This window comes from Melospiza melodia, chromosome 3 (assembly GCF_035770615.1).
Source record: "Melospiza melodia melodia isolate bMelMel2 chromosome 3, bMelMel2.pri, whole genome shotgun sequence".
NCBI classification, from domain to species: domain Eukaryota; kingdom Metazoa; phylum Chordata; class Aves; order Passeriformes; family Passerellidae; genus Melospiza; species Melospiza melodia.
In genome coordinates, this window is record NC_086196.1 from 109,581,153 (window position 1) to 109,695,381 (window position 114,229).

The window sequence follows — 114,229 nt, forward strand, 5'->3', positions numbered from 1 at the left end:
GCCTTAACCCCTAGGGTTAATAGTTATAACAATTATTCTGACTTTTGTTGCCTCTGGGATTTGCATATTTTTGCCTGGCTCTTCTTGCTTTCCTTTCCCTCTCCCAATTTCTTGATGATAGCAAGAGGGTGAGGGGAAATAAAGAAGAACCAATTAAACCAGAAAAATGCTTCATGTGAATTTCAAAGAAGAGACTGAAAACCCCATGCAGTCAGGACTGTTCTGTATATGGGGAAATCTTTAGAAGAAGATAACTGCCAATTACCCAGCAATTTCAGATACATTTCTGATATACTGAATCACAGAGAAACGAAAGGACTCTCCTGTGCTGCATTACTTGGCTGATGAGAATTAAATCTGCTCCCCTGTACTGTAGATCCTGCAGCATGAAAACAGATCAGTTTCATCCTGAGAGCTTTTCTTCTCATATTCTAGATGTGTGAGTTCCTAGCCACCCTGTTACTGTGAAAATGGAGTGACTATCAATGGGAAGACCATTGGGAGCTATAAAAGTTCCTCAATGTTTGTCTCTAAGATTATTGTTTTAGAGGTTGCAATATTTCATCTGAGTGTTTGGGGAGGGAAGGGTTGCTACAAGCTGCAGCCTGGCAGTTCCCCTGTTGGGAAACACAACTAAAATGAGCTCTGATCCTGCTTGGTTGTTTTATAAAAGCCATGGAATTGCTGCTGTCTGAGGAGGAGGAAGATGATATCAGCAGCAGCTGAAACCACTCACTTGCAAAATGTGAGTTGGTGACTTCTTTGGAGAGCTGCAGGTGTGCAGGGAGATTGAGAAGAAATCAGATTTCTTTTTCCTTCTGAAATTGCTTGCTTTTAGGGAGACAGAAGTGGGTAACTATTAGTGGAACTGCTGCTTTCATTTAAGAGCATCACACTGGTCTCACAGTCAAATGGAAATCACCTTTTTCTTTAAAGAAAATGGGCATATTGTGTCAGTATGTAGAAAATGAAGGAATTGGCATGGCGTAGTGCTCAAAAGAACTTGCTTCCCTCATACTGTGAACTTCCATCCACATCTGCTGCTGGGCTGGAGGTGGCAGCAGTTGACTCACCTGGCTGCAGAGGGCTTTGTGGGCAGGGGCTGCTCAGAGGCTGCTGGGACAGCCAACTTCCCAGATAACAAGAGAAATTCTGTATTACCCCAATATATCCTTGTCCTGTCACCAAACCACATGGGACAGCAAGGTCCCTACACATTTGGGACCAGTCTAACAAGCCTGGCTGGCAAATCTTCCCTGCATTGCCCAGGTACCTCTCCCCCTGCTTAACTGAATCCTTGCTGGCTCAGTTTCTTTCTGGTTTTGTTCCCTTCTGTTCCTCTGATTTTCTGTTTGGCTCAGTCTCAGCCCTCATTGCACCACAGAGACTCTGAGAAAGCTCTGGTGGCTCTGGCTGAGCAGAGCAGCCACACAAGAGTCCTGCACTTGGTCCTGATGTCCAGCAGAGGCTCTCAGCTGCCAGCAGATTCCAAAGGGGTCTGTGAGGATCAGCTGTGGGGCACACAAGAGATAGCTAGGAAAATAAAGTAATTATATAACAAATTTTCAACCCAGCTCAAACTTCTGCATCTGCTGGGTAAGAGCTGGAGCAGAGGAGTTCACAAACCAAAACTGAGTGAAAACCATTGCTTTGAACTGACTCTGGTTTCCTTTAACCCTGACTCCTGTAAAACCAGAGAAGTCTGACCTGTGGCAGCTGTACAGACTGGAGCCACTGCGTGGAGCCAAAAGAAACACTCTTTGAGCAGCTTTACAGCTCCCAGATCCCTCCTGTTAGGATGGAACACAGCCAGATCCAAACTCCCAGGTGGTGAGGTGCTGCTGTCTCCTGGTCCAAGAGATGGCCTTGCCTGTGGGATAACCCAGCAGTGCTTAACAAATCTAAACAGCTGAGCAAAACCATCCTCCAATGCCACTCTGTGTCCTGCTCGAGCTTCAGCACAGCCATGCTGGAGACTTTGGCTAAAAACACACCCTCAGCTGAGTGCTGAGTAACACGGCTGGATCTGCTTCCAGCTCTCCATTGTGCTGCTAAAAACACAATTATTCCCTTCATTAAGAGAGCTTTTCTTACCTGCAGGGGAGACGAGGCACCTTCAAAGCACAGCAAAGTTGGGCTGTGCCTCTCCAGGTTTGGATAACCAGGTGGTATCAGGACTCTTTTCTTGCTTGGCCATGATCTACACAGACGTCAGCTGCTCAGACCATCCATGTCTAACTTCCAAAATATTTTGGGGGCCCCCTCTGGTACACTGGGAACTGAATGGGCAATGCTTAGCTCGTTTTCCTGTTTAATGGCAATGGCTTCCCATGAACTTTGCAAGCAGGACCTGTGCTGAGCCTAGGAAGAGGAGTAATAAATGATGAAAGTGCAAAACTAGCAAGCAAACAGACAGTGGTACACAAGGCTTTGGAGCACCATGTACCAGCAAGGAAGGAAAACTCCCCACCACACCTCAGCAAATGGTACTGCCAGTAATTTTAGGTTCTTGAAGCATTTTTCAAGCAGTAATGTTCATTTTAGTCAGCTAGGATGACTCCAAACCACTGTTTCAAGCATCCAGGACTTAGAAAACAATGTGCAAAAAGAGGTGCCTGCCCTTCCAGGGCAGCTGGGCAGCCCTTGTGGGTGCAGCACCGAGGGCTCCCAGCCTCTGCGTGCTGCCCAGGGAACACTGCCTGGCTCCAGCACGCCCTGACTCACTCTGAAAATATGAAACAAATGGTTTGAATTCTCCCTCGGAGAGATGCTGCTCTACACGGGTGCCAGCAGCAGCATTTCAGCCGTTCTTGGCAGCAGCTCTCTGCCAAAAATGAGACACTCCCTCCCTCCACACCGTGTGTGTGTGTGTGTCTGTGTCTGTGTCTGTGTGTCTGTGTGTGTCTGTGTGTGTCTGTCTGTGTGTGTTTTGGGGAGGATCGGGCGAATCTCGCTGTTTGTGGGTTTGTGGGAGTGCAGGTGGCTCCTGTGTGCTGTGGTGATCACCAGCAAATCGAGTTGTGAGTGCTTGGGATGTTCAAAGTTGTGACAAGGTGACAACGGGATGTACCATTGCGGGATTTGAGCCATATTAGGGTTTTCCTTCCTTTGAGTTTTTGTTTGTTTGTTTTGGGTTTTTTTAGGTTGTTTTTTGTTTTGTTTGGGGTTTTTTGGGGCGGAGGTTGTTTTGGGGTTTTTTGTTTGTCTTGGTTTTTGGGGTTTGGGTATTTTTGGGGTTTTTGCTTGTTTGGTGGTGGTGGTGGTTTGGGGGAGGATTTTTGTCGGTTTTTGGTTTGGTTTTTTTGTTGTTTTTTTTTTTTTCCTAAACTTAGAGAATTGATTTGGATAGCTCTGGTTTTCACATGGAAAATACCAACCTTTTCGAATTGCCGCCTACATGCGGAACCAGGTGAGGCAGGGACAGCAGAGGTGCGAAGCTGCTGAGGCGCTCAGTGAGGCAGAGATGCTCCGGCACGGGGCAGCAGCTGGACAGAGACCGAGATGGGAAATTTCTCCGCCGGCACGGAGCGACGGGAGGCACGGCGGGGAGGGAGGGCTGGCAGGCGGGGCCGGGCCGGGCCGAGCCGGGCTGAGCCGTGCCGGGGCGGGGCGGGGCGGCGGCAGCGATGGCGGGGATGGCGGAGGCGCTGGCCAAGGAGCGGGCGGTGGCGCTGGGCGCCGGGCAGCACGACCGGGCTGTGCCCTACCTGGGGCAGCGCTTCGGGACCCTGCGGCAGCAGTGCCTGCAGGAGGGGCGGCTCTTCCAGGACCCCTCCTTCCCCGCCGGCCCCAGCGCTCTCGGCTACCGGGAGCTGGGGCCCCGCTCGCACAAGACACAGGGCGTCGTCTGGCGCAGACCCACGGTAGGGCGGCGGGGGATGGGGGGATGCTCGGTAGCATCGTTCCACAGCATCCCCCGGCTTCCTGCTTCCCCCAGCCCCTAAATTTGGGTGGGTTGAGCCGTGCGGGGCGGCGGTCGGGGCGCGGTGTGAGCTCTCCCCGCGGTGCGCTCGCTCCGTGCGGCTGCGGATGCTCCGGGCACCGCAGGGTCCCCCTTGCTCCGGGGACAGGCTGGCAGCGTGGCTTGCTCCGCCTGGAAAACAAACGAGTCACAAAAATCGTTTTGCTCTCCGTGCAGAACTCCCCGTGTGGACAGATGGCTTTGGGTAGCGCTTGGGGCTGTTCCTTCCAATAACTCTTTCCTTCAGCAGAGCCAGAGTTGACCACCGTGCGGTTTATTCCCCTCCAGCCATGGGGTCAGGTGGACTCCCGGGTGTCCCCAGGCATTTCTGAAAGACCTCAGTGTGGTCAGTGGTGGGGAGGTAATGGCAGATCAGTGTCTGCACTGTGCATGTGAAAATGCAGCACACACGTCCTGTGAAGTGAGCTGGCTGCACCCGAGCTTTGGTCACCAGTTGGTTCTCACTGTGCTTGCTGTGTCTGGAGCCCGCACCCATTCCTGCGCTGCTCCATCTCTGTGGTGCTCACTGCTGTGGTCAATGGTTTGGTTAATCTGCTGCAAGTGTGGTCTCGTTCCCTGCCTCACCTGCAGCCAGGTGTAATGCCTGTGGCCAGGTGTAATGCCTGCAGCCAGATGTAATACCTGTGCCCAGGTGTAATACCTGTGCCCAGGTGTAATGCCAGGCTTGTTTTGTTGCCAGGAGCTGTGTGCCAGCCCCCAGTTCATAGCGGGAGGAGCCACTCGCACGGACATCTGCCAAGGGGCCTTAGGTAAGTTGGGGCACAGAGCTGAGTTTTCTGTGCAGGTGCTGCCCCAGGGCACCAGATATCTCCTTTTGCATCCTCCCACCTCCATTCATTTCAAATCAGACCTTTCTCACCTTTCCTTGGCATTTGCTGTGTGTGGTTACTGAGCACAGCCTCTCTGCATGCACCAAGCAGGGGTGGCACACGCTGCTTTCCTCATGGCTTTTCTGATCATGGCCAGCTCCTTTCCTGTTCTCATCCATATCCATGTGCCTGAGAGCAGCCTGGCTCATTTCTGCCTTAAACAGCCAGCTGTGTGCATAGCAGGACTTCCCTTTCCCTCTGCTGGGCAGGAGGAATCTCCTGAAACCTGGGGAGATGCTGTAGAGAGAAAAGAAGTTGTATTCCCAGCTCTTGAGGAAGACAAAACGGGGGTGTTTCAGGAGGGATGGGCCAGCCTGGGAGCCCTCTGCTTTTGCCAAGGCTTCTGCTGAGTTTGTGCAATGGCAGCCCCTTGGTGGGGCTCTCCAGGGAAGCTCTGGGAGCTGCAGGGAAGTGCCCAGGGACAGTGGGGAGCAAATGGCTTGGCCTGGCTGTGAGGGCACAGCTGTCCCAGTGTGGAATCTTCTCTCCTGCCTTGCCTGACAGGAGGGGTTTTAGCTGGAGGATGTCTGCAGAGGTATGAGGAGAAGAATTAAAGTGAAGTGAAGGCAGCAGTAGGCTCCTACTCCATAGCTCTAGTGAGAGGAGTTTGGGTTAGACAGTGATGTGGTTGAGGGAAAGCTCTCCTGTAGGAAACATGACTAATATGAGCCGTGCTGTGCTGCTGCACTTGGCAAAGGAACCCGGTTCTCTTTGTTTGCTTTCAAATATTCACCACACAGCCACTTCTTAGTTTCTGCTCCCACTGCTGCTATTTGTGGGTTCATATCCAAAAATGGAACAGGCAGAGAAGCTTGTATTTTGTGCTTATGGTTTCATTCAGAAAAATATGGTTTTTATGTTAGTGCTTTGACAACCAGATGCAATTTTTATAAAAAATCCATGACAGTAAAAATATTTAGAATATGAACTTGGTTCTGCTCATGCCCCAATGTCATTGTAGTTGTGGGTTTGGCTCTGCTGTGCCTTGAGGTGTTGCCATGTCACCAGCTTCCTTCCTTCCTGTGCTCTCTCCACCTTATACCATGTCTCCCACTGTGACTGCTTTGGCATGAAGCATGTCCCAGTGCTTAAACACACGTGCCAGACATCTGTTATCTCTTTTTATTATGAAACTTTCTGGGAAGAAGTTCTTCAAATTGAAATTAAAGTTTACTTAATGCCATTTCAACATCTGGCATTTCTGTAGAGATCTTAGTGGAGTCTCTTAGTTGCTTTCTGCCTTCTGCTTTTCCAGCTTTTCTCTGCAGATGCTGTGGCACCAAGGGCATGGGAATGAAAGATCTGAAGCTTCATTTTCAAGTTGTGAAACTGCTGTTGCTAATACCAAGCTCTGTTTTTAAATTGATGAAAGCATTTGCTGCCCTAGTGCTCTTTGGAGCAGTCAGATGTTCTCATGGGGTTTATGGTATCACCAGAGGATATGAAGTGACTCACAGCTGGTATTTTTGTTCTCCTGACTGAATCTGAATCAGAGTTTGTCAGTGCTTTTGTTTGTATCTCCTTCATTGTCACTAAGTACTGCAATGACTCTCCTGGCTGTCTTCTCATGAATCTGGGCAGGATTTTGGTCTTGTGTGACAATTGCTGATTAAAAGTTAGATGCTTTTGATCTTAACTCTGTGTAGCCACTTAGTTCCTAAGAGTCTGGATGGAATCTCTGCTCTTTCACACAATGGGGCTGGTAGATCCACTGTACAAATGTTTTCTTTTTTTCGTTTTCTTTTTTTCGTTTTTTTCTTTTTTTCTTTTTCTTTTTTTTCTTTTTCTTTTTTTCTTTTTCTTTTTTTCTTTTTCTTTTTTCTTTTTCTTTCCTTTTTTTTCTTTTTTTCCACTGCCTTATCTGACACCAGCATTTGTATTGAGACATTTGCTTAAGTTCACATTTACTTGAGCTTTGTATTTACTTTGAATGTTCTTGTCCCATCACATTTCAGGATGTTCTAGAGAAGATTGCACTGGAAGATGCCAGGTGCTTTTGGAAACCTGTACTTTTTATTATCCTGCTTCTTTTCTATGGGAAGCTTTTGTAGTCTCATTTATCCCCCAAAAGGCTCGATCAAAAAGCAACAGACCTGTGCCCATGGGGAGTTTCAGTGCTGTTGCTGAGCCCTTCAGAACTTCTGGGAGTGCTGCAGGGACAGATGGGGCACCCAGAGCACATCTGCATGGCAGCTTCTTGGCAGGGAATGTGTCACAAACAGCTCAGCTAATGAGCAGGGTTTCTTTCAGCTCAGGAGTCTTTGGCCAGGTGCATAAATCTGTTTATTTGCTTTGGACCTGGACTATAAGAAGCTGTGATCCATGTTAGGCATAGCTGATCATCAGTGCAGAAAAGGTTCTCCAGACACCAAAGTTCTGCTGCCCCTTGGCATTTGGATTATCCTTTATTCTGGCCTTGTGAGTTTTTTATTTTGTTTTGGTGTGTTGCTGTTGGGTTTTGTTGCTGTTTTGGGGTTCTTTTCCTTAGGAAAACTTTTGAAGGAGAGGATTTGGAATTGGTTTTGCAGTATCAGACCTGCAAAGTCAGAGATGGTGTTTGGCTCCAGATGGCAGCACGTGGGATATGTGGTGACTCATTACAGCTGAGGGGAGGCTCCAAAGCCAGGGAAGCCTGGTTCACCCTTAGCCACCTTTTTTTGGAGTGGATGTCACCGTGGTATCACAACACTGGGGTGTAAACAGCACAGGATCTCCCAGCTGCTGTTTGCATGCAGGTGTCTCCTCCTCACGTAACAAAGGTGTGAAAAAATAACAAATTGAAGAGGTTGAATTTCCAAAATCAGACCCTTGGTTTTCTCATGCTGACAGCCACTCCACTGCCAGTGGGTTGCCACAGCCTCATGTTTGTAACCAGAAAACATTCTGGAGTGCTGTGGTATTAATTTAATTAATAATTAAATTGTTAATAATTATTTTATTAACTATTACAATTAAATTATAATTAAATATTTTAATTATTTAATACCACCATTAATATTAATTAATTAATATAAATACATTCTGTAGCTGTTAATCTAAGACTGCTTTAAAATAAAGATGAATCTGTGGTTGGCAGAAGGAACATTTTCCCTTTTACCCCATACTCTTACATGAGCTGTGCAGTGACCAGAGGAGCTGCCTTTTGCTTACAGCCCTTCAAGCATTTGATGGGTGTGTTTTGTTTGCCTTTTTTTCCCCAGAATGGTTAATTTTAAGCCCTTAGGGCTATTTATGCTTGCCTTGCAATTGCTTTTTTTTTTTCTTCTTAATGTTCTTCTTAGAGCTGGAGATTAGGTAAATGCAGAGATGGGTATATGGAAATTACAAGCAAAACACTGAAAGCAGGAAAAAGTAAGGATGACAGGACAAAAAATAGCACTTCTTGTTCATATGTGTTATAGATAAACTCACAGCCTGAGAATATTCCCTTTTCTGATAACCTTGTCCTGCCTACTGTTCATTTACAGACATTATTTATGATGAATGTAGCCTTGCTAACACTCCTTTCAGGCTCTAAGCAACATTTCTGTCGGCCTCTCCTTGGACTTTCCTTCCCTATCAAAGGAAAATCCTTCCCTATCAAAGGAAAACCTTGCAGAAGCCCCAGTTCTGGAAGTTCAGGCTATTTGGTAAATACCCTGCTCAAGATTGCCTGGTGCTAGAAATCCAGGTAGAATCACAAGATCTGTTCTCACCCAGAGTTGGAATTATTAGGTGTGCATTTAGTGATGGCTGTTCACAAGGCAGAGGTGAAATCCTGGCTGTTGGGCACTTTTAAGTGTGGAAACCAAAGGTTGTCTTCCACACATGCTGCAGCTGCCTTTAAACCTCAGGACCTTGCCCAGAGTTGTCAGAGTTAAGATTTGTGTTTGATTCCAAATTCTTGCTAGAAACCAGTATAAAGTTCAACAGAGATTTCTACACCAGGCTGTAATTTCAGTCTGCCTTGATGAGACAGCTGGAAAGCCAAGGAAGATCTTTATAAATTCTGCTTGTGGGCGTGGAGGTGCTCTGGAGGGTGTTTCCCCTGGAATTTCCTTGCTCCTTACCTCCAGGGGAAGCATGACTCAAGGATGTGTTACAGCACTGGAGTGTGTGTTCACCATCTGGAGGCCTGATCAGCTTCTTGAGCCAGCCCTCCTGAGCTGCTGTGGCCATTGGAGTTGTTCATTTGCTCTCCCTGTGCTGCTCCCTGCCTGCCCTGGGTATGGAATGGAAATGCTAGTATTTATTGGGAAGAATGGTGTGACAGCTGCCCTCTGAGCCAGACTCTTTCCTCCTGGCCCTGTCATTCCCAGCACACACCTTTGCAGTGGGCAGTGCTGCCTCTGGATGCAGCTCCCAGGGAGGTCTCAGCTCCTTGAAGGAGGCTGTGAGAGGAGTCCCCACTTTGCAGGGCCAGCTGGATGTCCTGTGACAGAGCAGGGAGGGGAATTTCATCACTGCTTCACGGTGTGTCACAGGAGAATAGCAAGGTGACTTTCCTGTTGGAAAACTTCTCTGACAGGCTGATTTTTCAATTCCAGTACAAGCAGCCAGAGGTGGGGCTGAAGGGGAAGTTTTATGTTCAGTTCTTCCCCTCCAGGCTGTGAAGCAGTATAAGCACCTTAGGTTTTGAGATTGTTCGTTGTTGTTATTATTATTATAATAATTATTATTATTTTGCAATTTCACCTCTTCCACCTTTCCTGAGGTGTGAAAAGAAGTGTGGGACAGATGTATTTCTCAGAGCTGCTCTGGGGGTCAGCTGTGCCAAGCCTGGAGGGAGCTGCAGGTTGTCCATGCTCCTGCTGGTGTTATCTGAGCAGTGATGGATTTGGGCTTGAGTGATGGATTTGAACCTCCAGAGCTGCTTTAGAGTTCATTCACCTGAGACTTTGTCCCATTTGGATCCCAGCTTCTCACCCATAAGCTTTTGAGCCTTTTCCCATGGCAGAGAGGTGGCTGTGTAGGGACTGCTGCTTGCTGACAGCTGTGACAGGTTCACACATTGAAGCTGCAACCCTGCAGGACTCTCCTGTGGGATCTCATGTGCAATACTGACTGCCCTCTGTTCACAAAGCAAGGGAACAGCAGATCTGGGGATGGTAACAAGGAGACAAGGAGTTTTGTGTAGGGCTGTGGCAGTCAGGGCATCATCTTGTGGCATTCACATTCTCTGAACAGAGAGAGACATAATTCTGTCTCCCAGGGATTTTCCTGGAGAAGGCAGCACAAGAGGGAGAAGTGAAAACAATTCTTACCTCTACTTGTTGCTCCTGTTGTTTGGCACATGTGGAATGTGTTATGGAGATTGTTTACCCAAAGTGATTTATTAATTGGACTCTGGAGATGGTTGTTTGGCTTGATTGACCAATTGGGTCAAAGTTGTGTCATGACTGTCTTCAAACAGCCATGGGTTCTCTTTAATTTAGTATAATGATATGATATGATATGATATGATATGATATAATATAATATAATATAATATAATATAATATAATATAATATAATATACAATATAACTCAATAAAGCATTTGTTCAGCCTTCTGAAATCATGGAGTCAGAGCACATTATTCACTGTGTTGGGGGTGCCCTGCATCGATATCATCTGGCTCTGTAAATCTCTGACCACCTCACCAATGGGCTGCAGGAGGCCCATGGCTGAGCAGAGAGGTGACTGCTCTGGGAAAGTAAAACTGGGCTCTGAAAAGAATTCCAGAAAGCAGAGGTGTAATGTTTATAGGGCTGAGGTCCCTTCCTCCCTCTGCATGGTGTGGAAAAACACTGTCCAGGCAGCCTGTGGTGTGCAGGGCTGGTGGGTGCTGGCTCCATCCCAGGCAGGATGAGGAGGTGTGTGGGGCTGGGAACAGAGCCTGCCTTCAGGCCCTTCCTGGCTCTCTGGTGACTGTGCTGGACACCAGACATGGGACTAAACAGAGAGGCCTGGAGCAAGAGCCTCCAGAGATGTGTGAGGTGAAAGGAGCTCCTGTTTGCAGGGAGGCTGGCAAGAAACCTCAAAGGGAGCTTGCCCAAAGGACAGGTCTCTGGAGAGCAAGGGATATGTTTATTAAACTTACTTAAAAACTTGTTTATTAAACTTTTCCCTTGGAGAAGAAAAAAGAATGCAGCCTGTGTCTGAGAAAACACCTCTGAGGAGAAATTGCACCCCTAAGTACCAGTGTGTGCCCACAAGCTCTTTGCCTTTTCTCTGTGCTGCTTCCTATCATACAGGCACCCCATTGAATATTAAGTTTTCTTTCAAACAGTGCCAGAACAAGTGATCACTGTGGTGGTAGGTCAGAAAAAGCCTGCTTTGACTTTTTTTTAATGACTTTGGCAAGGAAACACTTGCCTGGATCTGGAGGATATTTGATCTGTGAGGGGAGGGACCATCCTATCCCAGCTGAGGGAATTATTGATTATATATATAATGTACATATAATGCACAATCCTGATGCAGTGTAAAAACTAAAGTTTGAATAATGAATGCTGTCTAGTTTTTTTATTTTCCTTTTCTTTTTACAGGAGACTGTTGGCTCTTGGCAGCCATTGCTTCTCTCACCCTGAATGAAGAAATTCTGGCCCGTGTTGTTCCCAAGGACCAGAGCTTCCAGGATAAATATGCAGGAATTTTCCACTTCCAGGTATGTGGAAAACAGCCTTTTCCTCTCAGTGCTATTGAGCAGGAGCCAATGTGGCTGGCTATGTATCCATGTGTGTTTCCTGGCATGGCTTTGTGGGATGTCAAAGAGCCAGACAGAAAAAAAGGAGACATCTAAAAAGGGTGGTGGAAGGAACAAGGCCATTAATCAAAGATCTGGGAGCAGGGGCTGCCCTTGTGGTCCTTCCTCCCTGAGGAAGGGTATGTGAGTATGTGCATCCCTGAACAGGGTGGGTGAAGCTGGCTGGGACACGGGGATTGTTTTTTCAGGGATTGCTTTTCTCCAGGGAAATCGATGTTCAAAGACAAATATTCTGGTGATGGGACGGTGATCATGCACCAGCATGGGTGGTGATGGATGTTTGTGCTCTCTTCCCTCAGTTCTGGCAGTATGGGGAGTGGGTGGACGTGGTGGTGGACGACAGGCTGCCCACCAAGAACGGGGAGCTGCTCTTCGTGCACTCGGCCGAGGGTGCCGAGTTCTGGAGCGCGCTGCTGGAGAAGGCCTATGCCAAGTGAGTCAGGGCCAGGCTTCCCCCCTCACATCCCCCACAGCACCCCCAGCTGCATGGTGACTGTGCATTCAGAGTGTCAGTCTGCTTGTCAGCCTTTGCAGCTTCTGGGGTGTCCCACAAAATGGCTTTCTGCTGGGATATCCCACAATGGCTCCTTGGTACGGCTCTGTTGACAGATACCTAAGACAAGGAGCCAAAAGCATTGGGTTTGTTGCTAGCCAAGAAAAGCAGCTCTTGCATCTCATGGTGAGGCTGTTCTGGAGCAGCCTGCTGTCACCAGGGCCTGGGAAGCTCCATGTTGTGTGCTCTATGCACCTCTAAGGGCTTGGCAGCTGCCAGTGCTTCAGTGTGCAGAGCACATCAGTCCGTGTGCCCAGGGCTGTGTTCAGTGCTCATACCTGAATCTCCATTTTTGGGATGGCCAGAGAGAAATTCTATCCTCTAACTCTACTATTTTGAATTGATTTAAGAAATTTAGATCTGTTGAAGTTCAGACCCATAACTGTTAAAGGGATATAAAGACTGTGGAACTAGAGAGGCAAATTGTTTGGTCTTGATATTTTTTTAATATATTCTTTTTTCTTCAGATAGTGTTCATGATTCCTGTAATTGATATGACTGAACCTGCAAGGTGTAGACATGATTGTTTAATATTTTGTGCTGAGTTTTCCAAGTACAGAGGTCTAAGAAGCAAAGCTGAATGGAGGGGCACGTTTGTAGCTGCTGTAATGCTCCTGAAAGCAGCAATGCTGTGACAGCTGACACATGGTGCCTCCTGAAGGAAGGGGAGAGCAGGGAGCCTGATGGTTGTGTGTTAGTGAGAAGAGAACAGGAAGCCTGATGGTTGTTCTGTCCCCCATTTTGTGCAGGCTGAATGGCTCCTATGAGTCCCTCTCTGGTGGCACCACCACCGAAGGCTTCGAGGACTTCACTGGTGGCATTGCAGAGTGGTACGAGCTGCAGAAGCCACCCCCCAACCTCTTCAAGATCATCCAGAAGGCACTCCAGAAAGGCTCTCTCCTTGGCTGCTCCATTGATGTGAGTTTGCAGGCTGATTTCTGGGTTCTTGCTGAGCACACAGGCTGGGGTGGAGCTGTGCTGCACCTGCAGGAGCTGCACACAGCGTCATTCCAGCCCCCTCTGCCTGTGGCTCCTTGCTCTGCCTTGTGCCTGAATTTGACTCACAGATGTGACTCAGACATGGGGGCTAGGCTGAAACTAAACATCATTAGTTCATGTAAAAAATTCATTCCCTCTCTTGTGCTTCTTCCATGAGTCCTTCTGCTGTGTGGTACGTTGAGGGTAGTGAATCACACAGGGAACTTGTCAGGGGTGCTGATGGGCATCTGTGTTCCTAAGAAAACCTGGCAGCAGAATGTCACCTCTGAGCAGAAGTCATTAGCAGCAGCTCTCTCAGCCTGTGCCAATGTCCATCCTTGCTGCAGCCTTTTTGTTGCACAAGTTGTACCTGAAATGTTCCCAAAAAATCTGGGCTCTGTTCTTGAAGCAGAGAAGCTCAGACTGCTGCCAGACCTCTGAAAGGTTTTATAGGAAGACACATTGTCAGAAGCTGGACCCACATGGGACAGAAAAGAGGAGTTTTGGCCCTTCCTTCAAGGACTCAGCATTGCTTTTAGCCTTACTGAAATGAGTCTAGGTATTGTTATTGTGGTAATCACCCTCATCCTAAATGAGATTGCATCTTAGTTATGTCTAAAGAGAAGGTAAATTGTTTACAAAAACTCCATTCATAGTATAAATGTAAATGTTTCCTCCCATTTTTCAAGTTGAATCAGAGTTCCAGGAGAGGGAAGCTTCACAGCAGGAAAAGTGCTTGGTTAATGTCAGTTTGACTTCATGGTATTTTCAAGGCCTGTTTTACTCGTTTGCATTTAGATAAGAATCTGACATCTGGAGTTTTGCCCCAGACTTCTACAAATCCCTTGGGTGGGTGGCGGGGAGAGTAGATATATTATGTTGTTGACAAGTGCTGCCACTTTCTGTAGTGTAAATTAACTGTTGCTGAGTTTATCCTTTGAAAAAAATAAAAAACTTATAAAATCTTTCTTTCTCTTCTGTAAGAGAAATAGAGACACAGAGATTAAGTATTAAATGGAGAGTGAGCTGTTGGGCAGTAATTGATAGCAGGAATCCTGCCTGCTCCATCCAATCCTCTCTGTTTGTTTAAGCTTCAAATATGCTTGTTTAGAGGTCCCACACTTCTGAAATGGTGGAAAGACAATGACAGCCACACATTTCACTGTCTGGCAAGAAGTGTCTTTTCTCTGAAGTGTTTAAAGGCCAGACTGCCCAAGAAGTGGCTCTGAAAAATTGAGAGGGATGTGCCCTGAGGTAGGAATGGCATCCAAAGGTCAGCCTCTTCCCTTGCTGCCCTGCAGGGCAGATCCCAGAGCTGGGGAAAGGGAGAGGAGCCTCCCACCCTGCTTTGGAACTGCAGAGGGTGTCTTGACCCTGAAATTTGCTGGAGCTGGTGTGATCCCAATGGAGCCTCAGGCCAGTCATTCCCTGTTATTCTGCTGGTCCCTTGAGAACTTGGAGTTTATGGTGTGCATCCCCTTTGGAGGTGCACAAGAGTGGCTGCACCACACTGAGTGTTCTGGAGCCAGGAGGGAACTTTGCTGCAGTGCCAGGCTTCTGGTGTGCACCCCATGCCACAAACATGGCAAAGTCCCTGGGGTCCCAGCACCACCCCACGTGCTGCTGTCCCCTCTCCCTGCTCTGTCACACTTGTGGCTTTTGTGCAACGGCCAAACCACTCCTGCAGCCTCCCAGCGAGCTGACAGCTCTGTTGGGAGGAGAAGCTCTGTTCTGCTGGATCCCCTGCCCATGGGAAGCTGCAGTCACTGATGTGCTTTGCCCTGCAGATCACCAGTGCTGCAGAAACAGAAGCAGTCACCTCCCAGAAGCTGGTGAAGGGACACGCGTACTCGGTCACCGGGGCAGAGCAGGTAGGTGTGCCACCCCAAGGTGCAGCAGGGGCTGTGTGGGGCAGCCACAAACCCATCTTCTTCAAACACTGCAAATTCCTAAGTGTCAGCCATTTTGCTGGATTGGGTTTTGAGTCTCTTCTTTCTGAAGAAATGCTTGATTAGTTGGCATGTTTTGGATAAACACAGATTTGCCTTCTTGGGTGTTTGACCAAAACAAAACCCTCTTATTCCATGAGCATGGCTAATTCCCACTGAGCAGGGTGGTGAGCAGCTCTGTGCAGAAGGCATGCTGTCCTCTGCTGGTGACCAGGCCCTTCAGTGCACTTCTGTACAGCAGGCCATACTCTTTTTACCTTAGAAGCACAGCAAGAAGTGTCCTGACCACAAAAAACCCCAAAAACCCCATGTATTATTGTCCCCAAAGTGCCTGCTGAGCAGCACATTTCAGCTGGGCTTGGTGTCCAAGCACAAGAGGCCTGCCCAAGAGTGGGTGACTGGTGAAGGCAAGACAAAACGAAGCAGATCATGGCATCCTTCCCTGTGTGCAGTGGGTTTTTGCTTAGTTCACTGGTAATTGTTTCTGAAATACTTTTTGAAAGTTCAGGGTGAGGTGTAGAGAGCTGCTGACATGCTGTGCTGCTTTGTGGGTGTGCATTTGGTCTTCTTCTCACAGCAAAAGCATGAAGGAGGGAGTTTGTTCACCTTAATTCACAAGTGGGCATGATTTATCCAGGCTGCTCCTTTGGAGATATGTGCAGACTCTGTAAGGATATTTCAACTGGGGTGTCATCCCTGGACTGCAGAGACCTGCAGATGACAAGAGGAGGGGCTGAGGCTGCTGCTCTGTGGGGCATTGCTATGGTCAGAGGGGTTGTGGCCAGTCTCAGTGTCCTGGCTCCTCTAACATATAAACACAGGGGTAAAAAGGCTTTTGAATGTGAAGAGACAAATATTACAGCGACCTGAAACAGTCTCCATGGTGAGAGAAGGATGAGAATCTTGTTTCTTGATCAGAAGGCTGGATTTATTGATATAAGATATATAATACGTTATAACTGTATTCAAAAGAATAAGGAGAGAAGTTGCAAAGGCTGCTAAGCTAAGAATAGAATAGAAAAGAATCTAAAAACAAGAGAGTTCTCTGTCCCTGTGTTGCCCTGTGATTGGCCCTTAATTGTACACATGGAACATGAACCAATCACAGGTGCATCCTATTGCATTCCACAGCAGCTGATAATCATTGTTTACATTCTCTTTCTGGGGCCTCTGCTTCCCAGAAGATGCACAAATCCCAAAGAAAGGATTTCTATGAAAAAATGTCTGCGACAGACAATTTATACCTTAGTGATGACTTTGAGAAATATCTCAGTACCTGGTTTTGGCTTTTGTGTAACAGTTTTACATTCCCTTTGCTTGTAAGCCTATCAAAGGTGATTTTTTTAAGCAGCACAAATCAGACATTTTGGTTTTCATGGGCTTTGGTTTGTGCATGCTGTAAAACTTCTCTGGACAAGCCTGGCTGTGTGAAGCTCACTCAGAACCAGTTGGGCTTTTGTCTTTTGGCCCAAATGTGTGCACGTTGTCATGCCCAGCACCGACATACTTGCTCTGTCATGTTTTTAATTACTGGAGAGGATGAGGGAGGGAGCGTGGTGCTGAGTCCCTGGTGATTCTTCATCCACTTCTGATCCCACCAGGTGAACTTCCGAGGAACTGTGCAGAAGCTGATCAGAATCCGAAATCCCTGGGGAGAAGTGGAGTGGACTGGGAAGTGGAATGACAAGTGAGTCAATGGCTTCCTTGTTGCCAGTAGCCCTTTACTGCAGGGCTGCAGTTGTGGGTTTGTGCTTTTCTGTCTGTTCCCTGCCTGAAATTCCTCTGTAAGTCCTGTCTGGATGTGGTGTTCACGTGGAACTGTTTCAGAGAGAAGCATCCCCTTGCTGTCATCTCCCTGGCAGCCATCACAGTGTGTGGTGCCTTTCATGCAAATTCCAGCCTTTGTGTAAGATGCAGAGATTCGGTTGGTGCATCCTAGAAAACTCCCTGTAGTTTCTGCTTAATTAACAGCCTGGATTCAGTGGTGAGCTTCTGAAAATTCACTTTGTAAAAGGGCTTTAAAAGTCCATTTCTGCTGTTGGCCATGAAAGCTGGAGTTTACTCACTTCTGTGGCTGGGCAGTTTTTATTCTGACTCTTTCTTTTTCTGTCTCAGTCCAGACATTGCACTTTCTAAAAATAATACTCTCTTTCTCATACTTTACCTGGGATATTTGAGAATTGAGTTATTTTATGTGCCAGGTGCATCTATTTTTAATTCTGCAGTGATGTGAGAATTCTGGAACTGCTAAAAGTTAGATCTTGTGCCAGAACAGCCACATGAGAGTTTCACCTTTCCCATGGGCTGTGGTTGATGTGGGGTTCTCTTCCAGCTGCCCAAACTGGAGTGGTGTTGACCCTGAGGTGCGGGAGCGACTGACCAGGAGACACGAGGATGGGGAGTTCTGGTGAGTGTCACATTCCAGCAGAAGGGAATTGTTGTATTTTTGGGGTGCCCTGTGGCATCTGACTCCATGTTCTTAGAAGGCTAATTTATTATTTTATGATACTAGAATATATTAAAGAATACTATACTAAAGAATACAGAAAGGACACTTACAGAAGGCTAAAAAGATAATAATGAAAACTCGTGACTCTTTCCAGAGTCTTGACGCAGCCTAGCACCGATTGGCCAAAGAGTCAAAACAATTCACAGCAGAAACCAATGAAACAATCACCTGTGAGTAAACAATCTCCAACCACATTCCAAAGCAGCAAAACACAGGAGAAGCAAATGAGATAATTATTGCTTTCATTTTTCTCTGAGGTTTCTCAGCTTCCCAGGAGAAAAATCCTGGGTAAAGAGATTTTCCAGAAAATATGATGGTGACAGGGAATGTCAGCTGCTCTGTTTTTATTCATGCAAAACAAGCTCTCCCAGTTTGCTCTCCAAGATGAGTGTGCAAATTCACCCCAAGCCCTGGTGCTGAATCCCAGTGGCAGGGAGGGAGGATGGACAAGGGGGTGGGATGGAAAACCCTGCTGAGGAGAGGTTACCAGTGGCGTTTCTCCCACAGGATGGCGTTCAATGACTTCCTGAGGCATTACTCCCGCCTGGAGATCTGCAACCTGACCCCAGACACCCTGGCAAGTGACAGGTACAAAAAGTGGAGCCTGCAGAAGCTGGATGGCAACTGGAGGAGAGGAGCCACTGCAGGGGGCTGCAGGAACTACCCAAGTAAGAAAATCTGGAAACCTTTTAGTTGCCTGCTTGTACCTTCTCTGGAAGCTTCCAGGAGATGGTTTGGGATGGCTTGTGGGATATCTAGGACTAACCTCCAAAAAGTCTGGGAAATTTGGCTCCCTCAAGAGGGTCTGTTGTGGTGGTAAAGGCTGGGGTAGGGGTGGGCAGGGCAGTACATGGTTTCCTCTCCTCACAGCTGATTTTGGCAGTCAGAGCCACATCTGTCACACCTGACATGTTTAGATATCATCACTGTTGCTATCAAAGAAGCCTCTGAGTAGTTTGCTTAAATCCACTTCCCAGACACATTCTGGACGAATCCTCAGTATTTGATCAAGCTGGAAGAAGAAGATGAGGACCCTGATGATCCTGAGGGGGGCTGCACTTTCCTCATTGGGCTGATCCAGAAGCACCGTCGCAAGCAGAGGAAGATGGGCGAGGACATGCACACCATTGGCTTTGCCATTTATGAGGCAAGGAAGGCTGACAGGACTGGGGAGGAAAAGGGAAAATCTAATTTAATCTATTCCATAAATGGGATAATGCAGTTCCTGGGCTGAGCTTTCCATCAGAACTCAGATGGGCTGAGTTGGACAGCAGCTGCAGCAAGGAGGCTGTAAAGAAACAAAGAGCTGTGTCGTGCTTGCTTAGCCCCTGCCTCCTTTCCTGCTGATGGAAAGGTCAGAGGTCCAGGAGTGAATAGTAGAGTGGGAAGGAATAGTAGAGAATTTGAACATCCTATAACAATCCTGGTGGGCTGCAGGGAGGAGATTCATCAGGAAGCCACAACCAGCCTGGCTGTGGCTGTGCTCACACTGCCCCAGGTGAGCCTCACCTGCCCCAGGGATGGAGCTGGGAGCTGAGCCAGCACTTGGCCTTGGGTGGTGTGGGCTCAACACCTACTTTCCTCTCAAGCCAAGTCTTTTTTTCTTTTGTTTTGTTTTGCCTTTTTTTTCCCCCAAGAATGTGGGTGTCCTTGCTAAGTAATGGTGATAAGCAGATGGAGATGCCATTCACCATTCAAGCAGCAAATAACTCTGTCCTTTTCTCCCTGCAGGTGCCCCCAGAGGTATGTGCCATGGGTTGGTGGTCGAGGTGCAGAGCTGGGGCTCAGTGACTGGTGGGAAAAAGAGGTTCAGAGGAGCCCACTTCCCTGCAGGACAACATGACTGCACAGAGTCTACAGTTGGAGGCCATTGATTCTGCAAGGGGCCTTGAGCCCACATTGCCTTTTTAGAGTGTCCTCTACTGGGATAAGAGTGTTCAGTGCTGCAAAAACTCCCCAGAGCAACTCTTCTGTGGCTCTCCTCTCAGCCCAGCCCCACACTTGCTCCCCCAGAGCACAGCTGCTTTTTCCAGGTTTGCACAGAATTCATGTTTGACTCGTGAATAATATTCCAAGGAGGTGTTGATATTCATTTCCCTAAGCACCACCTCTTTTGGTTTCTCTCCATTTCTACCTGCAGGCAGCTAATAGTGCACCCTGGGGGTCACAGAGGGTGGCAATGCAGCAATACCTCTGAGCTGTTGCTCCTCAGAGGAAGGACTGAAGCTCAGCAGAACCCCTGGGTAACCCCATACTGGGTTTTGCTGTCCCTGTGAGGGTCTGTGTGAAGCAGCTGGGGCATCCTGTGCCTCCTGAGGCTGTGTCCAAACCAGTGGCTTTTATGTAAAGTATGGTTTCATCGGGAAAAGAAATGGTGCTGCTGGTTAATTAAATTTTTATGTACTTTTTAATGCCTTAGCAGTACTCTGTCACTCATCCTAGTTGTCCAAATATTTCATTTCCATAAGAAAACTGATTCTCACTCTTCTTGCCCCCAGAAGGTGGAGTTTTATCTCCCACTGTGCAGCAGGTCTAACAGGTTTTTCAAATTTTTTCTTCATTCTTAAAAATCTGGGAGGACAGGAAGGAGGAGGTTTCTGAAAGATGCACATTCCTGAAGCTGGTTTCTAGAGCTGAAGCAGCTCACCTGTAAGACTCTGCAAAAATAGTTCATTCTGGAAGATCACAGAATGGTTTGGGTTGGAAGGGACCTTAAAGATCACCCAGTTCCAACCCCCTGTAATGAGCAGGTACACCTTTCACAAGATGTTTCACTCCAAATATAATTTTATATCATTATTTTGGGTTTTTTTTTTTATTCTCAGACCTGGGAGGCAGAGCTGAGCTGCAGGTGGCAGCAGCTCTGGGGACCAGAGGGACATGGCTCATGTGCCATCTCAATTTAAAGAAAAATGATTTGTGGAAGAATGTGCCCAATGTCTTCAGCCACCCATCATCATCTGCAAAACAAAAGCATGACCTGAATTATTTACTGCAATGATCTGCAAAATACATTTGCAGCCACATCTCAGGAGTCCCACTCACTTTCTCTTCTTTTTCAGTTCTGTCAAGCTGACATCTTTTATATTTCCTTTTCCCCAGACACGTCTAAGCTATTTTAAATTTGTAAACGTGAACACATGCAGACTGCAGTGAGGTTTGGTTTTTTTCACCCTTTCTTTGCTTTTCCTAAGTTTTCTGGCCAGACAAATATTCATCTGAGCAAAAACTTCTTCCTGACCAACAAAGCCCGGGAAAAATCCAATACCTTCATCAACCTGCGGGAGGTGCTGAACCGCTTCAAGCTGCCTGCAGGGGAATACATCATCGTGCCCTCCACCTTTGAGCCCGACAAGAACGGAGACTTCTGCCTCAGGGTCTTCTCTGAAAAAAATGCAAACTCCACGTGGGTAGCTTGTGGTGACCATATTACAGCAGTGGGCACGTGGGGGAGATTATTGTTATTATTGTTATTATTATTGTTATTGTTATTATTATTTAAATTTTATTGTTTTTGTTATCCCAATTCCTATTTAATTAAAATGAAAAGGCTTAGACATGTCACATCTTAAAGAGCAGCTGGGCTAAAGCCTGAGGAAGGGCTGTGGGCTCTTTTGGATTGAGTTACCCTGATTCTAACCAAGCAGAAACCTTCCTCTGTCCTGTAATATTTTGCTGCATATTCCTGCAGCAGTGGGAAACCCAGGGTGTTTGTTGGATTGAATAATTCATTTTTCAGCTTTTGATGGGCCCTTAGGAGTTCTTGGGTACCATCTGTAGGTCTGCTGCTCCCTCAGCATGAGACACATCAGAATTGCTTTAGGGCTCTCACTTTTTTGCTGTTTTAAAGAAATTACTAGACTAAAGTTTGATTTGTTCCCAAGAACCTGGTCCTGTGCTAAGTAGGCAAAAGAAGACCCAAAGAGTTGTGCGAGCCCCAAAATCCTGTCTGTGGCACTACAATTTGTAGTGTCTTTCCAAACTCTTGTTGCCACAGTTGGCAAAATACAACTTTCTCTGTGCTATGCTGTGTCCATAGCTAATTAATCCAGTAATTTTTTTGAATGCTCATTATTATTTCCATATTTTAAAAAACCTCTCTTTAACTGAAGCTTGAAGGAAAAGTGTCATAAACATGACTTGTTTTGATTTGAATATTGATTTCTTTCTCTTTCTAGGGTGATAGATGATGAAATTGAAGGCAATTTTGATGAGGTACATCAAATGAAATGTTTTCAATTGAGATAATTTTGTTGTAAGGGGTTGGAGTGCCTGTTCCCTGTGCAGGGTGATGTTTTCTGTAGGCATTATCAAGAAATGTTGTCCCACTATGGGAGAATGGGAAAATATCTTTCAATATCCATATCTGGATGTCAAGCAAATGGAAATATCCTCAGGAATGTAATGGAAACAAGGGTTGTCCTTTATCTAGAACTTGGACTTCCCAGGCAGAGGTGCATCTCAAGAGTTAACTGGAGGCACAGGAAATTCTGTTTGTTCTCCAGGACTCCAGGAGTGCAGCTTTCAGCAGCAGGGCCCTTTCTGCATGTAATGCTGTTTCCAGCAGTAACTGGTGGCTCACCATATGTTTAGTCTTGCTGGAGCTGGGGATGCTTTGCCTACTAATGCAGCTATCCCATGTGTAGTGGGTGTTTTTCCCAGCATTTACAATTACCAGCATTTTGAGGTGTCCCTGAAAATAAAACTGAATAAAATCATAGTAAAAACTACTTTGTACCTTCAACCTTGCCAGTTGAATTTTTCACTAAGGGCAAGGAAATGCATTAAGTGTTTCTCAGGCAGACAGTTTCCCCCTTTTGACATTCTCTGTTTCTGTCTTTTAGACTGAGATCAGTGAAGATGACATCGAACCCAGCTTTAAAAAGCTTTTTGGGCAGCTAGCAGGAAATGTGAGTGTTTTTCTGGTAATATCTTACTGGCATCCTGGTGAGTGGGTGTCACATTTTATGAAGAATTCCTTCACCCAGGATTTTTCTCCTGGGAAGCTGAGAAGCCTCAGAGAAAAGGAGAATAATTATTATCGCATTTGTTTCTCCTGTGTTTTGCTCCTTTGGAATGAGTTTGGAGATGGTTTCCCCACAGGTGATTGTTTCATTGGATTTCTGCTGTGAGTTGTTTTGACTCTTAGGCAGACTGGGGCCAAGCTGTGTCAGGGCTCTGGAGAGAGTCAGGAGTTTTCATTATTATCTTTTTAGCATTCTGTAAGTATCCTTTCTGTATCCTTTAGTATAATACAGCATAGTATTCTTCAATATAATATAGTATCATAAAATAATAAATTAGCCTTCTGAGAACATGGGGTCAGACTCATCGTTCCTTCCTGCCATGGGGGACCCTGCAAATACAATAAGTGGGTAAGAGAGATGCCTCCCCCAGGACAGAGTTTAGTTCTTGTGCAGAGTCAGCTCTCAAGTGTGAGCGCAATTGTGCATCCCAGAACCTGTGCAGTCACCCACCTTCTCCCACAGAGGATTTCTGAGCGCTCCTGGTGAACAATCTCTCCTCCTTTTGAACTGTGGGCTTAGCTTTTATCTGCAGGGCCCAAATTCTGTCCTTGGGCAGAGCATATGGCTGGGCTGGGCTTCTCCCCAGACTGCTCTTGCCTAGGGCACACCTTGCTGCTGGGTGTGCTAATCTCTATTGGATTTGTAGGGATCCCCGTGGCAGGGAGGAATTATGAATCTGACTCCATGTTCTCAGAAGATTAATTTATTGTTTTATGAGACTATATTATATTAAAGAATATAAACTAAACTAAACTATATTAAAGAATACAGAAAGGATACTTACTAAACGCTAAAAAGATGATAATGAAAACTCATTACTCTCTCCAGAGTCCCAACACAGATGGCCCTGATTGGCCAAAGAGTCAAAACAACTCACACCAGAATCCAATTAAACAATCTCCAAACACATTCCACATGAGCACAACACAGGAGAAGCAAATTAAGTAAGAATTGTTTTCCTTTTTCTCTGAGGCTTCTCAGCTTCCCAGGAGGAAAATCCTGGGCAAAGGAATTTTTCAGAGAATGTGAATGCCACAAGTCTCTGGGAACTGGGAATGGGAGGTGGGGAGAGCTTCCCACTTGCTTCCATTCAAGGAAGCTGAACTCAAAGGAGTGTTAGAAATTGCCCAGCTTACCTAAAGGAGCTCAGGGTGAGAAATTTGTTTTCCTCTTTTCCACAGGATGCAGAGATCTCTGCCTTCGAACTGCGCAGCATCTTGAATAAAATCCTGGCTAAACGTGAGTGCTTCCTCCACCAGCAGTTTCAGATGCCACCAGCAGGTTTCCACAGTGGCCATGGGGGCACAGAGGGCACTGCTGACCTGGGCAGGGTCAGAGCTGGGCTCTGCCCCAGACCCTGCTGCTTGGTTCTCCATATGGCCACGGCCGTGTGCTCTCTCTGCTGCTTCAGGGGGCTGCAGAAACACTGGGGCTGTGCCAGCCCAGGAGGTGTCTCACAAGCTGTGTGCTTTGGCAGGGTACAGATGGGTGTCTTTTATCCCAGCATCTGCCACTGGGAATTGGCTGCCAGGAAGAGGGATGGATTTGAATAATCCATGATAATAATCAAAAGAGCTATTGCTGCTGTTTTAATACTGAACCACCCCGGAGTAGCAGTAGCTCAGCCAATGGTCTGGGGTGTCCCTAAGGAGGAGGAGAAACTTTGAAACTCTGGGCTTCTGTTTCTGTGAAGAGATTCCTAACTTGGCTCTGCATTATCTTCCTTCCTACTAAACACTGCTCGAGGAACAAGTGCTTGGATAAATAAGTGTCTTTAGTGTCCAGAGTGAAATCTTATCAGGTGGTCAGGGCTGTGCTGTATGTCTGTGTGCAGCAGCCAGTAACCAGCAATGGGCTGTTGCTGGCTACCAAGCTTGGCTTCATCTTCAGCCTTTCATGAAGCCACCTCCTGCTGACCTTCCTAAGCTGCAGGTCCACGTTGCCCACAGAAGTCCACTTTGCAGGCAGACAGGAGGAGCAGGAAAGCTTTTGTGTCTGTCTCTTGCTCCTGCAGCACACCTACAGACCAGACTACTCAGGCTCTTTGCTTGGGGACACATCCCAGCTCAAGGGATGGCACCATTGGAAGCAAATAAAAGCTGTTTTTTTTTTTTCATGAGCTATTTAGGAAGGTGCTGTGGTACAGCATGCAGTGGTAATCCTGTCTTTTGCTCTTTCTTTACAGGCCAAGATATTAAATCTGATGGCTTTAGTATTGAGACATGCAAAATAATGGTTGACCTGTTAGATGTATCCTTTAAAGCTCTTCCTAGATGACATTCCCCTGACTGTGCTGAAGCAGGCCAGCTGCCCCTGCTCCCTGGTGGGTCCATCCTGGTGTACTAATGGCTCCTGAGGTGGAAAAGCTGGCTTTACCCTGATTCCCCTGGGAAAGCCACTCCCTTGTCATTGTTGTTCAGAGGTGTGTTATCCCAGGCAGTGGGAAAATCCATTATCAAACAAAGTCTGCTTGGAAGCCTTCCCAGTTGTTGGGTGTTTTGGTTTAGCTGGGGACAAGGTGATGTCTGTGCTGGGAAGAGGCTCTCAGCATGGTGAGGATGGCCTGGGTTGTTTCACCTCTCTGTTATTTGGCTGGAGTTGGTAAGAGCATCACAAAGCCACAGGGACTTAGCAAATGGAAAATTAGGGACACAAATAACAGTGTTTTGTTTTGACATGCCACACAGGAAGCAGAGAGTATGCAGGATTTTAGGAGCTTTTACTCCAAAGATCCAGGCAGAAGTGTAGGATGAAGGATCAAGTCTAACAATAGCTGTGTTCAGCTTCTCTGTGCAGTGGGAGCTGAATTGCAGAGTTGGAAAAAGGGAAAATTACCCGCACAAGGTGATACTTCTCTATAATTTGGTGTAAAATACAGCAGTCCATAGGCACTCCGTGGCAGGTGTTGGGAGCAATGCCATGCCCAGGTTCTTTTGTTAGCTGTTTGCTCAGGAGCTGAAGGTCTCCAAATAGCAGGCTTGGCTGTGGCTTTTCCTGTTTATAACCCAGACCCAGGACTTGTGCTCCAGTAACTGCAGGTGTTGAACCCACAGTGCAGAACAAAATGGAATCATCCTGCCTCATTCATACTTGTAGTGGAAAGACAGAGACCTGCAGCAGGGGTGCAGAAAGAGCTTGTGAGCTGATCATGATTTAAATTAATGATCTTAATGATTTAGAAAAATAGCTTGCACAACAATTGTGTATTCTTCAGGTTGTGTCCTAGATAGAGGATGAGTCCTTCAGAGAGGACTTGAATCCCTTCTCTGTTTGCAATTTTTTTAAAGCCATAACTGCCCATGCAGGTAAACCCAGCAGAGGGAGAGGAAACCCCTTTTTGTTCCCTCTGAACAAACTTCCTTAACTCAGAGAAGAATGATGGGAGTGGCAAACTGGGACTGAAGGAGTTCCACACCCTCTGGACAAAGATTCAGAAATACCAGGTAAAGCACAACCCCTTTGGGAGAACAATCACACCTAGAAGTGGCTGTAGACTGATTTGTGCCATACAATGTGCACAGTCACCTTTCCCAGAGTAGGGACTGTGTGTCTGTAGTCCCCCAGGTTTCGTCTTTATCTGCTCTGGCTACTGCATTAAAAAAACTTACATCCATTTCTTTTAAAAGTGACTTTAAAAAGTAAGTACCAAGTCCTTCAGATCAATGTTGCAAAGGGCTTTAAGGCTGCATTTCAAGATGTTTCGTTTCTGCCAGAGGCCAAACCACGCTCTGCATTATTGTCAAGGTTTCCCTTTGGGTTTTGTGTTTTGCAGAAAATTTACAGAGAAATTGATGTGGATCGATCGGGTACCATGAACTCGTATGAGATGAGGAGGGCACTGGAAACAGCAGGTATTTATATTGATCTGTCTCCTCTTCTCTTATAGATTCCATCAGTTTCAAGCAGGGTTGAGAGATGCTCAGAGCCATACAGTCCCATCTTAAATTACTGAATTTTGGGCACTCTGGGGCCTTCCCCTCCTGCCACCACGCAGGATCAGGCATTTCATTTTGTACCTATGTTTACTCCTTGGAAATAGTCTTTAATAGTATTTAAGAGTCTTTGAAATCCTTGGCATTGTATTTCCAGGGTTCAAACTGAACTGCCAGTTACATCAGGTCATCGTGGCTCGTTTTGCTGATGAGGATCTCGTCATTGACTTTGACAACTTCATGCGCTGTTTGATTCGGCTCGAAACCTTGTTCAGTGAGTGCACCCTCAGTAACCAGGCAGGCTCTGCTGCCTTGGGGTTCCAGCAGGAAAACTGTCCACGAAGCCCAGGATACGGTGCTCAGACAAATTCAAACCTGAGATGTTAACCTGGCTTCTCTTAGATCCAGGAATCAGTCTTTTAGGCCAGGCTGCTGAACGACAGATGGTCTTCCCTGCAAACAACTCTGATGTTGATTAAAAAATTAAAAAATACTAGACAGCAATTTAAAATGTTCAGTCTTTCTTGCTCCTGCACAATGACTTTGTCTGATTTGGGGTGTAGGCCATTGTCAAGTTTTAGATTCTGAGACTAAATTCCTTATTGATCCTGAAGTGCAAGGAAAGGGAAGACTTTCAAATTCCTGTATTTACTGTTGTCTGTCATCTCTCTCCAACCACAGAAATGTTTAGAAAACTGGATACTGAGAAAAGTGGGACAATAGAATTGAACCTTGTTAATGTAAGTTCATTTAGCTTTAAAACATTTGTTTTCATTTTTTTTTTTGGGGGGGGGTGGAATGTAGAGTCTGTCCTGCTCCATTCTGACTGAGGATGGCTGGTTATAAGTACTCATATTTGTGCTGGATTTATCTACATAAGCAGCCATAGAGAGGTTATCTTTTAAAGATGTTCCTACATCACAACATATTCTCTAACAGACACAGTTACTTGCACCAGAAGCCCTTTATCCCTTTGCTGGCAGTAATTTTGGCTTCTTCCCTGCTTTTTCTGTCCACAAACCAAAATATAGGTGCACTTGTGTAGGCAAGACTGACAGTCTTGCTCACATCTGCTTCTTTCTACCTTTCATGTGTGCCCTGTAGAAAGGACTAAATTTGGAGAAAAGTACCCTCCTACGTGTGTCTGACTTGCTTATTACCTGAACATAACATAACTTATTTCTGAACCTGAGAATCCCAAAACTCTGATTTAAGTGAAATACAAATTTAAATCACTCAGGAAAGATTCTAAAATTACTTCTGTAACAACAGGCTGACTCTATGCTAGAAATGCAACTATACATGCTTGCTACAGGTCTTTTTACTAAATTTAACCTTGTTTTCCTCTCTCTCTTGTTACAGTGGCTGTGCTTCACTGTCATTTGAGCCACAGGCAGCAGCCTGAGACCTCAACAAGAGTATGGTCAGGTGAAGATAATCAAGCTACATACAAGTAATATGCAAACATGAATGTGCCTTAACTTACACAAAGCAAGCAGATTCTGCATGCAATTGCAAGAAGAAAAGCATTCTACTTCCACAGAAGAACCTGCAACCTCATTTTTATGGGTCTGACAGTCTGTGCCTACTACCATAGAGCCTCTGGACAAAGGCTTTTATTTAGTATCAATCCTCAGTGCGAGTTTTGAAAACACTGCTTTGCTAATATCTTTGTATTTAAGGCATTTTACAGGGCTTCAGGAAGAAAAGCTCATTATAGCTCGACAATCTGGTTTTAAAAAGTGCTTTTTGAACAACATCCTGCATATCTGAAATTAGTAAAGAGATAGTAAGGCATATCTAAACACCTGTACTCAGAGATAGGGGTTCCAAGCTCCAGCACTATCCTAGTTAAATATTCTTTAAAGAATTTGAGTAGCAAGTACATCTTTGATCAAAGTGAGCATTGATGTGCCTGGAGCAGGAGGCTGTTGGCAACAAGATTTTTCCAAGAGAAAGCCCGTGCTTTCAGGTGGAATCTTGAGTTCCTGTATCTTATTTATCTCCCTTTGCAATACAATAAAGTATTTAAATACTAAAAAAAAAAAAAAAAAAAAGTAGAAATAAAATTTGCCAGACTGTTATTTCTGCTGAAAAGAAGCACTTTTTGTTTGGTTTTATTTTCTTAGAGATAGATCATCACAGTGCCCATGCAGAGCCTTTTGCTTTGAGGAACAGAAGCTGCTGCCCTTTAAAGGGGAAAACCAGCATGCTGGAGCTGATTGTGGATGCCTGGCAGTTACTGAAATGTTAGATAAGCTGATACTTTTAAAGATTAATGCTTGAACAGCCAAAGGTTTCTAAGATAGATAACTGATAGTACATACCCCACACTCAATGTTGCTGCCTTTAGCTTCCCCACCTGAGGAACTGTGGGGAAATTTTTTCCTTAGAAACTGTTTCTTCCTTATGGGCACCTTCTCAGAAAGCAGTAGGACTTACCTAGTAGGGTAAGGCACTTTCTAAATACCCTTAAGGAATTATTTGCTCCTCTGTTAAATAATGTTCAGTATCAAATTATTGCCAAATAGAAAGGATAGCTCTATAGGAAAGGCTTTACTTGGAAAATACTTGTGCCAAATAGGATTTTTTCCTTAAGTATGTCCCTTAGCTTTGAAGTTTAACAATGTGTCATTAACAGATTCAGCTCAATATGCAGAAAACCTACCTTGAATGGCTGGGGGAGGAGGGGTTCAGTTCACTACAGAAAGCAGCTCAAAGTTAGTGCAATGTTCAACAACAGTGTCTTACTAGTAACATTTCTAATAAAAATCACTATTAAAATACCCAGAGTTAAAGCTTAAGAGGAGACAAAAGTTTAATGGTGAAGTAAACAAGTAGAGTAAAAACAAGTACATTGTCAAGGACTACAGAAAGTTTCTACACTTAGTCTTCAAAGTACAAAATACAATAAATACACGAGGCTCTTTGTAAAAAGAGGAATCTAAAACTACATTTCTGTTACAGCACATGATATTTTGAATACATAAAATTTCTAAGATGCTACAGCTTTTTTAAAAGTTATTGCTTAATGGATTGGTCATGTGGTTGTCACTCTTCAGATGCACTTCAGTTTTTTTAGCTTCTTTTAACAAACATTCTGCTTCCAGCAATAAGCAGTTGGGTGCTATGCACATACTTCCATTTCTCCCATCTGGAAAAAGCCTCGGGATAAATTTGGACAAAGCCAAGTTGTCTCTTTCATGATGATTCCTTCAATGGCAATTTCAAAAGGTCCTTGTATTTAATGCAGAAAAGAAGTGAAACTCTCTTCTGCCATGTTTGAAGACAGCTGGGTGGGTACTTGAACATAATGGCTTGATTTGACCAAAGGCAGCAGAATTTCATTTGCTTGTAAGCATTATTTCATCTTGTACAATGCCCTCATCCATTTGCTAATGCATCAATCCTTCATTTGTTTTCAGAGCACATTTTTCATAGCTTTCAAATTACATTGTCATTGAAATAAGTCTCATGATATTGGAACCAACACAAAATGGACCTTTTTTTCTGTAAGTTATCCATGATTAGTACTTCAAGAATCTGGCTTCTGTACTATTTCATGCCAAGCTTCTTTGTCTAGGTTTAATCCTTGGATACAGCTGAGGGTAAAACAGAAATGAGGTTTAAAATTTTAGTGCTTTAAAAGGTTACTCTTTTTAAAAGAAAAATAAAGGAACAAAACCCCCCTCTCTTTGGTGCTACAATTCTAATGTAACCCATAGTAGCAAAAGCATGGTTATAAAAAACACCCAGGGCACTGATAAATATGAATTTAGCAGTCTTAGACAAGCTTAAAAAATACTAACTGTGTCAGTACAAAAGGAAGGTATTGAACAGCACATAATTGAGTACTTTCAGCTCTACCCACATGGGCGGGCCAGGAAAAACATGTGGCTTTGTAAGTCAAGAGATTCCTGTGTTCAGTGAACTGTGGGATTGTTCCCTGTTTTTTAAATAGGACCAGAGAGGTGAAGTCTGGTTTGCTTTCTCTCACCTATCAGCTTTTATGGCAGTACAGCTTTGGGCAAGCTGGATACATCTGTCTGCAGAAGGATTATGGAAGTGGAGGAGCTTTAGAGAGTGGAGGGTGGGTGGCCAGTTCCATGAATGACCTGCCCAGCAGAAACTGGTCCCTGCCAGCCTGTGGCCCTTGGGCCATGTTGTGGTCATGCACACAGGGGTGCAGAGGAAAACTGACAGGACACGGCTTAGGACAGCACACAGCAGGGACAAGTGTGGCATTCACATTCTCTGAAAAAATCCCTTCACCCAGGATTTTTCTCCTGGGAAGCTGAGAAGCCTCAGAGAAAAGGAAAACAATTCTTCTCTCATTTGCTTCTCCTGTGTTTTGCTCACATGTGGAATGTGTTTGGAGATTGTTTACCCACAGATCATTGTTTCATTGCATTCTGGTGTGAGTTGTTTTCACTCTTTGGCCAATCAGGGCCAAGTTATGTCCAGACTGGAGAGAGTCACCAATTTTCATTATTATCTTTTTAGCATTCAGTAAGTATCCTTTCTGTATTCTATCATATCATATCAGTCATAAATTAGCCTTCTGAGAACATGGAGTCAGATTCATCATTCCTGCCTTCATGGGGACATTCCCAGCAAACACAATAGACAAGATGCCTGGGAAGCTGTTGGCTCCCACTTGGAAGGGCTTAGGGAGCTGTTCTGCACAGCATGGCCACTGGCACGTGAAAATAGGAGGAGACACTTCACCCAGTTAGGAGAGATGAATCCTCTGTGCTCTAACTGGCAATGCATGTTTACATCACAGCCTAAAGCTCTCCTCAAAGCTGCCTCCTTTTCTCTTTAACCAGACTCTGACTTTACTCTTTTCTCAGGGACTAAGACCAAGGCCAATGACTTCTCCACAAGGTGTGGCTCAGCATGCTGTGATTTCACCACTCTTAGAGATGAAGTCAGCCAGTTACAGCACCTGACAGAATTATCTTATTAGCACAGGGAGCCAGGGAGTCTCTAAGAAGGGTAGAGCACTGATACAGATCATTTAATCCTTGTTTTTATTCAGTACACCTGGCTGCAAAAGGATAAAAGCAACTATGATAAAAGTAAGAATATATTAATCTACCAGATCTATTCTAATCATAGATTAGAATCCAGCTGCTATATTAAAAGGCCAATAATTGCTTTGGAGAATCACCACAGGATATTTCAGTGGCAGGAGTGTCACAGTTAATAAATACTGTGAAGTTTTCCCCATAGATTCTGATGGGATCGTGTTGTGCTTACAAAGGTAAGTTTTGATCTCCAGTTTAAGCTCTGCTGCCTTGTGCCTTTTTTTTTTTTCCCTAGAAACACAGATGTTCCTTGTGTTCTTCCACACCTGTGCTCAGGCTCAAAGCAAAAGCTTATGAACAAGCACTACATGCACTATTCACCCCAGGGCAGGCAAAAATCAAAAAGCTGCCATTTTAACCTTACTGTGCAGGGCTAATAGCTGCTCTCAATTTAGAAATGTTTACTCTGGAGAGGAAAAAACTGAGCAGGAGTACAATGTTAGGCAGGATTTTACAGCACATGGTGTGTAGGCCTGACCTGGAAATGGTACAGACATGAAAACTGATTTTGCATTAGACAGAGTTGCTCTGCAAAATCCAACCAGTTTAAGGATTATCTGCATGAGGAAGGAGGCTCAGCCTCTTTCAAGCATCATACATCAATCAGCTAAAATTCACAGTGGTTAATCTTGGAGAACCTCTTATCTCCAGCACCAGGGCAACTAGAATTGCAGAAAAAAGCTTAATGGAGTTTTTATATATGTGTCCATCTGCCATCATTTTCTAGCAATTCAGCTATGAGGAGAAATACAGGGACATAATTGAAAGTATCTTATTTGTACACTGTTGTTTTTAATAAAAGACTATACAAAAGGTGATAAGAGAAGGAGAGGCCATTCATGTAAGGCCTTAGACATGTAGTTAAATGTTATTTTAAAAGTATAGGAGAAAACAAAGATCTGCCTTTACTGAGCTATGTAATCTGTTTTCCAACACTAGAAAATAAAGATAACCTAGATTTTTGCAGTGCTTATCTCCTTGGATCAAAAGATGCCCTGTGTACACAGGGAAGGACTCATGACTCACTCCTCATGCAGGTTTCAGTTCTGAAGGCCCTTTGTGCCAGTACACCACTTTTTTGAAACAGGGAAAATTCTCAAAAAGTCATAGAATATCCTGAGTTGGAAAGGATCCCCCTAAGGAATCACTGAGTTCAGCTCCTGGCCCTACACAGGACAGTCCTAAAATCACCCCATGTGCCTGAGGACATGTGTGGTATTTTCTGAGACCCCCATCATTAGAAAGAATGATGAATTTGACTTCATGTTCACAAAGGCTAATTCAGTATTTTATGATTTATATTATATTAAAGAATACTAAACTATACTAAAGGATACAGACAGAAGGCTAAAAGATACTAATGAAAACTTGTGACTCTCTTGTCAGAGTCCTACACAGCTTGGCTGTAGTTGGCCAATAAGTAAAAACAATTCACATGCTGGATAAACAATCTCCAGCCACATTCCAAAGCAGCAAAACACAAGAGAAACAAATGAGATAATATTGTTTTCCTTTTTCTCTGAGGCTTCTCAGCTTCCCAGGAGAGAAATCCTGGGCAAAGACATTTTTCAGAAAATATGACAGTCACAAACATGCTCAAGAAAGCCTTATTCACATGTCATGTTTGGGGTTTTGGTTTTTTTTCCTCTAAGGTGGTGAGACAAGGTTGGTATTAGGGCCTGCTGTGTATAGCAGGGTGGTGATACATGTTATTCTTATGTGCACCCTGATATATGGTCTCCTCAAGCCAGGTCTCAAACTCTTGGAGATTTATGTCACACCCAAGATAGCTCAGCTACCTTAGAAGGCATAAAATCAGCAGGATGGCTTCTGTGGTGGTGGTGTTGGAAACAGAAAAGTTTTAATAAAAGCCAAAATAACAAAACCCTTTACAAAGAAAACCTGAGCCAGGTGCAAGAAGTTCTTGCTCCTGGTAAAACACCCCACAAAAGCCATTGGTTCCTTTGTTCTCTTTTTTCCTAGTAAATTGCTTAAGTGGGATTTTTTGGTTCCTGTCTAATTGGCTTTCCTTAAGCTCGAGGTGGAGTCCCCAAGATCCTATGAGGGGCCTTTTTTGCTAATTGAGGAAAGAAATTCTGGGCTTTTTTCCTTTTTTTAAGGAGACAAAGGATAGTTTTGTCACTCAAGTCAACAGGGGGCACTTCCTACAGCACCCATTAATCTGGGTAAGTACCTTAAACAGAGGCTGTTAACCCCCTCTGCCAAGACATTCAACTCGCTAAATAAAGATGGAGAATGTCACCCCCTTCCTCCCGACTCTAAAAGCTGAACCTCGATGCAAGAGACCCAAGGAGAACACAATGCTGTGCACACTCCACATGCAGGGATGGGGTTTTTTGGCTCTGGAAGCAGCCAGGACTCACCCCTAGCAGGTTTCTGGGCACGTAGCCTTCCTTGTCATTGAGCCGTGCCCACCACCACTCGATCTCCTCCTCATCCTCGCGGCGCAGGATTGTCATGCAGTCCCCTTCCTTCATGGACAGCTCGTCATCGTTCTGAGCCTCGTAATCCCACAGCCCATAAATCACTCCTTTGTTCATGATCCCCATCTTCTCCTGCACTCCTGCAACATTGCAAACACAGAGCAGCTCAAGTGAGAAGGAAAGATATAAATAAAAAGGACAATGGGAGGGAAGACTCCTTTATTTTTACTGGAAGACAGTCCAGGAAAAAAAACCAACAAAATTCCTACCTACTTGGCACCATGCTGCCTACTCAGAGCTGGCCCTGGAAGAAGTGGCTTTGTGAAGTTACTTACAGCAGACAAATTCCTTCCTTACACATGCTCAAAAACTACAAGGCAAATGGGGAGAGCAGCACTGACTGATAAAAGGTTATATTTTTGTGTCCACACCTTCTAGACCTAAGTGATAAGCAAGAGTACTTTCTGTACTCTTAGTGCAACAGTAATCTCCTTCTGTCACAGACAGATAGCAACACCTGCTTGGGTTGACCACCGCTGTCATTTTGATGCTTGTGGTGTCATTTGCCACCTGGGTCATTTTATTTCAGAACTTTAAAGCAAGTTGCATCTCAGCCCTGTACCTGAGAGATTTGCCTGCTACTCTGCAGCTGCTTTTGGTTATCTCAGTAGTTCTTAATTTCTAACACTGGGGGTTTTTTTGTTGTTTTAAACACTGCCTTCAGAAACACAATTCTGATAAAGGATTTCTGGACCAAGGTGGTTTGGAGTACACACAAGCACCCTGCAGGGTTATTCAGAATTTCCTCATTTTACAGCTGTAGCCAGAGATGGGACTCTTCTTTCTGTACCCATTTCCTCAGCCTCTAGGCAGAAAACTGGAAAAGGTATCTTAGTTTGTACACCAGTTGACTTTCTCTTAGGTAATTATTTTAAAATACTGAATTCTACTCTGATTTTTTGGTTGGTTTTGGTGTTTTCAGGAGCAGAGAGTATGCTGCACACTATTTCCCTTTTCATCAAGTATCTATTACCACCTACATCTGCTCAAATCAAATTCTTCACTTCTGCACACCAGCTCAGCACATAACTTACTTAAATTACTTCCAGCGCATGATAAGCTCTGCTTAGAGAAACTCTTCCCTTGCTTTGCATGGCCAAAACCATGCTCTGCATCCAGGGAAGATTGAGCACTGAGCATTCAAAGCAGATAAAGAAGATTCACACAATACATGTGGTGTCCTAAAGGGGTGTTTGTGGTCACACCAGGGTAGTGGGGCAAACAGAGCCAGCACAGGCATTCCATTTAACAAAATGAAAATTTCCATACTTCAGCAGCATCAAACCTGTAATTTAATCAATGCTAAAGGATGATTGGTTTTATTTAAATCTACCTGTACCTCTTACTTGATATTGGACATCATTTGCAACAAAAAAGATGAGGTGGAACAATGAATTATACCAGGGTTTATTAGCTTAACAATGAGTTTAGAGGGCCAGGTTTTAGTGCAGTTCTGGAAACAGATACACATTCCCAAACTTCTTTTACAGAAGCAGTTTTAGGCAGGGAATAATTTCTTACAGTAACTACAGGCAAGCAAAACCAGTCTTAGCAATAAGACTAATTTCTGGAACTTTGGTAGCTGAACAACCAATACCATCAAGATATAGTTTCAGTGGTTTCAATCTGGAAAAACTGGTCAAACTTAATAGGCCAAAGCCTTACTTTTTGATGGGTCCTGAAAGGACTGTATCTCATAACACAAGAAGATTCCTAACTCAACACAAAACAGAGTATCAAGTGAAATCATTGGATGGCAGGTCATAAAAAACCCCACAAACAAAAAGAAAGGATTTCTTCATGCTGTATATAATGAGAAAATGGACCTCCTTTCATAGGATCTCATGGGCAATTTATCTGAATCTAAGAATTAGACAAATTCCTGAAGAGCTGTTCAACACAAACATAACATCTCTTAATTAATGTCTGAGTTAATAAAACCAGTTTAAAATATTAGACAGGTTGTTTTTTTTTTTTTTTTTATCTAATCCTACAATCTTCCTTGGGTATTTGGTGTTGATGACCTCCCTCAGAGTCTGGATGCAAAATCAAATGGAATTTTGCTTGGCCTACAAATTTTGATGCCAGTTAAAAAGGCTTCCTCCCTTTACAGAGAAAATTGTATATTTGGCACCAAAGACACAGTTTTCAAGCTTCATGAGGACAGCTGGACAGACTGTTTTGAAATCTCCTGGCTTAGGAGCAGCTTAGAGAAACTCAGCTCTCAGCTGTGCCACAAAAGCAGGAAGGCAGTTTTACAGCTTTTTCTGCTGTGTTACATTGCTGTTACTCTAACCTCTTGCAGAGACATGACACACCAGCTGGTGTGTGCCTAGGGGACATGAGCTACATACAAAACAGAGAAAAGTAATTTAAAACCTCATTACACACAAAACATACAGTAAAGTAATGTAAAACCTCACTGCCTAATACTCATCACACCCTAGGGGGAATTCCTTTTCTCCATTCAAAGATAGTATCTCTGTAGCCTTTCTATTTGAATAAAATCTAAACTTAATATGGGATTTCTTTTTAAATGCAAGTGAAGAAAAAAGGAAGGTAAAGTCAAACTCAATACTTACTAACATCCATCAAGGCAGGAACTTGGCATTATCTTTTCTGCTTCTAAGGTGCACATTAGGAAATACCCATTTCAAGACACCAGCTAACAGCTACAAACTGCCCACTGATATATCCATATCACTTCTGTTTTCATGTAAAGAAGTTCTTATGTGGCAAGATTCACCTAAGTGGTGCATCTGTCAGTGCACATGCTTCAGACAAAGCTTTTTATATAAAGAAACCTCCTGTTACTCAGCTCTCCTCCACAGGGTATTACAAAATTAATCTCACTGGAACTGAGGAAGCTGCTGAAGCTGGTGAAAACCCCTCTCTTTCCAAGAGGCACAGGCACCTAAGCTGAGTGTGCAACTCACCCCTCCTCATGCACAAAGAGGTGTCAGAACCCAGGACACCGCTCTGGCTGCCCTGGAGGACTCCAGACCCTGTCAGGGGGCTCAGAGACCTTGGCACAGAGTCAAAGACCTCTGTGCCTTCAATTTTTAGATGGAAAAAATTACCAACTTTCATTCAGTGAAGATTTACAAGCCACAAGGGTTTGAGTAGAATGATAGTGAAGTTATCACAGGGTGAAAAAGTAGAATTTTGGGCATTTAGAATGGGGGTTCAAGAGGCAAGACGGAGGAATCTGGGTGTGTCCTGTCCTTCTTCTTCTTGCCCTCCATCTTCTGCTGTGATGGTGACACTTTCGGATTGTTTTAGGGCAGCGACAGACTGTCTAACATAGGTGATAGGTATTGGAAAATTATTGTAAATAAAGTACACATAGTTTTTAGTATAAAAAGATAACACCAGCCTGAAGGTGGTCAGTGTGCCTCAACCCAACCTGCTGGACAGACCTCAGTGGGTCAGAGAAAGAATGTAATAGTTAAGAGAAAAAAAACAACCTCGAGAAGTTGAGGAATCTCAATTTCTTCCTCGATCACGGGGCTGGCAAAAAAGACTTTTTAATCCCTCAGGAGCCATTCCAGCAACACAAAACCCGAGAGCAGGGAGCCCCTGGGGTGCTGCAGGGCTCGGGCTGGCACTCACCATAGAGGAACTGGGAGCACTGTGTGTAGCCCTCCTCCATCTCCTCGCACTTGTCCGCGGCCGTCTGCATGTCGCTGTAGGTCATGGCAAACACGGCTGCCCCCGACTCCACCAGGAACTTGCACACCTGCACGTTATTGCAGGAGGCTGCACAGTGCAGAGGGGTCCTGCAAGCACAGAAAGATGGCACCTCACTCCCACTGCTCACAGAGTGCTCAGAGAGCCCTGGGAGCAAACAGCACCCAAGCCTGCAGGACCTGGGCAATCAGGCCAGCACAGCACCTAACTCAGCACATCAAAAGCAATCACTTTGCACAGGGAACAGGAGCTACTGAGAGCTGCTTGAGCCCTAAAGCTAAGTTTCCATACAGATCTCCAGTTATTCTACCTTTCTGTAATCCATTAACATTTTAGGAACATTCATTAAGGCACTAAAAATTCAACAATTAATCAATATTGAAAATCCACTCAGAAATCTTCCTGACATCATGCCTCTTACAATCTAGATAATTACTTTGAGATTTGACTTTGTGACAAGTGCATGTAATTGTGATAACCCCTCAGGTTGAGGGAGCACAAGCATCTTTACTCAGTTTCAGGCCTCAAGCACTTCTGTTATAGGCAGAAATAACAGTAAAATCACTACCCCCTGCACGGGCCTTCCATAAATAATCTCCCTAGTTATTTGTAAAAAAGATTTGTAACACATTATCAGCTGCAAGGCTGTTTGAAGGTTATGGCTTTCCACTTTATTTTAGTTTCAAGATGGCTGATTATTGGACAAAGAACTGGGGAGATTTTGCAGGGCTAGATACTGCCCAGAGCATGAGTAAGTTATAGGATATCTCACAGAGGATATTGGGAATTTCAGCATAAGGCTCATTATAAGCTACCTCCAGTACCTCAAAGAAACAGAGCAATTTCCTGACAACTGTGTCCACACCCCTACAATGGCTTTTTCATACAGGAATATTGCTTCAATTTCCCAATTTTCCCATCTGCACAGTCCCATATGATACCCCACAAAGAACTGCTGTTGCTCTGCTTTGGAAAGAAACTCATTGCCAGCTCCACAGGAGAAAAGCAAGGGACATTGTGAGGGACCTGCAGCAGCTCCCAAGTCCTGACTCTAGTGGAGAACATCCATAAGGAGGCACTTAATGAAAGCCTCACCATCCATCACTGTCTGCAGCATTCACGTTCACCCCAAACTGCACCAGGAACTTCACGATTTCCGTGTGCCCGGCACACACAGCGTTGTGCAGAGCAGTAATTCCTTCATCATTGGGCATGCTAGGATCTTCCACCTGGCCAGCCAGAAAGGAACAATCACATTCAGGTGAAACTCTCTGGAATAAACATCTCTTCTCATACAAAAATCACTTGTTCTGAAATATGAATTTGTGATGTATTTATAGGAAGGACACGAGCACAAAGACTACGTTCACTACCAACTTTGCACCAAGATTCATATTTAAGCTTGCAGTCTTCCCTTTAACGGTATGGTTCAGAGCAACAGGATCTTGATAGCTTACTAAAAGCATTTTCAATAGATTTCTGAACTATGTTTATTTAACTGTGAGCAAAGTTCACAGGGATTTTGCCTACCAAATTATCTGATAACATGGCAGACGAGGAATGAAACACTACATAAAAAATGAGGAAAAGGTGCCCCGTAAATTTATAGTCTTGATGCTAAAAATCCACTGTGGATTTAACACACTTAAAATCAGCCACCAAGTATGATCACTAAGTATGATTAGGTTAGAATATAACCTAATGTGAGCAGAGCTACGCCCAAATAAGGTCATATGGGTGGGGGCTATGCCCAAAATTTATCATATGGGCATGGCCAAATTCCAAATATGGTCATGTGGGTGGGGCAGAATTCCAAATATGGTCATGTGGGAGGGGCTATGCCCAAATAAGGAAATGTGGGCGTGACCAAATTACAAATATGGTCATGTAGGCATGGATAAATTTCAAATATGGTTGTGTGGGTGGGGCTATGCCCAAATATGGTCATGTGGGCGTGGCTGAATTCCAAATATGGTCCTGCAGGGGGCTATGCCCAAATAAGGAAATGGGGGCATGGCCAAACTCCAAATATGGTTATGTGGGCATGGCCAAATTCCAAATATGGTCATGGGGGCGTGGCCAAATTGCAAATATGGTCATGGGGGCATGGCCAAATTCCAAATATCAGGGCATGCCCAAATATGGTCATGGTCAACTTCCAAATATGGTCATGTGGGCATGGCCAAATTCCAAACATAGTCATGCGGGCATGGTCCAGAAAAACTATTACTTCCCAGTTTCAACCAGGATTGAAATTCCTTGTCTTACAAATTAGCATTTGTACCTCATAAATTATTCTCTGCACAAGGTCAAACTCCCCCTCCAAAGATGAATCCAGAAGCAATGCCAAGGGATTGAATTTCACTCTCATTCCATGGCCAATCCTTTCGGAGCCAGTCTTACGCAAGTTCGTCCTCTTCCCCTGTGAAAAGGTGACACAAGTTACAAACACTTTTTTCCTGGAAAGATTCCCAAAAGTGCTTATTTGGGAATGACAGCAGAAACTGTCAACTAGAAAAGTGTTTAATAGGAAATTTATAGTATTATTTGCCAGTCCCCAAACACATTGTGAAAATATTAGGTTAAGCATGTTATGAAAGATCTCTGTCTTTACCTTTGGACACGGTCATTATTCAACTCTCATACAGAAGTTATCTTGATCAAACATCAACAAAGTAGCAAAACTACCAAAGACCAGGAAAAGATGCTTTTTTGCTTGTTTTTCGGACAATTTCACCATTAACTCTCATAGCTGTTAGACAAACCAAGCAGCACACTCCACAAAGTACACTAATGTAAGTGCTGATCTAAAGTTCCCAACATTTTTGCAAGTATACCAGAGGTTAACAGGAGCAAACAATGATGGAAAATGGTTTGAGGAGAATACAGAACCAAGTGCAGAATTGCTGTAGATGCTGCCATTGATTCCCAAGTATTTCTATAGCTGAGTTTGTACCCGCTGCTTTAGGGAACATGCTTGCATTAGCTCAGCACTCAGCCCAGCTGCCTGGGCAGCAGCAATAAGACCATTCACGAGGCTATGTAAATTTCTGACAGATGTCCAGGCAAAGATGAATAGAACTGACTCATACTCTGCAAGAGCAGGCATGTGGAGATAAGATATTTAAGTAGAGATTCCCATGAAAATGCTCTTCTGTTTGTAAATTTGTATGTAATATCAAAAGTAGAGGCTTTTCCAAGAGTGAGCCTGGCAGAACAACCCACAGATTTAAATATGAAATCAAGAAGTTGGGCTGGTTTCTTCTCAGCATTGCAGAATTACTACAAAACCAAGCAGAAGTGAGTTCTCACAATTCAGGAAATCCTACCACTCAAGCTTCCTTGTAAAAGGGAGCAAGAACAAAACCTTTAAAGCATGAAGACATGAAATGTCTACTCCATGCACAAATTACAAGGTTAAAAAGCATATTTAAATGTTTTAACTCCTCTGCCCTGAAGTGACAGAGGAAAAAAACACTTTCATGTATCAGGTTATGAAAACTGTTATCAAAACTCTACTCTTCATAGGTTTTTAAAGAAAGTCTTTGAGAAACCAAAAACATTAAGCATTTTTGTTCTGCAACAGTGAGATAACATCGTACCTCAAACAGATACAAACTTGCAAAATAAAATAGTAAAAATGCCTCCTCCCAGCTCCAAGAGACTCCATTTTGATGCAACTTGAGACTAGACTGATGGTAAATCAGATTACAAAGCAGTTCAGAAAACATTCAGTAAAAGAAGTACAAACAGCTGATATCTACAAATGAGTTTTTTAGATAAAAACTAAAGAAGTCTGTTCCTACATATTTTTCAAGAAAGGCACTGTCAGATAAACAAATGCAATCCAAGATTAAGAAAATCAGTGCCCAGCTCATACTAGTAATAGTGGGAAATGCTTGTGAAATCTGTATCTAAAGGGGAAAAAAAATCAGCTTTTTCTTAAAAAGGAAGTAAAATCTGGGTGTAGCCAGACTTCTAGAAGGAAGGATTCTTTACAGATCTGTAGAGTTTTACTATTTGTGTATTTCATTTGAAACTTTTCATTATGTCATTAATTCTCAGGACAAGAGAGACTTTTCATTACTGTCTGGAGACAAGAGCATCACACAACTAGAACAGATACAAACAGAGAGACTTCTAGACTGTGTGACTGTTCTCCCACATCTGCCTGAGCTCTACAACAAAATGCACACGGTTTATGGCAGCACTTGAGATGATTTATTGACAGGGCACCCCCGTTGTAAGCTAATACTTACAGGAGGCAAGGAAAACTGTCCAGTAACTTCGGGAGGCCTCATATTGAATGAGTCCTCTCCCAAACTCTCTGGTTCCCCTGATGGATAGGGAGGTGGTGGGTATGGAGGATACTCTTCCATGTACACCTCCAGTGGCAGAGGAGCTTCTAGGTTTGGCTCTTCTGGCTTGGGCTGCGTGAGTTCATCGCTGTCTGACACAGCTTCAGGGACAGGGTCCAAAGGCACAGGGGGAAGAGCAGCTTCACTCTGCTCTGCTGCTGTGCTTTCTGGCTCCTCAGCTATAGCTGCTTCTGGCACGGAAGCAGCCGTTTCTTTTTCTGTCTCCGTGCTTAGATAAGGATTTGGGATCTCCACTGGGCTTTCAGGACTGGCAGCCGATGCCGTCTGCTTGGAGGGATGCGAGGGAGCTGAGATAGTCTCCATTGCAGCCAGAGTGGTCCTCTGATAGAGCAGCTTCTGGATGTTGGGGCCATTGGGCCCCTCAGGCTCAGTGATGGAGCTGCGCTTCTTCAGCGGCCGGGGCGCGTTGGAGAGCTTCTTGCGCAGCGCCTCCAGGTCAGCGTCGCTCTGGTTGCGGTAGGGGTTGGACAGGAAGGGCAGCAGCTTGGTGGGGCTCAGGGGACGGGGGATCCTCTCCGGTTCATGGTTCTCATGAGCAGAGGCTGCTGTTTCCATCTCGGGCTCTGGGCTGCCTGGCTTGCCCTGGAGGTTGGAGTAGATGTTGTCTGTCTGTGGTGGCTGGTTCTGCACGCCAGCTCCTGCCATCACGGGCTTGCCGTACACTGTGGAGCAGGTCAGGGGAAACAAGGTTGGGGATTTGAAACAACAGCAAATACTCGAGAGAGCAATACTCAATACTCAACAAATGTTCAAGAGTACAACAACAAAGAAAGGTGAATCAGGTTGTGTATTCTTTATGTAGAGCAAAGAAGCAGAATACAAAAAACTGAACAGAACCGATCTGATAAGCAGATCTACCATTAGTTGTCTTGCAAACCCAAGACATACATTCTGCACTTCTTGTTAACACTCTTACATAGCAAGGAAGATCCATCCAAGATTCTTACACTGCCCTCACCCACTTAACTCCCCTGAAGAACAGCTTCATACTCAGAAACCAGGTGGAAAGAACATCTATCTGAGGTTTATCAGACAGAAGAGAGGGAGAGAGCCACATGCTTACCACTCGGGAAGTGTGCTCCTCTGGTCTGTGCCCTCGTCAAAGCACTCTGCACTGCCTGCTGGAAGTTCTTCCCAGGGGTCTGCTGTTGGGTGTACATGCTATAAATGGAACTGGTAGCCACAGTCTGAGGCTTTCGAAATGGTGGCAGCGAAGTCTCTTTGGATGGCTGGGGAGTAAAAGGTCTCACAGCTGCTGCTGGAGGACTCTCCTGTTTGGAGGAAGGAAGAATTTGATCCTGGCTAGAGGAAGAACCTGCAGGAGGTACTGAAATTCTTTGCTGTATCTGCTGAGAAGGATGAGAAGGCTGCTGTGCCAATGGTTTTTGCTTGTTCCCCACAGCTGCAATAGCCAAAGGCAGCTTCTGCAGGTTTCCATCCAATTTTGTATCAGCGGGTTGAAGGTGACTGGCTTGACCAAAGTAAGGCAAGTTTATCTGTTTTGGTTTAGTGGGGACAGGTGGTGGCACCTTGGTTACATTTTTATTGGTTGTCTGAAAGACAAAAACAATCAAGATAAAACAGTAAAACATGATTTAGGAGTTCTGCTATGAAGGACCAAAGAGCCTCAAAGTATACACAGTATCTAATGTCTACTACTGCTGTAATAAGTTTTACAACATCACTGACACTAGGAAGAAACTGCTTTAAACTTTTTATCGTCACTGATGTTTTTAAATACTTTGAACTTATTCTCTTTAATTCTTCTGTAACAGCTATGTCTAAAACAGGAGCAATGACAGGGCACAGTAATTTCTCTAGAGATATCAGACACTCAGCTGGCAAGAGGCTGCTCTCCAACAAAGCACCTGTCATCCCCAGTAGTAGGCTAGTGTACCTCTACCTGATCAAACCCTGTCCTCATGCCAAAACTGAGGTGGTAAGTTTTACTGCTGTCAAACATCTGAAGGACACTGTTGCATTAAAGAGTGAAAAAAGTACCTAGATGATTTTGAAAAAAAAAAAAAAACAAACAAACATGCAAATGCTTCCTTGTATCTTTGGGGAAAAAATACACACTTGTACAAGTAATTAAGAGAGATTCCCATCACAGTGACTGCAGAGAATCATTTGGAGCTATCAAAAAGCCTAAGGGTTTTTTTTTCTTAGAAGCAGTCTTTTAAAAGCTGACCTCACTACTTCTAATGTAGCTGGCAGAAAGCTCTGAGAAGAGCTGTGGGTAAGGCCTGGCAGATGGGAAGCAGCAGCCAGGGCTCCCTGCATACCTGTGCCTCCCTCAGGAGATCCTCACTGCTCTGGTTCTTCCTCAGCGTGCCCAGCCCAGCAGACTGCTCCACAGAGTCAAACATGGAGAACGGACGCACCTTCTTCTCTCTGTCTCGTAACAGAGCTTCTCCTTCAGCTGCTGCTGAAGAGAGAGGAGACAACTTTCACAAGGGATGGCACAATTGTAGGGTGAAGGTCCTGCTGTGTGGCTGCATTTCTCTTCACAGAGAAAAAAAACAAGGCACAACTTCCCAAAGATATTTCTGGGATTCACATTCTCTGAACCTCAGAGAGAAAGAAAAAACCAATTCTTATCTCATTTACTCCTCCTGTGTTTTGGAACAAGTGGAATGTATTGAGGAAGGTTATTTACCTGAAGGAATTTGCTTGATTGGATTCTGGTGTGAGTGTTTTGATTCACTGACCAATTGAATCCAGGTGTGTGTGTTGGGGCAGTTGGCTGACAGTCATAAGATTCTGTGTAGTTGAGTGTTTGGCAGATTCAGTGTAATACAGTGTAATATAATAAAGAATAATATAATAAAGTAATTAATTGGTCTTCTGATAAGATGGAGTCCTCCTCATCATCAGGGTTGTCCTGCTTTCCTATACTGCTGTGTGCAATATTTACCAGAGTGCATGCAGGGGATGCTTTTTGCATCCTATCTCTGCACTAAGGGCTGCTGGGCCTGTCAAATGCTGTATTATGCAAATTCAACAGGGGCATGTAAGAAGGAACTAGGATCTTCTTCACCACCTGATGCAAGTTGTGAGTTTGGTTTCTTTTTTCTTAAAACCCTGCAACACCATAGCAAAGTGTGGGATTCACACTCTCTGAACCTGAGAGAAGCAGTGAAAAGAACGATCAAAACAATTCTTCTCTCATTCACTGCTCCTGTGCTGTGCCAAAGTAGAATGCAATATGGAGACTGTTTACCCAGAGTGATGGTGTTTTGTTTCCTTGGCCTGTCAGGGCCAAGTGTGTGTGCAGACTGTCAGCCAGCAGACAGTCATGAGATTCTGGGTAGTTGAGTTGAGTTGGGAGCTTGTGCAGATTCAGTTTAGATGTAATGTAATATAATATAGAATAATATAGTATAATTAAGTAATTAATTAGCCTTCTGATATCCATGGAGTCGTCGTCCTCATCATTTCTCCCTGCCACAGGGGTCACCTTTTGATTCCAATAGCAAAGCAACGGCAACGTTCTTTGATATTTCTTTTGTGCTTTCAAATGAATTCTCAACTATTTACTGAAGCATTCAGAAGAGAGGTATCATCAACTAGATTCTCCAAATTTTAAGATTAGCCAAGCACACAAGAACATACCTTGTCCTTCATTTGTCACAATTCCTTTTCCTGAAGTCAAGGTTGATCCTTGATTAATATGATTGTCTATACTTGAACTACTCCAGTCAGGAGCAGATGGGGAAGGTTTTGTATTGGGGACCACAGAACCTAGGAGAGATTAAGTGGAACAGATTAAGCTAGAATATTAGTTTTTACTGACTTATTACAATATTTTATTGACTGATTACAATATTACAATAGGTTTTTTTTCTGTAAGAGTCAAGTCTAGCCAATGTAAAAGTATCACATAGAGGTTAACAGCTATAAAACCTCTCATTAGAGACTTTCATTTGTTTCAAAAAGAGAATGCAAATGAAGTTCAAGAACAACTACCAAAAGCAGCACCAAAACTCTTTGTTATAGCACACATCTGCATTTAAAGCACTCAAAAAAGAAACTTCTCTAGATTGGCTTATTTCCAGTTAGTAGGAAATTTTCCTTGAGTATCTGTGCTAAAAGTGATACAATGTTACGTATAAAAAAGATATATTGTGCAAAGAAAAACATGATGCTTTAAAGCACTGACAGACTCTGGCAGGGATAGCCAAAACAGGAGAAAATTCATCTCAGTGTTTATATGCATATAGGGTCTGCATTAAAGATCTATGATCACTGAAGTAGAGATCTGCAAAAACCACTAAGAAAATGCTTGCAGTCTCCATATTTCACCAAATTCTCTCTATTAAATTCTAAATAACCTAAGTAATGTTAAATTTAAACAGTAATAATAAGCAGCAGCAGAAAATTTCATTCTGACAAAGTACTAAAAACTCTCTTTAGGAAAGCACTCCTTTTGTCCAAATGCTACAAAATAAGGTGATATTTTAGTTCAAATAGCTAACCACCATGCATTCCTCTAGCAAAAATTCAAATTTTGTGCAGTCTAGAGCTTAAATTCCACTCCAGTAGTTTTAGCATGAGCAAACCAAATAAAAAGAAACAATCCTTCATTCTCCAATACAGCAAGAGACACTTGGAGCTGCTTTTGTGCAACGTTCACTGCAGTATCTGCCAGAACTGGAGATGGAGGAAGGGAGATAGAAAATAAACAGAACTACTCAGCAAGCTCAGTCTGCATTTCTTGCTTCAGTGTTTCACTTCTCTCCCAGCTGAAAAGGGAATCTTCTCTCAGGACAGCACAGAAGAGATATTTACAACTCTCTAAAAGTTTCTTTAGGCTTCTCTTGCTGAACTGAACTGTCTCTCAGAGGAGAAAGCCACAGAGAGAAGCCAACAAATCTCCATTAACTCTCCAAGGAGGAAAGGCCAAACCTCACTCTCCAGCAGGTCAGTAACTTCACTGCTGTTTCTGTGCTACAAGCAATCACCTCCTTTGTGAAATCTGTCATTTACAGGTGTCATTTCCAAAATGCACAATCAGAAAACTTGGCACTGCCAGTTTTTAAATCCAGGCACCAGGTATGTACTAGAATTGCCTCTAGAAACTCAAACACGCTGTTTGATAGCTCTTAGGAGAACTTGAAAATAAATAATTATAGAAAATAATAGAAATTATAGAAAAGTCCTCCTCTAGTCCATGCCGCGTAACAACTCAAAGTGCTCACTGATAGATTTACTTCATTTTTAACTTTGATGTGCTTCTAAAATATATTCACTGGTGCAGAAAAAATGGCAAGTAGCAATACTGGCATCTCAAATAACACTCTGCTTTTAAAAAGACAAAGCATCAAAACAGAGCTGTGAGGTAAGGAAACAAAACATATCTGGACAAAAAAATATTAATTGTAAGCTATTACCTGCAGGAGCTTTAGCTTGTGAACTGTTCCCAGCTCTCATATTGGGCAGTGTTTGTGTTTTCAGTGGCCCATCAGGTACCTGCAGAGCTTGTGTCCCATCTGAAAATGCTGGCTTCACCAAGAGCTCAGGTCTGGAAGCAATTCGTGGCATAGTAGAGGACTGGATATAAGGACCTACTGCTGCCACTCGGCTTGGAGCAGAAGCCACTGGCTGTGGTAAATTCCCATCTGAAGAAACCTTGGGGGGAGAAAAAAAGAAAATACAAAGAATTTTATTCTGCAGTATCCATTCACAGAGTTTCAAAAATAAGTAGAAAAGAATAGAACAAGTAGCAAATGATACTCCAGTATCAAAAGTGCTTTTTTGAAACAGCTCTCAGAGTTATAAAGCTGAGGTAGTAATGGCAAAAAAAAAAATCTAAAATAAAATTCCACGACAACATAAGACGCCTTGTCTGTAAAGAGTAACTAGGTTAACACTAATGCACCACAAAAAGGACTTTAATAATACAAGACTTCCACTACATATGGATAAAGACAACAAGTCTAGCATCTCCACAGCCTTCCCCCCGAGCAAGTCTTTACTTCAGGCTGTAGAGACAAGACACAGAATTAATGTTTTAGTTATGAAATAGCCCCCACTTACTGGTACATTCTCTTTCTGTTGCAGAGCTGCCTTTTTCTTCCAGAGCCGCTCGCGCAGCTCATTAACACGCTTGTCCATGACTGCCACCTCCAAGTTGCGCTTGTTCAAACACTCCCTCTGTTGCTGCAGCTTGGCATTCTGCTCCTGGTTCAGTTTGTTCCTCAACTGAATAAATTCACAAAGCAGTGGGGGAGGAGGGGAAAACAACCAAAATAAAAACAAATTCACTTTCAGGATTGAGGACAGGAAACGGTTGGAAAGAGAAAAGCCTTCTAAAAAGTCAAGTCATGTTTTCCCTCCAGAGAAAACTTTGGTTAGACTCCAAATCTTAGACAAAGGAAAGGTACAGACAGTGTGTGCTCCTTCCCCTCTTTACCTTAAACCCAGCACAACTATCCAGCATGCAGGCTGTCACACAACACAGTCCTAGCAGGAACAGAAGCAACGGGATTTTTTTCCAACAAAGTAAGAAACAACCCAACCAACTTTGAGCCCAGGAGAGCTGAGGGTCCCAGGCTGGCCCCCATTACCTGCAGCTCCTTGTAGAGGCGGTCGAGCTCAGCTACAGCCGACTGGTTGTCGTGGTAACCATCAATCCTGCCGTTCTTCAGCATCTCCAGTTGCCTGGTGAGCTCCTCCACTTTGGACACGGCCAGCACCAGCTCGCGCTGCTTTTGCTGGAACAGGCTGTTCATCTGTTCAATCTCCTCCACTGCAAAGAAGGGCAGAGCACAATAGCTGCCCTGAGAAACAGCCCAGCGTGGGCTGCTTCCAAGGCAGCACTTAAGGAGGCAGAGCAGGGCTGCTCAGCCAAAGCCACTGCCCTGTCACACCAGCTCTTCCTCTGAGCTCTGGCAAACGCAGGCTCACTAGAATGGTTATGGAAATGTGATCTACTTAGAGAGAGCACTGACAGGGAGGGAAAGAGAACTTCTTTTCTAAGACTTTCTGAAGTATTGAAATAAACAAAACCACAATGCCAGACTGAATTCATCTGGAGAAGCCTAAATTCACTGAATGCTGAATTCAGCAGGAAGATGCTCACTAAACCACAAGGCATATTTATGATACTTGGAACTCTGAATTTAGGTCATAAGAACTCAGTGACAAAACACCCAAGCTGTCACATTAAACAAAGACTTCAGAGAGCTTTTTTGGGTCTATTACAAACATCTGTCATCAGCTGCTCCCACTGCTGAAACTGTTCTATTGCAGAATGAAGTTTAAGGAATCACTCAGAATTCAAGGAAGTACCAAAATCAGACCTGCTGGGGATGGTGCAGGAAAACAGATTCACATGCTCCAAGATCTTGTATTATTCTACCATCCTTCCAAGCCTTAAAACATAAGTTTCTTTTGCTCCACAGAACCCAAGAAGGGATTCTCTGACAGAAAAACACTTTTGCTTTATCTGTCAACCAAAATGCTTCCTACTAAAACAATGCATTCATGTTTTCAGTCGAGTCAGGCTGGAAATAACAAGTTCTGCTCTATAGAGAGGATGAAAAGGTAGGCAGAAGAATAAATATTTATTTCAGACTTAAGGTTGTATCCCACACACTGAACTGTAAGCACCCAACCAGTACTACAGCAAGCAAGACCCTGGTCAGAGTCACATCACTAAAAAGCAAATATGCAGCTAATCTGGCCATTAGTTACCTCTTGCACAGAGGGTAACTTGGGTATCAAGCTAAGCTTTGTTAAAGCCAAGAAAATAACACTCTAAATGTGTAGGGTATTGGCATCAAGGATGGAAAAAGTTACTGTGGTGCAAAAGGTATTCAAGTATGGAAAAAAAGTACACTGTAATTAAAGAGCAGACATGCTAGGCTCAAAATACAGGGTGCTCTTACAGGATGTTTTAAAATATAATAAGAAAATATATTTTGTTCTAGGTCAGCCATGAGTTTTCTTTCACATAAATACAATATGTGAAATTGTTAAGATTACCATCTCCTGGAATGCTGTAAATAACTCCTCTGACTGACTGAAATCACCAGAAATTTTTGACTTCTAAGACATTTTTCATTAAATTGCATTTCATGAAAAATCCCAGGCAACCTTTCCTAAGCAGCAACTCACCTAATTTCCCATTGCTGAGTCTTTTTTGCTCCACATGACCTTTCAATGCTCTCACTTTCTTAAGTTTGGCTTCTTGATTCTCAGCAATTTCCTTTAATCTCTTCAGTTTTTCCTGTTCAGCAGCTTGCTGTTGCTGTCGCTGATCTTGCTGCTTCAGGAATTTCAGGCGCTGCTCCTGCAGTCAAGGCAAAGATTTTGAAGTCTGAGAAAAATTTAAGCATTCATGTTCCAAGACATTTATAATTTGTTTTAATCATTACTCAGCTTTTGAGCTACATTTCTTCCTCTCCACCTTCTCCATGCTGTTTGTACTTTACATATCTCTACCATATTTCATTATATCACATCTATCATTATATCACATTAAATCACATTTTAAACAACTAAGTCATGCTGGAGAATATTAGACATTCTATATGTAAAAGGTATTCCATAAATTATTGCTATTTTCCATTTTACTCTTTTGTACCTTTTACTAGTTCTGCTAAAACCTCCTTGAGATGGAGGATGGCTGCACACCAAACCTCTGATAATGATCAGATATCAGATCATTATCTCCTGATAATGATCACCACATATCAAGACACTGGAAAACCTTTACAGTGAACTGGCCTTCATTTGAACAACAGATATCACCTTAGCGGAGAGGATCTTTTTGCACTGTGTTATCAGTTTCTACATACATATGTCTAGTTTAGACTTAGAAGAAACCATGAGAGCACTAGATCATCTACAAAAAATTCCTTTAAATCCCTAGCCATTATACATGGCTTCCAGTTCTGGAGATCAGAGTTTGCTCCAGGGGAGTACAATTAGTGAGACTTTCCCAAGCACTCACTATAATCCAAGACTACCACTGCTTACTAACATTAGAAATCCACACTTCCTCCAAAAAAAGCCAAACCCACAAAAGAAAGAAAAAAATCACCAGTCAGATTTAGAAAACAGAGATTCTTGTGCACTCGGAATAAAAAGGCAGAGCAAAAAAGTGAGCCTGCCTTTTGGAGAAAACCAGGACCAGGCTCAGTGTATGCACTACTTTAGAGTCACTCCCACGCAGGAAAATGTCACCAAAAAAAAAAGAGATTACAGCTCGTGTCTAAAAAGAAAGGGTATTTTTCCTCCCTCAGGACCTATTTTTAATATTGCATCTGATTTCAGAAGGCAGGAAAGAGGCAATGGAAAGTCACTCTGAAGAGATACCTAGGAAAGAAAGTTTGTTCCAGGCAGGCACTGAAATGAAAAATCCTACCAGAGGGACACCCACAGGGTTACTCTTCTCCAAACACCTACCCAATGGGGAGCTATCCACACTCAAACTCATCTTTTTCTTTTTAAAATCATTTACAGTAAAAGTAGTGTTCCTATTTCTTGTGGCTACAGTGTTATTTATAAGACCAGGGTGTATTGCCATCACCTGGGAGTGAAAGAGAAGCTGTGAAAGTTTAGGCTCCTCATACATAAACACATCCCAGCTGGAACTGAGGGCAAAATTCTTTGGCCAATTAAACAAGGCAGCTGCTCCCACTGCTAAAATGCGGATATTAATTGTGCTGCTACATTTCAGGTGTAACTTGAAGTTTCATTTCAGGTGAAACTTCTCATCACTTGGTTGACTGACCAATTTTGTGCATCACAGTTGCCCCTGTTCTTACCACAAGCAGAAAAAGTTTTATTGGTTATTTTGACAGGCCATATCACTCAGCAGGTGCTGCAGAACTATTAGAAAGCCATGGCTTGAAGCATTTCCCTGAGATACAATTATTGAGGGCCAAGGGAACTGAACAAGGTACTAAACATACAGACACAGAGAGCTGATCTCAAAGGGAGGGGGAGAGAGGGTGTGTGACACAGGAAAAGTACTCAGTGCAGATGTCCAGAGCAGCCTCCTTCCCCAGCAAAGCACATTCTGAAACCCATGGAACACTCACCCAGACATATGAGCCCTCTTCAAGACAGGCTCACATTTCACAATTCTCTGCCAAAAGCAGCATTTTCTGTTACATTTTCAAGAGTAATGTGAACCAACAACACTCAAACAAAACACAAGCTCGGTGCCACCATTCTGCAGATACATTCAGAGTATTTTTCCCCCATACAATTCAGGAAGCACCTGATGTGTGCTTCCATCAGCTTTTTGTTATTGTTCTGCAAGCATTTTATAAATCACAGTCCTAGGTTATTTTATCACATACAAGACATCTTTTCCAGCCAGCTGTCCCAGAAAACCAGGCACGCTGAACTCTTATCAGGAGAAGGCAAGATAGCATGACAGGACAGCAGAGACAAAAGCATTGTTCAGTGATCAAACTGGTGAATTGCTGGTCACCACATGGAGCACAAACAGAGCTGACAGAGCCACCAGGATGAATGACAATACATTAATGTTATGTGCCCTATCCTTTCAGTAAGCTAAATGGTCACTTCTATCACTGGCATTATTTGTATGTTTTACAACTGGATATTTGCATACATTGACTTTCAAATTTAAAAACAGGCAGCCAAAGAAAAGGAGCCCTCTGTTTAGAAGGGGTGAAAAAAACCCCAATCCTCCCTTCACTTCACATGACTCTTACTACCTTTGTTTCTGGCTGTAAACAATCTCATCCCAAACTCACCTTGTTAGCCAGCATTTGTTGTTGAGCCTCAATTTGCTGCTGTTGGCGTGATGCCATTTCCTGAAGTTCAGCCAGTGTCATATCCATCCTTGGGGCACTTACCTGTCAAAGAAAACCCAAAGCATGCTAAGTCTAGAATTTTTAATTTGGCTAGCACTTAATAGAGCTACTGCAGAAAAGTATGATAAAAGTCTTTCAAACAAAAAACCCAACTGAACAGCCAATAAAATAATTGGAGAGACACAGTATCTTTTAATGGTAACACAAATAATTGTAAGCTCATACACATGTGTAGCCCAATCCAACAACTCACAGAAAATGACATCTTTTGGAACATTAATGTTTCTAGCAGCAAAATCCCAGCAGCATTTTCAAGAGGCATTTCAGAGCCCTTTATAATTCAGCTCAGCATGAATCAGCTTTGACTGACTGAGCCCAGAATGCTCAGCATGTGGCAGCATGGATCTGTGCTTGTAGGTGTATCACTACAATTTGAAGCACTTCCATGTAAGCTGAAGAAAATAGAAAGTTTAAATATAGCTGGGCAGGAGGGAAAACACCACTCTCAAAGACAGCATTGTTCTTGGTTGTCTGTTCAGATATTTCCTGAGTCTAGATTCAATCTTACATCCATAATATTATGGTGCAAGAGTGGTAGACAATGGATTCAATGCTGAAACAGTAACTGGTGTCAACTTGAAGTCTGGAGCTAGGGATCTTTGACAAAACTGCAAAAAAAAAAACCCCAAACTGAAGTAATATGAGAAAAGAATTCTGATGAAAGGAGAGAAGGGGAAGTACGGTGCATTTGTGGCTCCGAGATCACCTGTACAAGCACAGCCATGGCAGCCCACAGATCTGGTGACATCCTGGAAACTGAAATCCAGGATGGTAACTGCTAGAGGCTTTGTGTCTATTTTAGAATAGTCATTACCAGCCTCTCATTTCTTTCCCTGGCACTATTTGCACCTGTATCTCCAAAGAGGGAAAGCCTCCACTTTCACTATAATGGTAATTCTTCCAGAGGCCTGTGGGTGCTAAGTGTCATGACATGTTCACCACCTTCCTCCACACAGCCACCGTGCAAGGGACATCCTCTGGATCTTTAGGGACATTGTCACTTTTTAGATCACTATAGATGACTTCCAGCACTGCTAATTCTCTCAGGTACTGGATACCTTCATGCAGTGGTTCACTTTCCTTGGAATTTACAGGATCTTCCTTAAGTGACACCTTGCCCTCACACTTGAGAGTAGCCATGTCCAGAAACTGCAAATTGCTGTTTCCCAATACTTCTTTCAATTTCCTGATTTCTGGCAAGAGATCCCAGCTGTTGGGGCTTCATGACCATCCAAGTGCTGACAGTCAGCCCCACTAGCCCAGCACTGAAGCAGCCAGGCAGAAATCTGCTCACGTGGCTGGCAGCTGTAATCTTTTCACAAGTCTTGAAGCTCTGCTGAGGTCAAGGACTGAGTAACTTTGTCTCCTGTTTGATTTGTCTCACTCCTTGCAATTTCTTTTTTGAAGGACTGGCTTCTTTATCTGAACCCTGCTCTCCCTTATTCTCCTTTTTCCTCCCTTTCCAACCAATGATAGATGACAGCTTACTTTGTCCATTTCCATTTTTCCTTTTTTCACCACTGGGGCAATTATGGTGGTGTGAGTGCCTGTCTCAGCCATAGTGTCCTCAAACACAGTCTGGGTTCCTGCCTCACCTACAGTGCTCTGAGCACTGGACTGTGGCTCACAGACCAGGCCCCAGAACAGGGTGAGACACTGCTGGTTTTCACTGGGCTGGGCAAGGCACCCTTCTCTCAGCTGACATATCAGTTTGGGTTCACTGATTACCTGTTCAGGTGTAAAGTCCCAGGCAATGGGAGGTGAAAACCACCCCAGGCACATGTCCAAGTCCTTCCACACACCCTGCCACCCAGGAACTGGGTACCTCAGAGCACATCTCAATATCTCCTCACCTAAAGTTTGCTTTCTTTTACACCCACATGACACTGAATTGCACAAACCCCACAGGGTGCCAACAGTATTAGTTAATATTATTAACAGTATTAAACAGCTTATATATGGATGAGCAAAGACCATGGGAGCCTGCATTTTAAAAGCATTCACATCAATCTCAGGCAGGGAGAGACAAGACAGCTCCCCCAGTGTAGCAAGGTCATCAGTGTGAGGGCAAAGCACAGAGCCATTGTTTATGTAAATATGTTCCCAAACTCAGAAAAAAAGATAAGCAGTGCAGCTGACAAACTGTGTCCCACACAGGAGCTTGATGTTGGTAACTAAAAAGTATTTATTTATATAAATATATATATATATACACATATATATATAAACTGCCTTTGTTTCACCCCAGTTCAGGGACCAGAAAGGACTATAGCTGGTTGACCTTGGCTGAATTCCAGGTGCCCACCAAGCTGCTCTACCACTCCCCTTCCCAGCAGGACAGGGCAGAGAGAATAAGCTGGAAAACAACTCCTAGGCTGAGAAAAGGCAGTTTAGTAAAGCAAAGGCAAAAAAAGTTTGTTAAAGCAAGCAAAGACAAACCAGTTTATTCTCTACCTATCAGAGAGTGATGTCCAGCCACTTCCCAGGAGGCAGGGCTTCAGCACAGGAAGCAGTTGCTCCAGGAGGCAAATGTTGGAAAATAACAAATGTTCCCCTGTTCCTCCTCCTTCCCTTGGCTTTTGTATCTCAGCTGACGCCACACACCAGGGAATATCCCTTTGGTCACTTTGGGTCAGCTGGTGTGGCTGTGTCCCCTCCCAGGACCCTGCCCACTGCCAGCCCTTGATGTGGGGGGAATGTTGGGGCAGTGCTGATGCTGTGCCAGCCCTGCTCAGCAGTAGCCAAAACTCTGGAGTGTTATCAGCACCCTTGTGGCTGCCAATGCAAAGCACAGCACTGGGAGGGAGGGCTGCTGTGGGAAAATGAACTCCAGCTCAGCCACTGCATGCAGCACTCACCCCATTCTCTATCCTTCGATCACCAGGCACTTTCACACCATTTCTTTTGAAGGCTGGATCCTGAGATCTTTGTCCAGACCCTAGACAGAAACAGATGTAAGGTAATGTAAGATTTTTCTTATCCTTTTAGACATAGCTTTCAGTACAAAAGGAGAATCAGAATAATCATTTTGGAGTAGAATCTGAATACTTGTTCTTATATGCTTACTACCAAGATGAATTTAAGTGATGACACAACACATTTTCTAGAAAGATTTCTGTTCAGTGTCAACTTTTATTTGAAAGTATAGTTCTGTTCAAAACTACAGACAAACAAAACCAGCTTAACCAATACTAGCCTATTCTAGTTTTTATCCTGTGGCAAACAGGCAGTCAGCCCCTACTAAATGTGCATTATAGTTTAAAAGCACTTTTTTTTCTTCTTCCTGGCAGTCATTATATCAGTAAAGATGCTGCTTAACTAGAACCCTACTTTATTCCCATCAAATCATGTGCAAATAGTGCTCAGATGCCCAATACCAATCTCATTGATTTCCCTGTGGAACATAAGTGTACTACTGGACAAAGCCATGCCTGATACTTTCTTGTCCATTTGATTCCTATTGAATTCAAAGTTCAAATTTATTGGCAATGCTGTGGCCAATAAAATGACAATCTTAATACTACAGGCACCCTGGACTTGAAAAAATACATTTTGACAACTAAACTGCTCTGCAAGATCTTTAGCAGGTAGAAATGGCACAGCTTTAGCTTTTCATGCACTCATTCTATCACCAGTATGCATTTCAAATATTGAGATACAGTCAGACATCTAAAATATGCAGGGTACTATGCCACTTAACAAATTCAGTATTTCCAACACTGAGGAATATTACCAAGGATGAAAACAGAAAAGGGGGAGGAAGAAGAATCTGGTAGATTGATTTAAAGGTAAAAGTGAAAGATTTTACTGAAGAGATGAATATGGGATACACAGAAAACCCATGAAAAGCTGAAAGTAATTTCATTTACAGGTTTCACACTTCAATTTACTATGAGAACTATATTCTCAGAGAACTTCACCAGGCAGTTCATTTAATGCTATTCCTAAAACTAACACAAATGTGTAGGAGAAACTTTGAAGAGCTCTATCTTCGCCCAGCATGCCAAGTTTATCACCCTGGTAAAGTATTATCCAGGTGAATAATGACCCAAATGGGCAACAGTTCGATTTGAAGAGCAGCGCAAAATTTATATTTCTATATTTATTTAATTCCTATATTTAAAAGAAGAGATCATCACAGATTTCAAGATATTTTGCTGGAGAAAATATATTTAACACAGCATGCCCTTGGATGCTTTGGTGATAACCAGCTCTAGAAAACCTGCAGAAATTTCAATTGGGATTTACTATTCCCAGCTATAGAAAGGGAAGATGAAGCCTTTACAAAGACTAACCAACAGTCAGACAAAAAACGGCTGCAACGCCTACTGGCTATGAACATTAATAAATAACACACACAAGTTGTTTCCTTAACCTTGAAGGATGAAACAGAACTTGAAGAGACGAAGCACTGAGGTGAACACCTACCAGCCTCGCGGCAGGGCGAGCGCTCGTGGCGCAGGAAGAACCGCACCTCGCTCCTCTGCATTCCAAACCTCTGCAGAACATCCAGCATCCGCTCGTTGTCGCCCACGGGGCGCTCTGGAAAGGTAAAAAACCTTTAAGTGTGGCACAGTCATGTGTTCTGAAAAACCCCTTCACTCAGGATTTTCTCCTGAGAAGCCTCAGAGAAAAAGGAAAATAATTCTTATCTCACTTGCTTCTCCTGTGTTGTGCTCAAGTGTGGAATGTGTTTGGAGATTGTTTCATTGGTTTCATGTGAATTGTTTTGACTCAATGGCCAATCAGTGCCAAGCCAATTCCAAGAGTCACAAGTTTTCATTATTATCTTTTTAGCCTTCTTTAAGTATCCTTTCTGTATTCTTTAGATTTAGTATTCTTTAATATAATATAGTATCATAAAATAATAAATTAGCCTTCTGAGAACATGGAGGCAGATTCATCATTCCTTCCTTCGTCTGGGGGGCAACCCAAATACAGTAATAGTGAACTGCTCCATCCCACCACAGCTTGGGCCCACACCAAACCAAAAATGTCTGTCCATCTTTCACCTGAACACTGTGAGTGCACACAACACCTGCCCTCATCCAAGGGATTTCTACTTTTCTCTTAAGAAGCCACTGTGTTGCTCCTTGCTTCTGAAACTAAATAAACATCTCTGAACAGCAGCCCTGGAAAAGTACACTCCTGAAGGGAAAAGCTGAGGCACAGGCTGTGAGAAAAAAACTAGGGAATTCAGGGCTTTCAGTTCTAGTGTCCTCCTTTTGCATGTGAAAATCACCTTACCCACCCACCAGCAGGAAATGTGCTGTTGTACCTTTCACTCCTCTTCTGTGGCACCTCAGACAAACTCATCCCTTAGTCACTCCCACCCTCTCCTCAAGGGCACTGCTGCCACCATTCCTACAGGGACACTTCCACTGCCTAATTCCATGAGAACGAAGAGCGATGCAAAGATAGACTCTCAGGGAAGAGGAATCCTGCTCTTGAGAAGGAAGAAAGCTGCAAAGACAGACTCTCAGGGAAGAGGAATCCTTCTGTAGAGAACCAAGAGAGACGCAAAGACACTCTCAGGGAGGAGGAATCCTTCTCCCAACGCTGGATGGCAGCCCTTGCATTCAAGCTCAGGCAGGAGCACTCACAGCCTGGAGAGGCTGCCTGGCAGTACCCAGCAGGGCTGATGCTCAGTGTGCCAGCACAGCTCCTGTCACTTCAAGTGTTCTCCCACAGCTCCTGTCAGACACAGATCCAGCTCATTGTTTTGGACAGCAAATTTCATGAACTTCACACGACATGCATTTTGAAAGGCCTATTTCTGATAAACCTTGAAAAGCTGAACTACTTTGGATTCACAGCTCAAAGTAAAAAAAGGATCAGACAGTGAAAAGTGAGCCCAGTAAGAACTTGCCATTTCCTTTCAAATAACTGTGATGGAAAAGTTACATGCACAAATTCCACTGAATTTCTTTTCCTGCTTTTATCCCCAAGCTCAGGATTCAGTCATTTAAGTAATTTTTAAGCCTTACTTGCTGCCTTTTGATAATAGAAAAAACCCAGTGTGAATCTAAATCTACCACTACTCCTCCCTTTCTGTTATTACCATTCTTTAAAAATTTACATGTATCACAACCAGACACTCACAGCCAGAATATAACTAGAATTACTTATTGGTCTCCAAATCTTTACATCAAAGCAGTTTCTTTTGTTATTCTAGATGTTTTACCATCAATTTTTCTGCCTATTTTAAATGTGATGGCAACAGTGTGGTCAATATATCACAGTACTGAATTTATATAGCCAGGATGTATCTTCTAACAGCATTGGGGCTCATGGTCATGTTTGGACCCATTTGTGCTGGATGCCAGACAAGCAGAAGATATTGTTCCTGGCCTGAGAAATAAAGACAAGCAAACAAAGAATGAAATTAAATACCACCATTTTTGCACCAGTTTCATTTTTCCTGATGTTGCTTTTGTTGGCAGTTTCCTTTCATTTTTTTTTTAAGCAAGGGGAGGGGAAAGAGAGAAAAAAGAAATCAGAGTAGTTCATTCATATTCAATAAAGTCTTTCAAAAAGTCACTGTCTTAATATGAAATCATCTTTTCAGCAGGAAAAATTGTTGGCACTAAGTATAAATGTTTTCAGTTCCATTAGAAAAGGAGCTGCTAACATGTTTGCAGTATGTGGAAAGCTCTTTTCAACATAAAAGTGTTTCTTTAAATGAAAATGCTGCAGCTGTGCTCAAGCAATCTAGGAAGGAGAATTTCTGGAGTGACTGTCAGAAGAGATTAGCTCTACAGAATAAGCAAGTAGGTCACTGTTACAGAAAAAGCCGTCTCTTGGCGGTTACTTGTCTAGACAGCAGAAAACATTCCTCATCTGCTAAACCTTAATTCAAGGGAAAAAAGGGGAAAAAAACCACAACAACAGCAACAAAAAAAAAAAAAAAATCAACAGCACCACTGGCAGATTTTTGTCTTAAAGGCTATACAGCAGGCTTATGAGGCAGATTTCTAGCAGCTCAGCAATACTTCAGCAGAAACTCTATAATCAAGGGAGATGCCCTTTACACAAGGATTCTGTCAATACCACTCACTGGCTTCAGAGGAAGGTCAAAGAGATTTTCAAATACCAAACAAATGTACATTTGGAAAGCTCAAGAAGAATGGACAATCAGTTTTGGGGTTTTTTTTCCTGTCTGTCTCATAGAGAGAAAAAAAAGGAGATCTTTATACATGCACTCCATTTGGCTGCTTTCCACAGTAGGCAAGGTAACTGTCTAACAGAATTCGGATAATAATAGGAAGGTTAAGAAATTTTGCCTTGATATTCACTAAATTTCAAGCAAAACTAGGAGGACAGGGAGAGTAGTAAACTTGTCCCCTTCAGGGAGCAAAGTGCCTCAAGCACAGTTGCAGCAATCTTTCAAAGTAGGCTTAATAAGGTCTGACAATAGAAGCTAAAATTCCTGAGCAAGTGTCAGAAGAAGAAAGAAACAAGTGATGTAAGAAGGATCCCAGTAATTGAAGTCTGAGAAGTCGTTTTCCAACACAAATCTCTTGTTTCTACCCCCAGAGGTTAGCTGTCCTGCACCATGTTTGTTTCAAAGCAGTTGAATTTGTTCAGTGTAATACACAAACAAAACAGAAATCGAGGCTAATCCTGGCAGAACAAGATGGAAAACTTTGCTGACATCAAAAATGAGATTAGCTAAAAGTATTTCTCTCCCTCACGGCCTCCTCCCCTTGCCAAAAAAAATTCCTAAATATACATGAAAACATCTTGCAAATACTTGTTGCTGGATGCTACACAGATGCTCAAGACACATTTCATCCAAAGCAACATGCATGAATGCAGTACTCAAATCTTTTAATGCTATTGAGAAATGCATTTTTGTTAACAGTACAACTGGGAACTGTATTTGGAACTCCAGCAACTGCTGAGCCCTGCCCTTGCGTCACCACAACCCCAAACAGAGCTCCTGGCTGGGGGCAGAGGGGCTGGGAAAGGACCTGGGGGTGCTGGTCAACAGCAGCTGAACATGAGCCAGGGTGCTCAAGCAGGCCACTGACCTGCTGGCCTGTGTCAGCAATGATGAGGGCAGCAGGAGCAGGGCAGGGATTGTCCTCCTGTGCTCAGCACTGCTGAGGCCACACCTCGAGAGCTGGGTCCAGTTCTGGGCCATCACTACAAGAAGGACACAGAGGTGCTGGAGAGAGCAGGGCCATGGAGCTGGGGAAGGGGCTGGAGCATGGGTCTGATGAGGAGCAACTGAGGTTGTTCAGCCTGGAGAAAAGACTCAGGGGAGACCTTATCGCTCTCACAGTTCCCTGAAAGGAGCTTGCAGCCAGGTGGGGGTCGGCCTCTTCTCCCAGGTAACAAGTGACAGAAGAGGAAACAGCCTTAAACTGCACCAGGGGAGGGTAAGGTTGGACACCAGGAAGAATTTCTGCACTTGAAGGTTGGTTAAGCATTTGAACAGGCTTCCCAAGGGGGTGGTGGAGTCACCATCCCTGGAAATGTTCAGGAGACAAATGGACATAGCACTTAGTGCCATGGTCTAGTTGGCATAGTGGTGTTTGGGCAAAGGCTGGGCTCAATGATCTTGTAAAACTTTTCACTGTAAAAAGGGACAAAATATTTTTTGTCTTAGATATCTGTTCTTGTGTGTCTCATGATGTCTCTGCAAAGACTCATCTCAGGAAAAAATTCTCTGCTTCACTTTATGTTTCTGTATCCAGATTACTTTCTTACATCTCCAGCCTCAGAAAGGCTGATAATTTGATGGTATAAATAAAACACCACATAATTTATTTAAAGTTCGTTTTTCAGCTTAAGCAGAACATTTGGGCCCTAAGTACTGGCAGACTTCACTTGCCTCTTCCTGGAGGTGCTGTCCTTTGATTTCAGGACAATCTCACTGCCCTTTATAGCAAATGCTACACCACCATCTCAAAAGCCAAGCAAAAATCCAGATTCAGGAAACACAAGAGGAGCTGCCCACTCCGACACAGCTCCAATTTCAGTACCAACAGGAGAACCCTGTCCCTCACCACAACCACTTGTGCTCTTTAACAGGGTGTGGGCACTAAGGTTAACTATAAATTCAGTAGTTTTACCTAAACCTTTATTTTACTTCTCTTTCACTGTAGACTTCAGTATTGTGTTGATTCAGACAAAGATGAACAATTAAAATACATTCCTAGAAAATCTCTTTCCATGATGAATTGTTGATTTTATTTTATTATCATTGATGAAGTAAAGCTTCTTTATTTCTAAGGAGAAGAAAAAAATTCTGCTCCATTTTTTAAAGTTAGAAATACTAGAAACATCACATCTCTGTCAGAAGCAAGTAAATATCAAGAGACAACTCAGGTATCTCATAGCATTAAACAAACATCCATCTCACCAAAGACTTCTTTTAACAGATGTGAGCCTGAGATAACAGCAGAGGAAGACAGAAATATAAGCCCTTATCATCTGACTCTTTTATAATCTTGTTGAAGCATCTCAAAAAGGTTGGCTTAGACATAATTATTTTTCATTACTCAAAATCCTGCCAGGGATTCATCTATCTTATGCCTCTGGATGGCTCCCAGTACCCAGTGAGTACCATGGAGACAGGAGATAGTCCAGTGTCCTTTCCCATTTAAGCCATGAGACATTAGTAATATTTTAAGGGGTTTTTTTGTTCATATATTCTCCAGTTCCAATGGAGCATAGCAAGTTTGGGAGATCTGAACTCCCAAGATCAGAAGAACATAGAAAAAGAAAAAAGTGACAATGAGCCACATGCACAAACCCCTTTTCCACAGGCTTGAAAGGACAGCCAGAAGTAGCTTCTCCATCCTCCCTGTCACCCAGTTTCTTTAGAGCACTTCACACCAGGGAACTCCCACTACTTCTGCTAACACACTCAATGCAATTGGTAACACTGAAGGTGCCATCAGAAAAAGGAAGTTTTATTTTACTACTGCAAGTGAAAATGGCTGTGGGGTAAAGAAATTGCTTTGAACTAGTCACAGAATTACCAATACTTAGTACCTCAAAATCCCCATAAAGGCTGCTGGAATCCCACTGTGGGGAGGAAGAGGAAGAGAAAAATACTGTCTCACACCCCTCAGACTCATCTGAGTCACAGAAGGGCTGCACAGACACAGAAACATCTCCATGTTCAAGCTCCCTTTTGCTTTTCACTCAGTTTTGCACGTGTGACCCTTCTTGCAGGTGGGTTATCACACAGCCAGTGTGATGAAGAAAGCAATGAAATGGCAATGCAGGAACTCTCTGGGACAGGATCACATCTTTCCACATCTGCCCATGTGCCACCTTGTCAGGAGCAGAGAATGCCCAGCAGCTCAGCAGCTGCCGGCCTGACCTACCTGAGCCACACCACACCTCAGCCAGGTGGCACTCGCTCTCCCCAGGCTCCTTGCACAGCTCCACCACATCCCTGCAGGTCGTCTCGGGGGTCACTGGCACCTCGGTGAAGTGCTGCTCGTTGTTACTGAGGTACACGGTCAGAAACATCTGCAGCAGACAAAGAAACAGCGCGTGGTTACTTTCCAACACAAAGGCAGGCTGCACCTTGGAGTCCCAGCCTGCTGTAAATGCATTCTTTCCCACACAGATAACATCTTATCAACTACAGTGGGTACAATTGTCTAAACAACCCCAAATTTCTTTAAGGTGTAAGCAAAAGAGACGCTGCAGAAATAATCTCCTGCTCAACTAAATTACATTGCTGGAGGATTGTGAAGATTCTCAGTTCAATCAAAGAGAATTCTCCCAGGCTTCAGGCCTGGGAAACTTAGAGAGGAAGAATGAAAACAATGATCTCTCTTTCTGTTCATAGGAATGTACCTTCAGAGTGGGCTATCCCTGGTTCACCAATAGTGTGAAAAGTTTTACTTTGAGACCAATCAGGTTTCACTTTAGCAATCCTGGTTATAAAAGGATGCCATCTCTTAATAAAATCTCTCTTTTTCACCTTCTCAATCATGGAGTCATTTAATCTGTCCCTGACTCAACAGTGTCAGAGAATTACTCAGTTTTAAATCTGGACCTGGTGCTCCTTCCTTCCCTCTTCAGGTGATGTTGTCAGAACTCCTCTCACTTTACTACATGTGTATATACCCTGCAATCATTTGACAAAAGAGGAAGGAACAGTCAACTAGAGTTCAGCAAGAGTGAAAAACAATGGTAATTACATCTGGTATAAAAAGCCACCAGAGTTTACCACATAGGTAGTGAAGTGGAAACACAATTTGCATTTTTGTAACACATTTCATAGAAAAGTTCCTAAAAACACAAGTGAACTTGCTGTGCTCTTAGTCTCAGCCCCCAAACCCCATTCCCAAGAAACCAAGGATATTTTACTTGGCTTCCTCTTCACAGCTGGAGAAGGCTCCTTATCTTTGGTTTTTCTGTTTATACACACCACACAGATGTTCTGGCTTGTGTCTTTCCTGCCACAACTACTAAACAAGCACTCTAAAAAGGCAGTGGCCATATCTGATAGAAAACATTGATGATTACTGCCTCTGAGCACCATCTCACTACATGCTATTAATATTAAACTGCTATCAAAGTTTAGCTGCTAGCTAAAAATTAATGTCAGTTCTCTTGAGACCAATTCTCAACTTCAGTCTCAACTGGCTGTTACTCACATGGCCCCCAGCAAGGCAAAAAAAATCAAATATATCCTGAAAGCAATTACTCCACTAAGCATTTGCAACAGCAACCTATACAATTCAGGATTTTTCATACAGATGGAAAAGGTGCTTTCTCAAGAAAAGACACAAATCCTTGCCTGTCCTCATTTCTAAAGGGCGAACGGGATATACATCCTTAGGAGCAAGAGTTCAAAAGGTCAAAGAGGAGGAAAAGGAGGCAAAATCAAACAAGAGGGGAGAGGTATAAATATCCTTCTAAATGAATTTAAATAATCATTTTTTAAGAGTAACAAAGCCATTCCTACATGCACTATTTTTGTGATTTTGTGTAAATACTATGGAATTAGAGATTTTTAATGCCTTTGCAAAGAGAAATTCAGCTCCATCTGTTTCACAGCTTTAGGAATCTGCTGTTGGAGACTCTCAGGGAATACAACCGTGCACATGCACATTCCTGATGTCTCCAAAGCCTTTCCAGGGCTATTCTGAGTGCCAAGATCCCCTTCAACCCTATATGAGAGACTGTCTTTACTCTTTTAAAAGCTTTGACAAAAGCACTCCAGACTCTGCACATCTTGTTACACAGACTGCAGGTATGTGACTCACTCCTGGCCGTGTAAACACTTGCAAACAGTATTTTCTGAGCCCTGGCACTACACCAAGAACAGAATTTCTGACCACTGGTTTTGCCCAGCTCCCCAAGACAAAGGTTTCTGATCAATTCCTGAACACCTTCCACAGATATTCACAGAGAGTAAAAAGCTGAAAGCAAGCTCAAAACTGCCTGATGGCTACATTACCCACCCATTTCCTTGGTACTTTATGGGAGGGGGAAAAACCCCAAGAAATCAACAAGAAAACCAAACAAAAAGCCAAACTTGGAGCTTGTAAGAAGAGAAAGTAGGAGAGAGAATGTGGAGGTAGATAAGATCAGTTTACCACACATTTACTATATAGTGAAGATGAGCACAATGGGTTCTGCTGTCGACAGCACAAGGAGGTAGTGACCTAAATTAAGGGACAAAGCTTTCCAAGCAGGAACTCTGACACTTGGCTTTAATCTTTTGTCACAGAACATGTTGCAATGTTTCTGACTCCCCTAGAGGAGCCTGGCAGTGAAGGATGTCAGTGCAGCCAGGTAAGAATATCTCTCAACCACAATTACTGAGGCAGAAAAGTATAAAATAAAAAAGAAGTTCCCAAATAGATTTACAGCAGTTTATATAAAACAGGTGTGTAAAACATTTCAACTTTTCACATTTAATGCTGTACAACCTTGTATTCAGAACAGGAATGCCATTCAGAAATGGCACAGGCTGTGCGTCTGCAACAACATTTGTTAATTTAAAAGATGAGCTCACAGATGGGAATTAAGAGAAAATTATACAAACCATGGCATTATACACAAAGCAGACCTAATTTGACCCTAGCTGGGCTGTTCACTCTTCAGTGTGCCTGTCTATATCCAGTTGTTAATCCTTGGGATTTAGCAATACAGACACTACACAGGAAGGATCACGAGTTGCCATTTCCATCCACAATGCTCAGGATAATTACTAATACATTAAGCCAAGAGCACTCAGACCTGCTGTGTGGGGCCATTTCTGGGACTTGGGAGTGTCTGCATCACCTCTAGAAACCAAGGAAAGGAAAAGCAACCAAACTGCAAATTCCCTAAAAAACATACCTTCAAGTCCTTAGAGTCTAAAGCAACTAAAATGTTATGATACTGATGTTATCTCATCCTGCTTCCCTTCAGCTCCAGAGGCAATGCTGAGATGATCAAGTTCTGTAAGTAGTTGTTCTATTCTTGCACCAAATGGTGTCACATTTGTCACCACCACTGCCTGCTCACCTGCAAGGCCTCCTGGGGTACCCTGGAGCTTAGGGCAAGCTGACCAGAGAGCATCCATCACAGAGATGCCTCTTCCCAGAGAGGTGAAGAAGGGGAAGATGAAGAAGCTGATGATGTGAACCAAACGCCTGCTGTGATTTCTCAGTGCTGCTCATCGCCCTTGGTGGCTCCTGTGCCTTGGCACCACCCCAAACTGGGATCCCCAGGACTCACTCCTGCTTCCCTTGGGAATGGCTCAACCGTGCCATTCATTACCCACCCCAGCAGTTAGTTTGTATCACTGTTTTATTGCTGTGTGACAACAAGAAACAAAGGACATGAGTGCTCTCAGGACACTTTGTTCATAAACTGGAATCCTTACATTAAACAGTTTCTCATTCCTCCCTGAAACTGAAGGTGTTAGTTGTATACAAACATCCAGCAATTTCAGGGGGAAAAAAATCAACATCCGAAAAATTTCGTTTCAAGCTAGAAACTAGGCATAAATTAAGCACTTGATTAAAAAAAAAAAAAAAAAAAAAAAAAAAAAAAAAAAAAAACCCAAGGAAGACAAATTTCAATCAGATGTTGTATTTTTTTTAAAGACAGCGTGAAAGCAACTACTGAAACATCTGATAATTCCATATAGCCTTGGATGAGGGTTTTTCTCTCCTTTACAAAACTTGAGTTTTATGAATTCCCAGCACACACACCAAGCATTTTTTGAACAGGAATCAGATCCCTAATTTAAGGTCTAAACTAAAAGATTGCCCTTCTTTTCCCAGCCCAAAACCATGCTCACTACAGGTACTGAAAAGCTTTAAAACATAAAAGCACTGCAGTACTTTGGCATACTGGGGAGAAGCCAGGGGTGTTGGGAGAAACCAGGGGTGTTGTGCATCTACTGAAGCAGTTCTTTTTAAAATCACATTAGAAATTCCAGCTGACTCTGCTCCAGCTTAGAAAATAGAAGTTTGCAGTTATGGAGGCACCAAATGAGGCAGTTCGATCGGCTGCACCAAGGACACCAGAGGAAGCCCAAGGTCACACGAGCTGAAGCAAGGGAGAGTTTTTTAAGGAATGACTGCAGTGCTTGACTTCCAAACAACTGGGTGGAAAAGTAGAGTACTGAACATAAAGGACTTCATGTCTCAAAAAAGCCTGACACCTCAGTCACAAATATTGTAAATCAAAAGCGACTCTGACAAAGGGGAGAGAGAGTGATGGATCTGACTCTATTATTAGAAGATTAATGAATTACCTTATTATACTACACTATGTACATTTGATTTAAACTGAATTTGCTATGCACTTTTGTTTACAACTGTACAGAATTGCATTTATTTCTGAATTTTTTTGTGACTGTCTCACTTATACACTTTCTCGGCCCTGACAGGCCAAGGGAATAAAACATCTTTACTTTGGGTAAACAATTTTTATATTGCATTTTACTTCAGCACAACATAGGCACAGCAAGCAAGATAAGAATTGTGTTTTCTTTATTCTCTGCTTGTTTCATAGTTTTTCTTTGTTTAGAGGGCACATGAATACCACAAGTCACAAATATTTCAAAAATTCACATTGGTGTGAAGTACAATTTGAGTACCCCCAGCACAAAATGTATCATTTTGCTTCAACTTTTTTATTAATGAAGTCCAACTACAGCCACTAAGTCAGGATTGTAGCACACCCAGGAACAGGAAGGGAGCTTAGTAAGGAAAGTAACCAAAAGAAGGACAGAAGAGGGCATCAATTAAAGAAAATCATAGGCTATTTTATAATCCTCCATCTCTCTCCTGCACATCAAGCAGCCTTACCTTTGCCTGAAAATCTGACCCATTCATTGCTGAGCTCATCAACTGGATCATTTCATACAATTATACAACAGTTCATACAATTACAACTATATTAAATACAAAAGTCTCAACATCTGCAAATGCATTTTCAACTGAAAGTAAAATATTTAAGCCTAGCTCTTTAACAGAGCTAGCCAATGACCACACTCTATTCTGGCTCCTGCTTTGTTGCCACACAAAACAAAAATTAAAAACAAAGTAAATTTTTTTAAAATCCAAATCCAGAAGAAACCATTTCCAAAAACTAACCTGAGCAAATACAAGTCTTATAATTCCCATCCATCCACAAGATATCATTTCACATCAAAGGCCTTGAATCACTCTTCTCCTTAGATCAGAGGGCCTCAATTATTGATTAAAGTGGGGGGAATAGAAATGCAATTTACTTTTCAGCTTTGATGGTGTTTCTGCAAGGATCAGACTTCTCTTATTCCTTAGTTATTATAAAGCTGATGTCACATCTTTGGAATTAAAAGAGTGCTAAATTGGATACTTTCTAATTCATACACTAATAGCATTCAAGTATTCAGGTGTCAAATATTAGAAGAACACTCTTATATGGGCCATGATGTAAATTAAAATACACTTAATTAATTCCTGAAACTACCTGAGTTAAAAGGGACACGTTTCCTCCCGCCCCACATTTCTAGGGAAAAATCTTAACTCTGATCATAAAATGTCAGCAATGGGCAACAATCAGCAAAACTCAGTCCCTTATAAAACATAATCAAGAAGAGAATATATTACAAAAATAACAACCCTATTTTTCACTATTGTCTGGACTCCTAACTTTATGGAGGCTTCCTGCACAGCATGCACTATACAACAGAAACCATGGCATCTATTCACACACTATTCTTCAGCTTCAAAGCACTTTATGAGCAGGAAGCCATGACACAAGCAAGCAGTTTCCTACTTTACAGGCAGGGAAACTGAGGCACACAAGGAGAAAACAGCAGAGCCAATCCCATTATTTGATAGCCAAAAAAGGAAAACTGCCTCTGGAAAATTTGATTCATTTTGTTACTTTGCATCAGAGCTAATAACATCATTCTGTAGCTCATTCTTTATTAGCTGCATTTCAGACTGAAACCTAATCCCTTCAAGCACTCATTACCTGTGTTCAAGATTTTTTTATTTCCATAACACAGCTAAATAATGGTTTTAGCTTACATAACAAATTTTCTCAGCTGTCATTTTTAAGGAAGCATTAGAAGTCATTCTTTTAGGTCTTTTCAATTAATTTACATCTTTTTCTAAGAATTTAAATCCTGAACTAAAATGTAATTTTAGAAGCTAGTTTTAGTTAACTGAAAAACTAGCAACATAGAAATTTTAGAATTAATAGATTAACTATCACATTTTAAGTACAGGTGAGAGAAATAACTGCTTTTACCCACAGTTTAAACTACTACTAAGCCTTCCCTGATAAATACAAAACCCCTCCACACAAAGAGTTTTAAATTTAAAAGTCTTGCATCTTACCTAGTGGGAGCAGTGATGCTGTACCTTCCCAGATGGCTACAGAGAAATCAGTGGCTAAAACAGATATTTTTGCTGACTTGATGCAACTTTCTAAACAACAGAAGACAGCCTGCACAACAGCACATTTTCCTGTTGTGAGAAGCAGCAGTCAGAGCTGGTGCACAGTTACAGCTCTCCATTCAGTGCAAACCATACCACAACAACAGAGTAATTCAATCATTCTTCTGCATGAACTTCCCCAGACCCTGAAAAAGCTGTCCTTCCACAGGCAACATCCTCCCTAAAGATTAAGGTAAGCAAAAGATTAAGGTAAGCAAAGATAATAATAGACTTACTAGAACACAGGCACATGGGATGCCTGCAATCCCTGATCCTTTTCAATGAGGGTTCAAGAGAAATGCAGAATAAAGTTTAGTGCTTGCCTCCAGCCACACCCAAACACGGAGAGTTCAGCTCTTGCCATCTCCTCACACTCCACTCTGTTTATTCTGCACTGGCTTTGGGCCATAAATATGGGAAAGGAAGTTATGATGCAAGGTAGGTGGAGTACAGTAGGAAGCACCATGGGATTGTTCAGATTATTCCCAGTCTATATAAAGCACAGCCCTTTTCCCTTCTCATTGTATCACAGCAGAAAACAAGACTGAGCTTTTACTCTCAATGGCATGGTATTATTTAAATAACAAACTTAAAATACAAATGCATAACAAACTTATTGTTTATCTTTAACAAAAATGTCAATTTTTTCCAGGACTTAAAATACAACGTACATCTATGTGCACTTTGCTGCTTTCAGCTCATTTTTCCATTCCTCAAAGAGAAAGCTTTCCCCTTCCTTTTTTTCCTCCTCCCTCTTTTCCTTAGCGTAGAGAGAACAGAATGAAAGCCATCTGCTTATGGTATATGCTAGTTCAAGTGGGCAAAGGCTACAGCACAAATGCCACACTACATTTCTATCAGGCATCTGAATCATCATGATGGAAATATGAAGAGCTGCAAGGGAAACAGCCCAAGTTGTGGCCAAGTATTGTTACTGTCTGAAATTAATGGATGGATGTTTGCTCTCATTCTACTTCATGGGCTGCAACCTCAACAACAGAACTCGTCACTGCACTTCAGACTTACTAATGAGGAATATGCAATAACAATTTTCCTGCCAAATCTTGTAGAAAATAATTATCTTAGATTAGCAATTTTGATTTTGTGAAGTCTATCAGGACTGGTAAACACAGGATTTCTGACCTACATCCTCCCTTCTTTCAGCTGAGCATAATGCACCAAGTCTTTCAGAGCTTTCCAAACAAAGACTTTTCCTTTGAACCCAAGCTACATTTTCCAGCTTGACATTTTTCTTCAGGCATTTTCATACACAAGAAAGCAAAAGTCCTCCCACAAGCCAGACACCAGAAAGGTCTATGCAAATAAAGCTCAGTATTTTGGATGAACACTCAGCACAGGAGCAACCTAACTCCCCACTCCTTGGCTGGGCTACCATGTATCACACAAGGCAAGAAAATATCAAAGGAGGCTTTTAAAGCCACCCATACTTTTACACTGCAAGGATCTACTGCAACATCAGCATTTAGTAGGAAAAAAAAAAAATCTGAAAGTTTGTAGTGGGTTGACCCTGGCTGGATGCCAGGCTTCCACCAAAGCCTCTCTATCACTCCCCTCTGCAAATGAATGAGGGAGACAAAATATAATGAAGGAAATAAGGAGCTGGAGATCATCCCCCAAATGTCACAGGCAAAAGGGATTCAAATTAGAGATGTTAAATGGATTTGTGATTTAAAAACTCAGAGCATGAAAATAAGAAGTACAATAAGACCTTTCCCCCACCTTTCCAGCTCTAGCTTGGAAAGAGCAGCAGTAAAGGGAGATGGGAATAGGGACTGTGGCCAGTTCATCACAGGCTGTTCCTGCTGCTGCTCAGGGAGAGGAGTCCTTCCCTGCCACAGTGAGGGTCCCTCCCATGGGATAAAGATCTCCATGAACTTCTCCAGTGTGAGTCCACCACCCCAGGTAAGAGTTCTCCACAAACTGCTGCAAGGTTGGTCACTCTTCCAGAGCTCGGTGCTTCAGAGGCACAGCCTGCCCCACAGGTCCTGCCAGGAAACCTGCCCCAGCATGGGCTCCTCTCTCCACAGGTCTGAAGGTCTCTTCCAGGAGCCTCTTCCACCATGGGCCTCCCACAGGTTCAGAGCTTCTTCTTCATGCCCCTGCTCCAGTGGGAGTCTCCTCCATGGGCTGCAGGTGGATGTCTGCATCCCCATGGACCTCCAGGAGCTGCAGGGGCACAGCTGCCTCAGCACAGTCTTCACCACAGGCTGCCAGGGAATCTCACTCCCAGTGCCTGGAGCACCTTCTCCTCCTCCTGAGCTGACCTTGGTGTCTGCAGAGCTGTTCTCTCACATATTCTCACTCGGCTCTTCTCCAGCCATAATTACATCTGCACAGTATTTTTTTTTTTTTTGCTTCTTCCTAAATATGTTATCCCAGAGGTGCTGCCACTATTTCTGACTGGTCCAGCCTTGGCCAGCAGTGGGTCCATCTTGGAGGCTGGCTGGAATTGCCTCTGCTGGATATGGAGGAAGCTTCTGGAAGTTTCTCACAGAAGCCACCCATGTTTCCTCCCCCACCAAAACCTGGCTATACAAACCCGATACAAGTATAAAAACCAAACAAATTGGCCTGTAAAATATATAAAATACATTGGTTTCAGTAACACATGTAGGAAACCACAGCCTTTTACTGAGCACACATTTGCCAACACCAATAATCCACAGCTCCTTCTGCTCAGACCTGGATCCACTTGAATTTGCACCAATGTAGTTACACAACTGCAGAAATCCAGGGTAAACAAACCCTGCATATATTCTTCACATTACACCACACAGCAGCACGTTCACAGATCCCTGTCACTGCCATCTGTGCAGCTCCTCTCCTTCAACATATTCCCTTCCACCCCAAAATACTCTTTCCCTTTCTCCCCAAATCCTTCCTCATGGATCCTTGCAGACACCACTTGTGCACTGCTGGACATTTTACCATCAACTCCTGCAAGCTGGCTGTCAGAACAGCAAGCCCACACGTGGTGTTTGGACTTGTACTCTTGGTGTCCTACTTGCAGCTTGCTCCTCCTCCTGGAGCTGGCAAAGGAGAACTGGATCTTTGGAGGTTTGCCCCTTCAGGCAGACTCTGCCTCATCTTCTGCATTCAGCACTGAGTTATAAACATTTTACACACAAGCAGAATGAAATTAATGTTATTTTCAGGCAGATAAAAAATTATACCATGTAATTCTTACAATAGATATGTACTACAGCAAAGGGGAGCAGTCCAACTCATCCAACATAATCACAGGGGGGTTCCAGCTGCTCCTCCTCCCATTCTTCAGCACCAAAACATGGGCTGTTCCCAATGATCCTAAAGCCAAAGCAACATCCAAGCATAGTGAGTGGGGTTATGAACTCAAGCTCAAGCCTGAATCATCTCAATTTTCTGTACTTACGTCAAACGCAGAGGAAGTCTTTGTACAAAAGAAAAAAAAGGTAGTAATAACTTCATAAAGAAAAATAAAAAAGAAAGTAGGCTGCTCTTGCTGTAATAGAGCTTCCCCCCATTGGGAATAAGTGTTATGGTTCCTTCAGCCTCCTACATGGCCAGAGGCCAAAAAGGGGCCACAGTAAATGCTCCCTGTGGGGACTTGGGAGAATTGCAAATCTCAAGACAGTCCTTTAAAATGCAGGTACTTTCTCACAATGAAAAGAAAGTCCAGTTTTTTTCCTGGTAATAAAAAAAGATTTTGTACAAGACAAGACTCTTCCTGGAGAAAAACAAAAATAGATATGCATCAGGGATAAAAGCATTTTTAACACCACCTACACCTAAACAACACAGGCTATCACAGGATCTGGCACCTTTCCCACCCACACCACACCTCCCACTGCCTAAGACACCAACTCTTCCTGGGTTTAAAAACTCTCCTTTTCTGCTTTTTCTGCCAATTTGTAATAATCTACCAATAAAAAGACAATCAGCATTCACACCAGGAAGCAGCTCCACCTCAGCCCACCAGAAGACACAAGGCAAAGTCACATTTATCATACAGCAAGTGCCTACCCATACATCAAGCACATTTATAACCTAAATTCTATTTACTGATACCAGGGGGCTGTGCTGGTGGGAGCACCTATGGGGGGAGGGCAGGGTATGGAAGCAGAAGAGAGGAATTTCTTTTTTTGTGAGTCAACGTATCTAAAATGGTATTAAAAAAAGAAAAGAACAAGAGAGCAGAAGATTTGTGATGTAACAGCAAGACAAAACAAATCATGTAGCAAGTCAGGGGAAAAAAAAGCACAGAACACTCATTTACTCCAAACCCAGCAACTTCACAGAGCTCTGTGCCAAACACTGCTGAAAACACATTGTATTAGTCACTCCTCCAGGAAAACAGCTGTCAAAACCTGTGTCCTACCTCCATAAAACACTCCAAACCAAAACACTCATGACACACACAGGTAGGTCAGAGGACACACCATTCCTGGCAGCTGAAACAATGACATATTTAACCACACAGATTAATCCCAGTGCAGGAAAAGTCACAGGACACACTGGGCTGTTCTGTGATGCAAGCTGACCAGTCTGGTGCCCTAAAATGCATTACTACAGTGGTAAATTCAAAAGCATTTTAGCCCATCACAGCCTGAGCTGACATCTCCTTTATGCTCCAATTCCAGAAGGTGCTCTTCAGCCATCTACCTGCAGGACAAGCAAAAAACCAACCAAACCAACCCAAACTAGCAATTTCAGACCACACAGCACAACAGTGTACCTATTTATCACTTTCCAAATCTGCTCTGTCTTCCTACATATTTGCTATTACAATGTAGAGGCTTCCTTGCTCCATCTTCTAAATATCACCAGAGTAAATGCTATGTTTTTGTTAGTCCAATTTAATTCTTGAAATGAGTGACAACACACAAAGATGGTGCAGAAATTCCCCTGTATTACCAACTCTCAAGGGAGAGTGTGGCATTCACATTATCTGAAAAAATCCCTTCACCCAGGATTTTCTCCTGGGAAGGTGAGAAGCCTCAGAGAAAAGGAAAACAATTCTTCTCTCATTTGCTTCTCCTGTGTTTTGCTCACATGTGGAATGTGTTTGGAGATTGTTTACCCACAGGTGATTGTTTCATTGCATTCTGGTGTGAGTTGTTCTGACTCATTGGCCAACTGGGGCCAAGCTGTGTCAACACTCTGGAAAGAGTCATGAGTTTTCATTATTATCTTTTTAGCATTCAGTAAGTATCCTTTCTGTATCCTTTAGTATAATTTAGTATAGTATTCTTTAATATAATGTAGTACTATAAAGTAATAAATTAGACTTCTGAGAACATGGAGTCAGATGTTTCATTCCTGCTTTGTTGGGGCATTCCTTGTAAATACCATAAAGGTAGGAAGAAGATAAGGTATCATCTGACTGCTCCCCAATGGAGAGCTGAGGCACACCAAAACCCTCCCAAATCCACATTATTTCTGATTGCACAGCCCCATGACAAATCACCTCCACCATGGAAGTTTTTAGCTCCTTTTTGCCTTTATTTGCTACAAACCATCACTCAGGTCCTTACTAAATTCAAGGGGAAGCTACAAAAGCCACGTGGCTTTGGGTGTGGATGAAAACCAAAGGAACAAGACCATCCATTTGAGCAGCATCCTACTATTAAATTTATTAGGTGTAATGTCACACCACACCTTTGCAGAAGGGCAGCCCTTCCCAGCTCACCACCAGCTCTGGGTGGGTACACACCCCTACTGCATGGCAATGACCTTCACTTGTCACACCCAGGACAGACAGCACTGCAGACAACCAACACAGCCACCAGCCATGCCAGAGCTGGCCAGCACCAAATGCCTGTGCTTGGTGATCACACCTATGTGACAACAGCTGATTTTTATTATTATTATTATTATTAAAAGCCATAAAGGAGGAGTTTTGTCCTACTTCTTCTGGGCTGCAACACACAGAAGTCATGAGCAACTAAAGCAGCAGCCATTCGGTTGGCACAGAGGACACACTGAGCATTTGCAACACAACAGATGGATCTTTGTTGTTATTTTGCAGGTTAAAAGGGATCAGTGGGGCTAGTCCAACACCAGAAATGATGAATGGCCAGACAGTCTCAGCCAAGCACTTTACAGTAACAGGATATGTAAAACTCCAGCAGAACTGGGAAGGAGAAATCTTGTTCCCTTCAGTCAGCCCATGAGCCCAAGCAACCTGCTTGATCCAACCTTTGCTCCTGTGGAGCTCCACACATTTTAACTTGTATCCCAAACATTCAGGCACTCCACCAGACACTGCAGAAGGGTGGCAGATTGTAGAGCTGAGCACTGTCTGACAGGTTTTATTTAAGTGCTCTCACTCCCCACAGCTCTCTCCAGGCAATAGCAGCTCTGTGCAGACACAACTGAGAAGTGAAGGGACAACAGTTCAGCAGAGCAAGGCAGCAGAGCTTGCTGGGTGGCTTTTGGCTTTGCAGGTTGTCACCAAAGTCATGACAGTAAACAACACAGTGTTGTACAGAATGGTGGTTGCTTAGGTGATGTTACACCTATTTTAAATGAATTAAACAGAGCAGAGTTTAAACAAATAACATTCATATTATGCCAGGCTCCTCTCGCTTCAAGAGATTCAGAAGTTGTCCCTTTCAGCCTGGTACTACTTGGCTGCTCATTCAGCTTCCCTGGAGGTAGAAAACCTTCTCTTAGCCAACACTGCTAAATACTATTTGCAAGAGAAGTGCCCTAAATAACAATGTTTTTCTGCAACACTGGTAAATCACTCTGATAAGGGCCTTGTGGGCAAGACCTAAGGACAGCACAGAGGGACACGAGTGCAGAGGCAAGAAGCACAGAGTGCTGTGCCCATGGCTTCCCTGCACAGACCTTCCCTTGCAGCAGAATCTGTTCTCAAAAGGCTGGAAGATGCAGCATGGAGAGGCCACAGGGCAGCATGACAGGACAGCAACACTTCAGGAACACAGCCCGGACATGAGGCATGGCAGAGTCCCTCTGCCACCTTGGTATCTCACAGCAGAGCTCCCTGCCATTCTCCTGGGGGATTTGGTTCATTTTTGCCTGGTCCCTTGCATTCTGCCTTTCACAACTCAGTGACACCTCCCTCATTTCACTACAGCCAGAAATCAGTCATTCCCTGCTATGGAATGAGCTTCTCCTGAACACTTGATTACATTGAGAGACACACAGTTGTACTACAGCTGAGACCAGAGAAGCTCTAACAAATTCTAGGAATGCCATCCTTTAGAGGGTCTTCCCTGGCTTAGGACATCCAAAGATGGCAGGAAAGGGTTTCATTTGTCTGGAGAATTCAGGCAGGAGCTAACAATCACCAATGTCATCTTATTGCAAAAGTTCCATAACTTCTTGGTGATTTCTCATGGGCAGCTTCTCACAGCACTGACTACTTCTTCACAGCACAGCCAACAAACTCCAACTCTCTTCTCAACCGCCTAACCCACTTTTGTAACACTTATTTTCTTACTGGAAACAGCTGTGGCCTGTTCCTAATCTTCGGTGATTGGTACAGCTGCAACTCCTCAGGGATTACACTACCTTCTGCACTATCTTTATTTTCTTACATTCTACCCCTCCACAACTTCCCTGCACAGACCTTCCCTTGCAGCAGAATCTGTTCTCAAAAGGCTGGAAGATGCAGCATGGAGAAGCCACAGAGCAGCATGACAGGACAGCAACACTTCAGGAACACAGCCTGGACATGAGCCATGGCAGAGTCCCTCTGCCACCTGGGTATTTCACAGGAGAGCTCCCTGCCAGTCTCCTGGGAGGTCTGGTCCGTTTTGCCTGGTCCCTTGCACTCCCACTCCATCTTTCAGATTCAGTGACACCTCCCTCACTCCACTACAGCCAGAAATCAGTCATTCCCTGCTATGGAATGAGCTTCTCCTGAACACTTGATTATGTTGAGAGACACACAGCTGTACTACAGCTGAGACCAGAGAAGCTCTAACAAATTCTAGGAATGCCATCCTTTACAGAGTCTTCCCTGGCTTAGGATATCCAAAGATGGCAGGAAAAGGTTTCATGTGTCTGGAGAAATCAGGCAGGAGCTAACAATCACTGATGTCACCTTATTGCAAAAGCCCCATACCTTCTTGGTGAGTTCTCATGGGCAGCTCCTCACAGTACTGACTCCTTCTTCACAGCACAACCAACAAACTCCAACTCTCTCCTCACCCAGCTAACCCTCTCTTTTGTAGCACTCATCATTACTGGACACAGCTGTGGCCTGTTAAGGGCAGGCCTGTTCCTGATCTTTGGTGATTGGTACAGCTGCAACTCCTCAGGTGTGAAATTACCTTCTGCATTATTCTCTTATGCTCTATCCCTCCACAAATCACTGCTCTGTGTGATTCAGATACTGACCTAGGTAAGATTCTGCATTCAGCACAGCAAATACTGAGAGAACAGAGTGAAAAAGGTCTGTGCACACTCCTAAAAAAAGAAAAGAAAAGGAGAAAGTGCACTAGACAAGCCACCACTCAGGCAGCAGGGAAATAAGCAAGTTATAACTGTGCACAGGTATGACAAACAGCTGAGTAAGAGACCCAGCTACAGGGAGTAAAAGCCCTCCTCTAAATTCATATTATTTACTAGCCCAGCCAAGTTGCACAACTTCAGCTTTGTTCAGCAAAACTAAGGAACAGGAGGGTGAGATTCCTGTGTCTTGCTGAAGAGGCCTGTGGCTACTGAAATTCAGGAAGGGGACAGTCACCTTGTAGAAGTGAAGCCTCCACACCTTGAGAATGCAAGAAGGATAAATTACAGCAGTGCTTATGTGGAGCCTTCCAGCTCCTTGTTCACACACTCACAGGCTGCTGCTACACAGGAGCTGCTCTGGTTTGGTGCAGAACACAGCTCAAATACATTAAAAAAAATATTTTTACTCTTTTAAATAACAGAAGGAAAATTAAATAAGAAAAATACACAATTCCAGAGACTCTCCCTTAGCCTTCAATTGAAAAAAACAATGCGATTTAACACCCTAATGAAATAGAGGAAAACCAGTAATCTAAACTTAGATCTAAATTACTCCTTAAGTAATTAAGTTTCATAAAGTAGAAGTATCAAATGACAAGGAAAATCTAACTTATTCAACAAAAAAAAACAACATGAAACCCACACACTGCTTCTTATCCAAGACACATCTTAAACAGTGAAACAAGAATATTTATTTTATGTATTTTAAAGGGTTTGCGAAGCATCTCTTTCAGGGCCCATTCTCAAGTGTGGAACCCAATGAATTACCACCAGAGCTCTCTCTCCATTTGTCATTAACCCTGCAAATCATTTAAATGCTGATGTTGGATATGACAGACCTGTATTCCAGCTGCACCACAATGTCCCAGTTGGTTTGACTCTACAGGTCCTCCACATCCCAGGCTGAGCTCACTGCATGACCTCTAACAAATGGCTCAACCTCCCTGAAGGTTCTGCTCACTTTATCCAAAGTTATGATCCACAGCAGTTTGCATTTTACAGATCAAATGTTTGATACAGAATAACTCAATGTCAGAACCTTTAAAGTCACCTTCTTGTCAATTCTGTGGGAACATGTCCATGTTTTTACATGAGTTTGGGTATTATCACCCAGGTACACTGCAGATAAAGGAATCAATTCTATTATCAAGAGAACACGCTAAGTGATAACTGCAGTACAAGCTTGATTTTAAAATGTCTATGCTTTACTTTGCAGAAGCATGAAATAAACACACTAAAAGAGTTTTAAAACAATGTAAAACCCTAGACAACTGCACTAAGTTTTCCTCTAATCTTTCTTTTAAAAATAAACACCAGTAAAAGGTAGAGCATTGCACACAGCCATTTATCAAAGGTTCATATCAGATTAAGACCAGGAAGCATCACAGCAGTATGGAATCAATTTGTACAGAAACTACATTACCAGCTCAGCAAAAAAATTCTTGGTATTAACACCACAGAAACAAAACCCAAAGGGTTCATCCTTAAAACACCAGTGGGGTCAACATCCATGTAATCCCATCCCTCTGGTGAAACACCCAATGAGTACAAGTGCATGACTAACCCTAAACAGCAGCAGCAAGATCCTGAACATTAATGATTAACTAAATGCAAACAGCAACAGCAGAAGACAACTTTGTGCCCTTTAACACGTCAGTCACAGTTGCTGCTCTGTCCCAGCTCACTGTTCCCTCCCCATGAACATTTATCCCAAACTGCAGCAAGTTATCCAACGCTGTTTTAAACAACACTTCAGGTCTTTCATGTTCCACAGACAAGTCTGAAACCTCTAAACCAGTGAAGCAGTAGTGACTAAGATAATTAAGTACACTTCACGTGATGTCCAGGATTTCTGGTGACCTTTACTCACAGTATCATCCCTCTGTTTGGGAACTGAACATCAAAAAGACTTTGCCTGACTCACAAGTGACTAAGCTGACAGAAACCAGGCCTCAAGATAATAAAACTGAGAGCAAAGAGAAGATTTATCTGCTCGTTACCTCCTGAATAGGAGCATCCTCCAGTTCCCAGAGCACTGAGTACCTCTCACATTTCACAAGCCCAGACATTAAGAGGATCTTGGCTGTTCCTTTGAAGGGAAGGAAGGGCAAGGAGGCAAGAAGTCCTTGTTCAGCTGCGCCACCAAGCCACAGCAGGCAGCCTGAGCCCATCTTGTCAGGGTTAGCCACCAGGGAGGCTGTGTGGCAGCAAGGCAGGACTGTGCAGTAATTAAACCAACTCCATAACACACACAGGAGGCAGAGAGCAGTCCCCAAGGCAGGCTGCTGACAGGGACAGGGCCAGGCAAACAGAGCACTTTCAAGAGTTTCTCCATCAATAATTTGAAAGGAATGCTAGGCACACTGCCATGCCACTAGTTTATTCAGTGGAAATAACCTTTATACCTGCCTTTTTAAAGTCCAACTGACTTGCATGTAAATTAATGCCACAAAGGAGATCTGCTCCCCAAAAAAGCAGAGATCCCTTCTGACAACACTAGGAAGGAGAAGACAAAACAAAATTCTGTGATTTATCCATCCATCCCAAACTTCATGACAGCATATTAGCCCTCAAAAGTGTAAATGCAAGAGCCCCACAAGGCACTCAGCCCCTGAACTGTTCAACAAATCAGAAGAGGCATCACTAACTATTCCCACGGTCACCACAGCTTGATCTGGTATGAATCTGTAATATTGCCCTTCCCCCATGTCTGATAAAAGCCACACAAAGAAACAAAGATATTAACACACTGCTGTGTAATAGAACACAAATTGCAGGTAGAGTGCTATGATATTAAAAACTACATAGGAGAAAATAAATGCATTTAAAACTACTCCAGGAACAATTATTCACTGAACAGGAGAAAAAAAGAAAAAGTAAAAAATATCTTGTTGTAACAGCATGAAGCAAAGGGAGGGGAAAAAGAAAAAGAGCACTCTGGGAACCTCAAGGCAGTGTTTTCTATTTTTTATAACAACAGGTCAGAGTCTGTAAGGGAAGTCCAAGAGGTTTGAGAAGTTTAGAGCTAAGACAGCCCAGCAAAACAATCACCTAAGCTTTATTTAGCATTCTAGACAGAATACTTAAACACTGAGTACCATATTAAAGTGTTTGAACATAGCATTAAAACTTTTAAATTATTAAGATTAAGAGGATATTCAGTTAAAAGAACACTTAATAAACTAAATCCTCCAATTAGATGAAGATATACAGCATACTCTTTGAAGAGCTCACAGCCTGAAACCCCATTCCTGCACTGAAATCCATGAAAGGGGCCAAGGAAAACAGTGTTAATGACTGATAAACCCGATCAGAGATAAATAATTAAAAGACCACAGGAACAGCACTGAGATCCTACAGCTCACTTATTCCTCTCAAACTCTGTTGGGGGTCAGTTTGTTTATAAACTTACAGCTGCTTATATTACAAAGCACAAGAGATTCACTTCTGCTAAAAGTTCTTTAGTTAAACTACCAGAGAAGTGCCTCCTACAAAAATTCCCAGAGACAGACTACCTCACTAACTCAGAATCCATACAGTAGCTCCAATTAGCTGCAAAACAGCTTTAATTTTTAAATAAGGGTTTTTTAAAGGTGAAATGTAGAGATATCCACAAACTAGTGAGCATTCTGCAGTGAAAATATGTACCTGAAGTGCTCACTGGATGTGGTCACTCCATGAAGATCTCTTGGACAAGATGTTAGACTTCAGAAGGAAAGCACTACTCCTTGGGGTATCAAAGTTGCAGCTTTCAAGTTACACTTGAAAGTTTAACTTGATTAGAAAAGAACATGTGGTTATCAAGAACTCGGGTGTCAGACATTTCAGTCATTTCTGATGATAGAAGGCAAAACTTACAAAGGAATTAAAGTGCTCTCCAGTTTGCCAAGTTAGTCCCTAACAATACAGCTCTGGGTCTGGAATCATCCCAGTTTCAAGAGGCCCCAGGAACCAATGCACATAATTCAAACTGAAAAATTAATAATTATCTAGACCAAAGGGGGTTGATCTAAAAATTCTCTGGGTATTAAAGGGTAGCTCAATCTACCACATCCCACATTCTGACAGGAAAAAAAAAAAAAAAAACCCTAACATTTATCCAGCATGCATAATGACCCAAATTATTTCTCAATACATACTCCTTTTAGGGTAATAATGTAAAATAAAAGGAGAGATACCAATTATGCTGTGGAAAAATATGCTATTTTAGAAAGTGCTTCCAGCTCCTTTTCACTGCTTAACAGTACCAGTCACACTCCCACAAGCCTTCACAGATGAAAGGTGAGACAACCTCTCACAGCTTGCCAGCATTAACCCTGTTATTACCTTCATCAGTACAGCTACACACAAATTACTTCTTAGCACAGCCTCGTGCAGACTTTCAGTCCCACTGCCCTCACATATGGTTACAGCAGCAGTTCAGCTCCTATCTGTCATTACCACAAGGAAAACATTCCTATTTCAGGGTAGTCTCCCAAGAGCATGAGTAGTTGTGCTGCTACAGCAATTTCCCAGCTTTCCCCTGGCAGCTGCTCAGAGGTGAATTCCTGGCTGGGCTCACGTTGCCTGCATTTCCCACTTGGGGAACAAACTGTGTTGTTTAATCCTTTGCCCACACTCTATTCTGGAGCACAGGAGATGGACCTGGAGCTGGGAGTTAAAAATCATATAGAGATGATTTTATTTGTAGGGTGGGGAAAAGAAGGAGACATCATAAACTTTAAGAAACAAAACATTTTGTAGATGGTTTAGGGCCAGCCTACTACTTCTCATACAAACAATGAAGAAAAAGATACTGAAGTTATGAACACTGCACTACTGAACAAATAAAAGAGCCCTCATGTCCAGTTCCCTCCCTTCTTCCAACCCTCCCTCTCTGCCCATCTCAAACTTTTTTTATCTGAAAAAGTGAGAGGTTTTTTTATTATTACCTAAAAGACAATGAGGAAATCTGGAGAAAAGCTTTTTAAGCTGAATTAAAAGTCCTAATACTCAAAATACTTACATTTTTATTCCTTAAGCCACTTATCAACCCTCACAATCCTTTCATTATTCGCAGTAAACACAATGTGAAAAGGCCGTATTCACCCCTTTATTTACGTGTGAAACACCAGAATCCCTAATGAGTTGAGTCATCAACCAAAGAGAAGTTGCAGCCACCGGGGCAATGCATACTCTGGAACTTGTCACCTGCGAATGCTGATGGGACAAGGCTGCGCCTGTTTGTTTTCTCCTTTATTTGAACTCAGTGACGAGGAACTCACCAGCAACAGCATCTCTTGAAGATTTCACTGATATACGAGGGCGCTTACCTAGCTCAGTTTTGACATGGATTGAATCAACACCTTGTTATATTTACTGCTTGTTTTTCTAAGTTTTTACAGGCAGACAACACCACTGTTGACAGACAACACACTGGCTATTTAATCTAGTTGGGCTCATATTGTGTCTGTTCCTCCCTCATTAGCCAGAGCAATCGTCACCCAGCCTTCTCTAGTGTTCTGCGAGATCAAATTATCGCTCATTATTTCCTCCTAATTGCAGAGGAAGAACCTCACACCTATAGCAAAACAAGCCTGCCTGAAACACCCACATCCTTCCAGCACGGATTCCCAGTTTCACCTTTCACTACAGCTCCTTTGATTGCTTCAGCCAGTTCCTTGAAGAGTTAAACTAGAAATAATCTTTAATACAAGAATGCTGTTGAAAGAACCACCTATGCGTGCAAAGCTACTCGGTAAGACAGGCCACACCGCCCGGGGGAGGATGGCAGAGAGCACACTTGAAAGCACCCTCAGCTAGGACTAAATAGGTATTAAGCTCGTCATGATTTTCTGTACATACTCCAGTCTACCAGAACAATAGAATATGGACTTCACGGGGCATCCCTGCCACTAAACCCAGGGATTTAGTGGCAGGTGTACCTTCAAAGGAAACTATTTTACGTCACCGCTTTCGCATGTATTGCGCTGGAAACTAAGGAAAACTGCAACTGACAAAAACGGAGCAGTTTTAAAATTCATGGCAAAACTCCTTAGAGGAGGCGGTGCTCCGTGTGCCCTTTGAAAGTGTTATAACAGAGCCACCTTCCAGAGCCGGGCAGGTTTAGCACACACCGCCGCCAAGAGCTCCCGAAACTCTGCCGGGGAGGTGGGGAATACCTGCCCCGAGAGCTCCGCACCGCAAACAACGCGGGCTCCATCTTCCTCCTCCGGCATCCCGGGCACTGCACGGCAAAACCACACAAACCCCCAGAAACAGCACAGCTCAAACCAACTTTGAGAACTTCGTACCATTACGAATAAAAAAAAAAACACCCAACCAAGCAAACAAAAAAAAGAGAAGAAAGCAGGATCCAGGCGAAGTGCCCACTAGCCCGCGGGAGGGCGGGGAAGCCTCATGCCAGCCGTATCCCCCAGCAGCGGCCGAAGGAGAAGCCCCGGGCGCTGCGGGCCCCTCTCCACCCCGCGCCGCTGCCGAGGCCCCGCGGCCCCCCCGGCCTGGCCCGGCTCCAGCGGGCCCGTCTAACAAGCTGATCCCGGCGTGAAAGAGGAAGAAAAGGAAAACCTGGGAGGGGGAGGGGAAGCCCCTGCGCGGCCGCGGAGCCCGGACCGAGCGAGGGAAGGCGGGCAGGGAACGCCGGAGGGAAGGAGAGTCGCCTCCCGCCCCCCTCCACGGCCGCAGGATCCATCTTCCCTCCCGCTGCCCCGCTCCAACTTTCCGCTCGCCGCGGCCCGGGACTCACCGGCATCATCTTGGAGCCGAACCGCATGGGGGCGGCCGGTGGCGGCCCCGCCACCCGGAGCGGGGAGCGGCGGCCCGGGGGGCGGAGGGGCTGCGCTGCTGCTGCCGGGACGACCTGTTGCGGGAGGCGCCCGGCTCGGCTCGGCCCAGCCTCCGCTTTGTTCCCACCGGGAGCCGCTCTCCCGCCGCCGCCGCCTCCACCCCCGGCTCCGCTCCGAAACTAACCCCGGCCCGGCAAGGAGGAGCCGCCGCGCCCCGCCCGCCGCCCACCCCCGGGAGGGGCCGGCCCACCTCCTGCCCCCGCCGGGGCTGCCGGCCCGGAGCTCCATGAGGGAGGTCAGAGCGCCCCGGGCTCGGCGCTCAGCGGAGCTGTGACTATACGAGGTCCGTGGGAGTCCCTGCGGGTCACCCGCTCCGGCACGGCGCTCGGAACGCGCGGGTTTCGGGGCCCCACGGAGGGCAGGGGCACACGGAGCGCGGTGCGCCCTGGATCGGCGGCGCGGTGGAAGCCACTGGCCAAGGTCACAGCAGAGCCTCCCCTAGCCTGACCTGCGAGCCCCTGCAGTCCCTGTGCCTCACTCGGACCGTCCTACAGATGCCTTTTAGCTCCTCGCGTACGCAGTCAATGGAGCATCCGTGCCCGAGGCACGTTTTATTTTTTTTTTTTTTTTTGTTATTTTTGGTCAAACCTCACTAAGATGACAAAAACCATCCCCACGAATCTTTTGCACCCATTTAAGAGGTGGAGAGAACAAGTTCTCCCTTCTTTGGAGCAGTGTGCAGGACACCCATTTCAAACCCAGGCACTTTGCTAGCAGCGCTTGGGAAGCTCACGCAAGGCTTCGGGGAAAAAAGTATATTCATTCAATCGGCACCGTTACAGGACTCTCTGACCAGGAAAGCCAGCCCCATCTGTTTTACCTACTCGTATTAAAATCTTCGTAGTAATTAGGCAGGATGAAAGCGGAGGGGATTAGAAGTTCCCAGATGAAGGAAGAGCAAAACACGAACCTAATTTGTATACAAACAACTATTTTTCTAAAGCAATAAAGAAACTTTGAGAGTATTAAAGGAGCTTTGAGAGCCCCTTCCCGCAGGAACTGCAGGGCGGTAAGCAAGCACTGTTTAATACAATATTGCTGCAGGAGGGATAAAATCCCGGCCAATCCCGGGGCCGTTCCCGCATCCCCCCCCACTCCCCGCGCTCCTCGCCCCCGCGCCACGGCCGGCCAAGGAGGAGGCGCCGCCCCTGGCATGACGTCACCTACTCGGGCTCCCATTGGGCGCCTCACGAACACAGCGCGGTGTCTCCCGGCAACGCCGTGACGTCACGGCCCGCCCCGGCCGCGTCCCGGGCCCCGGCTCCGCCGTTGTCCCGGCGGCAAACGCGCCTGGCCCCGGGGCTGCTGCCTCGGACGGACCGAGCACAGAGCCGCACTGCTGGGGGACAGGGCTTCCCTCATCCCAAACCCCGCCGGATGAGCGGGATCTGGGAATCCCAGCTCTTTCCGGATTCGCGTCTCTGGTGCCCGCATGCATGGGTCAACCTACGCGCAGAAGGTTTACAAAGCCACTTATAAAGCCAAAGTTTTCATTTGCTGGATTTTTAACATCTCAGACTTTAGATTTATATCACAGGATAAAAATGTTACAGGTGAAAGCAAGTGGCAATGGAGAACTGAAATTCTTAGGATCGCAGAGTAATGAATCACTGAGTTAGGAAGATCATCGAGGTCAATCATTAACCCAGCAGTGCCACGTCTGCCACTAAACCGCGTCCCTGAGCACCACATCCCCGTGTCCCCTGAACACTGCTAGGGAGAGTGACTCCCTCACTTCCCTGGGCACCCTTTGAGTTACTCGTTTCAATAAAGACATTTTTCCTAAAACCCAATCTAAACCTCTCCTGGTGCAACTTGAGGCCGTGTCCTCTTGCTCTGTCTCTTGTTACTCGAGAGAAAAGACCGACTCCCACCCGGCTACAACCTGCTTTCAGTAGAGCACATTGAGGTCCCTCTGATCATCCTTTTCTCCAGGCTAAACGCCCCCCAGTCCCACCTCAGAAGCCTCGATGCTCCAGACCCTTCACCAGCTTTGTTGTCCCTCTTTGGACACACTCCAGCCAAGGATTCTGCAAATTCCTGCTTGTCACATACATCTTTTATGAAAAATCCTTTCCTTAGGATTTTTCCTCCTGAGAAGCTAAGAGGCCTCAGGAACAAAATGTAAACATTGATTATCTGCTGCTGTGGAATGCAACAGGTGCATCTGTGATTGGCCCATGTTGGATGTTTGTAATTAATGGCCAATCACAGTCAGCTGGCTCAGACAGAGAGTCTGAGCCACAAACCTTTGTTATCATTCTTTGCTATTCTATTCTTAGCTGGCCTTCTGAGGAAATCTTTTCTTCTATTCTTTTAGTATAGTTTTAATATAATATATACCATAATATAATAAATCAGCCTTCTGAAACATGGAGTCAGATCCTCATCTCTTCCCTCATCCTGAGACCTCTGTGAACACGGTCACACCTGCTGAATTTTTAGAAGCATGTAGTTGGTAAGAGGTAAAATCAGTACATGATCTTTTCATGTACTCCCTAAATACAGACACAAATAACTCTAATAATTAAAATATTAAAATAACAATATTAAGTGTGTAAAATAAACCTGGAAATGGTTAGGTAAAAATCAAGCAGAAAAGGTGTTTCAGATGAGTGTGTGTGTGAGGTAGCCACATTTTGCTAGCACAAGCCTTTTGCAGGCCAATCCACAGAAGTCTCTTTTGGCTCAAGCTTTACTTTGACATCATCCACACAGAACCCCATCCCTGCTAAGGAAATGAAGCTCCAAGGGGTGCACAGGTCTTTATTTCCAGCTCTGTGCAGGCTCTGTGACTCACACACTGCAGTGAGGGCTCTCAGTGCCATCTGGCCTGGCATGAAGATCCCAGCTCCTCTCCAGCAGAGGGGACAGTGCTGGCCAGGTTTGCAGGTCACACCCCTTGTGCCCATGCCTATCTCAGCAGCACTGCCCACCCTCCCTAGAGCACCTCTCATTCCTGCCTCATTCCTGCCTCTCACAGCTACTCAGACATGATTTCACTAGAGAAGCATGGCATGAATTTCTCACAACAGGTTATTAATTCCAGAACAGACTTTTTGGGTTATCAGCAGAGAGCTGACGGTTCCCCCAGAGAGGGCAGAAATATGGGAGGGTTTCTGAGCACAGCTTCACCCTCCAGAGTGCCGACAGTTGGAGATAACTGAGTCATGCACTGGAGCATTGGCAAGGGGCAGCAGTTCCCAGCCCTGCACACACAGAGCTGTCAGAAAATGGAAGAGAAGAGGAGATCCACAGGATCTGGAGCCAATGGCATGGACATCTGAAGCTCTGCACCTCTTCCCTGGCTCCCACTACCTTTGGTGGCCTAAGCAGACCATGCTGCATTTGACTAAGGCCACATGCAGTTCCCTACAAGTGATCACAGCAAGGGCTCTGATGCCTCAGGTTTCAGCTGTTCTATTTTTCAGATTCTGTACTGCTTTAGTGTGTAGTTCTGAGCTTCATATTAGGGAACAGTAAGCTCTCTTCACAGAGTAGGTAGTCAAAACAATTCCTTCTCTAGCTGGGACTAAGGACAACCAATCCAAATCTCAGGCCCAAGAGCATAAACAAGGGTGGAATGAAGAGAGTAAAACAAGAAGGATGGGACTTCATTGGCTGGAGCTGTAATTGGACAATTAACTCCAATATGCTAATGGGCCAATGTGGCATTCACATGGCCTCTGAACAGAGACATAATTCTCTCTCAGGTTTTTTCCTGGAGATGCACTGAGGGAAAACAAATTTTATCTCTGCTTGCTGCTCCTGTTTTTTTGCACATGTGGAATGTGTTAGGAAGATTGTTTACCTGAAGTGATTTATCAATTGGATTCTGCTAAGGATTGTTTTGTTTCCTTGGCCAATCACTCAAAGCTGTGTCCTGGCTGTTGGGACACAGCCACAAGTTTTCTTTAGTATTCTTTGTAGTTATAGTATAGTATAATGTAATATAATATAGTTTTAATAAAGTGAAAATTCAGCATTCCAAAACCTTGCAGTCAGATGACAATCATTTCTAGACATTGGGGTCACCTGATTTTGATAGACCAGAACTTATAAAAGTGAGAGACCTCATGACTGGTTCTCCATTCTGTGACCATTTTGGGTTCATCTTGGGTGTAGCCCTGGCTGGGCTCTTGTGCTGCCCAAGGTGGATCCATTGAGGCTTTCAATAAATCCCTGCTTTATTCTTTAACTCTGTTCTAGATCAGTCTTCACAAAGCATCAGTTCAAGGGAAGCTCATACTCCTGGAATGGCTTGAAAAGTATCCAAGAAAAGGAAAATAAGTCCACAAAACCACTAAACAGAAATGTAGCAGAATTATTATTATTTCCACAGGAGATCAACTTGATCTGAACCACAGAAACTTGCAGTAGCAGAGACATTGCAGACAGCATTGGTAATGATAATCAGTGGAAATAAACAGCATCATCTTTTCTTGTAATTAATCTTCCCATACAATGGGATCTGCAGGACAGGGCTGGAAAACACTGCTGTATTTCATGCTCTCAGCACACTACTTAGAATTCCAAAACCCCACATAATTCCTTCAGTGCTGTATCCAAGTAGCTTTAATAGTAACTTCACATCCTCTGCTCTACCAAACTGCCCAGAACTTCTTCCAGACCAGACAAGTCCCCTTTCACACTCCTGACAAAAATTTGGAAGATTATCAGGTGACATTCCTTTTGCAAGATTTCATAAGAATTTAAAGGGGGAAAAAAAACCAAACTCTACCTTTCGGTTGTTTTTAATAAACCCTTCAATTCTTCAGCAAAAAGCTGAATATGTTTCTTAGACTGCTTCTAAGGCAGTAATTTCAGAGGGTGTTTGACATAAACCAAGAGATCAGCAGCAACAGAAGAGGTACAGGAGGGCAGCTGGGTTAGATTTGCTGTCCACTGCCACCTACTGTTAAAACTCCACCAAGTCAGACTTGTGAGATCTAATTCCCCAAGGATATTATTTCAGAGCCCAGAAGGAAGGAAAAACTTTGGAATTGAGATTGCTGTGGAGAAAAGAAAAAAAAAAAGGGACATGCCAAGAGAATTGCTCACCTAAACTCATCGGGCTGTGGCACAGCAGCCTCATAAGTTTGGATTCTTTCCAGCAATGTTGAAATTCTGGCATCTAATTTAGACAGCTCAAGATAAGGCTTTTCCAGGCAGTGATTCAACACAAAGACCTCGATTAGTCCGTGTTGTCAAACTTTCTCACAAAGAGAAAATGCAGCTAAAGAAGAGAAAACAGATGGTTTAACACTTTCAGCACCTACATCCAGTTCTGCTAATCCACCAGCTGCCCTCTTGTTGTTGTTAGATTCATTTCCACTATTTAATGCTGCATTCCTACAATTGAATTTGTTTTCAAAACATCAGATAACAGACCTTACAGCAGAAACAGCTGGGGGGAAAACACACAGAAATTACTGAGTCTATCTCCCAGCTGGAAAATAAAGTTCCCTAGTTCATAGAACCATAGAATCATTAAGGTTGGGAAAAACCTCTAAAGTCATTAAGTCCAGCCATTAACCCAACATTGCCAGGTCCTTCACAACTATAGTGCCATAAATATACATTTTTGAACACTTCTGGGGCAGTGATTCCATCACTTTCCTGGGCAGCCTGTTCCAGTGCTTGACCAAATACCAAAGTCTACAGGTAAGATTCATGAAATCTTTTAAGAAATTTGCTAATAACATCAGCTAGCATGATGTTGTAGTATGAATAACATGTTATTCCCATGTTATTCCTGTGGCTGCTTCCAAAGAAAAAGCTCTTGGTCCATGCTACATTCAAAGCAGCACATCAAGAAGCATTTAACATGTGTAAATTTTAAATTAAGACAACCTGGCTTGCCACAAGTTCTGTCAGCCCATTCTCTAAGTGTAAAGTTTTCTTGGACACTGAGGAGCTGTACAGCAGACATACCTTCCCCTTGGAGATTAGCCACTTCTCTAAACTTGTGTCTGGAAGCTGAAATGAGCCTCTTGAGGGAGTTTATCACATCAGGGCATGCTTAATGCAGAATATCATCATCATCATCATCAGGGCCCTCCTTGAATGGTGTGTGCTTTGTGCTCACACCAAGTCCATTTTGGTTAGGACATATGCTTCCTTATTACACTCAGATTAAATCCATTTAAAATCTAAACAAATAACTGCATTCTGTCACATCCCTACACCACAGCTGAAACCAAATCTAGATTTTCCCAATATGAGGAACAGCTGAGTTACATTTACCTCCCTCAGAGCCATGAGAGAAGGTGCCTTGCTTTGAGATAGCACTTACTACTACACAAACTAAATATAAACAGCATTGGGCACTGTATGTAGGAGCTAGTCATGCATATAAGCAACTGCATTAAACCACCAAAGTTCAGACTTTGTAACTTTAAAGTTAGTTAAAAATTATTTCTTGCTTAACTTGCATCCTCTGTAAACTATAACCCCATTATCCAAGTTGTGACAGTCCCACATGCACCCACTGCACAAAGTACATTATCATGTTACTCAGTAAGCTAATAATTGTACAGAGCCAGCAGCACTCAGAAAATACTTCAGAAATTTGCATCAATCTTGCTGCAACCTATTCAGGCCTTAAGCTGATCATTTAAATACAGTTTCAAAGAATGATTCTCTAAAAATAGAAAGTGTCATTGATATCACAAGCATCACTCACTTTAAAGAGAAGTCTTCAATTTATTCCAGATCAACAAGGAATTATTTAACTAAAGTTCCTCCAACTTCTCAAGTTACTTGCTGGAAGAAAATTCTAATTTCCTCACTCAAAAGTCTTTTCTATGTAATTTAAATTCTGTGTGGGGTTTTTTCCCCTCACAGGTAATTGAACAACCAGGCAGCTAAAGCAAGTCTGCAATGTCTTCAAAAGAGGAGAAAGAAACTTCCTCTTCCATTAGACCACAGCATCTTTCAACAAAATGTAGGCTGGCAAAAATCAGTGTTTTGTATGCATCACACACAACTGCCATTCTTCTCAATAACCAAATTACATTCACTACCCTCACTCTGGATCCCTGTCAATTGATCTGAGCACAGCTCCTGACAGCAGACCCTCTGTAACAAAAGGCTGTTTAGGGCAATTACAGTGATTTGGGAAAGCTTTATCTGCCTGCAGCCACTCACCCAGCCCCAAAAGGGAGCTGGCCAGGGAGGAAAAACAGGGAAGGAACTGAAACAAATGCTTGTTAAGCACAAATATATTCAGCTGTTGGACACAGAAATTCTGTGATCAAAATGCCATTCCTTCCCAGAAACTTTAAGACACTGATGAGCCACACAGTGACTCTGGAGCTTCATCCCAGCTGGATGTTTGGAGATGTGGAGGGTTAAATGAACACTGCCATTTCACTGTTGCCTCATCCCTATTGCTCAGCTGCCAAGAAGCCAGACTGAGCTCATGCTAGCAGCTCCTCTGGAGTCAAGAGAGAATTAAACCAGAAGGATTTCAGAAAATATAAAATTATTTCAAGATCAGGCCCTCAACAATATCTTTTTTATAAAGTGACTGCAGGACTGAGCAGACCATGTCTTTGTAAACCTCTTCTCATGGTTAATTTATCTATTTTCTTTGCACTTTCTCACACAGAGCTACAGTCCTGTGCCTCAGAATATCAAACTCTGCTTGAGATAACCCTGGCAGACCTGGGGATATCAAAATTACTTGTGCAGTTTGTTGTGTCTATGGCATTCCACCAAACTGAACTGACATCTCTGAGACACAGAGACATTACTGATGTCTTCCCTGAATTATCTTTATCATAGTGCAAATATGTGCTAGTGTACTGAAATTAGAGGAATTCCTTGGAACTTACATCAAAACTGAGCCCTTCCTCATGGTGATAACTAATTCTGTGCCCTAGGGATGGCAAACATCCTGCAAGAGAATAATGCAGAGAATTAGCAAAAGTCATGTTATCTAATGAAAGCCTTTTATTTTTTTATCTAAGTTTGTTGACCAAAGTTGCTTCTGAGTACAAGTGTGAGGGAGGATGTGTAACCACCAGGAGCTGATTCTGCAGCCCTCCCTGGGGGAGGTATTCTGACTACAAGGAAATAGAAAGGGTATTTGTCTGAAGCCTTGTCTTTTTTTATTCCCCAAGTACATCAGTTTACCTGATTTGGAATTAATTAGTAGTAGCATAGAATTAATACAGTATGTGTCTACAGATGCCATTTTCCCTGTGGATATGAAAACATTTTAAGTTTTTGCTTGAAATTTGAAACAGAAAAACATATTTGATGAAAGCTTGACTGTGCAACATGCCTGGCTTACATAAACCACTCAAGATTGGTCTGGTCCCCACACTTTCAGTTCAGAAAAGAGAGACTGTAGAGAGACTGTATTTTATGTTTTCCTGTCTCCTATTTGTTTTCCTTTTGCTTCTACCTCTCATCTCCCATGGAGCATCATATTCTTCTGCCTCTCAACATCAACATATTATTACTTTTAGATACCTAATATACAGTATAAGAAGTAAATAAAAGGGTAGATGTAGATTTTAGAGTCAGTTTCTCAACCATATTTTTATGCAACATGTAGCACTACTGGGTCCACAACTGATTAAACAGCAAAGGATCCAGTTAAATATTTATATTGATTTAATTAAACTGGGATTACATTCATATCTGAAGCTGACTCCATACCACAATATTTACTCATTTACCTATTAGAGGATTAAAAGTTTCAGCTGTGAAAGATTAATGTGTTCAAATTTACACTGTTGTGTTTATTAACAACACACTCACGGGAAATTTAAATATTACTTTTTTTCCATTTTTAATGCCTTTCACAAAAAGACCTTTAAGCAAGAAAGACTTTACTCTGCCTTAGTGTCCAGCATGAATGAAAGCACTGCTGTGTGAATAGACCAGACTTCTTTCAAATTTTTAAATCTTTTTTAAAATATTCCTAATATCCATGAAGTGAGCAAACTGCTGCTGCCCCCGAGAAGGAAACACATCGTGTGGGAAAGGCTTTTCTATTTTTTCTATTGATTACACTGACTTAATAAAACAAATCTGTTCTCCTCCCACCCAACTTCTGCTCCTGCCATCAGTTTCTGAGCACGTTACTCCTCTGTGCTCCAATGTTCCTAATCAACATGACAGTTCTGACCTACTTACACACTTTCCTCCACCTCCAACCCCTGCTAATTTTTTTCCACCACTCCCAACTTCCCAGATGTCTGCTTGTTAGCTCCTGCTTCTCTCTCTCTCTCTACCCTTTCTTTAATTTCTCCTCCTTTCTCAGATCTCACAGATACAACTTGACTTGTGTTTGAGCCAGGCTCCTTCCTCTTCATCACAGTTCTTGGTGTTGCTTGCTTCCATACAAAGCCCAACCAAAACATTCCACACAATTTCAGTAAAATTTCACAGCCTGAACACACCACACTCCAGTCAGTTGGGAGCACAATATGTAGTCCAGAGTATGGAGAAATCCAAATTTCATTCCCCCAAACATAAATCAAAATATTATGTGGATTTTTGCATGAAAGGAGTGAAAAAATTCATTTCTCCTAACACCTTCTTGTGAGTCATTGAGAAGTTAAAAAAAATCATCAATCCAACTATGCTCATAATTCTAACATGGTTAAATAAAAACGATGGCTATTTCAAGATTGAAGGGTATTGCAAGATGATACATGCCATGTAATATGCAAACAGATTCTACATAACTTTATTTTATCCCTTTCAGAAAGTATTAGCAAGTTTTCTGGCTTCACAGTATCCCAAAATAACTGCAAAGTTCATCCACTGGAGAGTCTGTAATGGGGGTTTTGTGAAAGTGCATGAGAACTGTGTTTTTCCAAATTAATGCAAAGTGATGCATGCTCAGAAAAATGACACCAGATCCACTGGGGAAGGACATGAGTCAGAACCTGGAAGGCAGCAGAATTACCCAACTTACTAAAATAGACTTATTAACTGTTAAGCTATGTATATAGTTAGTATAAAATATGTATTGTTCATTGTATTTATTCTGTTTGGTGTTATGAAAAACATCTTATATTTGTTAAACATAAAGCTGTATCTAAAAACACTGAAATTGTCTAAATTATATGACAAAAAAAGAAACACTCTCTTGAAGCAAAGTGAAATCTTATATGCTTAGGTAGGATGAAAAATCCCACTTCCTTTTAAAGCATCAGCACAGTGCCAGCCCAAACTTCACGTGCCAAGTCACAAGTTCATAAAGAATTCTCCTGAGTGAGTTTTAAACTGCTGACGGTGCATGTGAAAGGAGACCAGGTCTGAAAACCACGCACAAGAATAAAACCCTTGCTACAAGACAGCAGCATTGATGAGTTGAGGGGAGGGAGCAAAACACTTCCAGATCCATACAAGGCACACAGTGTTCTGCTCCCAAAAAGGAAATATTAATTTCAGCACACATTTTTGGAGTGCCATTAGGATGACACACATAAAGCCTTACCCTTGCATTTGCCCTGCTCCCAAGTTAATTCTTTTCCAGATGCCTCTTTTTGGTTTTGGGGGTTTTGTTTGTTTGTTGGTTGGTTTTGGTTTGCTTATTTGTTTTTAAGAAAGGTTGCAGATGAGTTTCTGAGGAGAGGGGAGAGTGAAAGAAATGGGTTAGGATAAAACTTCAAAGAGAGGAAGCATGGCTGGGAAAAAAAATGCACAGAGGTGCTGCGGGCAGCTAATTCTGTAGTGCTGTAATATTTTAAGCTGCACTACCTTGGTGCAGGTACTGAAAGAAGAGGTCTCATTCTCCCCAAACATTTGATGTCTTTTTCCCACACACTTTGCTACCAGCACTCTTGGGATTTGTTTAGTGATTTCCTCTGGCAAGTCAGTCTTCAGCAGCACCAGTTCCCCAGTCAAGCACAGACACCCAACGCTGCTGATGAGAAACAAAGCAGCAGCAGCTGCTGAAGGCACTGAGGAGACTGGCACCATACTTTTCAAAGGCTGTGCCAACTCCTGTCAGGCTAAAACGCTTGTGAAACTGAGGAGTGTCTCTTCTCAGAAGCACCATGGAATGTTCTAGAAACCAGTCTTGGTCCCATCCCTTTGTTGTCCCAGCAATCTGATCCAGAAACCTCCTTAACATACAGGATAAAGAGCAAAACGAGGAGCAGAGTTTGTTTTATTCTGGGTGTTCTGCCTGCTCAGTTATGGCTGGTTCCAGGCAGTGGTTTTCGGGCTGCCGAGGGTTTTGCCAGCTGGCTCTGATCCCAAAGGCTGGCAGCGGACCTGCAGCGCCCTGGCTGCTGTGGCTCCCCGTGCCACCAGAGCAGGGGTAGCTTGGACACCGACCCCAGAAGGGGTGCCCGCCCATCCATAGGTAAAATTCAGCAGGTTGGATCACTTTGTAACGAGGATGTGGTTTTGTCTCGCTTAGGGGCAACAGAGGCGTTTTCCATCACTGTAATCCAAGCCCATTCTCCCGGTAGGTCACTGTGCTGTGCGGACGGAGCGCTGCCGGACTGGGGCGCAGCAGCACCCACGGAGGTTTGGGAGTCCTTCCCACGGATGTTTGGAGGTCCTACCCAAGGAGGTTTGGGAGGTCCTTCCCACGGAATTTCCTCAGAGGGGCATGGAGAGAGGCGCTCATCCCTTCTCTCCGGCCTGCAGCCGTAGAACACGAGGGGATGCTCTAAAGCCACCTCGGGGTTAGTTCAGGTTGGGTATTAGGGAAATTCCTAAGGGAGAGAGTGGGAATCCTACATGGGAATCATTGGGGTCAGAAAGGGCCTTTGGAGATGACCAGTCCAACCGCCTGCCAAGGCAGGGTCACCTGGAGCAGGTGACACAGGAACGTGTCCGGGCGGGGTCTGACTGTCTCCAGGGACGGAGATTCCACGGCCTCCCTGGGCAGCTGTTCCAGCTGCTCTGACGCCCTCAACTTAAAAAATTCTCCCTCGTGTTGGCAAACTTCTCATGTTTCAGTCTACGGCCCTTGCTCCTCGTTCTGTCTCCGGGCACCACCGACAAGAGTCGGGCACCATGCCCCTGGCACCCGCCCACGAACGGCTCCCCGGGCAGGAGCAGCGACCCGAGCCCTCAGGTGCCGCAGCAGCGCTGGGGGTTCCATTTCCCTCACTCCCTGCGGGAATGCCGGGGCGGGCCCGCCGTGACGGCTGCGGAAGAGGCGTCACAGAGAGGCGGTGCCGTCCCCCCGCGGAGGAAGGACGGGCTGCAAGATGGCGGCGCCGGAGGAGCGGCTCGTGTCGGAGGGCGAAGGCGGCGCCCCGGGCTCGGCGCGGCTCTCCCCGGCCCCGCTGCCGGAGGCCGCCGAGCCGCTGGCGCCCATGGAGCCGCCGCCTCAGAGCAACACGCTCATGGGGCTGCCCATCGTGGCTATCGAGAGCATCCTCAGCTTCCTGTCCTACGATGAGACGAGCCAGCTGCGCTTGGTAGGGGCCGAGGAGGGGAGGCGGCGGGGCGGGGGCCGCGGGGCTGCGGCCGGGACCGGGCTCAGCCCGCCTGGCCCGGGGCAGGGCGGCGGTGGCGGCGGCCCCGGTGCCCCCGCCGGGCTGCTGCGCTCGCCGGGGAAAGGGCTGGATGAGGTGGGGTGGGTGGGATGGGGCTTTATCCCTTCTCAGCTCTCCGGGTGCGCTGCCATACGCGCATCCCTAAAGCTCTTTATTCCGTCTCTGACTTCTTTCATTCCTTTCACGCTCTGTGAGAAAGCACCGGGCTGCCGGCGGCTCGTTTCTCCCAGTGACTGGTTGGGGTGGGTAGTCTATTGTGTCTCATATATGTGTTTATTTTTGCTTATAGGGCTTAAGTCTACAAGTGTAGGAGGTGGTGAGCCTGCTGCTCCAAGAATCCTCCCTTATCTAGAAATGTGGGTCAAAAAAGATGTAAAAAAAAAAAAAAAAAACAAACCAAAAAAACCTGCCTGCTTCTTCCAGTCTTAGTGGATGTGTAATTAATAGCATCTAGTATCTGCACCTCTGAACTTGATAATGCCAAAAAACCCCGCAGCTGTCAGCAAGGAGATCAATGTATATCAATATTTAACTGCCTGCAGAAGGAGCCTGATGTAAACCATGTCATATTATGATAAGCTGTTGTCTTACTGAATCCCTTACGAGGTTGTAAATGGAATAATAGTGAGGGAATTAATGCACAGCTTATGTAACTCTCAGTAAATGTGCATGCACTGTACCATTCCTATTTTAAGAACTCGATTAGTCTAAACTGGATAATATTACAAGTGTATTTCTGCAGGAAATTGGACTGCCTCTGTCCTGAATGAGCAACCTGAAGTGTTGCATCCTGACTGTAACTATAAACCAAAAGCTCTTCAAGCAGAAAATCTGTTCTCATTTATACTGCTCCAAGCACACCAGTTCCTAAATATTTCTAGAGTGTGCTGTCAGTCCCCTCAAGGCTTCAGCTTCTTCTGTGAGAGTAGGTAGTGGATCTGTCAAAAAGAAGTGGTGCTTGAGAACCACAGAATAGGCTGAGTTAGAAGTGAGCCACGAGGATCACAAAAGCTCTGGGCCATGCACAGGACATCCCCAAGATCCCAGGTGTACCTGCAGTTTGACCAGGGGGAAGGGAAGTAAATCACATGTGTTTGGATATGCCACGTTTCAGGCTCAGAATTGCAGGCACAGCCCGTGGCTGCAGCTTTCCCTTGCACCTTGTGAATGGCAGTGCCTGCGGGAGCTCTCACAAGTCCTCAGAAGGCTTTTTCTTTCTCCAGCTCTCAGTGTTTGTCATGCTCTGTTGGCAGTGAAGGTGAGGAGGTCAGGACTAAACCAGCTGTTTAACTCTCACTGGCACTTAGGAAGTAAAATGTGACACTTCTATGCTCCCTTGTATAGCACCTCCAAGTTCCTTTTTTTAGAAGAGGACTGCCCCTTTCAGAACTTTCAGAAACATGCAAAACCAGACTTGATAAATACCAACTTTGAAACACATGTAGAACAATACTGGGTGCAAAATGAAGGAAACTAACGATTCAGTTGGTCTTTCCCTACTTTGAGTTTTTGAGTCAGTGACAGCCAAGAAAATTAATCTCCATCAAATTCCTAGCTGTTCCCTTAAGCACATCAGAAGGCATTATGAGCATTCTTCTGGGAAGAAAGCAGCCTTTTGTTAACCAGCAGTAATGTAAAGAATCAAAGCCTTTCTGCTGTGAGCCCATAAGCTTGGTCAGCTGTGTCTCTCAGGTGGCTGCTCAGAGCTGAAGGTGTTCTTTTGGCAGACACTGCATGTTCTTCATAGCTCCAGGTGCTTTGTCAGAGAATTCAGGTGGCCTTTAAAAACAGTAGTGCCCAGGCATAAATTCAGAATGAAATTTCATTACTTTGGGATTTTTTAAGGTGGTGAGTAGCCTTTGGAGAGACCTGTGTGTTCCTGCTCTAAGAGCTGCCTTGCACAAACAGTAAATTTTTGCTTTCTGTGAGGACTGACTTGAGCTGCTTATCAAAGATGAATGTGTCTTATAATAAGTAGTATTGTGTTAAAGATACATTGCAGGAGCACATTAATTGAATGACAGATATGAAATTGTTCAGGTCCCATGCATATTAGAAACATGCCCAAAAGCAACCTCATTACCCCTTAGAATGTGGGATTCCATGGGATAAAGCATCTTGAGGAAGGCAGGAACATCCAGGACATCAATCAACCTAAACAAAGTTTGATGTTTAGACAAAAAAATGTGGATTCCCTAAACAATAATTTTGATGTATTTTCTGGATCCCAGCATGGAAGGAATGGATGTCTTAATGTGCTTTTTATTTTGGATCACCTTAGCTGAGTGATCCATAAAAAAATAAATCTCTGGATTGAACTGGGTTTGGATCTTCAGTGTATACAAAACACCAGACTGAGGAGTTGGCTGGGTGGGAGGACACAGAGCACCAGAATGTTTTCAGATTGAAATGGAGATAGGAATGTGCATTGTTTATGTCGAGCATAATGAGGAGCATAATCTCAGGCATGAGATCCAGAAGTCTTTTTCTGTCCTCAAAGGATGAGGTAAAGAACATTTCCTGCTTGTGATGATTGCCATCAGGCAGGGCAGGGCCGTGGGCCCCTCATTGTGCACAAAGCTTTCCTGAGCATAATGCTGCTGTTCCTGGGGTCACTGTGTGAGAAAGCTGAAATGAAGCACCTACAGGTTAAGCACTGAAGTAGATCCAGAGAGTAGAGACTAAACAATAGGTATTCAGAGAGCAGTCTTGTCTGAAATGAGGGAAATCTTGAGCCCTCAAACTTTTGTTCAGACAAAATAAATGAGAGGAAAAGGAGCAGCTTTTGCTTTCAGCCCTTTTGAGTATTTACTTCATCTGCTTCCTGTGATGATCCCCATGAGAGAAGCACAGAAAACCCCAAGGATGCCAATGTCTGAAGCTGTAATGCTTTGGACAAGCCCACTGTGCATGCTGACAGGCAAGCTCACTATCTTCCAGCTTTTGAAGGCTCCTTTTACAGGGATATTTTTAGTGACTTGCAGAAGCTTTGAAATTTTTACCTCAGTAGGATAATAATGAAATTCTTAGATTCCAGTTTCTTTTTCAGTCACATGTCTGAGCTTGGAAAGGCACTTCCATTCAGGCTATTACTAGAAAAAGCATGATTAAAATCTCACAGTCCACAACCTCCTTCCATGGACACTCTGAGAAGGTTATCTTGGATTCTGACACACATCAGGATTACTTCGATTCTGCAGCAAACTTGTGCCTGTTTCCTGCACAGTTTGGACAGCATGGCTTTAACATTCCCAGTTTCAGTCAGTCTATATTTACAGGCATTTCTATTTTAAGGTTTCTTGATGAAGTTATAAGCATTTTTCCCTAAAAATAACTTACTTTACCCTAAAAAAGACATTTTTACAGACCATGGTGTCAGTGTTCTGTCTAAGAAAAATAACATATTGAATCTAAATACTCTAGGATATTTTATATTTGTTTTGGAGTTGGTTAGTGAAGCTTGGAAGAAATAAAATATGCTTTTTAAGGAAGTTGGTAGATTGTGTCAGTGTGTTTACAAATGAAGTGGAAATTAGTTTATAGGATCATAGGAAGCTGCTTTCACATAAAAGTCAGCCAACCTCTCCTTCTGCTTTTTAGATGGATTTGAAATACCTTTCTAACCCTGAAACTTGAACACAGGGTCTGGTTGGACTTGACCTTTGAGGAAACACAGCCTCTTTCAGCTCTGTGACTAAAATAAGAAAATATTCACCAACATTGCAAATACAAGGATAAGAAAATTCAATTTATGATCTGTTGGATATGTAATATCCAATTGTCTTGGACTGCTATGGACACCTAAAAGTGTAATGAAGCTACTCTACATCTCTGTTCCTATAAGTCCAGGTGCTCTATGGTTTAGGTGGTGAACTAGCTGAGAATTACCAGATGATTGGTAACGTAAGTTGCAAACAAACACTTTTGTTTTCTGGCGGTCCCGGAGTTTGGGTTGCGGACCGATTATTGGCTAAATACGGGTAATGTCGAGAAATTGGAGCAAATAATCCTTCCTGCTGTGTAGGACAAGCAGAGGAGGAAGGCTCAAAGCCCGGTGCGGTTGGTGTGTTGGGCTGCGGCTCCCTGGGCTCTCTTTGCCGGCAGATGTCACTGTGAGCGAGGTTACAGCCGCTCTGCTCTGCCGCCTGCCAGCGCGGCCGGAGATGTTTCTTTCCTCTGGTGCCCGCTGGCCGCAGAGCTGCCGCAGCCCTGTGCGGGTCCCGGTTCCTGCTTCAGGATCCGGTGCCATTGGAGCTGCCAGAAAGCTGCAAAGCCCTGACTCAAAAACGATTTAAATCCGTGCGCCCCTGGAGCTGCCAGCTCAGGGAGGAAAGAACCATTTCCTCCTTCCTGTAGGAAGGGCCGGCGTTTTTCCTTGTACACAGGAGATGATTTAACTGGATCGCTGAGTGTGGGGCAGTGTGCTGAGGCTCTCCCTCTGCCGTTTGCCTGGCTGATCCTTCTTTGTGAAGAATGTAATACCGAGGAGCACAGACAGATCCACAGCATGGGCATACACACAGTCCATGTATGCCTAATGGGCTGTCTGTACAGAGCTGTCTGAAAGTGCTCAGTTCTCACAGAACTTGGCTCACAAAGCAGAACTTCTTTCTTTTTATACAGAAGGCATTACACAAAGTAATTGCAGATTTATCTGGGAGAGGTGAGAATCTTCTTCCTCAAGGTATAAACTTACACAGACTTTAAAGTTATGAAATGATGAGTGTATGGAGGAAAAGAGAGTTTTCTTTTAAAAAAACAACATATTTATTGGCAAGTGGAGTCACAGTGGGAGCTGTGAACTTCAGTACCTAAAAAATCCCAACAAACCCAAAACTGCTTCAAAGAACAGTTGGGTCACTAAGCTCTTGTATCTTCAGAATTGAATAGCAATTGCTTTAAACTTTTGTATGAGTTGGCTTTGTCCTGTAAGTGGTAACTTTGTGAAGGTTTAACTTGAGCAGTTTATTGTATCTTCTGCAGCTCTTCGTGTCCCTTCTTCCTAAATCTGTGGGGTAAAAACCCCTGAGACTACTGGTGTCCAACAGCAAATAGAGGAATCCTTTAAACAGAGGAGACTTTCTTATACAAAAAGGAGAATCTTGTTCCATGTGCAATGTTTTCCATGTGTTTTTAAATTCAGTTGTGGTTGAGTTAAAAAACAAAAGCCTTAAACACTGAAAGAAAACCATGGTGATTTCTTGTCTTTAAAGGTTTCTGGTTTTGAGACTACAAAATACTAATTTCATCTACCAGAATCACTGTGGAGACCATGCTGAAAGCCAGGCATGGGCATCTGCAGCTTCCATTAAAATCAGAGGAAATTGTATTTGCTTCTAATAGGTGCCATTCAGCCCACTGTCTCTTGTTAGGCAAAATCAACAGATTTATTTGTGAACTGTGTGAAACATAGCTGCTCCTTTTTGGAGTATTCTGATCTTTGGTGGAGATGGGAATGCCTTAATCTCAACTGCAGTTTTTGCTTGTTGAAATGGAACAAAAACCAGTAAGAGAATCTTTTGCTAGCTGGCAGGTAGAGATAAGATAATAGTAAAAGTGAGTTGTGGCCTTAATTGAGCCTTAAGATTTCTTTTTACTTAAATACAGGTTTGTAAGCGCATGGACTTGGTTTGCCAGAGAATGTTAAATCAGGGATTTCTGAAAGTGGAGAGATACCACAACTTGTGTCAAAAGCAAGTTAAAGCTCAACTTCCAAGGTATGTACCAGTTAAAACTGGAATTAAATGTAATTGTGTGAGATTCATTTAAGCAGGTTCTTGAAAAGGAATTCCTTTCTGGCTAATTCTCTTATATATCTTGAAAATGTGAGTCACATTTGCCTTTATTTAATTTTTTTTTTCTAAAAGCACCTTGAACCTAAGATTTAATTTCAGAATAGTTGTGTGAGAGGTGAGTCTGGTATTTCAAACAGAGAAGTCTGGGTTCTGTATTAATCAACTCTTCTGGCAAATCAAACGAGGATTCCTGGGAATGAATAAATGCCATTCCTTTTCAAGAACAACTGCCTTCACCGATGATTTATCAAATATTCTGCTTAAAAAAAAGGCAAGGTTTATCACTGGCAAGGATTAAATGGGAACAAGGAAGAGGGGTTTGACATGTGAGCATTACTGGGAACTGGTTTCTCACTAAAGCCATATCTTTCTTCCTCTTTCCACTGAATAAGAGCAGCTGCTGCTGTGTCCTATCAGATTTCCCAGTCAGAGTGAAGAAACTAAATGCTACTTGGCATAGAGATCCTTTCTCAAAAAGGGTTTCCAGCTCAACCTAAACTTCCCAGTAGCTCTTCACTATGTAAACTTCTCTACCAATATATTACATTTATTATTTCAATTGCATTGAAGTACTGACCAAATGAGTGAGTGGGATAAATGTATTCACTCTGACTCAGTGTCTGCTGCTGTCAGTATTGCACCCTTGTTCTTAAATGTCCTCAATTACATACAAAATTTACTGTGCATGAGGTATAGTAACTACTTAGAGAACAAATTTTGTCTAAGAAATTGTGCTGTTACTAGCTGGGTCTCTGTAGTATCTATTATTTCTATGAAGACAAATGTTAGAGGGTTTTAAGGGTGAAATTAACTTGGCAAATGTTACAGTTGGATTTTTGACTCCTTGTTAAATGAGTGTCACCTTGTGGTGTGTTTTCCAGACGGGAGTCAGAGAGGAGAAACCATTCCTTAGCTCGCCATGCAGACATCCTCGCTGCTGTGGAAACGAGGCTCTCTCTCCTAAATATGACTTTCATGAAGTATGTGGATTCCAATCTCTGTTGCTTCATACCTGGAAAGGTAAAATGCTGACTGTATTATGTGAATATGTATCTGTGTTTAAAAAATAGGATTGTGTAACTTAACCTGGCACAGCTGGGGAAAATTGATATTGTGTGTGTGTATACATATATATATAAATATATTTGCAAATAAACCTACAAGCCAATACTCTGTTTTACTAGGCAGTCTAAAATGAATAAACCAGGCTTAATTTAAATATTAATTATTATAAATTAGATTTCTCTTTGCCCTTAGATTCTCTCTTGATTCTGATGTTTGGCTTGTGCTATACTCATCTTCTACAACCTTTTAGAAAAAAAAAAACATGTGATCAGGCCATCTGAAGATGTAGTAATTTAGATTACACATAACACTAGGTGCTCAGTCAGTCATGATTTTATGCACCTTCTTATGGGTTTGAGTACTTCAGGTTAATTGAATTAAGGTATTTAGTATGTCAAAACACTGTTCAGTATTACAGTGGATGGTATATTTTTGTACAGTAGGTGGAATTAATTTTAAATGTAAAGTGTGTTAAATGGGAACATTACTGAACAGTTCTGGTGTTTTAGAATAGCAGCCCAGCATTAAATATAAATTATGCAGGCAAGATGTACATTTGAGATACTGATGTTTTATAAGCTGTGAAATCACCAGTGCACAGGGGAATTGACAAAATCAGGCTCAGAGGAAGACTGGTACAGCTGAGGGATTAAATGAGATCAGTGAACATTATCCTAATGCTCTATTCATTGATCTTCCCATGTAAGGTGTGGATATGTTGATGTTACTTTTTGGTGGGCAGAGAACTGAATTGCAGTGAGATGAATGGAAAGGATTCTGGGGAAGCATGCAGGCATTTATGCATACAGTGGTAGGATAAACTGTGGGCATGGAATGTATTCTTATCTTTATCTTATTTCTGTTACTCTTGTTGACTTGATGTTTAATTAATTTTTAATTATATCTTTGTATGACTTTACATTATACTTATATACCATGTATTTTTTAAAAATTAATATAATGAAGTCAAATGAACTTAAGTCCCTGATACTTACATGGTAAATGGGATTCTTAAAAAAAAATGTTGCTTTGCTGTTCTGAAGAGTAGAGGGAAGGGCAGTACTCACCCTGTCCCAGTAGAGGGAAGGGCAGCATTTATCTTAGACCAGGGGTGTGCAGCAGTTGGGCAGGTGAATTTGCTTTTCCTTGTGGGCACCAACTTGTAAGCACCTTGATTTTATTTTGATACAACTGCTAAAAAGTTGTTGGTGTTTTTTTTCTAAATTATTTACTTAGTGTGTGAGTTTGCTAGCACTGCTGCACTCCCAGCACAGTTACCAGTTCACCCATTAATTAATATTTTGGTCAATCAGATTCAAGGCTCAGTGTTCACTTACAGTCTGAGGTTTCTCTCCCACCTGCTTTGCTTCCCTCAGGAAATGTCACCATAGAACTGCCAGGAAGTGAATTTGTGTTAGAATATGCAAATCCTGGTTTGAGGTTCAGCATTCTGTGATAGCAGAGCACTGCTGCAAGGTTTTCTATTGAGGATGTTGTTGCTAACAGGATATAGAGTGGATGAAATTAGAGCAGTCATTTGTTGTTTGTTGATGAGAAACTTAGGTATTGTGTAGCTTTTGGGACTTCTTAGCTGAGCTTCCTTTATCAGAACAGATGGTGCAACTGTATTACAAGGTCCTTATTATGTGTGTTCTTCAAACATTCTTAATCCTGTGCAAAATACCTGTACAGCTTTGGCTAAGACACCAGCACTCCTATCTTGACCCGCTTCAGATTTTAATTCATAAATTAGTAAGACTCCCTTCATCTCTCTGTATCTCTCCTAACTAAAGGGCTTTGCTTTCCAAACCTGTCAAGAGATTTTTATTCTCTGTCAATAGTGAATTGATGTTTTGTAAATGAATATATTTTGGATTTAATCTGAATTTGCACTATTTTGTTTGTATGGAAGTGGACTCAAGTAAATATTTACAGCTCTTCAGGCTGACATAATGCTAATTCTTGCTACTCCAATTCTGTTTCATGACTGGCAGGGGTAGTGACTGCTCTGCTTTAGGGCTTCTTGCTTCAGGGTCTCCTGCAGGAAATGATCATGCTTTGCTGAGTATAGATTATGTAACTTGCAAGCCAACTATGCCTGTACTTCACATTTCACCTAATGAGTATTATTTCATGACTTTGAAGAGAGCTGTTGTGATAGATTTAATGAATAGCTTCTCTGATATACCATGAGCAACACTTCAAAAAGCTGATCTGAAACTAAAACACACAGTGGTGTGCAACTGTCATGTGGTAAAAACCCCTAAATATGCCAGAATTCCTAGAACAAACTGAAATAATCTTGCCTTTATCAGAAAATCCTAATTCTTCTTAAATGTTTTAGGTAATAGATGAAATTTATCGAGTGCTAAGATATGTAAACTCTACAAGAGCTCCTCAGAGAGCTCATGAAGTTCTTCAAGAACTAAGGGACATTTCCTCCATGGCTATGGAATATTTTGATGAGAAGATTGTTCCAATACTGAAAAGAAAGATGCCTGGGTCAGATGTATCGGGACGTCTAATAGGAACTGCCCCAGGTATTAATTCCAACGTATAGTTCACTTTTATTTAGTTGTTCTTTAAAACAATCACAGCACTGTATGTTTCCTAAGCTCCCTCCCTTCAATGGGAGCTTTATTACATAAATATTGATGATACTTGTTTTTAAGAATGCTAACTGAAATTCATTTGCTTTGAAAGTGAAGGAGCCTTTGTACTGCTAAAAGAACAGTCACTTGAATGTATGTTGGAGTTATGCATAGTGTGTATTCATGAAACAAATGCTTTTGTGCCACCAATGAATGAGACTTGATCGCTGCATTTGGTTGAAATTTGGCACATGAGATGACAACTCACTGCCTTTTATTTTTAGGACAAGCTGCAAATGAATTTGTCTAAGCTGTAATAGCACATAGAGGGCTGGAATGGGCTTTTTTTACTTTGCTGGGGGTACTGTTTTATGCACTAACAAGCAAAGTAGTTACAGGTAATAGTGAAAAGGCAATTAAAATAACAGTCTATAAATAAGACATTAAACTGGTCCTTGGAATACTCTGTCAGAGTTTCCAGAACTTCTGTGAACTAAAGTCCAAGGTAGTTGCCTCTTGCTGAATTTATCCTAATGGTAAAAGGCAAAAGATTGGTCAAATTGTAGAATTTTCCCTATAAAGGATGTGTTCCCATTTTAGGAAGTGTGAAATTTAACTTTCTAGAAGGATAACTTAGTAAAAATTAGGGGGGGAAAATACATCTTAAGTAAAACCAATAGGCCTAACTGCAGATTCTTTTGTTTCTTGTATGTCCTGTCCATCCTTTTAGCCATAAGTGTGTATGCCACCTTTAGTATATCCTGTTAGTTGTACTTTAATTTTTATAATTATATAAATTTTAATTTTAAAATTATAGTCCTGCTAGTTGTACTTTAATTTTTAAAATTATATATGGATTTAAATTTTTTTAATTATATGTGTTAGTATATAGTGAGCCTCTCAGCTGAGGAAGTATTGCCCAAACCCACAGTTGATATCAATCAGCTTTTCAAGGCCAAGGCTTTGTGATGCATAAAATGCCTCTCTCTTGTTGAGGGAAGGTCAGCACCTCTCCAGTAGCAGCCCCTCAGTGTCCCATAATGGTAGCTGTGCTGCCATCCTGATGGAAAAAAAGGAGAAAGAGGAGGAAGACTGTTCCAGACTCTTCTGTCTGTAGAACACTTACAGTTGCACCTCAATTGCACAGCCTTGCTAGAAGAGTATAATGACAGAAAAAGTGATAGATACCTTTTATGGCAGAAAAAGTGAAAGAAATTATACAGTAGCTGTTAGTCTCCTTGATTTGCAGGAACTTTATTAGAATCAACAGTTCCAAGCTCAGATTCCAGTATGGTTTTAGTGCTTAGGAGGAGTGATTCTAAAGAAGCATGGAAAATAAATTCCTTTCTTCTAAAATGTAAGTTATACCAAAATACCTTGTTAAGTTCCAAACTACAATTTTTTAGAACTTTAGCTGCAGCTAAGACAGCAGAATTTTGCTGTTCTAATGAAAGACATTTATTCAGTCTTAACTATTCCATATTAAGTAATTTGGAGATGTTTTGTGGGATTTTGTCTTAGTATGTGTGACATTAAGTCTAGATGACAGCACAATAGTTGTACACAGTTTTTGATGCAGCAAAAGGAGGGGGGCTTATATACAGGAAATGAATTGTGAACTTTTTTCCTGACTACTGAAAAGCTGTAAGTATTTTAAATTAAACTGGTTGTGCTCTGAGATTACCACGTGTTCTTGTTAGACACTTAAGTGACTGTAAATTTGTTTGCCTGTTCATGTTACTCGCAGTGGGGGCTCAGATTCACATGTGGGGAGTAGGGATAAGCAAAATACAAACACTGGGCTGCCGTTTGTGCCCGTAAGTTGCAGAGCATTAATCACAGTTGTCTCTGAAGTTCCAGGGCCTTCTGCAGCGCTGACAACCATGCAGCTGTTCTCCAAGCAGAGCCCTTCCAGGCAGGAAGTCACCAAGCTGCAGCAGCAGGTGAAAGCCAACGGCACGGGGCTGACGGCGCTGAAGCGGGAGATCTCGGAGCTGCGCCTCAAGGTGCAGGAGCAGCAGAAGCAGCTCCAGGATCAAGACCAGAAACTGCTTGAGCAGACCCAAATCATTGGGGAACAGAACGCGCGCTTGGCCGAGCTGGAGCGCAAGCTGCGCGAGGTGATGGAGAGCACAGTGGGGAATTCCTCGGGCTCCGGCTCAAACGAACAATCTCCCAGGAAAAGGAGGAAGGCGGTGGATGCCACAGACTGTCCCAGGAAATCCAAACGCCTTCGGAACAGAAAATAACCGGGGAGGAGACGGCGCCTTCAGGAGGATGCACTGCTCTGGTAGCCCAAGCAGGCCTGCTTGTTTGGATACTGTGACCAGCTCATGGTGTCACTTAGGCTGCTGGCTCTTCAAAACACCACTTAGACTTGAACAGTGATTTTCTTTCATTGACTTTTCCCCTGCTTTCTATATGGGTGGGCCTAATGCACAGAATCTTTAAGATTTGCAATAGCTACATACTAACCAGACCTGCTCTGTTATGTTTTGAAGGGTTAACCTTTTTTTCCGTGCAGATGTGTTTGAAAGTAAACTTATTTGTGTTTATGCATATGTTCACATGAAATCTTAAATAAATTGTCTTAACTGACTAAATGGTTAAGAGTAAAAACAGATGTCCTGTTCACTTGAAGGAAAGATCCGCTTTTAAAACCTTGTTTTTGAGAACTTGACCTTTTTTGTTACAAGTGACCTTGTCTGGAATGTCTGAAAAGTAGTTAATACTTTTTGGGGTTCTCTGTAACGAGTAAAACTGACTTCTTAAGCTGCAGTATTGGCTATATATTTTTGTAAACTTCCACAGAAGGGCCTTCTATCCAGTCTTCACATGCACACACCCTGGTTCTAGGTCTTGGGAGCCATATTCTACATTTGCATGGATAGATGCATGTACAGCTTAGTCAGCCTGCCAAAAGCACTTGCCTGAAACTGTTCCAAACTCTGGGAAGAGAGCACAGAGACCTGTCAAGCAATTCCTTTGTTCCTCAGCCATAAGTCAGTCTCTGCTTTTGGGCTGTGTGGCTGCCCCTCGCCCTGCCTGGAGGGCAGGGATCTGTTGTTAGCCAAAGCTGGATAGTGGAGAGGCTGCCTGTGCATCACCTGGGTCATGGCCAACACCCAGCACCTGCCGACTGTCCCTGGAGTCACCAGGCTCTGGGGGCATTGTTGGAGTGAAATGCTGTATTATGGTAAAACTTCAGCTATTTTGTGTGTCTGTGTTGGGGTTGGGGTGGAAATTTCTCTGTAACACTGATGACAATATTCTAAGCTTTCCTTATCCTAAAAGGTAAATCACTTCAGACAGAGCTTTAATTTCTTTTGCACTTCTGTTTTGAGCTTGTAACTGGAAAAGCATGTCTTGCACTGTTCAGTCTCTCTGGTCACTTTAACCACCTCAGAGTTGTGTACAGTGATTATTCCCCCCCTGCCATCTGTATATTTTTGGAATCTTATACAAATACCATTGTCCTTGGTTTTGTTTTCATGAACTAAACTATGTAGCTTTATCATTTGACTTTTGTTTTCTTTTAACCAGCTGCTGCTTTGTCTTTAGGTGGTTCTGAATTCAACTTGGTATGGCACTGAAAATGCAAACGCTGCATTTTGTAGCTGTTCACAATCTTGATATTCCTGCTGTGGGTTAAAGTGCAAGTCCATTTTGTATGGCTGTCAGCATAACCTAGTGGCTGTATTTAAAGCACCAAACAAATCAGAAGTTGTCTGGTCAGGTATTACATAATCGTGGCAAACTGACATTTTTCCTGAAACTTCAGCTACAACTTTTACTTCTAACACACAGTAGCTCATAGCAGAAGTAACATTATAAATGTAATATTTGACAGACATTCAGCTTTCAAATAAACTTCTCGAGAAGTTTGAGTCTTTTCCAAAAAAAAAAGGGCATTTTTCTTAGTAATCAAAGAAATGATAGAAGGCTGTCTGAGAGCAGACTTAAACTGTTGAAGGAGCATTTGCTTTTACTGGTTTATACAGCTCAGAATGTTTTTTACAGGTAACTCTGTCTTGGAGATAGATACCTGCTGTTCAGCTTAAAAATACTGGCGTATACCTTAACTTTTAAAATACAATTTTGAGTCAAAGGGTCAGCATGATAGCTAGAATTACTGTGTGATACCAATTCATTGAATGGTTATTTGTGATAAAAAAATCCTGTAATGGACTAATTGCCAGCTACTTGTGGTTAAATGCTTCCAAACAAGTATAAACTTGGGAATTTCATTTACTGAAGGGGTTTATTCATACATTTTGAATATTTTCACTTCAGATTCTTTATTAGTTTCTAGAATATGCAGACAATTTCCCCCTCCTCACCATGCCAGTGTACAAATCATTTCAGCTTAGTTCAGAGCAGCATTTCTGGATGTGTTGGGGAATCTCTGGCTGTTCCTAAACTGAGCTGGAGAACAACAGCCAATTGTTCTGGAAGTGTTCTCTGGGAACTGTGCCAGCTTGGACCCTTCAGCTCGAGGAAGTATCGTGTGCTCCAGGATTGCAGGTGCATCCTGCTCCTCCGTGTGCTGACATTTATCATTCCAGTGAAACGGAATGAGGCCCATGAAACTTCAGGGGGAGAGGGGATGGTTACAAGAAATTCCACAATAAAGGTACACCAGTGTTTTGTGTTTCACATCCCAGAGAGGGAAACATCAGATGGCTCTTGGCTGGAATGTACACCAGAAAAATATACACATGGGAAATAAAACCAGAATGAAATAATTGTTTGGACAAAATAGCTGGAGCTTTAATTTCTGACACCGTATTGTCCCTTGTTAAATAAAAAGGATAAATTTTGCAATATCTGAACAAGCTGATGAATCACCTGAAGTAAAACTGTATCTCTTTTCACTCTCCATGCCTGTGCACATTTCTGTGAGTTGGTGTATCAGCCTGGAAGTCTTGTTGGTAGTGATCAGTGATTGTATCATCTGTTCAAGGGAGAGCCTTAAAACACTGAGACTGAGATGCAGTTTGCAAAATTACCTGAGAAACTGATTTATTTGCATCCACTGTTCAGTTTCAGTATTTGTGTCAAGGGCTGAAAGAGGTCAGAGCTGTCAGGGAAAGCAATATTAAGTGTCTTATATCTGGTTTCTTAAAATAACTTGAAAATACTGAGACCAGCTTTACTGCGTTTTTGAAAATAGCACTTGCTTAGAAAAATAGCACTTGCTTTTTGTTTCATAGTAAGGTTGGGGATTTTTAAAATGAATTTGTGTACCTAGTGAACATGGTGAAAATAAGATCAAAAGGTACCATAGTGATACTTTTTTGAGGGAAAAGCTGTTTGTGACAAGGACTTGCTTCCCAAACTGAAGAGCTTCTGTGTAACTGCAGTGTGTAAGGACTCTCCACACCTGGGCCAATGGAAGTGCTGAAGGAAGGAAGAGCACCTGCAAATTTCACAGATTAAATACAGATGGAAACAAATGGAACTTGGTCAGTTCCTGGTACTCAGCATTGCATGTTAATGTTCATTAATACTACAAAGGATGCCTGTGTGTGACTTGTTAATGCAAAAGGTAAGACAGAATTGAACGGAAACTTGGTTGCTCTTACTCAGATCTTCTAACAGTGAATTGTGGGGAGCACCAGGGTTGCCAAAGGAATTTTGAACATCAAGAGCCTCTTGAAAATAGGATGATATAGGATACAGTGCAATGTGTCTCAGCACAGGAGAGGATTCTCTGATTCCTTGGTGTTCCTGATGCTTTTAGGAGGGTAATTAGCAAATTTCAGTGATTGTTACTTCATGAATTAGTAAATTCAGTTTGGACTGTTTTACAGCAATATGTCAGCTAGTTGTGAACTATTCTGTTCTACTCAAGTTGCATTTCTGTGCTACTGTGCACTGTACCTGGGCCAGCTTGCTTGTCCATGTGCTCTCCACTCCTGCAGCTCTCCTGCCTGGATGTCACCTTGCCCATTCTAAGGATGCAGTCCTGGCTTTGGTTCACATGACAGTGAACATTCCAGGAGTTTTGTTCAAGCCTTGTGCCAGCTGAAGACACAGTAGGTCCTGGATCTCACTGTCTCTGGAATGGAAAACATCACATACAAACACTGTTGGCTTGCTGAACACCTAATCTTGGATATGTTACACAAAATGATCAAATGCAGTGATTAAATAGGGAAAACACTTTGCTCTCCAGTACACTTGGGCAATTAAATTGCCCAAAGCTTTCCTATTTAATATATATTTTTTTTAGCTGTTCAAGCCTTGTTTAACTGCTCTGGAATGTTTAGTTTATAAACCTGGGGTCTTCTGTTTAATTCATGACCATTTACAAACCTATGTATGTACAGCAGGTGCTGTAAACCTGCCTTTGTGCACCAAATTCCTGATGTGCTGTCACTCCTCCAGTGCTCCTGTCGCCTGCTGCCACACTCCTTTTGGCAGGATCCTTGCCATGCCTGAGGAGCCCTTTAGCACAATGATGGGTAGCAGGGCTAATATTTGAACTCCAACCAGAAGGGAAGGCTGTCAGAAATGTTACATGTGGTGTTTGCAGTGCAGCTGAGTGAAACAATTGTGACCCCGGCGATTCTGCAGTCAGCTGCTGCACTGGCAACCCCAAAGCTTCCTGGTTTATTGTGAAATGGTCACTGACCAAAAAGTAAACCTGGCAAGGTCACAGAGCCTCGATGCAATCTAGGCACCTGCTTTGCCTCCGATGCTGCACCAGTCTGCACAGTTCAGATTCTGCGACTGAGGAGGGAAAGGCTGAGCAAAACCTTTCCTGTCTCTCCCCTCCTTGCTGCATTTTTCACTTCTAAATCCCACCCTAATGTGCTCTAATTAAAATGCATGCAAACCAAACTATTCACAAAAGTGCTATGTTTTATAGATCCTGTGCTTTGCCCACTGCTTCACAGAATTGCAGACATTGAATTTCCCCTCCAATAGCCCTGTTGCATGTGGGACTTCCAGCAGCTTGTAGGCATGAGCCTTTTGTACTCGTTATTACTAATAAATTTAAA

General features: G+C 43.3%; 3 protein-coding genes across 5 annotated transcripts; 2 read left to right on the forward strand and 1 right to left on the reverse strand.

Annotated features, from left to right (window-relative positions):
- The first annotated feature begins 3,626 nt into the window (after positions 1 to 3,626).
- Positions 3,627 to 29,533, forward strand: LOC134416193 (calpain-2 catalytic subunit). The gene is made up of 21 exons (XM_063152556.1): positions 3,627 to 3,863; positions 4,662 to 4,731; positions 11,360 to 11,478; positions 11,877 to 12,010; positions 12,880 to 13,048; positions 14,896 to 14,979; positions 16,659 to 16,744; positions 17,390 to 17,464; positions 18,074 to 18,234; positions 18,544 to 18,713; positions 19,298 to 19,309; positions 20,761 to 20,972; positions 21,745 to 21,781; positions 22,411 to 22,476; positions 23,775 to 23,832; positions 24,779 to 24,843; positions 25,968 to 26,036; positions 26,366 to 26,444; positions 26,683 to 26,799; positions 27,207 to 27,265; positions 27,888 to 29,533. Exons 1-21 carry the CDS (start codon positions 3,627 to 3,629, stop codon positions 27,909 to 27,911), a joined length of 2,103 nt encoding a protein of 700 aa, XP_063008626.1. The 3' UTR covers positions 27,912 to 29,533.
- On the reverse strand, positions 29,319 to 85,277 carry TP53BP2 (tumor protein p53 binding protein 2). Of its 3 annotated transcripts, none has more exons than XM_063152553.1 (18): positions 85,187 to 85,277; positions 63,391 to 63,538; positions 57,476 to 57,589; positions 55,906 to 55,985; positions 52,928 to 53,029; positions 50,310 to 50,484; positions 48,758 to 48,939; positions 48,228 to 48,392; positions 47,582 to 47,819; positions 45,804 to 45,932; positions 44,474 to 44,613; positions 43,252 to 43,741; positions 42,069 to 42,850; positions 40,094 to 40,231; positions 38,905 to 39,038; positions 37,732 to 37,898; positions 34,000 to 34,199; positions 29,319 to 30,127 (listed from the first exon to the last, which is right to left on the reverse strand). In XM_063152553.1, exons 1-18 carry the CDS (start codon positions 85,211 to 85,213, stop codon positions 30,086 to 30,088), a joined length of 3,453 nt encoding a protein of 1,150 aa, XP_063008623.1. In that variant the 5' UTR covers positions 85,214 to 85,277; the 3' UTR covers positions 29,319 to 30,085. The 3 variants fall into 3 exon arrangements, with proteins under 3 accessions (XP_063008623.1, XP_063008622.1, XP_063008625.1); XM_063152552.1 differs by having other exon boundaries at positions 44,474 to 44,616; XM_063152555.1 differs by lacking the exon at positions 85,187 to 85,277 and adding an exon at positions 70,194 to 70,329 and having other exon boundaries at positions 44,474 to 44,616.
- A 12,203-nt stretch (positions 85,278 to 97,480) lies between these two features.
- Positions 97,481 to 112,101, forward strand: FBXO28 (F-box protein 28). Its single transcript, XM_063152557.1, has 5 exons — positions 97,481 to 97,693; positions 103,379 to 103,488; positions 104,448 to 104,586; positions 106,976 to 107,171; positions 109,077 to 112,101. Exons 1-5 carry the CDS (start codon positions 97,481 to 97,483, stop codon positions 109,469 to 109,471), a joined length of 1,053 nt encoding a protein of 350 aa, XP_063008627.1. The 3' UTR covers positions 109,472 to 112,101.
- The last annotated feature ends 2,128 nt before the right edge of the window (positions 112,102 to 114,229 follow it).

Excerpts from the sequence above, each read along its gene's own strand:
- LOC134416193 (XM_063152556.1), top strand. The coding sequence starts at position 3,627 with ATGGCGGGGATGGCGGAGGCGCTGGCCAAGGAGCGGGCGGTGGCGCTG. Across the intron at positions 13,049-14,895 it reads TCCTTGGCTGCTCCATTGAT|ATCACCAGTGCTGCAGAAAC; the intron begins GTGAGTTTGCAG and ends TTTGCCCTGCAG. Across the intron at positions 27,266-27,887 it reads TAGAATTGAACCTTGTTAAT|TGGCTGTGCTTCACTGTCAT; the intron begins GTAAGTTCATTT and ends CTCTTGTTACAG.
- TP53BP2 (XM_063152552.1), bottom strand. The coding sequence starts at position 85,213 with ATGCGGTTCGGCTCCAAGATGATGCCG. Across the intron at positions 57,590-63,390 it reads TGAGGTGTGGTGTGGCTCAG|AGCGCCCCGTGGGCGACAAC; the intron begins GTAGGTCAGGCC and ends TTACCTTTCCAG. Across the intron at positions 39,039-40,093 it reads TGCAGAGAATAATTTATGAG|GTGGAAGATCCTAGCATGCC; the intron begins GTACAAATGCTA and ends CTGGCTGGCCAG.
- FBXO28 (XM_063152557.1), top strand. The coding sequence starts at position 97,481 with ATGGCGGCGCCGGAGGAGCGGCTCGTGTCGGAGGGCGAAGGCGGCGCC. Across the intron at positions 104,587-106,975 it reads GTTGCTTCATACCTGGAAAG|GTAATAGATGAAATTTATCG; the intron begins GTAAAATGCTGA and ends TAAATGTTTTAG. Across the intron at positions 107,172-109,076 it reads TCTAATAGGAACTGCCCCAG|TTCCAGGGCCTTCTGCAGCG; the intron begins GTATTAATTCCA and ends TTGTCTCTGAAG.